We start from the raw sequence: 137345 nt of genomic DNA on the forward strand, positions 1-137345 counted from the left end.
TTTAACAAGAACAAACTGAAACACTCTTTTGTGCATCAATCAATCCTCATTCTTAACACCGAAGCAAGTTTTAGATCAAGGAGAAAGTGAAGAGATTTTTATGCTTATGTTTATATTTATGTCTTCTATGTGTTTTCTGTTTTTCTGTCTGTGGTGTGATGTAATGCTTTACAATGTACACTATGGATAATTAATGCTACATGTCTGTGTTTAAGTCACAATGGAGCAACTGGACGCAAAACAAATTTCAGACCTTGTCTGAAAATAAAGTATTATCTATCTATCTATCTATCTATCTATCTATCTATCTATCTATCTATCTATCTATCTATCTATCTAAATGGAACAGAACTTGGACTGAGGCTGATGACATTTTCACAAGTACGGGAGTACGCAAGTACGGACAAGTACGCACAAGTATGGATATTGAGAAACGGCCTCAGACTGTCTCACCAACCCCTGAGGTAGACCATTACCTCGGCAAATTGAATATTGCTGAGCTGAAAATGGGGGCATTTGCAAAATACTCAATGTATTTTGTATTTATGTCCCTGTAGAAAAACAAGAACATCACCAACATCATACTGTACATCTGTCCGTCCAGGGAGTGGAACCCTCACCTGTGGTTACGGAGCCATGCGGTCTCTGAAAATGCCCCCGACGATCCACCGGGGGGAAGCGGCAACAAGCTGCATTGCTCGCACTGCACGTCCATTTCAACTGACGAATCTGATGGATTCAGCGAACTGGACCCAGATTCATCAGATGAGTGGTTGCCGTCCGAATCGGGCAGGAGCAGCAGAGACTCGTCCCTAGATGCTGGAGGACACGAAGAAGGTAAGAGCGTGCTAACTTTTTTAGCTTTAGCTAAATGGGAGAGGGTGGATTGCTTCGATCAAAGCAATCTGTGTCTGTGCACGCAGGGGCCAGCGCAGTGAAACGAAAATGTGGTGCAGGTCCTGTTGTGTCCCCTTGCACGCAGGAGACTGTTTTACTGTGTATCATACAAAGCAGAACTACTCTGTGGAGTATTGAACACACGCATGCACGCACACACACACACACACAAACAAACTGCCAGGCTCTGTGGATATTCATTAGCCATGTGTATTCTCTGTGACAGTCAGCTGATTAGCCGAAAAAACAACAAAAGCTCTGGAATGTGAGATCGCCACATCCAAACTAGGAATCGATTCACACCGATCAAACAACCTTAATTCAATTACAAAGTTTATGGTTTTAAGACCCACAATACTGATTTGAAGCATGTAGTGGCTTCTTACAAACTTCAAGTTGAACAATTTGGAAAAAAACGAAAATCCCTTATTTAGAAAAAAATATAATTTTTCATGTTTTACTCGTTTTGCGCTGGGCCGACTTGCGCCCTCTTTGGCGGGCCACAAAGATCTCCTGAGATCTCGCTGAGCCTGGGATTACAATACAACACAGCGTTCTCAGCAGTGGCTGAACTGTTTGATTCAAACCTTCAGGGCTTCATAAACGAGGTAATGGCGCAGATACACACCAAAAAAAACAGTGTTAATTGGTACTTCCGTTCTATCGGAGCTTCAACTGTACACTTTCACTCACCCCCCGACCCACAGGTACTTTTAAATTATTTGAGCACCTTACTCTCAGGGCCTGATTTACTAAGATTGATTATTTATTGCATTTAAATGTGCCTGGAACTGTAGAAACCCGCCTGTGAGGTTTTGGTGACGTCCCCGGTCTTAACCAGGGAACATAGATACGACCCCTCCTTGAACCACAAACTGCAGACCAAGGTAAGCCCATACCAGTACAAACACGCATTTCTCCTCCTGATATGATATCTATATTTAATTTATTCAGATATACCAAATAAGAAATGAATGTGCGTCATCTGTAAACACGTAGTTGAACATGCTCTGGAAATTTCCTGATTTACAAATAGTACTTTTGTTTATGTATTTCTCACAGGATATGTGCGTAACCACAGCCATGTGCGCGCACCGCTGTGCCAGTTAAGACCTGCCTTTCAAACGTGCTTAATATAGACGCAAAAATAAACACTGCAATCAGCTTCAGGTTTGATAAATCACTTAGCGTGTGCTAAAATAACATATTTACATTTTCTCCTCCCATCATACGCAAAATTTCGTGTAAACGCCCCACATTGCATATGCATTACGGCAAGAACGCTAAATGGGTTGAGAGTGCTAGATTTGCGTGTGCAATCCACGTGCAAAGCTTTAGTAAATCAGGCCCTAAGTCTGTTAGACCCAAACATTAAACACCCAACCCCTACTCTGAATTCTTAAGTGAATTTAAAGTTTTTTTATCTGATTTAGTTTTCCATTCAGACAAAATCATCATGGTAGGTGATTTTAATATTCACGTAGATGAAGCCAATGATAGTCTTGGCTCATCCTTTAAAGCTTTGCTTGACTCAATTGGCTTCAAGCAGCAGGTTAACAAACCAACACACCATCATAAACACACACTTGACCTTATCTTAAAATGTGGTATTGACATACATAACTTAGGCTGAATCCCAATTCCACCCCTTAGCCCTCCCCCTTCCCCCTACCCCTTTGTCGGAGTTCCCCTTGGCCCTCAAAACAGAGTTGAGGGAGCGAGGGGTACGAACGTTCCCCTAAGAAATGAGACACACCTCCATTACGTCATCACGTCGTCCGGACTTGACGCTCACGGACTGCTACATCAACAAGCCGATGCGATGCTTGTTGATGTAACAATCCAAAAATGCCGTCCTCACAAGTAATGTCTGTTGCCTGGGCTATTTTTCTGTTTTTACGACTGTCAGCTGCTAACCAACGACATCGGCAGCGACGCTGTGAGGAGTGTTCACACACACAGTTACAGCGACTGGCTGCAGACCCGCTGCATTACCATAGCCACACACACACACACGGTGCAGAGGGAGAAAGCTGCTCGCAGACAGAGCGGAGGAGAGCGGGGACAGAATCTCCTGTTCTGTCCTGAAGACGTAACTGTGCACTCCGGCACAATTTGTTAATGTTAAAAAAAATAGCGATAGCAGCTAGCTAACCACTTACGAAAGGAACGCCGGGATAGCATCGGCTACGACTAGCTAGTAATTCAAAACAAACTTGACTAGTGATTCAGAAACACCGTTGACAATTGAAGAAGACCACAATACAATCATTACACATGACTGTCATGATTAAAATACTGAAAATACATTTGTGCAAGTCTTTAACGGCCAGCTTTCAAACTTCGCTGACAGGTGACGCGGCGGAAGCTGCGAAATTCCTCGAAGCCCTCCGTTTCAAGTGTGGTCCTGAGGAAGCTTCGTTTCGAGGGCTACGTAGCCCTTCGGCTTGGCCCTAACCCTTAACCCTAATGAGAAATGAGACAGCACTACCCCTCACATGAACGCGCAAAAACAAGGGGTAGGGGGAAGGGGGAGGGTTAAGGGGTGGAATTGGGATTCAGCCTTAGTAGTATTTAATGAGAATCCTTTGATATCGGACCACTGTCTGATCTCATTTGAAGTTGTAATTACTAATGCTACTGACCCTAAACAGCAGCATTATTACAGTCGCTGTTTATCTGACAGTTCAGTTGAATTCAATGAACAGCTCCAGCCATGTTTCAGTTATACAGAGGAAGACTATAGAAACATCTCTCCTACAAAACTTAATAAAACAACAACACAAATTTAACATTACAGTTTTAAACACTGTTGCACCTCTAAAGAAAAAGGCTATCACCCGAGATAAGTCTGCCCTGTGATACAGTGCCCAAACTCGAGCGTCAATACACAACAGTCCCTATGTCTTGTGGAGGAACAGCTCTGATATTTATAAAAAAAGCTCTGAGACGTGCAAGAACCTCTTATTACTCAGAGTTAATAGAGAAAAATAAGAGCAACCCCAGGTTCCTCTTCAGCACTGTAGCCAGGTTGACGGAGAGCCACAATGTAACGAACCCATCAATCCCTCTATCACTGAATAGTAATGACTTTAATAACATTTTAATGATAAAACAGAAACAATCAGAGATAGAATTAACCACCTTCTACCCTTTCACCAAAACATAGTTTAGCACAGCTAACTTAGACCTAATGGCAGCTATACACATATTAAATAATGTCACCCCTATAAACCTCCCGGAGCTCTCCTCCTTTAAAGGTCCCATATTATACCCGATTAACCCAAGTTAAACTAGGTCCTTGTGCCCTAATGAACATGTCTGTGTCATGTTTTAGTCAAAATATCATAAGGATGAAGCACAATAGCAGTTCAATAACTCTGCCAAAACAGCCTTTTTCAGAACGCTCGGTTTTGTGCCTGATCATTTACATGTGAATGGGACCCAGGTAAATACACTGTTGCTACAGCATTTGATACTATAGATCATGAGATCCTGCTACATAGACTAGAACAAGATGTTGGGGTTAAAGGATCGGCACTTGTCTGGTTCAAGTCCTATTTATCTGAGAGATTTCAATTTGTTAGTTTAAACGAGGAATCCTCCATACTCACTAAAGTTAACTACAGAGTTCCTTAGGGCTCCGTGCTCGGCCCAACTTTTACCCTGTACATGCTGCCATTAGGCAACATTATCAGGAAACATAACATATTTCCATTGCTATGCAGACGACACCCAGCTATATGTATCTGTACGACCGGACGACCCAAACCCCTCAATTAAACTCGAAGATTGTCTTATAGACATCCAGACATGGATGACCCAGAACTTCCTAATGCTTAACACAGAAAAAACTGAGGTCATGGTCCTCGGGCAAAAATACAAAAGAGCAGCTATAAACCGAGGCAGCAACACCCCAGTACCCTGCAATACAGTAAGGAACCTAGGAGTCCTGTTTGACCAGGATTTATCACTGGATGAACACATTAATCAAATATGTAGAACAGCCTTCTACCACCTTCGCATATTAAGACAATTAGAAATATTATATTGTGACAAGACTCTGACACACTAATCCACGCCTTTATAACCTCTAGGCTGTATTACTGTAACTCCTTAATGACTGGATGTCCTAATAAGTCCCTGAGAAGCCTTCAACTGGTCCAGAATGCACCAGCACGTATACTGACTGGAACCAGAAGACGCGATCATAATACTTCTACTCACATACAAGGCCCTGAATTATCAGGCACCCCCATAGAATTCTTACTAGGAGGAACTCCCATTTCAGATATCTTCAACATGAATGACTAGGACGAATGACATTGTGGGTAGTAATAATTGAATTACAGATATCTGTAATACATATCAGTCTAGCTATTAAATGTTAAAACAGCTACCCGTCAACAGATGCTTTTATGGATATCTGAAATTACATGTTTACTAGTCATAATATGAATTGTGGATATCCATAATGCTATTTTTACTAGTCACAATGTATTTTGGAAAATACATACATAATAAAAATTACATAACTACATAAAAATTACATTTTGAATATCTGAAATTAAAATTTTGACTAGTAACAAATGGATTGAAGATATCTGAAATGGGAGTTTCTCCTAGTAAGAATTCTATTGCAGATATCCAGAATGTTCATTCTTGATATCCAGAATGACGTTGTGGATATCTGAAATCGAAAGCCCAATACACATGAATGGCAAAAGTGACGCTGTGGATATCTGAAATGACAATTGTTACGGAAATTTTGTATTAATATTATATAAATGTAAAAGTATGACTTGTAGTGACCTAAGATCAAGGGACTATTTGATATTGTTTTACCACAGATGGCTACAGTGGTTGGGTCATATAAACATCCTTATCTTCCCCTTTCCCTGTGGGGGTCTACCTGATTCCCTCTCTTCCTGTGGGTGGGGGGGATCTTCTTTTGTCCGACTTTGTCTGTGTGGGGGGTCGTTTAGTCAGAGAACACACCCACAAGACAGGTTAACTACAGAGATATTCCATTGTGCTGGCAGTCTTCACAGGGTGACTGAATCTGCAAGTTGCTTTGTGATTGCTCTTCTTGTACAAGAATAAACTCTTGTTTTATTCCTGAGCTGGCTCCAACTTCCATCTTTTACCAAATTATTTTGACAACAATTGTGAATAGGAAGAATGTCATTGTGGATATCTGAAATACATATCCAGCCTAGCAATTAAATGTTAAAACGGCTTGCCATACGAGCCGCACTTTCTCTCAACCTGTCCTCGATTTCTCAACCTTCATCACTTACCCGATGTCCCTCCATGACATGATGATGTAAGGCATAACTAACTGTTTTTTAAGCTTTTACAGTTCTGCTGCCACCAGCGAACGGCATGAGGTCAGGACAACAGCCTTCACTACAGGCTGCGAGAAGCCCAGTCATTAGTGGTGGGCGGTTCGATCCAAAAATATCAATATATCGATCTAAAGTTGGTATTGATATTGATCAATACCAGCGTAATAATATCGATACTTCAGTTCCTGTCCTGTCCACGCTGCTGCGGAAGCGACCGGTCTGTCTGTTTCTGTGTAAGTGTCGCTACTTTGAGTGCCACAGCCAGGCAGGAACACTCTGCTCCTCCTCCGTCCTCTTGTGCTTTATTGTCACGTGACCCAGGTAAACAAGCAAGAAGTGCTGCCGGCCAGTGGCAACTACTCACACAGATGATGAAAGACGGAGCGGAGGAATGGTGGACACGAGACAGAGGAGCGCTGTGTGGCTTTATTTTGAAGTCACAAATGAAACAACAGCAAAGTGTGTAGTTTGTAAAACGCCTGTAAAATACAGTGGTAATACAACTTATTAATACAAACACATGAAAAACCACGCCAAGGAAAATGCTGAGCTTCAGAGACGGAGAGAGGAGGAGAGAAACCCCCCACCCCCTGGCCCCCCACAGACCCACACCACCGACCCAGAGGCAGCGGTCATTAACAGAGGCCTTTCAGTTTGGCATTGTGTTCCCTTCCTCTAAGCTAAGTTCAACCATTCTCATTTTAAAGTTAGACTTGAAACTTTCCTTTTTGATAAAGCCTATAGTTAGAGCTGGCTCAGGAAAACCCGGACCATCTCTTAGTTATGCTGCTATAGACCTGGACTGCTGGGGAAATTCCTGTGGTGCACGTACACTCACTTTCTCACACTCAGGATTTGAATATGACTTAATTATATGTCATTAAACTTGTTCTTTCTCTCCCTAGTTTGTGCGCCCCCCCCACCCCCCCACCCCCCCACTGTCTATGTACAGTGCCTTAAGATGAAAATGTGATAAATGCCATGGCTCTCCTTGTCACGTTAGCCACATGTTTTTTCTTTGTCCTGATCTGAAAGGCTTCTGGGTGGATTATTTTACAATTATGTCCACTGTTCTTGGAGTAAATCTCGAAAAGTGTCCTTTGATTGGATTCCTGACCCCTCACTTGCACTTAACTCTACACATTCACAACTGGATATAAAATTATTTCTTGTAAGGTGGAAAAACTGAGAGGATACCATGAGATCAACTGAACAATTAGAGCAGAACAGATCATGGATTGTAATACAGTCCACAAAAATTTGTTTCACCAACATCTTCCAACTTTTCCACTTGTCTTACAGTTGTTGTACAGTATGTACAGAAAACTCAACACATGCAACACACATCCCCTTTCCCACCCATAATGCCATGTCAACGTTTTTATCTATTTGTGTATGTATGTTGTTACTGATAAGCCTGCCAGTTTAGCTGATTCTTTGGGTTTGCAGTGTTCAGATAATCCATATTTAGTCTTGCTGACGTGACACAACGGAACATATATAAAAACCTAGAGTCATGCCTTGGTTACACACGTCCACACAGAGGATCACAGGTAAGTTCAGCAGTAGAGGTGTGGACCATCTCTCAGTGATGAAGTTTGCCTCTGGTTGTGGTTCAAGCACTGTTTTCTTCCTTTTGAGAAAAAGTTGACATTTAATTTTGTCTTTTTCCTGCAGGTTTGCTGAGATGTCTCTTTTCAGGTTTTCAGCACTGGCTCTGCTGCTTCTGTCTGCTTCATGTTGGGCAGACAATGAGGTAAGCATCAAAATGTACATGATCATTTAAAAAATAATTTGACATAGGGTTTATTGCATCTTTATAATCATATAAATCTAACTTGTAACTTTGATATTTTTGAGCATTTCTCTGTAGGATGTCTGTTAACACTTGTTTCTCTAAAATGTTTGTTTCCTACATTCGTCTCTCTTCTCTCCATTTTGTAGGCAGGTATGTACAATCAGACTTGTTGCACTGACATGCATAGTACAGAAACTGGTGTGTTTTTTAATGTAAAGTCAAATTGCATTGTTTTTGTTTTCTGATGTTGTTTGCAGAGGAAGTTGCAGAGGTGGACTTGGGGGAGCTTTCAGTCTCTGAACTTCTGGAAAGAGCCAACAGTAATCTGAGTAAGTGTGAGCTGCTGCAGTCACACTGTTGTGACTAATTTTTCCCTCGTTTTCAGCAGTTCTTTTTAAGTAGCTGTTTGATGCTGTATAATTGTTTTAGTCCGCTCCGCTGGTGAACCCACTCTGATTGAAGGAGACATTGCCATTGACAATGAGGCAGAGAGAAATGCTGATCCCTGCACCAGTCGAGGCTGCTTGTGGGGCAAGTGGACTGATGGAAAGGTCTACATTCCTTATTACATCACAAATCACTTCTGTGAGTATCAGCAACAAGTTCCATGTATATTCCATATACTGGGGTAAATTAATGTGAACTGGGGGGAATTAATCCATGTGTCAATCAAAAAGAAACTGAACATTTAAGATCATGTTAAGCTTGACCAACTAATTTTTGATAAGGTTGATCATTTTACAACATCTAGAGACTTGGCAGAAATTCAATGCATCTCTATAGGCTTATAGCCTCATCCTCTCAGCAAAAATTCCTTACTCTGGAATAAATACCACTCACACATTGTCAAACCAATACTGACAGATTAAAATTGTCTATAATTTGGTGCCAACATGTTTTCCTGTGTTGTGAGATAATACAAAAACAAAGCTTATGGTATTATGTTTGCCAGCCTCCCGTGAGAAGGCCATCATCACCCGTGGACTGGAGTCTTTCTCCTCCTTCTCCTGCATCCGTTTCAGGCCCAGCAGAAGTAGTGACCGTGAGTGGCTGAACATTGAATCTCAGAATGGGTAAGAAAACTGAAGAAATGAAGAGAACTTGTGTTAAAACATGTTGACAAACTTCAATCTTCAACTTATTTTTCCTCCTGTCCAGCTGCTGGTCTTATGTTGGCCGTCGTGGTGGTAAGCAGGTGGTGTCTCTGGCCCGTAGCGGATGTCTTTATCATGGCACCGTCCAGCATGAGCTGCTCCATGCGCTGGGATTCAACCATGAACAAACCCGCTCTGACAGGGACAACCACATTAGAGTCATTCTGGGCAATGTTCAGTCTGGTAATAAATATTTATTTTCCCCACAGGAATATGAGAGAGGAAACCAATATAATATGAATAGAAAATAAAATGTTTTTTTTCCACCGTCCCCTCTTCTTAGGAATGGAGCACAACTTCAGGAAGATAGCCACTCTCAACCAGGGCACTCCCTATGATTACAACTCTGTGATGCAATACCACAAGTAAGAACTGACTGCACATTAGCCCTCCTGTGTATATTCATATATATTTGTATGTGTGTGTGTGTGTACATCTGTTGCCATTTACATGTTCTATTTCCTGTTGTAGAACTGCCTTCTCTAAGAACGGCCAGCCCACCATGGTCCCAATCCCTAACGCCAATGTGTCCTTCGGCAATGCTAGAGAGATGAGCCGCTACGATATTGCAAGGCTCAACACACTCTACAAATGCTGTGAGTTTATAATGACTAAATATACTTTAATTAATGTCACCAACACACTTGTAATCCACTGTGTACTTTTCTCTTTTACACAGGAATCCAGTCAGAAGACCTGATCGCCTCTGCATATCACTAAATGATCATTCAATAAAGTAATTGAAACCACAATACAGCAATCTTCTTTTATTCTCTTATTACATAATTTTTGTCTGATTTCTGGGCAACATTTTATCAAAAACCCCTCTGAGGAGCCACCACCTTGATGTGGTGGAGGGGTTTGCGTTTCCCAGTGATCCTAGGAGCTCAGTTGTTGGGGGCTTTATGCCCCTGGTAGGGTCACCCAAGACAAACAGATCAGGGTTTTTACCTCCGAGTAAGAACGCCCCCGGAAGTGTGTTGCCTTGTGTTTTTCGCTTCTCCATTAGCTTTTGTGTGCAGGGTTTCCCCCAGAAAACCTGCTAAGCCCGGTGGTAGGACCTCTCGGGCAGCCCACTGGCGGCCCACAGCTATTTGTAAAAAATAATTAAAGGTTCGCAGGAAATTTTAAATTATGACTATTATGTGTTATTGCAAGACATTTATTAACAATACTTTTACACCAACTGTAGAGTCTTACAAAAAGACACACTTTTGAAGTAATCGGCCAGTGAATCTTAAAACAAGCCATGCAATGGTCACATTTGAAAGTAAAATAAAGCAACATAAATAAAAAAAAAAGTGCTAGTGCCCCCTCATCTGCCTCATCTGGTGCAGACAAACGGCCCTTTTATTTCTGCGCACCGCCCCCTGGGCTGTTCTCTTCTCCCTCTCCTGCGTCGTTCATCCCTCTGCGCTTCTGCGTCTCCAAGTGGTCTCTTCCAAAGCAGACTAAATAATTTCTCTACGTGTTTTATCCCCACATAAAAATAATGATCTTTATGACAAGGATGTACAGTCACGATGAAGTGCAGGTGATCCGAGTAGATCTGAGTAAAGCATGGTGACAGACTCTGAAGAGAGCGCACCCTTCATTGTCTTTACTCCGTGGTCTCAATATTTATGTAGAAGACTCTTTAGCGCTGTAATTAAGGAAATAACTGATGCATCAGATGAGCTGATCTCTTTAGTTAACTGCTCAAAGAGAGAGAATGTTCTCTGCTGTGAAGTGAACGCCGCGGAGAGTTCATAATCTGCTCTGTATGCAGCCAAGTTTCGCTTTTGCTCAAAGAGACTTTCCAGCGTTTAACAGGTGCTGTTACACAGCGTACACACTGTGTTTCGACCGCCGAATTATCGGTGTATCCCTAAATATAAAAGCTTTATTGACAAGAAGAATGTAACCGTAATAATGACGCACTTGATAGTGTGACTTTTGTTTCAATCGGCACCTGATTACGTGGGGGAGCATGTTCCCCGGTATAGAAAAATCTGTGTTGTATAAAAAAAATCTATTTAAAATAAATAAGCAAGCAACTCTAAGCCTGGCGGGGGGGCCAAGTAAAATGGCTTATAATACACTGGGGGAAACCCTGGTGTGTTGGCCAGCCAAACCCACACGCCAGGACTGCATGATCGTCTCCGTATGCCTTATTTGCATATCACACTCGTTGAAACTACACTTTCCTGGCATTTTGTCGTTGAATAGAGCATCTCAAAATCCATGTGAGGACTGGAGGGTCGTTAAGCACTGCGCCAGTGATCTGCATGTTTCCGCTTGACACTTCTGTGTCAATTTAAATTTGAATCGCACATTACATCATTTTATTTATGTTTTACGCATCCAAAATATTATCCATGCAATATTTCCATGACTTTTCCAAAACTTTACAGGAAATTTTGTTTATCATTAACTTTCCAAGGACCTAGAAAATGCATTTACAGTTTAAAAAACTTTTCCAGGTTTTTCATGACCGTACGAACCCTGTGCCTTCCAACGAGGAAGCAGAGTTTGGGGACTTGGGGGTGGGCTGTCCTATCAATGGGGCTGAGGTTGCTGAGGTGGGTATAAAGCTCCTCGGTGGCAGGGTCCCGGGTGTGGATGAGATCCGCCCAGAGTTCCTTAAGGCTCTGGATGTTGTAGGACTGATGCGTCTCTGCAACATCGAGTGGACGTTGGGGACAGTGCCTCTGGATTGGCAGCCCGGGGTGGTGGTCCCTTTCTTTAAGAAGGGGGACTGGAGGGTGTGTGCCAACTACAGGGGTATCACACTCCTCAGCCTCTCGTGTAAGATCTTTTCGGGGATCCTGGAGAGGAGGGTCTGTCGGATAGTCAAACCTCGGATTCAGGAGGAACAGTGTGGTTTTTCTTGACGCAGCCAGGGCGTTGAGGGCGTCCGGTTTGGTAAGCTCAGAATTAGGTATCTCCTTTTTGCGAATGACGCCAGATGAGGTGGCTCGGGCACCTGGTTAGGATGCCTCCTGGATGTCTCCCTGTTGAGGTGTTCCAGGCATGTCCCACTGGGAGGAGGCCCCGGGGAAGACCCAGGACTCACTGGAGAGAGTCTGTCTCTCGGTTGGCCTGGGAACGCCTCGGTATTCCCCCAGAAGAGCTGGACGAAGTGGCTGGGGAGAGGGAAGTCTGGGCTTCTCTGCTCAAGCTGCTACCCCCGCGACCCGACCTCGGATAAGCGGTAGAAGATGGAAGGAGAAAAAAAAGAAAAGAAAAACATAGAACAAAATCGGCAGCAAAAAGTAAACCAAAACATTCAACATCAGATGAAATGGACAGTATATGACAGGAAGTATCATCGCAGAATCATCCAGAGATATCGTTCATACTGTAACATTAACCTCTCTCAAGTCCTTGTATTTTAAGACTGGCCCCCACACTTTATGAAAAACTGGCCATCTGCCTGCATTTTTATTTCTAAGTTTCTCCTTACATAGGGTGTCACGAAGCTCCCTCGTCCACGTTTCAAATGAAGGTACGTTATCCAATTTCCAATGTCTTTAAAATAAGCCTTTTAACCAAAAACATAAAGACTGTTGTATAAACTTGGTGCTGGTAGAGTACTGAGTCGAAGCACAGTCAAAATAAAAAATTAAAGCGGACCTAGACCGGAAGTTCCAATTAACACTGTTTTAGTGTGTATCTGCATCATTACCTCGTTTACTGAAGTTTCGAAACAAACAGGTCAGCCATTGCTGAGAACGCTGTGTTTTATTGTAATCTCAGGCTCAGCGAGATATCCATTCTGGTTACGTAAACAGCAGTTCTCCTGAACAGCAGATCCTCCTGGTCAGGGCACTAGTCCGGGCACATCCAGTTGCGTACATCGAACCGCAGAAGAAGAATAACGACTGTTGTGGAGGTGTTTCACGAGCGACAGTGTCTTCTGACTCAGGGTCAAATTCATAAAAGGGACTGCGGCGGGGAGTTGTGACAAAACTTTTTAAACAGTTGTGGCATCCACATCAGGTTTGGATTTGCGCGCTGATTGATGGGCGGCGCTGCATACTTTTCTTATACTGGTCTGGTCACACCTGCGGCCGCCCTTTCTTTCCGGTTCTGCTCGTCCCCTGTGGTGGCTGTGGCCTGGTGTGGCAGAGCCGTTGCAGGCGCTGGAGCCTTTGTGGTGTGTCTGGAGTGTGGTGAAGTCCTGTTTGGCGTGGTGGATCATCTTGGCGCACGTTTCCTCTTGTAAAACAGGTATGCGCACCGCCGTCCTTCCTCCCACTTAGCGTGCCACAGGGCGCATTGGTGACACAGTTCTCCTTTCGGTCACAACAGCGCAGCAGGTTGCTGTTGCCGTGGGGCCGCGTTGACTCGATGCAAGCCGTCCGTTTGTGGTGTGTCTGGAGTGTGGTGAAGCCCTGTTTGGCGTGGTGGATCATCTTGGCGCACATTTCCTCTTGTAAAATCAACAGGTATGCGCATCGTTGTCCTTCCTCCCAATTAGCGTGCCACAGGGCGCATTGGTGACACGGTTCTCCTTTCTGTCGCTGTAGCATGACAGGTTGCCGTCCGTGTGTGGTCGTGGCTCCTCGTGGTAAGTCGGCGTTGTCCGCCCTCCTCTTTTCCTTCTACCTGCTGCTCATCCCTCCCAGCTAATTGTTACTATTTTGTGCCACAGTTTGAATCAGGCAGAAGCCGTGCAGTAACTCTGCTACCTGGTCTGCTGTGACGCTCTGCGGGTGGTGTCCATATATGTCCATTATTGTCACGGTTCCCTGGACGACGTTTTTGTTTTGTTTTGTTTTGTTTTGTTTTGTTTTGTTTTGTTTTGTTTTGTTCCGTTTTGTTTTTTTATTATTTAGTGTTGGCTCACTTCGTTCTGTGGCTCTTCGGCTCTCTAGAGCCATGATGAAGCAGTGACTACGACAGGCTCGCCACAGAGCTGGTGTCAGGGCTTGTTACAGCCTCAGGAATTTGTTTGATTTATTAATTATTTGTGCTACAAAAAAAGGGATTTAATTTGTATTTTGTTTGATATTGATTTATTGTTGTTTTGATTTGTTTTCTTATTCGAAAAGCATATTGTTTGTTGTGTGTGTGTGTTTGTTTTCTTGATATTAAAGTGTTACGTTTAGCTGTGAGGCCATATATTTACCTTTTTTTTTCTTTGTGAAAGGTGCTGTCGGCCAAAGCGGCGACCCAATCCCTGGTGGTGGTGTTTTCCTCACGAACCCCCTTTGTGCGTGTGTGTGTATGCGATGCCACGGGTGTTTTGGTTAGTAATCCCTCCTTTGATTTGATTTAGGTCTGCCCTGATGAGCCCCAGCCCTGTTCACCCCCACATCTCAGCCCCAGCTTGAGTATTTGAATATGCAGCCTATGTTGATTTGATGCATTATATGTAAAATAAACCATTTTTATACTTTTCTAAAATTACGTCTCTGCCCAGTGGTGTTTTGAAACTGTAGCAATCCCTGTAATGGTAAAGGTACCTAATTATTCCTTTTGAAATATTTTAACTATCTCCTGGGGCGAAACTCCCCAGGTGGCGTTGTTGGTACAACATACCCCTCCGCCTTCATCTCGTCACACAGTGTTAAAACAATGTTTTGATAATGAGTAGCAGTGCATCCACCGTTCCAGAGGGGGAAGCTGCGCTTCTGAGAGCTGGTGTGCTAATTATGTCACTTACAGGTATTGGCCAATCACAAGACTGTTGGGAAGGCTCTACGCTGGCTGGCCATCACAACACAGTCTGCCTTCTGGGTGTGAGATTTCAGTCTGAAACACCGCGGCTAAGAACAGCGTCAGTGAGGAGAGATTTCTAACGGCTCATTCACAGCAACTAGGAGGTTTTTGACCATAAAAACAAGTTAATGTATGTAAGTAGACCTCCATAACTAACAAATATGTGCAACAGGACCACTCTCTGTGAGCTTTAAAGAACAGAATGAGTGAAGACTGGGACACGTCCAAAGCTGATGAGCAAGTGTTCCAACTTGATTGCTGCATTTGTTACACAAGGCTGAAACATTAGGATACATTTTGTCAACTTGTAGCTTTTTTGAACTGAATTTGTTTATGCCTTACATTGATTGAGCATTGATGAATATTTAAAAGACATGTTTCCCAGTATTCTTTGGAGAGGGGCAATCGCAATTCAGACTCCCATGTAGATCTTTGTTTTTCTGTGTTAGTTTCTAACTAACTGAAGCGTATCTGATAAAGACGTGATATTGCTCTTTTTTTACCTGTCGTAATTCTAATTATTCTTTCGAGTGTAGGGTGTTGTGGTATGTCTGACAGTGTTGATGCATAGGTATTTATAAAATTTCTGATCTGTAGATAACGGAAAAAATATGATACTGGTAGATTATATTTAGAATTCATTTGTTCTAAAGACATCAGGTGTCCTCCCTGATAAAGATCACTCAGCGATCTCACTCCCTTCTCTTTCCATTGAGCAAACACTGTGTATGCGGCAGAAAGCTTGAAAGCATGATTGTTACAAATTGGCGTATCCCTGTACATATCTGGGGCCTGTAAATATGATTTAACCTGATTCCAAATTTTTATTATCTATCATAAAATTACCCTTGTACAGGGATTTATCGATTTTGATGGGACAGTTCAATAGGGCTAAAAGAGAGGTCCTTTCACATGCTGCCTGCTCTAAAGAAAGCCAGACAGGGGCTGAATTGGTTTATTAATTAACACAGCAAAATTCTATTTTGATAAGTTCGCGCTCTCGAAGTAAACGTCCTGGTGGGGTGGTCACAATGCGCAGGGAATTCAAAATCGCATGTTTTATCTCCTATACTTACACTAAGAGGGACCGAGAAAACATGACTTTGTCTTCGTTTTTCACACTTTGGCGACTGGTAGGGGCTCCAGAGTCCCAAATATAAGTATTAAAATGATGAAAAGTTGATTTTGCATCATATTTTCCCTTTAAATAACTCCATGATCAACAGAATGGACTCTTTTGGGTTTGACACATAAAATAATATATCTTAGCGGGACATAGGATCTCCCTGCCTAGTTCCACAGAGTAGTGGGAATTCAGAGGAGACATTGTGGTTCGTAATAACACTTGCAGTAGTATGAGCATACAAAATCCGAATCCAGTCTGTAAATATCTTCCCGAAGCCAAATGCTTTTAAGGCCTCAAACATGAACGGCCAGTCGGCCACTAGACCTGGTCAAAGGCCTTTTGAGCATCAACTGATATTACTATTTCTGTATCATGCTTAGAGTAAAGTATGTTTAATAAATGTCTTAAATTTAAATAAATATGCCTATTATGGATAAAAACCTGTTTGACCGGGATGCACGTTCGTATGAATATGCGCTTTTAAGCGATTTGCCAAAATTTTGTTCATCAGTTCTGTTTCGTTTGGAATCAGTGATATTGGTCTGTAGGATGAGCTATGAATCTTCTAACTCAGCAATGGACTTGTCCAGTTCCACTTATCTTTTTTCTGACTGTTTTTTCTGAATTGCCATATAAGAAAGGATGTTGCCTCTGAGTACTGCCTTAATAGCTTCCCATGTTGGGTCATCAACTAGTGATGGGCAGATAAAGCCCTGTGAAGCCTTGAACCTTTCCAGCCAACTGGTTCGAGAAAAGGTTAATTTCTTGAGGCTTCATGTGCACACAAACCCCCTGCTGGTCAAAACCTTTATTGACATTTAAACTGTTTGTGAGACCTCTTGGTGCATGGGTACAGAAGAGGATTAGGGCCACGGAGGAAAAAAATATTTGAGATCTGACTTTAAAGTCAGAATTCTGAGAATAAAGTCAGATCTCAATTTTTTTTTTTCCTCCATGGCCCTAATCCTCTTCCTTACGTGGGAATAATCACTGTCAACAGAAATATAATAGATTTTGTGTGGTTCATTCATTCATTCATCTATTCTGTTTTGATTAATATGTGGGTAATGCTAACAGTGGTGTATTAGTAATTACTAATAATATTTAATAATAATTATTATTATTATTATTGCTTACTTTACCAGTATCATTAAGTCAATGATTAAATAAATCCAATAGGACATAAGATATTTGTTGAAAGTATTACAGTGTTTTCAAAGGATGGGACAGAGATGGGACATCAATTGCTCTTGTGACTTTTATTTGTTGTTGCTTAAAAACAACAAACTAAAAAATAATAAACTAAAATAAACTACAAACTCAACAGTAGCGGGACTCTTTTTTTAAAGTATGCCTTTGATTGAGAGTATAAGTAGAGATAGACAGGGGTAATGACGCAGGTAAGGGCTGCCCAATGAAGGACTCAAACGCAAAACAGGACTGTCGCCCCAATGGGGGACGGCAGCTCTACCAGGTGAGCTATACGCCGCACCTGCCGTTTTTTTTTCTTAGAGACAACATCTCCAGCTTTTGAAAAAACTCTTTCGCATGGTACTGAGGAACCCCCGAGGCTTCAAACGTCATCAGTGACGTCACTCGCCCTTAACGACACAAGCGTCGATACGCGCTCCACTAAAGACTTCCCTGATTTCTCGACACACGCTCCGAAGCATCGACACGTTACGACCCATCACTATCATCAACATCTCATGTGTCATATGTAGCTATAATTTCTGACAGCCTTTCTGACATAAATTTCAAGAATGTTTTATCCTTTAAAGCTCCCATAGAGTGGTCCTGTTGCACATATATGTTAGTTATGGAGGTCTACTTACATACATTAACTTGTTTTTATGGTCAAAAACCATAATGTTAAAAAATAGCTTCTTCACGACTCCCTGCTGCAGTCCCTTTTATGACTTTGACCCGGAGTCAGACCCAGAGTCAGAAGACACTGTCGCTCGTGAAACACCTCCACAACGGACGTTATTCTTCTTCTGCGGTTCAATGTACGCAACCGGATGTGCCCGGACTAGTGCCGGGAGCAGGACGATCTGCTGTTCAGGAGAACCACTGTTTACGTAACCGGACCAAGTTTTTTCAGAGATCTCACTGAGCCCGAGATTACAATACAACACAGTGTTCTCAGCAGTGGCTGAACTGTTTGTTTTGAACCTTCAGGGCTTCTTAAACAAGGTAAGGACACAGATACACACTAAAAAACAGCGTTAACTGGAACTTCCGGTCTAGGTTCGCTTTAAGATTGTGTTATCAAATCTGTGTCCACTCCAATCTGCAGTGTTTAAATCAGATGTCAAGGGACACTGTAGTTTGGTCACTTATCAACATGTTATGGTAATGCGAGGTTATAACATTGGGAATCATTTAAGAGTCTGGCAGCATGAAGTCGATCCTTGAGTAAGAATTATGGGGATTACGCAGGATTACGCGATCTCCAAATATCCACAAGATTCAGACTGTGCATAGTGTTTTTTAGGATCTCACCGGATTTACTATTTGATGATGCCTTCTTTGGCTGCTTGTCTAAAGAGGCATCAATAACACAGTTGAAGTCACCTCCCATTATAATGTTTGTGCCTGCATCTGGAATCCTATTTAAAACTGCTTGAAAAAATGACGGATCATCGAAGTTTGGACCGTAGACATTTATCAAGGTTACTGGGATACCATTGAGTGATCCTGCTACAATTATGAATCTACCATTGGAGTCCCCAATTGTGCATCTGTGGTCAAATGATGCATTTTTCTTAATAATGATGGCTATTACTCTGGCTTCCCCATTCCATGCATAATTTATGTTTGGCTGTATTTTTAATATGTGTCTCCTGTAAGTAAATAATATCTGTCTGTAAGTTTTTCAAATGTGCCAGTATTTTCCCTCTTTTGACTGGACGATTTAGGCCTCTGACGTTCCAGCTCACAATACTTGCAATATCACCATTATTTGAAGACACAGCGGTCATATATATTAATTAGGGCTGTCAAAATGAACGCGTTAACGCAGGGTGATTAATTTGTGGAATTAACGTGTTAATTTTTTTAACGCATTAAGGCACTTTCTCACTTTCATCGCGCTACGGGTAGACGTGCAGTTTATGAACAGGCAAGGCGGCGGCCAACTGCTTAGGGCCCCGAGCTGATAGGGGGGCTCCCGACACTCGGAGCCTAAATGCATCAGTTAACAGCTGCATCCCCCGTCCCCCTTAAACAACAACGGTTGATTTGCAATGACATCTCGGTCGGAAACCTCCCTAAAGGGGCCCCACGTCTCCTCACGTTAACCTGTGTGAAGCTGAAGGAAAATCAGGAAGTTAGAAGAAAAAAAGAGGATGAAAAAAAAAGAAAGAAAGACACACAGTTGTAAGTGGCGCTACTGGCGCAGATAATGGTATAATCATAACATTAACAGTCACTGTCTAACTAATGGGGACACAGACAGCAGCTAACATTAGCGTCAGAATGCTAGCTGACGCTAACGCTAACTAGTAGAAGCAGTGCTTCAAAGTGCTGATGAGAAATTTCCTGCTGTGGGTTTAGGAAAAAAACTATTTAACTTCTATACTTTATATTTTGTTTATAATGTGGGTTCTTTACAATGTAATGTTTATTTTATACTAAGTTTGTATAGGCTTTGTAAAAAAAGTTATTTACAGTATTTTATTGTTCTTTACATTTATATTTTCACATACTTTATTTATCTCTCCGTTCCTACAACAATATAAAGAGAAAATTATAATTTTTCTGGCATATTTACGAATGGTAATTAATCGTGATTAATCGTGATTAATCCACAGCTACCCTGTGATTAATCTGATTAAAAATGTTAATCTTTTGACAGCTCTAATATTAATATGATACATTTAGATTATAACAAAGTGTGCTGTAAAGTTCCGCCATTGTAGGATCAGAATACCTGAGATGCTACATTAGAACATGAACATGAACAAAAACAACAATGAAACCTAACGATAAGAACAATATAGCAATGTTCTCCAGGACCTTCTGCCTCTCTACCCCTTCCCTATGAGAACAAACTTCTCCTAAATCAAACCTACTAGGCTCTTAACCGTCTATATTAACCTGTGCCGGTGGCAGCCCCGTGATTGGGCTGTATCCTCCCATCTTGCACACCAATCGTCTAAAGCCTTGATTCGGGACTTGTGTTCGTTCAGACTGCTCTCGTTTGAAGTAAGTCTCTCTTCAACATCTGCCATTGTTTGGTTGCATTGTCCGCAAGACATATTTGGAGTGTGTCAAACCTTTTTTCGACATTCTGGCTTAGCTGATTGATAGCAAAAAATTGAATTACAAATGGGAGTGCGGTTCGAATAAATGTTAAAATGGCTTACCATAGAAGCCCGTACCTCTTGCTCTCCTTTCTTCCTTGCTTGGTGGTGAATGGGCCAAAGCAGTCCATTTCGCAAAGGGTAAAGGGGGGTGATGGTTCCACACATTCAGAGGGAAGATCGGCCATCCTTCTCTTCAGTTGGTTTCCGGTGCCGTCGACAGGTGAGGCATTGACAAATGTAAGGCGCTACGGTGCGATTAATTCCTGGAATCCAGTAGCCATTGGACCTGATCTGATTAATGATGATGATGATCCACTGTATTCTGCAGCTCAGGTAGTTTCAGAAACAACCTCTGGCTGCATTCAGTCTTACTTCATTTCTTTCCACTGTATCTTTTTTCCTGCAAGCTGCCGTAGCTCTCTGAGTTTCTTTGCAGTTTTTAGGTTTCCCATTCCTTTGTTTTTGAGGTCTGTTCTCAGGACACTTAGCAGGTTTGTGCAATGTTTTTCTTTCCTGGCCTTGTATTTGTTGCACCCCACTGTGGCAAATTCTAATGCCTTTTGTGCTGGAGTGTCTTCGGGCGTACGGAGGATGTGCCCAAACATGCACCACCTTAGGTGGTTAACTTTTGTTGACAGTTGGGTGGTGTTGCACATCTTGTATAGTGCTTTGTTAGAGATCTTGTGGGGCCATTGGTACCCTGTGATTTTGCGTAGGTGTTTCTGATGACATGCATCAAGTTTGTCCAATGCTGCCTTTGGCACTGCCCATCTGTTGCAGTTGTATAGCATTATGGAGACACAAGTTGCATTGTATATTTGCAGCTTTTCTGCTATAGGAATCTTTGATCTATGGATCCACAGTTTCCAGAACGATTGGAAGGCGATGTTAGCCATGATGCAGCGTGCCTCTATGTCTGAGGAGCTGCATAGTAGCAATCCCAGGATCTTGCATTTCCTCCAACTCTCCACTCCTCGTAGAGATCGTCATTCTCTCCTGTTTCCAGGTAGATGTGTGTGAATTCTGTCTTGCCCTCGTTGACAAACAGGTTTGACTCTTTCAGGTTTTTGGCAGCTATTGAAAGGAGTCTTTGTAATGTGTCCTTTTCTTCATCAACAAAGTCTACGTCATCCGCATATTCCATCTCTAGTGGCATGCCTAGGTCGGAAATTGGAGGGTCTGGTCTTGATGAACTCCTCCTTATAGATGACAGTGCAGATGCAAGGTAGCAGGTGAACAACACCGGGGATAGACTGTCTCCTTGTGGGGAGCCAATAGTTGTTTCAAATTCTGCAGAGTAGGTGCTTTTGACTGACTTTCAGCTTGGTTCCTGCCAGTAGTAGTCTAACCAGTCGGAGTTTGTCATCGTTGCACCCTGCCTGATCTAGCACTTCCAGGATTTTGGACCTTTTGATGGTGTCAAAGGCTCGGGACAAGATGGGTCTATGCCCATCTTGTAGAAGTCCCAGTGCTTGATCATGACCACAGAAACAAGCATACGTTGGGCCCACACAATATCTGCACAGCTGCGTCCCCTCTTGAACCCACTTTGATAGGGTCCTGTGAAATTGTCTATTTTGTTCCTGGTGCGATGGAGAGCAACAGTAGACAGGATATTCCGTATGCTGTTGAGGAGGACAATGGGGCGAAGGTTCGCAGGTGGACCAGGTGGATTTTTGGGTTTGGGCAGGGCGATCAAAGTGCCTTGACCAATGGATTGGATTGGATGGTGATGTTCAAAGGCATAGTTAATGATGGAGGCAATGATTGGTGATATGGCATCACTCCCATACTTATATAGTTCATTGGTAATTAATGGTGATACCGTTACCTTGATGTTTCATCTTTTCGTGATGGTGAGCAATCAACATATTTGTGATGTGATGATTCTTGGGAATGATTGCAGGGTGCTTAATGGAGTTGGAAAGAGAGCAGTTGCCCAGTATTCCTCCCACCCTGAGGACGCCATCTTCGTGCAGGAACGCATCAAGGGAGTATAGGGGATTGTGAGAAGGTAGAGCAATCCCTTTGCTGAACAGCTTCAACTCTTCTTGATACACATTTCTCTGCAGCTCTTTGATTATGCACTGCATCTTCTCATTGTTTTACAGAGGTGAGACTTGTTCTTGCGAATGTGCCTCAGAATGCGTGCATCACCTCAAGTTGCCAGTTGTCCAGAAGAACTCCTTAGTGTAAGCAGATCCTCCTTGAGTAGGTTGCCTCGTTTGCACAGAAACAACTGCTGCTGTCAATTCCAATCTTGGTATAGTAGTGAGTTTTGTTGGTGAGGCACGTGATTTTCCAAAAACTAAGGCGCAGTGAACAGCTCCATCTTCATTTTGCAGCCTTAAGTGACTGTAAACTTTTGTATTGGCGTCGGAGAAATAATGCAGCTCTTCCTTTAAGACCTTTCCAAATTCAGCAGGTATGTTTTTGCGGGGTATGGTGACATTATCCAGATGAGCCAGATCACTTTTCCACTGTTCCCATTGTAGACAAAGTTCATCAGTGGGTGGATAATCCCAGCCCGTGCCACGTCTACACATGCCCCCACAACGCCCCCCAAAAGTGTGTTGCCTTGTGTTTTTATCTTCTCCGTTAGCTTTTGTGTTAGCCGGCAAAACCCACACGCCAGGACTGAATGATCGTCTCTGTAGACCTCATTTGCATAGATGCAGTTAAATCATATCACACTCGTTAAAACTACACTTTCCTGGCATATTTTCGTTGAATAGAGCATCTAAAAATCCATGTGAGGCCTGGAGCGTCGCTAAACACGGCGCCAGCGATCTGCTTGTTTCCACTTGACACTTCCGTGTCAATTTAAATTTTAATCACACATTACATCATTTTATTTATTGTTTTACTCATCCAAAATATTATTCATGCAATATTTCCATGACTTTTCCAAAACTTTACAGGAAATTGAGTTTTTCATTAACTTTTCAAGGACCTAAAAAATGCATTTTCAATTTCCAAAACTTTTCTAGGTTTTTCATGACCGTACGAACCCTGAGAGAGGCCACTATTGACAGAATGCCACAGCGTGTAGCAGGTTGCTCTTTGAGCCTGAAGTGATCAGACTCCACGTCCCATTGAATCCCATTGAAGTGCTCTCTCAAGTGGCAGGTCACTGAAGGCAAGGTCCATATCTTTCATATTGGTTGTCCGTTCTGAGGGTGGCACAGACGCCATCTGCGTAAAAGTCCCTCATGATAAATCATGAGCCTTGAGGGTAGAAGGACATTATCCTTAGCTAGATGCTACAGTCCGAAATGTGTGCATACAGGAGAGGACGATGCACCAAACAGATGCACTTTCATTCACTAGATTTCAAGTCTCCTTGCTTCCACCAAAAAAAGCGCAGGTAGTTGCAATCAGCTTCTGCAACATGGAACATTTTTTTTCGATGTAGCACATCAGTGCAATGGGGTGCTGTCGAAAGTGGATGAGAACTCAAGTTGTTTGACATGTCAGGTACACTGAGAAGATGATCATTTGAGCTGGTCACTCTGTACCTGGCTGAGCAATCGAACACTACATGAAGTTTATCTGGCTTCTTAGCGTGGCGAAACACCATGATGGGAAAGGTACACCTCTCCCCTTCTCTCCCACTGTCTTCAACCAGCTCCGCATCTCCACTTTCAATGACTTCTTCCATCAACCTGATATACTGCTCCTTATATTTTTCATCCCGTTGCAGTTTTCTTTTGAGGTGGTTAAGGCGTATCATGGCTAAGTTCTTATTGTTAGGTAATGAGGGTCTGGTTTTGAAGGGCAGAGGCATTTCGTAATGGCCATGTATGTTTTTCCGTAGGTCTTCCTCTACCTTGGCACAAATATGATCTTTTGACACTGTTTTACCATCATCACTGCCATCCTTCCAGGATGAGGATCACACTGTGGGATAACTAGCGTCCCACGATGCTCCATCCTAAGTCCGTTCGTATGGCATAGGGTTTTTAATTTCCTCCGACTATGACTTGCCTTGGAGCCGTGGCTCTGGATCAACTGTAGCCAATGAGAAGCCCTGCTTCACAGTCTTTCAGTGGTTGGATTTCATCAACTATTTCTACAAGATGACTCCATTGTTTAGCTGTCTCAGCAGAACTGTAACAGATTAAAAATCAGTTAGAGATGTGCCACATGTGGATTTATGGGATACATATCATGGGGGGGATATCAGGTAAGTGTTGATGGTTGAGAAATCGAGGACGGGGTAGAGAAAGTGCTCATTCTAAGTTCATGATGGGAAATTCCCCCAGCAGTCTAAGCCTATGCCAGAGGTAGGTTTTCAGTCTCACCTTAAAGGTGAGGTGGTCAGACTGTCTGACTGAAAGTGGGAGTTGGTTCCACAGGAGAGGAGCCTGGTAGATAAATGTTCTACCACCGATTCCACTTTTATTTATTTTTGGAATAACCAGTAGACCTGAGGTCAGGGGGCGGAGCAGTCTATTGGGTTGATATAAAGTGATTAAATCGCAAATATAAGAAGGAGCTTGATTATTCAGGGCCTTGTATGTAAGTAGAAGTATTTTGATCTATTCTACTTTTCCTTTGTGTAGGCTACTGGAAGATTGACTTGAATAGCAGAACTGTATCCCCTTACACGAAGGCCACTCTCACTTCTGATGACTTCTTTAACATTCATGGTAGTCAATTTCAACTTCACAGGACACTCGTTAGCATCAACATCGTCACTTACTTCCTGGGCAATAAACGTAGTGTCGCTTTGGGTGTTGAGGAGAGCATAGACAACCTTTTTGGATGAAACCCACACTGGTATAACCATTGATGTGTTGGATGAGCCTTCGGATGCTACACTAAGTGACGTTGCATTTGGACCTTGACTTGTCCTTGCCTCGAATGAAGACCTTGCCTTCACATAGTTGTAGTCGTGAAGGGCTGTTGGATGCTTTCCCTTGCAGGTGTCACAAAAGTGACGATAGCAAAGTTTCATCTCCTTTGCGTAGTTTCATTGCTCGACCAATGACATCTCTATGAACTTGTAGCATGCGTGAAGTGGATGTTTAGCATCTTGACAAAGAATACATGGAGTCTGAGCCTTTCTTGACCTTTGGTTCTCATTACCCGCAACTGCTTGTGTGGTGAGAACGCTGCCCTTATTTCTCTTCATGTCTCTGAAATATCTCTTTTCAGTGGTTCAGTCTGATGAATGAAAAGCATGCAGAAATGTAATGGGATTGCACGCATCTCAGCTTCAGTTGACAAGAAGCAAGCAAAGTGAGGAATTCTTGCTTCTCGTTCAGGCTTTGTGTGACTTGACAGTTCCAGCGTGAAGCCGCCCAGTCTATGAGTTTATGAACGAGTTTCTGGTTTTCCTCACAGTAATTTAATATGTCAAGACATGAGGAATGGCATCTTGACAGGTTTTCAGAAAGTCTCAGAAGTTTCTGAATGGTGAATAAATGGCCATAGTGACAATTTAACATGTTGGGACTCTGACAGATGACCAAGCAACACATGTAAATTACACAAGGACTCAGAATTCTTCAGACGACCCTGCACCAGAGTGGGGTCCAAAACTGGCAAACCATCCTCCACCTCAGCTGCCACAATCTGAGGGGCATGGACAGTGGACACCCTACCTGCTGAACAAAACGGCTGTGGGCCCTCCGACGAGACCGGAGCCTGCATGGTATGAGAGTCAGGGGAAACACAAGCATAATAAGGCTTCAACAGATTTACATGACACATCTGAGTCTTTTTCCTGCGCTCAGGGGTGGAAATGATGTAGTTCAGCTCAGACACCCGTTTCACCACCTCGTAGGGACCTAAAAACTTAGCTTGCAATGGAGAAGTGACTATTGGCAACAAGGCTAAAACCAGGTCCCCCACACTAAACACCCTTTGCTCATTTTGTACTGTGCAGACGACAAGTTCTGATTGGCTAGCACGCCCGCTTCATAAAGTCGATGGTGAAACCTGTTTACATAAGCGATCAAGTTTTTTGGAATCTTTCCTTCCACTGATCACCAAGCAGAGACAGCGGCCCGCGCACTGTGTGTGCAAACACTAAATCATTTGGACTAAAACCGGTACTTTCCTGTGTAACCCCCCGAGCAGCCAACAACAGCCAGGGCAGCCCCTCTTCCCAATCCCCCTCCATCTCAGTACAGTATGAACGCAGCAGTGATTTCAGCGTCTGATGGAACCGTTCGAGGGCCCCCTGGCTCTGCGCATGGAACGCGGACGCTTTGTTATGTTTAACGTGCAACTGTTTCAAGACTTGGTAAAATAAACGGGATGAGAAATTGGAGCCCTGATCTGATTGAATAACTTTCGGAATCCCAAAAACCGAAATGAACTGGCTGAGTGTGCGCACAACAGACCGCGCCGTTATCGTGCGTAATGGATATTCAGTGGGATAGCGCGTAGTCTGACACATTACAGTGAGAAGGTACACAGCACCAGACCGGGAAGGAGGCAACGGCCCCACACAATCAATAATCAAGTGTTCAAAAGGCTGACTGACAGCTGGAATAGGGAACAAAGGTGCGGGTGCTATTGCCTGGTTAGGTTTACCTGTAAGTTGGCACGTATGACAGGTTTTGATGTATTCCGCAACATCCCGCTGCAAACGCGGCCAGAAAAAATGTTGCAAGACCTGGTCATAAGGATCAGCTCGCTGTTCTGTCTTCAGGTCCTCCAACGAAACTGAGAGGGGAACATCAGACATAGACTATGCAATCAGCTCCGACGCGTCGTGCTTTGCACCTTTCGACTTGTGGACGTGAGCAGCAGCATCAGTATGCGCCATGGCACGTGTCACCGCGCAGGCTGTGAAAACCTCCGGAAAATTCACTTCACATTCGTCCGGATGTTTACTGATCAAGGGGAGAGAGGAAACAACAAGAGGCGGCGGTGAACCATTAGCCCAAACGTGGGACCCCGCTACACCATTACCCAAAATGAGCATAATGCCCTCAATCGGCAGTGCTGGACGTAAGCCAACCGCCACCTGACCCTGAACGAGGTCTGAGAACAACTGGATGTTATGCAGCGGAACCTGCAACACCCGTATGCCAACCCCCCCGCACAGGAACAGTGAACCCTGTATCACTCTTGTCTGAAAAAGGCAACACGGAAGCCTGAATAAAAGAATCAAATGCAGCCGTGTCACATAGGATTTTAACTGGCACCTTCCGCTCACTTCCCAGTAAAGAGACAAATCCACTAGACACAAAAGGTAAAAAAAATTATCTAGCTCACCAGCTGCAACATCTCGCTGCAACATCCCCTTACTCAAACGAACTCCATGCACCTCGGGTGCCGACACCGCTACACAAGCACCTTTCACATGCATCACTCGCTCCGTTTGGTAGCAGAGCCTGTCCAATGCCATCTGCCTCTCCATCTCGGCCTTTTTTATCATTTTATCATGATCCAACTGCAACAACAACAATTCTCTCTGTTGCTCAAATGTGAGATTACTCGGCCCACCAACTGTAACCACCGGCGGAGCCAAACTCTCCGCCTTGGCTAAGCCAAGAGGTTGTGCCCAGCTTACAGCAATACACCCATATCACTCAGATTAGCGCGCAGAATACTTTTAAAAGTATCCTTCAACTGTTTATCAGACATCTCAATATCATAATGATCTGCTATTTTCAATAACTGTTCCTTCGTGCACTTATCCAACAACTCCTCCGCTGGAGCATTAACAAACTCGTCCACCTCAGACATGGCACACAATTCAGAGAAAAGCCCAAAAGTTACACCTCAACACCAGGAAAAACGAATGACAGCTTCGTGATCACGCGGCCTGATAGGACCTCAGTCGGAGCGAATAATCCCCACTAACTAGACTGCCTAACCGAAACTACATAAACTGACTCACCTAGTCTTCATGCAGCTTTGCGGCGTGTATTTACGCACTAGAGACCGCTGGCCTGGAAAGCGACCAGTTTCTGGCAACAATCCCACAACCACGGACATGCTCCCGAGACAAGCTCTAACCGCTAGCACCACAGCCCTATCGAAAAAAACATAATATCATAATAATGCCATGAGGTGTGAATGTATGGTTATCAGTGTGTCTGCCGATGGATGCGTGTGAGTGATGAATGCAGGGTGTTGTAAAGTGTAAAAACCAGGCCGCAGCCAACAAAACAATACAATAACCCCGGAGGATAACCAGGTCCTTCTGGTGTGAGAGAACGAGAACGACTGAGACGGTCTTCTCTTAAAGGTCCCCTATTGTGCAAAATCAACTTTTTAATCTTTTAGTACTTATATTTTGGACTCAGGGGGCCATACCAGTCCCCAAAATGTGAAAAAACAAGACTCAGTCATGTTTTAGTGGTTCCACTTTGTGTAAGTATAGGCGATAAAACACGTGATGTTTACACCTCCCGACCAAATGACGACAGTGCGGACATTTCACCGTGAATGTTGGCACCCCGCCAGGCAGAATACTTCACAGCACCACCGTAGCTCCCCCTTGTCCCTCTGAAATACGAGACTGCAGGCGAGGTAGGAAGAGCGGAGCACAGCGGAGCAAAGTGTTTTACACAAACTTCCAGCCTCAGAAGATTTTTGTATCCAGTGGATATATTTTATTTATGAAAAAAATGTTCACAAGCTTCACAAGCCCTTTGTTGTTGATCGTGTATGTAAATTCCTGTGCTGGAGGGACACCTTGAACGCACCAGTTACGTGCCTGCGGTTAGTGAGTGACGTGTGGATCAGTGATATGAGGAGCACGCGTTTGAAAGCACTGCAGAAAGATGTAGATGTTGTCCTACATTTCTTCTCAACCAAAGGCTGCCTTTCTGTCGTGTTTCCAGTTCTCTCCTCGTGTTGTTGATCCACACACCAGTTGGAGCCGCAGTTACACTGGTGCGTTCAGGGTCTTTTTCTAGCATGGGAATTTACATACACGGCGTGCCGCGCGGCGCATTAATCGTTTTTCTTCTATTTTCTTATGATCGCGTGAAGCCAAAATTGTAGTCACTCTATGCATTACGGTGAAACGCAGTAACAACAGGTAAACGGACATTACTACGGGGTATATGGAGCGGGGGTTGTGACGATGCTGCATGACAATAGGTGATAAGTGACGACAGTTAGATCGACACTCCCCTGGAAGCAGTGGATGTGTGTTTACCTGGGTCTCATTCACATGTAAATGAGCAGGCACAAAACCGAGCGTTCTGAAAAAGGCTGTTTTGGCAGAGTTATTGAACTGCTATTGGTCTTCATCCTTATGATATTTTGACTAAAGCATGACACAGACATGTTCATTAGGGCACCAGGTCCTTGTTTAACTTGGGTTAATAGGGTATAATATGGGACCTTTAAAACTTCCAGGAGACTGGCCAGGTGCTCCTGGTTTCAAGCCCCGCCCACTGAGATACCTGCTGACAGAAAGGGAGGGACACACAAACACACAACGCAGGCGATAACACAGCAGGGGGCCGTCACACAATGGATAAAAGAAAAAAAACCTTCAGTTACACAGTGGTACAGGGAAATATTCAAGGTTTTTCCTCTGGAACACCTCAGTAAAGGGATGGTTGTCCGCCATCCTTCCACAGTCCAAAAACATATGTATGCAGTATGGGAATTAGGTAAATTGGACACTCTACATTGACTGTAGGTGTGAGAGTGAATGGTTTAATGGTTGTTTGTTTGTTGCCCTGCATTGGACTGGCGAACTTTCCAGGATGTACCCCACCTATCACCCTATGTCAGCTGAGATTGGCACAGCACCCCCGCCCTCCTGTGGAGGATAAAGCGGTAAATAATGGATGGATGGATGTATATTCATATTTATAAAAACATGGCGCCTCCCATGTGGCAGCCTGTTGCAGCAGCTCTCGCTACTTTTTAGCTATTTTACACTTAAAACGTGTCTTTTTGTGTTTTTTTCCTACTTTCTTTTGTTTGCTTATTTATTTAATTATGGGCATCATGTTACAATCTACTAAGGAGGTCGATCTAAATCAAGGGTGGACCCAAAAGCAGAGGAGACGGTAAGTATATGTAAAACAATAATTTATTAACATCAACTAAGGATCAAAATACAAATTCACAATTCAGGAAATGGGGGAGTGATGGCTGATGCAGCTGTGCCGGGGTTTGGCGTGGGCTGGGAGTGAGAGTCAATGTTCAGGCAAAGTTCCATCACGGGAACAAACTCACGAGGAGACAAAAAGTCAGCAGGAGGAAATCCCAGAAAGGGGGAGAACTGACAACAAACTGTGACTCTCAGAAGTGCAGGAGTGACCTGGATCACCATGGTCTGACGCTGGTCAACGGCTCAAGACTCACCTTTTTAATTTAGCTTTTAACTAAGTCCCCTTTTACTCTTTTAGTATTCTCACTTATGCTTTTTAATTTTCTCTTTTAGGTTTCATTATTCATTTACTTATTTATTTATGTATTTATTCATGTATTTATTTTTAATGCTGCTTTTAACGGGTTTAACATTCATTTATGTTGTTTTAGGAAGTATTTTCATTTCTTTTATTAATTATTTTATTTATTGTCGGGGGGCTGTCCCGATCTGGTATAGCGAGGGAGCCCAGCCCAGGGCCTTATGGCCATTGTATGGGCTCCGGGCTGTCTGGGTCAAGGTGGTCTCTGCGGCGGCAGCCCCTGCAGTCGTGGCCTTGGACGACTCGGTGGGGATGGCTCCCATAGGTTGGTGTTTCCTCACTTGGTCTCTCAGGGCTCAGCCCTACTCCATGTTATTATGGGGTTGGGGGGGGGGGGTATGTGTGTGTGTTTGTGTGTGTGTGTGTGTGTGTGTGTTACATGAGGGTGAGGCGAGTGGGGATGTTTATGGGGTTTGTTTCGTTTTATTTTATTTTAATGTAAAGCACTTTGTGCTACATTCCTATATATGAAAGGTGCTATATAAATAAAATAAAGTACATTTTAAATCAGAGGGTGAATGTGTATTCCAGGAGTAAGAGTTGAACAACAGAAGACGAGACTGCGACTTTACCAACTGGTGTGAAACAACGATCTGACGTTGGTGAACGGGTGGCTCCGGTGTAGTAGATCACCAGCGTCCTCAGGGAAAGTAGGTCAGCCACGCCTCCTGCTGAGAGAGAGGGGAGAGAGGTGAAGGTGAGATCGTGACACATCATGGGCACCAAGTACACCGTGCTTGTTGTGGCCCTGTTGCTGTGTTTTTTACACATTTCGGCTGTGTCTGGGGACCCTGTGTGGAGTCACGGCTCCATTGTACAGTTGGGATCAGCTCCGCTACACAGCTGTGCTGCCGGAGTAGGGACCCGATGTCCCCCGTGGGCTGAGGAGGAGACGACGAGGGTGTCGTGCTGGAGCCCAGCGAAGAAGATCCTGGAGCTGCTGGTGCTGTCTCATCTTCGCCCTGTGGTGAGACCAGTGATGGACCCGCTGCAATTTGCTTGGATGTCCCCTTGACCCAGTGGAGGTGGTGGGAGAGAGGAGAATGGAGAATGGCTATCAAGCTATCATCTCTGATGGACAATCTCTCTCACCCCCTGCAGGACACCATCAAAGCACTGGGCAGCTCCTTCAGTAACAGACTGAAACATCCTAAATGTCTGAAGGATCGTTATCGCAGGTCATTTTCCCTGCAGCTGTTAAGGCCACATTATACTTCTATAGAGGAGCTTAGAAAGGCAATCGACTCTCTCGCTAGTGGTAAAGCCCCAGGCAGCGATGGGATCCCTTCGGAGGTTATCAAGGCTGGCAAAGATACAACCCTCCTCCATCACCTACACCAGCTCTTGTTGCAGTGCTGGGAAGAAGGAACAGTACCCCAAGATATGCGGGATGCAAACATCATTACTCTCTATAAGCTATGTAGTAGCCGTTTGTCAAACAAATAATAGTTTCAAATTAAACTTCAAATTATACAAATCAAAAGGCCACTGTTGCACCATGGGTTGTGGTGTACGCGGAAGGGAAGAACTTACTGTCCAAACAAAGGTACAATTTCAAAGAAAATGTGGTTTATTTAACCAAAATGACGAGCAAACGAAAGAACAAAGAACATTCCTCTGTTTCTCCCGCTCTGGTAAAAAAACATTTTCCCACCCAGGTGCATGCTGGTCCCTTACCGACAGCCTACCTATATGACTTCAGGTGCCCTGCCAATGTGCACAAATGAAATAAACACAAATAATAAACAAGAAACACCAAAACTAAACAAATAATAAACTAGAATACTAATAGAAATGTAATCATAATAAAATCAAATAAATTGACTAAGAATAATCAAAACTAAATACTCACTATATAAAATACTAAACTAAACAGCACTAAATACTAACAATAAATAAATAGCTCCAACACTCCGGACCCTAATTTTGCATTAAATCACATCAAACAATCCTGGTGGCATGATTGGCTTTCCCTTTAACACCAGAATGTGGTTAGGTTTGAGTGCCTCCAGGTCGTCCGAGTCATCAGAGACTTTAGTGATGGGTCTGTCATTCAATATGGCCTCGGCCTCACAAAAAACAGTTTGGAGCCCTTCATCATCCAGAATTTGCTGTTTGAGAACTGAAGTCAGAACACCTTTCACTGAGCGAATCAGGCGCTCCCAAACACCACCATGATGGGAAGCTGCTGGTGTGTTGAAGCACCATTTTATGCCCTCCTGGACCAGCGCTCGCTGAAGTTTGCCATGATTTAAACCAGCCAGACTTTTCTTCAGCTCCCGGTTAGCTCCAACAAAGTTTGTGCTGTTGTCAGACCTGATAGTGGAGACTGGACCTCGTCTACAGATGAACCTCCGAACAGCATTCATACAGGAATCTGTATCCAGCATGTGTGCCACCTCCAAATGCACAGCACGGCTAGTCAGACTGGTGAAAAGCACTCCATACCTTTTGAGAAGACTTCTGCCTCTTTAAACCTCATTGGGCCCGAAATAGTCAACTCCAACATCTGTGAAGGGGGCTCTCTCAGGCAACACTCTTTCCTCAGGCAAGTCCGCCATCTTCTGTTCAATGAGTTTTCCTCTGTTGCGTTTGCAAACAACACAGTCAGATATAACTTTCCTTGCAGCAGAGTTTGCATTTATGATCCAGTACCTCTGCCACAGCCTGGACATCATGTGATTTCTTCCTGCATGTCCCAGTTGATGATGAATATAGCGAAGAATCAGTACGGATACATGCAAATCTTTGGACAAAATTACTGGATGTGTGGACTCTGCTTTATCCAGCCGACCACCTACTCTAAGAATTCCATTATCCATTACTGGATCCAGTCTGTACAGAGGACTCCCTTTAGAAACATTTTTACAACCATTCTTCAGTGAGAATATTTCAGCTTTAAAATTGTGTTCTTGTACATACTGAATGATTGACTGTTCTCGAGATATTCAGGAGTTAAGATCTGTCCATTGAGTGTAGCCTTAAAGCTCTCAAGTTTCCTTTTCACTACCTGTTCTTGTGGCTCCAGCTTGTCCTTACTGAGGTCTGCAGAGGCACACAGCTCCTTTCTCTTCTGTCCCAATAACACAAGAGTTCTCTTGACCTTCAGAAACCAAGCAACAGACCTTTTCAGTCTCGTCCAGGATGAAAAGTAACAGAGCAGGCGATCTGTGGCACTTTCAAAATCCACAACAATAGAATTTACCATCAACTCCTTTTTCACCTCTGGGTCATCTGCAGGAATCACAAGAAGATCAGCATCCAACTTTGGCCAAACCTCCAGGAAATTCTCTGCCCTCATTCCTCTTGATGCATCATCTGCCGGATTCTCCTGAGAACAAACATATCTCCACTGGTCAGTGTCTGATGCTCCTCTGATGATGGAGACTTTGCCACAAAAGTTTGGAATCGTCTGGTTTCATTATAGATGTATTTAAGAACAGTTGTGCTATCAGTCCAGAAAACTGACTTCTCCAGCTTAAGTTGCAACTCCTTCTGAAGCATTCTATCAACTCGAACTGCAAGAACTGCTGCTGTGACTTCCAGTCGAGGAATTGTTGTCTGCTTAAGTGGAGCAACTCTGGCCTTTCCCAGCAGAAATGAAACCTGAACGCTGTCATCCTTTTCCAGTCTCAAATAGGACACTGTTCCATATCCAATTTGGCAGGCGTCAGAGAAGTGGTGAAGCTGTGCAGTGACAGGGTCTCCAAAGTCTCTGGGTTTAATACAGCGATCCACATTGAATTCAGCCACCTTCTGGAGATCCTCCAACTACTCAAACCACTTTTTGGAGAGGGAATGGGGAATAGCTTCATCCCACCCCAAGCTTCTCCTACAAAGCTCCTGTAGCAACAGCTTGGCTGGAACGGTGAATGGGGCCAAAAAACCTAAGGGGTCATAAAGTGAGCTGACCACTGACAAGATGCCTCTTCTAGTCTGTGGCTGTTCTTGCACTGATGTTCTAAACTTGAACTTGTCAGTTTCAATGCACCACTCTAGCCCCAATGCTCGCTCCAACGGATGTTGGCCCACATCCAAATCCAGCTCCATCACTTCCTTTGCTCTGCAGTCTTCAGCAATTGACAGCAGCACTGTTCGGCTGTTGCTGATCCACTTGGAAAGGCTAAATCCTCTTTTCTGACAAAGCGCAGTCACATCCTTGATCAATTGCACTGCCTCCTCCTCTGACGCCACTGATTTCAAACACTCATCGACATAAAAATTATGCTTTACTGTATTAACCACTTCATGAGGGAAATGTTGGGCATTGTCATCTGCTGTTCTCCTCATTACATAATTTGCACAGCTTGGTGATGACACAGCTCCAAACAAATGAACTTTCATGCGATGTTCCAGTGGAGCCTGTGAAACGTCTCCCCCAGGCCACCAGAGAAAGCAGACAAAGTTGATGTCCTTTTCAGAAACATGAACTTGGTGATACATTGCTTGGATGTCAGCCATTACTGCAACAGGCTCTTGTCTGAATCGAACAAGGACTCCAATGAGAGAGTTGGTCAAATCAGGGTTCCTTTGTATGCTGCTCCACGTAGCAACATCCACGTAGAAACAAGGAAAATGATTGTAACCCTTTAATGTCCTCACTTTTTACAGGTGTCCAGGTATGTATTTTTTTCCATGTACGCAGCTGCAATTTTGTGTTCATTTCCAAAGTGCTTCGCAAGAAGACTCTTGGCTCGGTGATATCTCTGTTCTGAGGGCAAGTGCTGACAACTGTGCACCAGATATTTTGGCTGCCCCCTGGTGTACTGTTCAAGAAAGTACAAACAGTCACTGCAATTGTCTGCTTTCTCCTCCACTCCATTTTCAAATGCTCTGATGAAAGACCTGTATTGGAGTGGATCTCCATCATAAACAGGGATATTCCTAGAGGGAAGGTTAGAGCACAGATTTTGTCGTACAAGAAATGCAGCAATGTCATTTTGTTTTTGCATAATGTTCACAATTTAATTTTGATAATTATCAGTCAGAGCTGTTTGATGCTGAGCTTGTCCCATTTAAATTCCATTTACAGTTTGCGTCACATGAACTGAAGCATCAACCTTTAAAGTCATTTCATGCATTTGTTTCATCTGTCTTTGTTTCGGCTTAACAACTGGTGGTTGGAGTTCAGGAGTAGACAAACCAGGAGCATTAACTTTTTTAACCATTTTATCAGGCACAAAGGTCTTTTTTTTATTTATCTCTGTCTAATGTAAATATCTAGTCCAAACTGTATATATTCTGGAAATTGTTTATTATGTACACTATACATTCTACTCTGCTTAATTTTGTATATAGTCTTAGTGTTAATATCTTTATTTTGTACTTTTCTTATTAATGCATGTGTCACGATCCACTCTCTCACCCACACTCACTTTCACATTCCTGCACATTCCTGGGGCCGTATTTATCAAGCGTCTTAGAGTGCCGTTTTACACTTAAGTCCTGAGAATTTGTGAAATTTAGTCCTACTCTCAAACTTAAGAATAAAAAAAATTCATCAACTTTCCTAAGTCTAAGAATCACTCCTACTCTCCCAGATATTTAAGAGACCTCCAGAGGTGTCTTAAGTGGTTAGGAGTTGCCAGCAGGGGATGGCACTGAGGTGAGAAGGATGTCCTGACTTTGTTTGATGACGAGCAGCTGATCAAACGTCAGGAGCGCCGATTTATATTTTTGCTGATGGGTTCATCATCGTGCTTGCATGATTGTTGCTATTTTGACACGCGCACATTCGTCTCATAGTAAAACTCATTAGATCAATTAACAGCAGCGGCCGCAATGAACGCACACACACACGGACATGATCTCTTTCACAAACACAGTCTACACACTGGTGATGCATAAGAGGATTTTAATCTCAATTATGCAACCCTAACGCAAACGACTGAAGAAGAAAAAAGAAAATTCGACAACCCAACACCACAGCCTGGACTGAACAGTGTAGCTACCGTAACCGCCTATAAGTTTTTAGGTAATAACAGCCTACAGACTCAACAGGAACTTCACTCATTAAGTAATCAAAACCTGATATTAATTATACTGTCAATGATCACAACTGGCTTTAATGAGACAAATGTAGGTTAAATCTAAAGTGTTACTAACTACACACACGGAAAGAAATCATCATAACCACCAAAACTACAGCAAAAAGGCTCAAATAAACGCAAATCATGGACCAAATCCACAATTCAAAACCATTCTGACACATCCTATAACAAATATTTAATTTGTTGTTTTGTCACTCACCATTCTTTTTAATTCTTGGTGACGAATATGTTGCCTCTGGTAGTGGTGCGTCTTATAAACTGGTGCGCTATTATTTCCAGGTTGTTATTCTTTTACAATGTCTTGTGGTGGTTCACTATTGGTCCATTGTGGACTGCAGATAGGTTTTCTGACATTACAATGCAACCCGTTGATAGTTAGTGGTCATTAATAAATCAATGACAAGCGTAGGCTGGCACATGTGAGTGCTCAACAATCTCCGTGGGTGCTCCCGGATGCCGAGCACCCACGAAATCGGCGATATTTCTTCATTCTTAGACAAGGGATTCCCTTTCGTGATTGGTCATTTCTATGGACACGGAAGTGACGTCACCTAAAATTCCGTTTACGGCACATAGTACTGTCGTAATTCAGCTCTGAGAGTGACACTTAAAATTCAGTCCTACACTTCGCTGAAAGTGTGAGTAAGACGCTTGATAACTAACTTTTAAGTGCAGCTTTCAGCGAAGAATTTTTTTACTCATAAGTCTACTCTTAGCAGGGTTCTTAGGAGTAATTCTAAGACGCTTGATAAATACGGGCCCTGGTGTTTTCCCTGCTGTTCCTGGTCTCTCTCTCTCTGCAGGACGCTGGTGATCACTGCACCTGCGCGGCTCCACCCCAGCTGCTCCTGATCATCAATCAGGAGTGCTCTTAAGCCGGAGCCGCCCGCTCACCAGCGTCAGTTCATAGTTCTGCTACAGCTGGTATACACGCTACTTACCTGTTATAGAAACCTGGGGCCGTATTTATCAAGCGTCTTAAAGTGCCGTTTTACACTTAAGTCCTGAGAATTTGTGAAATTTAGTCCTACTCTCAAATTTAAGAATAAAAGCTATTCATCAACTTTCCTAAGTCTAAGAATCACTCCTACTCTCCCAGATATTTAAGAGACCTCCAGAGGTGTCTTAAGTGGTTAGGAGTTGCCAGCAGGGGATGGCACTGAGGTGAGAAGGATGTCCTGACTTTGTTAGATGACGAGCAGCTGATCAAACGGCAGGGGCGCCTGTTTATGTTTTTGCTGATGGGTTCTCATCATCATGCTTGCATGATTGTTGCTATTTTGACACGTGCACATTCGTCTCATAGTAAAACACATTAGATCAATTAACAGCAGCGGCCGCAATGAACGCACGCACGTACACACGCACACGGACACGATCTCTTTCACAAACACAGTCTACACACTGGTGATGCATTAGAGGATTTTAATCTCAATTATGCAACCCTAACGCAAAAGACTGAAGAAGAAAAAAGAAAAATCGACAAGCCAACACCACAGCCTGGATTGAACAGCGTAGCTACCGTAACCGCCTATAAGTTTAAGGTAATAACAGCTTACTGACTCACAGCAACTTCACTCATTAATTAATCAAAACCTGATATTAATTATACTGTCAATGATCACAACTGGCTTTAATGAGACAAATGTAGGTTAAATCTAAAGTGCTACTAACTACAAACATGGAAAAAAATCATCATAACCACCAAAAATACAGCAAAAAGGCTCAAATAAACGCAAATCATGGACCAAATCCGCAATTCAAAACCATTCTGACACATCCTATAACAAATATTTAATTTGTTGTTTTGTCACTCACCATTCTTTTTAATTCTTGGTGACAAATATGTTGCCTCTGGTAGTGGTGCGTCTTATAAACTGGTGCGCTATTATTTCCAGGTTGTTATTCTTTTACAATGTCTTGTGGTGGTTCAGTCTTGGTCCATTGTGGACCGCAGATAGGTTTTCTGACATTACAATGCAACCCGTTGATAGTTTGTGGTCATTAATAAATCAATGACAAGCATAGGCTGGCACATGTGAGTGCTCGACAATCTCCGTGGGTGCTCGGCAATATCCGGGAGCACCCACGGAATCGGCGATATTTCTTTATTCTTAGACAAGCGATTCCCTTCCATGATTGGTCATTTCTATGGACACGGAAGTGACGTCACCTAAAATTCAGTTTACGGCATATAGTACTGTCGTAATTCAGCTCTGAGAGTGACACTTAATATTCAGTCCTACACTTCGCTGAAAGTGTGAGTATGATGCTTGATAACTAACTTTTAAGTGCAACTTTCAGCAAATAATTTTTTTACTCATAAGTCTACTCTTAGCAGGGTTCTTAGGAGTAATTCTAAGATGCTTGATAAATACGGGCCCTGGACTCCCTGGATCGATACTTACACGCTCTATCCTCCAGGTCACCACGTCTCTTGCCAAACGAGAAGCCACGGAAGAATAAATACACTTAAAACCATCTTTTTGAGTCCTGTCTGCATTCGGGTCCTTAGTTCCCGTTCCTAGGCGATCTTCTCTTATAGAAGATCGTAACAGCATGCTTATCATTTATTATCCTTATCTTTACTATCTTGCTGCTGTAACACTGAATTTCCCCACTGCGGGACAAATAAGGGTCTCATTTTATCTTATCTTTATTTTTATTATATAACTATATTAACTATATAACTATTTAATATATTTATAAGTTAACATATATATATATATATATATATAACAACACTTTTTAAAACATTGTTTGGAGCCACATTTAGCAGAAGGTTGTTATTTTTAACTTGAGCCACTTTACAAACAGCACCTCATAGATAGGGATGTAACGATGCATCGCGACACGATTTAAAAATCAGTTGAAATGCGTGACTATTCGCACTGGTTGACAGAAAAAAATGAATCGCGAATGTGAGAGAAGTAGGATATGTTCTTTTTCTTCTTTCTTTTTTTTAGAAATGGGTAACATTATCTTTAAAAAAAAGTCACTGGTTGGTGACTTACGTCACTACCTAGGTACGGGGCACAGAACGAGGGAAGACATGGCGACGGTAGGCAACAAATTTGAGATAGAGGCTGCACCAAGCTGTTTAAAATCACCTGTGTGGCGGCATGTTGGATTCCCTACATACACAAATACAACCGGTGAGAAATGGACAGACAAAACCAAAACGGCTGACGCCCTACTGATTGGGCGGGAAGTTGCAGTGCATCACCACGACGGAGAAGTATGGAAGCTCGAGGGGTCTCCGTGGTTACGCAGTCGGATAAGTATAATGTGGCCTTTACTTGTGAGAGTGTTTCTAAAGAAAGGAGATATTGTTCATGTATTTTGTTGTTTAAAATGACCATGTAAGTTGCACATTTTATAAGAGGACACAAACTGTTTAACAGAGTTTCTGTAAAGAAAGCACCTCTAAGATTTTTTTCCTACGAATAAAAGATCATTTTATTTGGTCATATGTCTGTAGCTCAGTTTGATTTAAAAAAAAAAAATTGTGAGAAAATAGTATCTTGAACAAAAAAACGTGAACCGTATCGAGTCGTGAGTTGAGTGTATCGTTACATCCCTACTCATAGACCATTGCACTAGTGATGGCAGTACGACACTGAAGCGTCGATACGTGCTTCAAACCCGTAGCATAGAACCACTGCTTCAACGCTTGGTTCGGAGCAGGGAAAAATCATGTGACATATGACGTACAAAGCAGTCACTGCTTCGTTCCCTGAATGAATCACCTGATTGGTTCGAGTGGTCCAATCAGCTGATTCTGACGGACCCGTGACCGGATGAGACAGTTTGGAATTTGAGCGCCAGTGAGGAAGAGAGGTCGCTCTGATATGTGACATATCACTTCGATCTGATCGCTCCTGATAAGGTAGGTGTGCTGGCTCTACGTGATAAAAGTATAGTAACATACAGTATACAACTGTAAATATCAGTACAGTCTATCTCAAGTATATTTTAAGCATTGCACTAAACGTATGTGTGATTACTGTTGCCATTATGATATAGCATTTTCAGGCTGACATTTTTATTAACAAATGCCCCTCTCTGCAGGTCCGGTGCTTGGTGTGTGACGCTGAGCTGAAGTATCATGGGAATACTTCCTCCATGATTAGGCACTTCACTGCCAAGCATGGAGCTGCAGCAAACCAGGGGAACGCAAATCAAGGTAGGCTATATGTGTTACAGTGTTATTAACTACACACACTAAAACAATAATATATGCCGATATTCCTTGCTTAGTTTAAATGCAATGTCTCATAAACATTTTTTTTTGTTTTTATGTCTTTGTCTCCATTCATTTGTTTTAGTGGACCGAAAGCGAGAGCTAAATCAGGCTCTCGTCAATATGGTGGAAGACTCGCAGCCTTTTTCCATCGTCGATGATAGTGGGTTCAAGGAGTTTGTGGGATTGTTGGATCCCACTTACAAACTTCCATCAAGAAAGGCTCTGATGAACATGGTGGTGCAGACATACGAGGAAGAAAGCACCAAGGCGAAGGCTGTTATGCAGAGGGTTGAGGCTGTGAGCCTCACAGCTGATATGTGGACCTCCATTAATATGGATGCATTTCTAGCGGTCACCTGCCACTATGTGAACAACGCTGCGAAACTGGCCACAGTGCTGCTGGGAGTGGTGCCTTTTCCAGAAGCTCATACGGCCACCAACATAACTGAGGCAACGAGGTCCCTTATGGTGGAATGGGGCATTGAAGCCAAAGTGACCTCAATGGTAACAGATGCTGGAGCCAATATGGTTGCTGCTGTCAGAAATTTAAATCTGAGGCATACACTTTGTTTTGCGCATTCCCTAATTTTGTTGTGAAGAAGGCTCTTGACGCAACTCCTGGCTTGGAAGACCTGCGCTCAAGGTCACGAAAGGTTGTGATTTGTTTAAAACGAGCACAACCGCAAAAGAAAAACTCAGCGAAGTCCAACAGCAACAACAACACACTTGCGGCGTGCCTGCAATTGCTTGCCTCCTTCTATTAGGCAACAACAGAATTGTCTGAGGAGAATAGAGTGTCTGGCTCTAAAGTAATTCCCATGACGAAAAATGCTCATGTTATACTTACATGACACAATTCGGAGAATAGAGCACAACACCGCGAAACAACTCGAACAGAACTTAGTCTCATTCATGCAAAATAAGTTTGATACCACAGAGAGTCAAACAGCACTGACACTGTCCACACTACTGGACCCCAGATTCAAAAAAATAGGCTTCTACAACCAAGTACTGGCACAGGCAGCAGAAAAACGCCTCACAGCGCAATGTGCACTACTGATTCGACACACAACACCACCTGACATACCAACAGAACAACAGCCCTCCACATCAGCAGCAAATGCTGCAAATCCATCCACCGGTATTGTAATAAATAGGTCGTAGATAAAATGCAGGACAAAATAAGTACAACTAAAAATGATTGCAGTTGAAACCTTTCAGTAATAATGTGTGTCTTTCAGATGTGAACCTGTGGGAAATGTTGGACAGAGATGCGTCCTTAGCAAGGAGGGCGAGAAATGCCACAGCCGATGCGACAGTGGAGGTGCAGCGGTACCTGACAGATCCACCGCTGGAAAGAGGCAAAGATCCACTGGCTTACTGGCTGAACCATGAAAATGTGTACCCTCATCAATTTAAAATGGCAAAACAATTTCTGAGCATGCCAGCATCATCTGTCCCCTGCGAGCGAGTCTTTTCAAAGTGTGGCGAAATTGTGAGCAAAAAAAGAAACCGTCTGAATCCAAAAACTCTAGAAAAAATAATGTATCTCAATAAAAATCTTTGAGTGTTCCCCATCCCAAAATCACCCCCGCCATAGTTACACAAGCACACCCAACCTATGCCATATTTCCCCAGCACTCTCCTCAGTAACACAAAACACAAATGCATCAATCTTTATTAGTAAATACAACATGATATACTGTGTGTGTGTGTGTGTGTGTGGGTGGGTGGGTGGTTGCGTGCGTGCGTGTGCATGAAAACATTTTCAAAACAAAATTGATACAAAAACAGGAGTGATAAAAGCAGAGATGCTTCTGAACAAGGTGTTTTCTCCAACATTGGTCATTGAGGTGTGTGTGCGCACACGTGTAACTGCGTGCGTGCAATTAAAACCCTCCTGTCCACTAACGAGACCGCTTAGTTTTGACTGCAGCCTCGCACTTCGCCAGGAGAGGTCACTCTAAATGAAGCTTCGAGTAATGAACCCAACAACTGGCTCAAGAGGTTCAGTGTTTCACAAAAGCTTAATTTGCTCATCACTACATTGCACATGCACACAAGTGATTGGCATTTGAGGTTGGGGGTTTGGAGCATTCCAACTGTCCACAGTTGCAGTGGGGGGGGGGGGGGTATAGTTATAGGGGGGGATAATTTATAGTATCCTGACACGGATTGCCAGTTACGTCAGAAAATGAAACCTAAAAGACCTCTGTAATTTCTGGATTTGAATGTAGAAACCGTTTTTGGCCACATTCTTACATATGGCAACTTTAAGTTATAAGTTTTCATTTCAGACTGAAGTTGGAAAAACATGATATTTGTCTCAAACAGAAAACAAATCTACTCGTTGTATTGTTCTTTAGTTTGCCGGGCTCAAATAATAATGGAATGAACAGATGATACACGATGATGATACCTCCCTAGCACTGTGCGAAATACAGGGGGGTCTGGGGGGGTTAGACCCCCCTGATGAACACTCGAGACCCCCTGAAAGCCTCAAATGCAACATTTGAGGGGGGTCTAAACTAGGGCTGGACAATGAATTGAATTTTATTGATGATTTTGATTTTGGCTTCTCACGATCATAAAAAGATTACAATCGAAGAAAAACTATGAATGCGCCGCACGGCGTGTATGCAAATTACTATGCTACAAAAACACCTTGAATGCACCAGTGTTACGTGCAGATGCAGCTAGCGAGTGACGTGGTGTATCAATAATATGAGGAGCGAACATGTGAAAACACAACAGAAAGGCAACAAAGGTAGGAAAATATCAGTTAACTGACTTATATTTTTTGCCATAATCGTCCAGCCCTAGTTAAACATGTTACAGGGTCATTGAAAAACATGTTTTTTTTCCCTAAAGATCTTTGTCATTTCAGTTTTACATATATGACATACATAATACACTTTTCATGCTTTCTTATCCTTTATAACCAGACAAAATGTAAGTTATTTTATTAGTAATTTTGTATTTTTAACGTTTTAATGAATTGCTTTCCAAATGGTGCTGTGGAAAAGGCCACATCTGACAATATAAAATAGCCAATACTGCAGCGTGGCACCTGGGTTGGTGAAACAGTATTGCGCAACAAATGGGAGATGGGAGATGGGACCCCCCTGATTATTAATGGATATTTCGCACACTGCTCCCTAGATCAAACCCGGTCCATTTTCATTATATTCACCCTGAACTACTTGGCCCGGTACAGTAGGTGGCGGTATGCAACTTCAGAAGTCATAGTTGCAACCCGCCAAGAAATCCCAATAGTAAGAAGAAGACGACGACGAAGAAGAAGATCTTCCGGTCTCTCTCAGGCTATCTAAAAATGGCGGACACGTGTGGCCAAGTATTGCTGGGATCAGGACTCACCGTCCTCTCCCACCCTCTCATGTACATCAAAGTCCTCATCCAGGTAAAAAGGGACACTTTCAACGTTATGCTGCATTCAGTGTTCGCTTGCATGTTGTATTCTGCCCGTATCGAGCGCGCTCAAGCAGAGAATATTAACTTCATTGAAAACAACGCCGTTCAATGTTGACTCGCTTATAAATAAACGCGTACATAAATAGAGAACGTGACTCAAACCCTTAAATGAAACATTATTTGCGCTTTAATTCATCACATAAGTAACACACATAGCAACAACTGATCCTATAAAAGAGTCCCTCTGCCTTCCTTGTCACTATGACCTTCTGTTCCCGAAATTTTCTCGAGTGGGCGGAAGCGTCCGGTGTTTTTAACACTTAACGTTTACATTTCGCTGAAATGCAGTGCTGCTGTTTTAACTATGCAGAATAAATCGAGTTTCTTGATTTTAAAACAAGCGATCGTCGTTCGAGATAAGAGATGGTTACGCTTTCCAGCCTGAAGCACTTGATGTAAAAATCTGATATGACAGCATGTTTGTAGTGTCCACAGTAAAATGTGTTGCACCAGTGGCTCATGTTAGCTTTGTTATCTTATAATGTATTAATATACATACATCTTATAATATAAACCGTTTCCTTGTCAGCACAGCACTCAGGGACCTGTGTGTCTTACGTACTGGTGCCCTTTGTCCTACTGAACTAGCTAACAGAAGCTAACGCCTGTGCCAACTCATTTACTGTAAACTTTAACAAGTTTTATGTGCGTAGGCACATGTATGCTTTGTCAGAAAACAGGAACGATTACGGGTTGAGTGTTTGAGTCTTGTACGTTGTCCTCTTTGCTCACGACTGTTTGTGTCTCAGGTCGGCCATGAGCCGCTCGCTCCCACCATGGGCAGGAACCTGTTTGGCAGACAGGTCTATCAGCTGCCGGGACTGTTTGCTTATGGTGAGTTGAGCTGTCAAACCAAGTCACATTGACAATAACGGTTGTATTTTACCCATTACAGTTGCTCATTAGAAGCTAGTAACTCAGGCTGCACGAGTCTGGAGAAAAGGTGAATCACAATTTATTTGCGTAGAATTCACACACAATTCTCACAATTCTCTGGCATGATTGTTTTCACAAATTGAACAAAAGATAAGAAACATTCAATTAGGCATTCAAGTAAAGTGCCAAACATTGTTTTATTTAGGCCCTGCAAAATGGACTTATTGTTATTATTGTAGTGACATATTGCATGTTTCCACAAGCTCGACGTCACAACTAGGGAAAATGGGTGATGTTGTCAGGCTGCCGTGCATTGATTGGTCCGAGTGTCGTCATGGAAAGAGGCACAATGCCGAACTGTAGACCAGTTAAAAAGACTTGACAATCCTGAAAATGTGGTTTAATCTCCAACATTTAGCAAGGGAATGTCTAAAATCTCATAATTTAACAGAGGAGTCTGGTGTATTCAGAGACAGCACTGCTGAAAGTCTGCAAATGCAATCCTTTTTTGGAACAAGCTCGGGTCGGGTGGTTGTGTTATTCTCATCACTATCATCACCATTCATTTTGTATTTATTTGTCATTTGCACACACTTTCTCCTGTGTTCTGTGCCTCTGATTTTAAACTCTCAACCACAGACGGGCTTCCACCTCGACTGAATCACATGATGTAAAGGCATGTCATATGCAGATCTGGACAGTAACGGAGTACATTTACTTGAGTACAGTACTTAAGTACAATTTTGAGGGATCTGTACTCGAGTATCGTTTTTAGGGAGTACTCTTGACTTTACTCAAGTACATTTGACAGGGAAATATTGTACTCTTTACTCCACTACATTTCTATCCATAACCGCGAGTCAAAGTTCCTTCTTCTATAAAAACAAAAAAACAACAACTCCATAGTCAGATTTAGTTGAGAAACAAAACAATGGACAAAACAATGGATGAAGATGCAGCAGGTCCATCCTGGGAATGTGCCAACACGTAACCCCACCTCGCCAGACTAGTTAAATTTTCTGAGTTAATCATAAAGTTAATGATAGTGTTCGCTTCAAGTGTTTACTGTGTTTACCAAAACAAAACTTCATCACCGCCAGTGATGTTAGACATTTCTGTAAGCTGAGCGTTTGTTTTTATGTTCTTGAGTATGCTGTGTGTTTAACACAGTCAGGTTCAAATGTGGATGCAAAAAAATCCATTAAAACTCTAGCAGAGGTTTGTCAGGGCGTTGCCGTTGTGTTATAGCCTTGTGGGCAAGTGAGAAATGTAAAATAAAGCAACATGGTAAAAAGATGAAAATGACTTGATTTTACTTTCAATTCCTTTTAAATTCTTCAAGGTATTAACATGTTCACCTCCATGTAGCACGTTTCTATATGTAAATGTAAGCAGTGACAGTAGTAATGCAATGTTTAGAAAATGTACTCTTGTCAATCAAATCAATTAAGTTTTATTTGTATAGCCCACAGTTTACAAAACATAGTTTGTCTCACGGGACTTCACAGGGTTGGTAACATCCTCTGTCCTTAGACCTTCGACCAGGGTAAGGAAAAACTCCCAGTACTATCTTGTACTCTTGATACTCAAGTATTTCAGTACTTTTACTTAAGTAGACATCTGACTGTAGTACTTTTACTTGTACTTGAGTAGAATTTAGCAAGGGGTATCTGTACTTTTACTCAAGTAATGAAGCTGTGTACTCTGTCCGCCTCTGGTCATATGTTGATAGAAGGCGGCAACAAGGCTGCGTTTTGGGGTGAGAAACTCAAAGAGGAAAATAGAATTGTTTATTTGCGATGCAGCTCGTGAAATAAAATGCAGAAAAATGGTTGTCATTTAGAAATGAGATCATGTGTAGTTTTGAATCGAGATCGCCATCTTTTTTTGAACAATTTTTTTGTGCAGCCCTAGTAGTTACAGGTTTCTTTGAAAGCTGCCATAGACAGGATCACAGAAAAATTCAGAAAGCTATTTAGTTGTTGCTGGGGTTCGTTTAGCAATCCATTATTGAAAGAGATTACTTCTGATATGGATGCAAGATATGGTAAGAGATGATATGGCAAAACTGTAGTGTAAAGCAGCTTTAAGTTGTCATCAAGACTAGAGAAGCGCTATATAAATATGGATCTGTTACCATTTAATGTGTGAACCAATTTTTGTGTGGTCATGAAAGACTCCTATAATTGAGAATGAAAAAAAAGTAAAACAAGAGGAATGCATGAAGAGATTACTGCTCTAAAAAGCCGATTAAAAACTGTTTGGCTGTCTACCTATATAGTTATGTCATGCTTGATTAAAAAAAAAAAACATGAGTTAATCATGTCCAATTCAAATAAATGGTATAAATGAATTTGGGCAGTCTGTACAGCTCACAGTGTCAGTTTAGTTCATGGGTAAATCAAATGTCCAATCATTTCTAACATCTATAGCATCTTAAACACATATTTTTGCTGTCTTTGTCTTTGCTGCCTTCTTTAGCAAAGCACATCATCAAAATTGATGGGAAAGTGGGTCTCTTCAAAGGACTTGCTCCAAGGCTCTGTGCAGGCACCATCGGCACTGTTGTGCACAGCAAAGTTGTGCAGGTAGGTCTGACTAAATTATGATAATCTGAATATGTAATGTAATGCACCCATATGCCTTTCAGATTAATGCTACAAAGACTAAATCACAATCCATCTGTTGGCTATTTTGCTGATCAGAGAGTAATCCGTAAAATGTCAAAATGGTGAGTTGTAGAAGTGTAGTTTTGCGAACACGAGTATAGCTTGCGCAGTGGTGGATCGATATAATGGTGATGTGCCCAGGTAGGAAGAGATGCTTCACTTCATAGTGTGAAGTGTTCTTCATTCACTGACTTCACCCTAGATTTTTATGTGGTTACATAAACATGTCTCATCATCCAGGATGAATATGAATTAATTTAAATGTCTGATACATTGACTTAATGTTGTCCCAATAGTCTTAAGTGCATTTACTTAACAGCTGTTGTGTAATGTAAGCATCTTTTAATTTAAATGGGAAGTTTGACGGTGTTGCCTCTTTTACAGAAATGTCAAGAACAAGGAACACCTCAGGTATGTACTGTTTGATATGTTGCTAATAGTATATTAGCAGGATGTTGTGTTTAGTTGGAGTGGGTCATTTCCAACTGCAAGGCTCAACTAGTTTACATATCAGTTTGTCCTTGGTCCAACAGTGTTAGTTTAGTTTATTTATTTTGATCATAAAGAAGAACAAATATTAAGTTCACAAGCAGACATACAAATCAAATCATTCACATTAATTTGTTTCTCCTTGCGTGTGAGTGTGTGTATGACATGAATGATAGAAAAAGTGCTGCATATAGATACACTCTGTGAATGACTGTGATGCACTTTGAGTGGTCATCAGGGCTCGAACAGTGCGACATAAAGGCAGACCAATTTCCATTCTATTGTAAAGCTCTTTTATTGACACTACCCAAAATATTTGTTTCAGTCCATATTGACTCTGAGACATGTGAGACCTTCATGTGATCTGAGTGATCAGATCTGGAGATGCATTCAGGATCGCTAAGTACCAATGTCTGAACATCTTTGTAAAACCATTGCCACTGCTGCAACAACTGCTGTGCAGTTAATATAAGATTAAATTGATATAAACTGAATTTAATTTCCTTGACATGCTGTTGCATGGTCACTCTTATGCTTCCCAATTACAGGGATGTGCGGTGAAAATAACCACAAATATGAATCAATTAATTAATTCAGGCATATTTAATGAGTTGCCTGAAACAATGAGAATGATTAATTGTAACGATTGAACATATGCATGGTCACAGATAAATTAATGGATCTAAACAAAAGTAAGACCTAAAAAAACAACTTGGACGCTCTAAATCAGGGCTATTTAACTTAAGGAGCCGGTGGGCTAAAAAGGAAAATGGCTAGTGTTTTGTGGGCCACACAAAACATTAATTTGATAAAAAATAAATGTTTTAAATAATTTTTCTAAAAAAATAAATGATTTATAGCAAATATATTGCTACAATGAAAACATTAACCAAAAGTATACCATATTTTCACTTTCATTTGACATAATCAAATCCAGAGAGCACCTGCTTACAGACATGACATGGGGCATTTTTGTTTTGTCAACAGTTACACATTGTGCTAATAGTACCTATTACAAAAAAAACAATTTCAGGATGCAAGGGCTTAGGTTTGTGTATGGACCGTGGGGACCCACTAATATTTGGAGAATGCCAGATTGTCCCGACCAATATTAGAGATGTGTAGTGCTGGGCATGTTAACGTACATTAACGCATGGTGCCTTTCCATGACTACTGACTAGTGCGTGGCTTCCTGTTTGCGTGTCGCAGCACTGGAGTCCAGGCGCTGTTTAACAGTTAGCTGCGTTGGCTCCTTTAGCGCTGTTGGCGTGTCTACAGTCGACCTGGAGCGGCCTGTTTTTTAAACAAAAAGAGCAGCGCTACAAATAACCAGTGTACCTGTGTACTGTGTATGTGTGCCTCTGTTTCAGAAACTAATTTTAACAATCAGGAGTCACGTATACATGACGCCACGCACGTCTTTTTCCAGTTAGATGTCATGGAAAATCGGCATGCAGGGTTAGGGTTAGAGACGGGACAGATGTGTGCACGAATGCTGTGTGAGTACGGCGATGGAGTGGATTTTCCGATCAGCACATCCCAGCCGAGCAGAAACATCGATGCGAGTCACATAGCAGACGAGAGAGCGTGCAGGTGATGTGCTGTTCTGACGAGGGATGCAATGGTACATTTTTTCCACAGTTCGGTATGCATCACGGTTTTTGGGTAACGGTACAGTTTCAATATCTTAATATAAAACTACTCAGACTAGCAGGGCAATATTGCATTGTAATAATAATTCAAAGCACAGATAGAATCAGATCACAAACTTTATTTAAACAATAGTACACTATCAGATCAAATTAAATGGCAAACATAAAACAATTTATTTTTAAATAAAACCACACAAATTAAAGTTATGTACTATCCAAATTCAGGGACATTCTGATTGGCTCTGAAGGCGGCATGAGCAGAGCATGGCACTGAGTGCAGTGGTGTGCTCATGTCTCTGCTCCTGAGCAGGTCTAGTCGCACAGCATGCACGGCTGTACAAAGTTTTGATAAAGTTTTGTGGCGGGCTGAAATGTACCCAAATACCGTTGTTTGCCGTTGTGTATTGAACGGTTTGGTAAATTACCTGTTATTGTTGCATCCCTAGTTCACAGAAGACAAAGAACAGAGATAGCGGTGACTTTTAGGGGCCACACCTAAAGCGCCCTCACCAGTAACCAAACCTACGCCCTTGCCTGGATGTCCCTCCCCCACTCCTCCAAAGATTAAAATGATACATATCCTGATCCTGTATCTGTTCAGGTACTGGGCAGTCAACAGAAGGCTTTGGAAGGCTCCCTACAGCATGTTGTTAATGAGGTAAGACACTTGTTCATGTATAATAGTAATTTATTAGTTCCATTGCAGGGGAATTTAACAACTTGACAAAGCTAGAAACTAACTAAGCCACATGTACATTCAGGCATGGCTCAAACCAGAAGTGTATAATATGGCTCAAATGTGGTTCAATCAGACAGTTGTGCCACCAGTAGCTATAGGGGTAAGGTAACTTCAATTTCACATCTGACAAAAGCATTGATCCTTACAGTCTTTTTCCTGAAGTCCTGAAGTATTTCACTAGTGTTTGTTTCATTTACGGCTCTTGGTTGTTTACAAACAGTGCAGATGCGTGCGCAGCTCGGTTGCAGAAGGGCGCTACTAAGCGTTTAACCACTTCTTCCCTGACCCTCTTTTTGGAGTCCCTGCTCAAAAATGACATGCCCAAACTAAATAGAGTAAACCTCTGCAGTTACAAGCTCTATGTGGATTATCTTGGTATCAAAATGAAGATAACACTTGTGAGATTCCACCAGAGGTGTAAGTTTCACTGTAGATGCCACTGTGTCAGAGTAAAATATACATGCATAACTGAAGGATTTTTTTCTATCGGTCATAGGTACATATAGGTCATATAACAACATGTGGACATGAACTGATGCTGCTGAAATGAAGCAGAGTGAAATTACAGAGGTTTTATTAAAGAGATGTCTGGGTGTTCTCACTTTTCTCACAGCTTGGCACCATCTGTGCCATTTGAGATTTCTTAGGTACCAAATTATTAAAAACCCATTTAATTTTATTTATGTGTCACTAAAGGTCTAATAAGAAAAAAGTATGATAACTTGCTGTAAATCGATGCTCCCTGTGCGGTGCGTAATAACTCTGTGACGCTGCAGCGTCTTCAGTTACGCAGTGCCATAGCTCTGGCTTGCCTCAGTCAATTAGGGTGATTGACAGCTCGTTTTAAACCTCTAAACTGGTAGAATCAGACCCCGGTCTCCAAATGCGTGAGAATCACTTCATTAGCGAGTCAAAAGGACATAAATGCATATGACGCATTTGTGCGGACATTCGCCCTCTCTAATCAGAACGATCTAATGTCGCTCCGTAATGATCAATCAGACCGGGATTTGTTCCCAAAGCATGCTGGAAAGTGTAGTTCTTCATTAGAAGTGGTTTTGTTCTGGTGGAAATAACTTGTTTTGATAAACAGCAAAGGTAAGACAACATTTCTGCTTGTATTTCTTGAAAGTCAGTTGTTGTTTTGCTCTTATTTTGGGGCTGGATCCGTGAATCTTGATCGTAGAGTGATAAAAATGGTACAGTTGGAATCCGTAGTATCTCCGCTGTCCAGCTGACACGTTTTTTTGTTTACATAATCACGCTGACGCTCCGGTGCCGCTTTTCAATGAGTGCGCTGTGACGTTTTTTTTCTGCTCCTGCTTTTTGATCCATCTGTGTTTTAACTGTGTTTCGTGAACATAAGAATGGTTTATATGAGCTTTTACCGGAGTTTCTGTGGGTATGCAGCTTGTCTGTGTTTGTTAAAGTTAGATATGGTTTTATGACGCTTTTGTCGCTGCGTCTGACGCTGCCCCCCATCCCGAAGGCAACCGCGAAGAAGAAGTTACGTTGCAGTGTTGCCGTGAAGTTAGCCGGCTCTCATGTACAAATTCAGACGGAAAGAAAAAGGAGATGTTTTCCTCGTACTACGCCAGCTTGTCGCCTAGTGATAAAAGCAAGTTATGATAGGAAATTTACATTGGTGAATCAGATACAGCTTGCTGACACATATGCTTTAGACACCGGTGAGTGGATTAATGTCGAGACGAAGTAGCCGGGGCATGTACCTTTGTCGTCTGTTATGTTCCGATAAGGTCCTCCTAAATATTTTGATCGTTTCTTAATTGAGTTATTCTTTGAAGCATGAATATTAATTATACAATTTCAATGCCTTGACTTCAGTGAGGTAAGTACACACAGTCCCAGCCATAACAAAATTAGATTGAACAAACAATTATACAGAATTGGATAATTTCCATAGGTGTTTCGGTTATCGGCCATCAATTTTCATTTCATCTTTATTAAGCAAATGTGTTTTTTTTTCTCCACAGACAACTAAAGAAATGATAGCTCGTTCCTGTGCCACGGTCGTCACGCATCCCTTCCACGGTATTTATATATATATATATACACACACACACACACACACAATGGCTCAAACATTTATCTTAATCACTTGAATACTTTGAATACTACGCACATGCAATGGTGTGGTTATAAGCATCACAAGCAGCGCTTGGCACGTTAATGCACCTTAATGCATGATGACTGACTGGAAAAAGATGCACGTGACGTCATGTTTACGTGCCATGGCACCGGAGTCCAGGCACCGTTTACCAGTTAGCACCGTTAGCGCGCCTACAGTCGAACAGGCGCTGTCTGTTTGTTAAAGGAAAAGAGCAGCTCTACATTGTTTTTATAGTTTAGCATTACTTTAGAGACTCATTTAAACAATCAGGAGTCAACAAAACATGACGTCACGCACGTCTTTTTCCAAGCGATCGTCATTAAAACGCATCATGCGTTAATGTGGGCCCAGCACTTGCAAACAGTATGCTGTTAAGTTGATCCAAAGACATTTTGTCAGTCGTGTTGAACGTTTTGAATTGTACCAATGCCACATTGCGGAATTTCTGTTAGTTTATTTCAGTCTCAGGAATTCACAAATAAATACAGATATATTTGTGTTGACACATTCATATAAATGAAATCGCAGAATTCTGCACATAAAGAAATTTCCTGAAAAGGTGTAGGCTGAAGCTCAAGCTTATTTGCCGACCCTAAGATCACTATGAACAAGCCGATCAGCAATGAGATTTTTTTCACAACTTCCTGATGTTGTGACACAATTGAAAGACATTTGAAACCGGAGAGCAGCACATAAGTTGGACTGCCTTGTAACTTCAGGGAATGAATGTCATTTAGGCAGTAGCTGCAGGTAGGATTTACTCCTAGTACACAAATGATTCACTGGTGATAGTCGTCATAGTAGTGTAGCTTTAAAGTACTTTCATTTGTGACACATTAGTATTTTTTTTTTTATGTTAACGTTGAGTGTCGAGATCTAACTTGTATCAATAATGTTTTCCTTGGCTTGTTTTCCAGTGATTACTTTGCGATGCATGGTCCAGTTTATTGGGAGAGAAACAAAATACAGGTGAAGTTTTAACATTGGTGACGTTAACCATGACATTTGTTAAAAACATGATAAACCTTTTATTTTCTTCTGTTCTCAGTGGCGTGTTTGACTCCATCGTTACAGTGTACAGAGAAGAAGGCATACTGGGCTTCTTTGCGTAAGTTTTTATCTTATTTGTTTCTCCTTAATCCACCAGGTTGATGGAGTGTGGTCTAGATTGTCAACCATAAACAAGTCCACTGACACTAGAGGGAAGTTTGAGGTTTAAGCTATGGTTAGATGAAGTACTGACCCGGACTTTGACCATCTTAAAAATGTTCAGTTTATTTACCGTAAATTCTGGACTATAAGCCGCTACATTTTTTCCACACTTTGAACACTGTGGCTTATGATACAGTGCGGCTTATTACGGTAATTATTATTTTTTTTCCGTGGCGCCAAAAACATTTTGCCAAGTAACAGTAGACCAATACAAATTGATGAGTAGTTCACAGAGGTCTAATTAAATTGCATGATAAATAAAGCGCACTTTCACAACTATTGTAAATCAGTCATTTGTACTCACCCTCATCAACATGGAAAATACGAGAAGGAAAGCATATGATGCGGCTTTTAAGTTAAAGGCGATCACTCTGCCGCACGTAATCTTGGAATCGATGAATCGATGATAAGAAGGTGGAGACGCCAGCGTGAAGAACTGAGCCAATGCAAAAAAATGACGAAAGCTTTCAGAGGTAATCATAGCAGATGGCCCGAGCTTGAAAACTTTCTGGAAGACTGGGTTAACGCACAGAGAACAGGCGGCCGCGGTGTTTCCACTGTGCAGATCAGACTGAAGGCTAAAGCAATCGCCAACGAGATGAAAATTGAAGATTTTAGAGGTGGGCCATCGTGGTGTTTTAGATTTATGAAACGGAAATCCCTGTCCGTTAGGGCACGCACAACTTTGTGTCAGCAGCTCCCTCCCGACTACGAGGAGAAACTTGCTAACTTCCACACATTCACTCAAAAGAAGATAGCGGAGAATTCCATCGGGCCAGATGATATCATAAATATGGATGAAGTACCTCTGACGTTTGACCTGCCTCTCACTCGGACTGTAAATAAAAAAGGTGAATCATCCATCACACTGAAAACGAGCGGACACGAGAGAACGCATTTTACGTGTGTTCTGAGCTGCACAGCATCTGGACTAAAGCTTCCACCGATGGTGATTTTTAAGCGGCTGACGATGCCAAAGGAAAAATTCCCAAAAGAAATCGTGGTGAAAGTCAATAAGAAAGGTTGGATGATGGAGAGCCTAATGAAGGATTGGCTCAGAGAGTGCTACTCAAAGCGACCAGGGGGCTTTTTTCGCAGAAAAAAAGCATTGCTCGTTATGGACAGCATGAGGGCCCATATAACGGATTCAGTGAAAGCCGCCATCAAGAGCACAAACTCAATACCAGCTGTGATTCCTGGGGGCACCACAAAGTATCTGCAACCACTGGACATCAGCGTGAACCGGGCATTTAAAGTGGCACTGCGCGAAGAGTGGGAGGCTTGGATGACGAACAGCGAGAAATCCTTTACCAAAACAGGCCGCATGCGAAGAGCATGTTTAACTCAAATCTGCCAGTGGATCCTAAATGCGTGGAGCCGTGTCAAAACATCAACCATCACCAACGGGTTCCGAAAGGCTGGACTGCTGCGTGAAAAAGAAGACGGCACGCGCTCAAGTGACAGCGAAAACGAGGAGACTGAAGTGAGTGCTGAGATCCTGAGGCTGTTTAATTCGGACACTGAATTAGAGGACTGATGGTTTTAGTGCGCAGGAGGAAGATGGAGAAGGCGATCAGTGACTTTTTATGGTAGGATGCAGTATATGGTACATGTTTTTACCAGTTATTAGGATATACTGGAGTGCTGTTCATGCACTGTTAAGTGAAAAAGCATACGCAACGTGATTTGTGTGTTACAGATACAAACGTATATTTCAAGGTAGCCGAGTTATAGGCACCGTTAAAAAAAGCATTTGTTTATGTAACCAAGCGGATTAAATGAAAAAAGTAAAAAGAAAAATCCTCACGTGTAATATCTTTCTGTGTAAATATCTCATATAATAAATTGTTTTTTGGTTCTCTGTATAGACATAAAAGTGAAAAGAGTGGATGTTGCTCCTTGCCTTTCTGCTTGACACTGGCAGATAAAGAACAGCCGGCACCTGCGACACGCCCAGGTGCAGGTGTGCCAATGTAGGTATCCCCGACAGAAAGTGTTACTCCTGGCCGCGGAGGCAGAGAAACAGTGGTTTTAATTTAAATTTAGAATAAAAAACAATGCAATTGTTGTTAGTTTTAATTTACTCGGGTGAAAGCAAGCGCACCACTGTTTCTCCGCCTCCGCAGCCGCGGCCAGGGGAAACACTTTCTGTCGGGGATACCTACATTGGCACGACACCTGTCGTCTTGTCACCCGCTGTCAGTGACTCACTTCTTACCGTAATAAGAAGATAAGATGAATGTTTTTGAGCTAATTTTTCATATTACAATGTGGGATAACTACGGCTTAAAATCCAGTGCGGCTTGTGCAAGTACAAAATTGATTTTCTTTCTAAAATTAGCGCATGCGGCTTTTAATCAGGTGCGCTCTGTCGTCCGGAATTTACGGTAACTATTATATGGCCTTTTTCTGACAGGAAACTGAAATTTGTGTTTATAAACTGCCAACTCCCTGCACAAAAAATAACTGATTATACATCACAGTGTACAGAAGAAGTATTTGTTGATGTAAATGTGTTATTTTGTGAGTTATGTGTTAGAAATCCTCAGTATCAAATTGACACAAACTTTACCAAATGAGGCAGCAGTAGACCAGCAGCTCCTGTAAAAAGACTTTGGTGGAGGAGAGTGAGTTTAAGTTTGCAGTTGTCAAAGGCTGAGATAAAGCACCAAACATAAGATACCATAAACTTAAGTAGCTGTAAGTTTTTTTTTTTAGTTAAGTGGCAAAAATCTGTTTTTCCTTGTGTCCATGCCATGGATGTATACTATGAACTGGATAGAGCTCCGCCCCCTCTGCCTTGAAGACAATTTTTGCATGGTGGCCACTGTGGGTACTGCAACAAAAAATCCCATGGACCCCAAAAAGCAATTTTCCCATTGACCACAATAGTAAAAGAGACGCCTGTAAAAGTGTCCACATGACACCTCGAGACATGGACACGGGCTTTTATAAATCTTTATATTATATATTTTTAATTCATGGAGTTTCATGTTTGAAAAACATTCCTAAAGGCCATAAAAAGCCCAGACAAATCTTATTTCTCAGTATGACATCACAGCTGTGTACGAGCACAGCCAAGCGCGGTCATGTGGCGTCTCGGGAACAGCACTGCTGTCAGTGAACCGTACAACATGAAAACTTCATGAGAAATGTGAATAAATGAAGACAATGAGGCGGTTTCGTTTACATTTTTTAAATATTATGACTAAGCAGGTTTTAGTTGTTTATTCGGCGCTCATTAACATTTATTTTCAAACGTATTATCGATGTATTAACGAGCTGTTGTGTGGATTCATTGAGGAGAGCAGACTGACATGCTGCACTTTATCACTGTGTTCAGTCCCGGACATCGTGACACTGATGACGGTGTGGACTGTGGAGCTGTGACCGACAAAAACAACATGATTCCTGTCACACATATAAAGTAATAGTCACGGTCCTAACCCAAATAAACCATTTTTATTGATCGTTCATTGTACTTTTCAGTTTACTATATAAAGTTAACGTGACGGCGGTATTCATGAAATCCGCTAGCGCAAGTCATTAGCGTACTCCCATCATGCCTTTCGCTGTTCATGTGCGTGCCGAGCAAGTCGATAACGCGGACGGCTCGTTCACATAGCCGAGAGACATTATGGTAGTGACACTACTGCACATGCTCTATGGGCCCCATAACCAGGAAATAAACGCGGAAGTCAAAAACTTTTTTGACATATGCGCTGGGTGAGCAGCTTCATAGGAATGAACGGAAGCGAAGGGGCGGTGCTCTATCCAGTTCATATAATACATCCATGGTCCATGCTGGCGGCCACGTTTTCAGTGAGAGTAAGCGTCCATGCCTCAGGCCTCTTTTACACTGGACGCATGTGTGCCGTCACAGCTGCATCGTGAAACTGGTCACAGGGTTGTTTCTGACATTTGTTAATAATGTCTGAGGAAAAACCCAGTCAATACAAAGTAGGTTTTTAACACTGACTTGTTAGTTAATTAATTCCATTTATTGTCGTCATGTTATGTGTCATTTATATTGATCAGATATGTTTTTTTTCCCCTCCTCAGTGGTTTGATTCCTCGCCTGCTTGGTGATGTGCTGGCCCTGTGGATTTGTAACCTGCTCGCACACGTCATCAATACTTACGCCATTGATGACTCGGTATGCTGCTGCTTAGGTTCATTTTAGTAAAGGGTCTTAAAGGACTTGGAATACAGGTCTGGTAAAACAGTCTGGTTAAACAGTATTAATCGACATATAATAATAATGATGATGAAAGGCACAAGAATTAAAGGTAGGGCGGGAGATTTTATTTTTTTTTGTACTGTATTGCTTAAAATCCTCTCACACCCAGATTGTAACCAATTCATTGATGCATTGTCACAAAAATGAAAAATGTCAGTCACCTGTGGAACGGACAGGCCTGTAAAAACACCATCCAATAACATTGAATGACTGGAACTAAATAATTGGATTGTGATGCATCATTCAAACTCATCATCTACAGTTGTGCTCATACGTTTATATACCCTGACATAATTTATGATTTCTTGGCCATTTGTCAGAGAATATGAATGATAACACAAAAACGTTTCTTTCACTCATGGTTAGTGGTTGGCTGAAGCCATTTATTGTCAAACAACTGTCTACTCTTTTTAAGTCATAATCACAACAGAAACTACCCAAATGACCCTGATCAAAAGTTTACATACCCTGGTGATTTAGCCTGATAACATGCACACAACTGGACACAAACGGGTTTTAATGGCTATTAAAGGTAACCATCTTCAGGAAAGGGATATAAGAAAATATCAAAGGAATTGAGAATACCGAATACTGAAAATTCTTCAGGATGCAAAGAAAAACCCACAAACAACTTAAGGTGAAATACAGGACTCTGAAAAAATGTGGTGTGGCTGTTTCAAGATGCACAATAAGGAGGCACTTAGAACAAAGATGGGCTACATGGTCGAGTTGCCAGAAGAAAGACATTACTACACAAATACCAAAAAGTATCCCGCTTACAATACACCAAACAGCACAGAGACAAGCCTCAAGCCTTCTGGCACAAAGTCATTTGGAGTGATGAGACCAAAATTTTAGTTTATGACTACAACCATAAACACTACATTTGGAGAGGAGTCAAAAAGGCCTATGATCAATGGTGCACCATTCCTCCTGTGAAACATGGTGGTGGGTCGCTGATGTTTTGGGGAGGCACGGGACATTTGACCAGAATCGATGGCAAGATGAATGCAGTAAGTTATCAAATTATACTGGAGGAAAATTTGCACTCATCAGCCCGGAAGCTGCGCATGGGACGTACTTGGACATTTGAACATGACAATGATCCAAAACACAAGGCCAAGTCGACCTGTCATTAGCTACAGCAAAATAAGTGAAGGTTATGGAGTGACCATCTGTCTCCTGACCTCAATATCATTGAGCCACTCTGGAGAGACCTCAAACATGCAGTTCATGCAAGACAGCAAGACAATCTACAGCGACTGGAGGCTTTTTGCCAGGAAGAATGGGCAGCTTTACCATCTGAGAAGATAAAGAGCCTCATCCACAACTACCACAAAGGATTTCAAGCTGTCATTGATATTAAAGGTCCCATATTATACCCTATTAACCCAAGTTAAACTAGGTCCTGGTGCCCTAATGAACAAGTCTGTGTCATGCTTTAGTCAAAATATCATAAGGATGAAGCACAATAGCAGTTCAATAACCCTGCCAAAACAGCCTTATCCAGAACGCTCGGTTTTGTGCCTGGTCATTTACATGTGAATGGGACCCAGGTAAACACATCCACTGCTTCCAGGGGAGTGTTGATCTAACTTACTATCCACAGCCATACTGTCGCCACTTATCACCTATTGTCATGCACCGTCGTCCCAACCCCCGCTCCATATACCCCATAGTAATGTCCGTTTACCCGTTGTTGAGTGAGTGACCACGATTTTGGCTTCTCGCGGTCATAAAAACATTGAAATCGAAGAAAAACGATTAATGCTTCGCGCGGCGTGGCGTGTATGTAAATTCCCATGCTAGAAAAAGACCCTGAACCTGAACCAGTGTTACTGCGGCGCCGACAGACGTGTGTGGATCAACAACACGAGGAGAGAATGTGGAAACACGACAGAAAGGCAGTCTTTGGTTGAGAAGAAATGTAGGACAACATCTACATCTTTCTGCAGTGCTTTCAAACGCGTGCTCCTCATATCACCGATCCACACATGCCACTCGCTAACTGCAGGCACGTAACTGGTGCGACAATAGGGGACCTTTAAAGGGGGAAATACATTAAGAACTGGAGTATGTAAACTTCTGATCAGGTTCATTTGGGTAGTTTGTCTTGTCATCAGTGGTGATTTTGGTCTGGAAATTCTGGTGGGGCCATGCAGGAAAATCTTATAATGCAATCCAGAAATAACACATATTACTCTCATACCCTCACAACACATTAGTAAGTTGGAGAGGGGATCACAGCATTTTTGACACAAAATTGCAGCTGAATAATTCCATCACACAAACAATGCCAATCTGATGACATATATTATCATATCAATAGCACCGCCAAATGGCAGTATTCAAAATCTAACAATATCAAATACTCAGGATCGAAACAACGTGACAACAATAAAAACAGAATGCATGACTCAATGGTGTGAACTCACCCAATATACAAAGCCACCACACAATATGTGATGTTGTGTCCCCCCCACACGTATCACCAGTTGCACATTACAGAATGTCCAGTGTAATTCAAACAATATGTAAACTAAAGCGTTCCTGTGCTCAGGAGGGGTAGCTTTTGGGGGTGAGGGGAGTCTAAAGAAAGGGGCTTAGACTTTTGAATTCAAAATGTAGCCTGTTGCAACAGTTTTTCCTGGATCTCTAACCCTACCTTTTAAAGATAATGAATTGGAACAGAAAGAAGTCATACAAATGAGTTTTTTACCATTAGACATTAAAATCTATTTTGAAAAGGTGAGTTATGGACTGCTCAACATTAACGCTCATGAATCATACAGAATAATAGTGAATCTGTTTGTCTGTACAGATGAGTCACACAGGAGAGCTGAAGAACTGCTCCCAGGCTGTGACGGGGGTGAGTCAAACACACATTGCCTCCTTTCCCCTGTGTTGCTTCTTGTTTAATATAACGACTCTGTTCTTTCTTTCAGTTCTTTGCCAGTATGCTCACTTACCCCTTTGTTTTGGTGTCAAACCTCATGGCTGTCAATAACTGCGGGTAAGGTCTCATATTATTTGCTGTTAAGCATACATGTTTATGAGAATTGAATTGAACAGACTCATATTTCCTCTCAGGCTTGCTGGAGGTCTGCCTCCCTATGCATCAGTTTATCCAACCTGGGTGGACTGCTGGAGACATCTAAGCAGAGAGGTAAGTTGACCCTCATGTTTTCCCAAATGGCTATTCATAAATAACCTGACAACCCCAAGAGAATCAACTGAACTTGACCTGAACTCAACAACTTTTTTTGGTGCTGGGCACGTTAACACATGGCGCGCTTCCATGACGACTGACTGGAAAAAGATACGAGTGACGTCATGTTTACGTGCCGCGGCACCGGAGTCCAGGCACCGTTTGCCAGTTTAGCTCCTGTAGCGCCATTAGAGCGTGTACAGTCGAACTGGGGTAGTCTGTTTATTAAATGAAAAGAGCAGCGCTACAAATAACCAGCACTGTACTGCGTATGTGTGCCTCTGTTCTTAAGAAGTTTAGCGTTACTTTAGAGACTTATTTTAACAATTGGGAGTCACGTAAACATGACGTCACACGCGTCTTTCCGGTCAGTCACACCGTTAATGCGCTAAGCTAGGTTTATGGTCGCCGTAGTGTACCGGGTGCGCGACAAAAATGACGTCATATCCTGTGTCGGACAAGGCCTTTGAGCTCCAAAAGGTGTTGCAGCACTTGGGCGTGAAAAAGAGACGGACAGCAATATTTGAGACCAATGTAAGCCATATGCGGAAAGTTTACTACTGCTGTTAGGCAGTGGATGTTTATAAAGTGGTATGCAAAAGTATGTAAATTTTCAGGATTTTCCTTTATAAATCATTGGTTGTTTGGATAAGACATTTCAGTTAAATATATCATATAGGAGACGAACACAGTGATATTTGAGAAGTGAAATAAAGTTTATAATTTACAGAGGGTGCAAATTATTTAAACAAAATTAGGCATGTGCATAAATTTAGGCACGCCTGTAATTTTATTGATTTCAATACCATTAGCACTAATTATTAGAACTCAAAATTGGTTTGGTAACCTCAGTGACCCTTGACCTCCATACACAGGTGAATCCAATCATGAGAAAGTGTATTTAAGGAGGTCAATTGTAAGTGTTTCTCCTCTTTGCATCTTCTCTAAAGAGTGGCAACATGGGAGCCTCAAAACAACTCTCAAATGACCTGAAAACAATGATTGTTCAACGTCATGGTTTAGGGGAAGGATACAGAAAGCTATCTCAGAGATTTAAGCTCTCAGTTTCAACTGTGAGGAACATTGTGAGGAATGTGAAGACCACAGGCACAGTTCTAGTTAAGGCCTGAAGTGGCAGACCAAGAAAAATCTCACATAAGCAGAGGTGAAGGATGGTGAGAACAGTCACTGTCAACCCACAGACCAGCTCCAAAGACCTACAACGTCATCTTGCTGCAGATGGTGTCACTGTGCATGGTTCAACTATTCAGCACACTTTACACAAGGAGATGTTGTATGGAAGAGTAATACAGAAAAAGCCTTTTCTCTACACCCGCTACAAACAGAGTCGCTTGAGGTATGATAAAGCACATTTGGAACAAGGTTCTGTGGACTGATGAAACTAAAATAGAGTTATTTGGGCAAAACAAGGGGCGTTATGCATGGTGGAAAAAGAACACAGCATTCCAAGAAAAACACTTGCTACCTACAGTAAAATTTGGCGGTGGTTCCATCATGCTGTGGGGCTGTGAGGCCAGTGCAGGGACTGGGAATCTTGTTAAAGTTGAGGGTCGCATGGATTCCACTCAATATCAGCAGATTCTGGAGAACAATGTCCAGGAATCAGTGACAAAGTTGAAGTTGTGTCGGGGCTGGATCTTTCAACAAGACAACGACCCTAAACACTGCTCAAAATCTACTAAGGCATTCATGCAGAGGATCAAATACAACGTTCTGGAATGGCCATCTCAGACTCCAGACCTGAATATTATTGAACATTTGTGGTGTGATTTAAAGTGGGCTTGCCAATGCCCGATAACCATCAAAGCTGACTGAACTGGAGATGTTTTGTAAAGAAGAATGGTCCAAAACACCTTCTGCCAGAATCCAGACTCTAATTGGAAGCTATAGGAAGCGTTTAGAGGCTGTTATTTCTGCAAAAGGTTTTGTGGTGCCTAAACTAATGCAAATGCCTAATTTTGTTTAAATAATTCTTGCACACTTTCTGTAAATCATATAGACTTTATTTCACTTCTCAAATATCACTGTGTTTGTCTCCTATATGATATATTTAACTGAAATTTCTTATCCAAACGACCAATGATTTATAAAGGAAAATCATGAACATTTTGCACAACTTCTGCATACCACTGTATCTGGCAGCACACGTTGACTTCCTTCTTATTCACTGAATATTTTCGCCTCAGCGAAACAACACGTTGAGCATGAATGCCACCGTGAATCCTTGTATGTCGCGTGTGTTCCCGAATATCTTGTTTTGTCCACAAACCAAAATGATTCAGTTTGAATTATTAATTTGTTATATGGAGCAAAGAAACTATTCACATTTAAGGATCCAAAACAATTAGAAATCTTGGTTTAATCATGAAAAAAAGCTTCTTACAGATTAACGATTATCAAAATAGTTGGTGGTTAATTTAGTAATCAATTAATAATTCATTAATTGTTTCAGCTATTTGGAGGATGCCTTGACTATTGGGACACAACTTGTGCCTCAACACTTTTCTCCTCTCTTTATTCTAGGGCAACATGAGCAGAGGCAACAGTTTATTTTTCCGGAAGCTTCCAGCAGGAAAGATGTATGCTATTGACCAGAAGAGATTTTTTTGAAGGATCAAGAGAAGTGAGCTGAACATAGTTAAGATAATAAAACATAAAAAGATGCCTGATCTCGGAGTTGGACAGTCTTCACGTAACTTTTTTTGTATGCACTTGTTAACTCTGAGGTATTTTCATTTCCTTACCAACCTGCCATCACGTGAGGGAAGAAAAATTCATTTCCACCTTACTGTCTGCAGGTTGCTTTTTAACAGAAATGTGTTCAGATTCCCACAACTTCAGACACTGCTGGGAGATTTACAAACTGAATATTAATCATGACAGACCAATTTAAGTGCAAATCCCTTGTAATTAATATATAAATGATCATGACTCTCCTTCTATGAGATGAGATTTGTTTGTTTGGGAAAAAACAAAGCACTTAAGCCTGCATGTGATAATGTTTAATATATCACAATACTGACCAAGTGGGACCTCTTGTCTTGTGGTGATCAATGTAAAACTAATGAAGATGAGCATGATGTATGTATGGTTGTACAGAGATGTGAACAGAGGAGATCCTGAGCTGACCAATCTCTCAACGCTCTTCTCATCATTCACAGCTCATTCAGACCGATCTTGATTAATAAAAAAAAACCAAGAGAAAAAACAACACTTTTTCGACCTTGCATCTCTTGTTAAGATGTTCGGTATACGACTTGAGATATGAAGTTTAGAAACACCATTTAGAGCTGTATTATGCAGGAAAGAAAGATGGAGTTTTATCTGTAGGTGAAATCAGGTTAAAATACTAACATTTATTTGGGGCTCTCTTTCCTGAGCATCTCTGAGCATGGGCAGACACGCACAGGCATTATGTAAATGATGTGAATAAGATGTTTATGTTGCTGACATATTTGGGCAAGACGAGAACACAATGAAATAAAAGTCAATTAGAGACTCCCACTTATGTAAGCTGAATTTGTATTCTTCCTAAAAATATTTGAATGCTATTTAATGTTTGCTTACTTTAGTTCCAGACATACCAATGAGTGTTGAGAATGTACAGACCTACTCCATTAGGCCACCATTAGTGTTTTTGTTTTAGCATTGCTATGACTATACAATATAATTATTTCTCAATCACTTTGTTGGAACACATTTAGAAATATCAGGAACAACAGACAACCGCTTGTACAGGTTAAAGTAGACATGTTATACCCTGTTTCTCCAAGTTAACCTTGTTCCCTGGTGTCCTCATGAACATGTCTGTGACATGCTTTGGTCAAAATACCACAGCAGTTCAATCACTCTGCCAAAACAGCCCTGTTCAGAACGCTCGCTTTTGAGTGCCTGTCTCTTTAAATGCAAATGAGACACAGGGAACTAGGTCACTGAGGCTCTGGCAGCTAACAGCAGTTAGCATTTGGAAAAGCCATCATTATTGCCGTCGTATATAAAATGTATATCCTCTGATGCTGGAAGTTTGTGTAGAACTCTGTGCTGCACTGTGCAGCAAACAATAGAACACTTCACAGACTTCCGCTCCTCCAGATACTGTTGCCTTCGCCTGCACTCTCGCGTTTTTTTAGGTACGAAGCGGAGATCCATGAGACAACAATTCCAGGAATGTCTCATTGTGACGTAGCAATGATGCAGAAGTCAACATCGCGTGTTTTATGTCCTGTACTTGGACCACAAAAACATGAGTGACTCATCTTTTTTCACACTTTGCCTACTCATAGGGCCTCCAGAGTCCCAAATATACCGATTAAAATGTTGATTTTGCATAATATTAATTTGCATTTAGTGTGACCTACTCTTGTGACTGCCAGAGCAGGTACTAAAAATGCAAAAGTGTGCCGTGGCTGGGCGAGTCATGCCGCAGTAGTGGAAAAGGGGCTTTACACTTGAACAGGACCCTGGCTCTCTTAAACCTGCACTGAAACGCAGATAATGTTTCTGGTAAAACCTGTGTTCCATTTCATACTGACGAGTATCTGCTGTGTAAAAGGTCTATTATGCCAGGCAAACTCATTGACAGTTTGCCAATTTACAAGACAACTTTGTGCCAATCCCAGCTGTACGGAAGAGGATTAGGGCCACACAGGAAAAAACATTTTAAGTTCTGACTTTAAAACTGAGAATTCTGAATTTAAACTGAGTATTATTTTTAAAGTCAGAATTCAAATATTGTTTTCCTGTGTGGCCCTAATCCTCTTCTGTACAGCTGACATGGGGCCAAAGGCGAGTACAACTATCCACTCTCGCACTCGCAGTCAAGTTGGAGTGCCTTCAGTTCTTATTTTTTATGTAATACTAGAAGAGAAGGAAATGCTTCAACACATGCTGGCATGCTTGGAGACACCATGGGCAGGTAAGTTAATTCCCCTTAAAACCCATAAGCAAATATTACTAGCCTGGAATATGATTTACAAGCTCTCTCTGTATATTTTTTCTGATTCAGACACTTTGTTCAAAAACTAAAACGCACTTTCTACCACTATGGGTTAACGGCAAAATCTTTAATGCAAGTAATTCAACCTACATGGTCGGCTCTGAAATGACACTGATTTATTCAACATTGGAATTCCTGTTACTCCAAAAGAATTGTCATGTGGCTTTGTTCTGCTATTTAATCTTGGCTTACCAATTTTATTTGATTAACTCACTCATCATATCTGACTTTTTATATTCAGAAATAACAGTAGTTCAAAATGTGCCCTCAAAATTCTTATTTCCCTGAGCTTTTGCTTATGCTGCTCCCCAGTGTATGGAATTAGATTTGTGTTAATATTTTCAGACAACACTTTCTAAGAAGCAAATAAAATATTGATTTAATCATTCAAAAATATTGTATTTTATTGTTTGAAAATAAACTTGTTCTTTGCGCTCCCTGGATTTATTCTTTGTGTCGTGTTTTTTTTTGTTTGTGGGCGGGCCTTAGGAAGCTGCCTGTTGATTGGCTACTGAGTTTTGGAGCGACAGCTCAATGGACAGGAAGTCGTCACAGGCTTGGAGTCGCAGTACGCCTGGAACTTGTTCCCTGTCGACAGCCGACAAAATCATTGCAAGTATCTAATGTTTATAATCTGACAAAATCACAGGATAATCGCGTTCTCTGCCAGATTACTTGACTGACACAAAAGTTTATTAGGGAAATATTGATCATTATATCCGCGAGAAATGCGTATATTATGGAATCGGTCTCGCGCGTCCGCGTCCATTTTAGCCGTTAACGCGATAACTGGAAAGGCGTTTGAGATTAAATTTTCTTATTTTTTTTATGGGTCACATACCCCCTGTAGATGATCCCTATTGATTTTGAGCTGTCTACCATTATTATTAATTAGTCAATTAATTAATTAATTAATTAATGATATAAAAAACATATTTTCGCCTGTATCTTCCAAAGTATTGCAGGTATTGGCTTCAAATTTTGCATGGGCATCACATACCACCTGAGAATTATCCCTATCTTTGTAGCTTTATTATTAATTAGAAAATTAATTAATTTATTATGCTAAAAACACATTTTCGGCTTTATCTTCCAGACTGATGGAGATATTGCCTTCAAATGTTGTACAATGATTCATGTAACAACTATCTACAAGTACAATCATTATTACTTTGGCTATGATTGGTAATAGTTACATAATAAGTTAACTGGTTAACTTATTCACATTGAGGATATCATGGGTTTATTGCGCACTTATTCATAATATTTATTACATTATAATATAAATGTATTAATTATCATATAAAAAATAGTTAAGCCTCCATTTCTTTATTAATGCATTGAATGGAAAGTTTGAACATAGTGTATGCTTTTTCATGAAATTTAATAAACATAGTGTATGCTTTTTCATGACATTTGGACACTTTGAAGATATGGCAGGTGTGCATTTTAATATTCATAGTATTTAACAAGGTATAATAGGTTAACTAGTTTTATTAAGAACTAGAGAGAAATTCAGGTATTCTGTGTTCAATATCGAGTTTATATGGATACTTTGAACATGTATAAAGTGTAGTCAGCATTATATCATAATATTTAAGTTATTTTGTTGAATTTATTAATAATTAATTAAAACAGTTAGTGGCAGGTGCGAGTGCGTATACTTTGGGTATATTGGAAAGTTGAGGATTGGACAAGTTCGCGGATATACCCCTTGCTGTCGGCCCCCGACAGCGTAGGTTAGTTATTGACAAAAATGTTGCCAACCCCAGCTTTAAAAATGTGTTGTACTTTATGCACAAAAATATGCAATTCAGCTTCACAGAGATCAATTTGACACATTTCCAAAGATTTTAGAAGACGGGCGTCGTACACTTCTCCGATCAAAGCCTGATCTCATTCTTAAAAAGACACATGATGGGGATTTTATATGAATACATACATATTATACAGAGGAGTTTCCATGACTCATCTGAGATAACAATATTGATGATTATAATTATATTTGGTTTCTATCAAACACAATAGGGTCATCTGAGGAAAGCTCTGACAACCCCAGAGCTCTCTGTGCAGTGACCTGTTGACAGAACACTTTTTCAATGGCTCTTTATTAATCATCAAATGCAATTAAACTGTCAGAGTAAAAGTGAGATGCGTTCCATGTTTACCATCAAATAAACCATTTTTTATTACAGATGAGTGGCATTAACACCTCTACTAATAAAGAGCCTTGTGGTCACCCTAGCACACAGTGAATGTTGTTTACAGTAATATTTCTTAAGTTCACAACATGCAACACAAAGAATGTCTCAAGACTCACATTTCTTTTTTTCCATGATGTTGTTGCATACTCTGAAATAACCCACAATGAGAACGTTGATACAATTCACTCACTGCAGCAGAATAATAAGCAGCATTTGCTTGAAACGCCAATGTGTTCAGATAACAGTAGGCTACAGGAGGCTATCAGACAGTACAGCCCTTACCCGTATCAACCTTTATTGTGGATTCAGCAGGTTTAATCCCTGTGATTGGCTGTTTAGCTCCAGTCAACCAGGGTATGAGAAGAAACACGGTAATGATGAAGCAAGCAAACGACGACCACGGCAAGAGGGGACTCACAAGGTTCTATATACAGTACATGTGCAGTGAATGATCATTATTGTCTCTATCCTTCTGAACATATCCATGTATGGAGATTTGAACATTTTCAAACACTTTTCACGAATCAAACAACACTTTTTAAGAAGCAAATTAAATATAGATTAAATTATTCAAAAAATTGTATTCCGACAAAAAGAATTGTAAATGTCCAGCGTCCAAATTTTACGTTACATACAACTGCCCACCCGCAAACAAAACACCATGACGCAAAGACCAAGTCAGGGTGTGCAAAGCACAACTGTATTTTCAAACAATAAAATACAATATTTTTTAATGATTAAATCCACATTTGATTTGCTTCTTAGAAAGTGTCTGAAAATATTGACACAAATCTAATTCCATAGATGCTAATACAACTTCTAATAGTAATCCTCTTTCTTGGTGGTTCGGGAAAGTCATTTTCTCAACACAGACAAAATGTACGCTGGGTGTGTGCCTGGAAAAAAATGGCACTCTTCCCACAGTGTCACGGTCGGTTGTGGTTCTTTGCCGTCAGCCAACTGTTGAGGTTTAGTGTCCCGTGGCCTTAGGGACGGTCAGTAACTAAGCATTAGTGGCAGAGATCACAGAATCATCTACAGCGTTGCTTCCACTGTGCTGTGTGTTGATATGTTGAGTCATCTCCTTGCGGTTTGTTGTTGTGCGGCCACATTGCACACATGTGTAGAGCCCTTTGCTGTGCTCCCAAAGGATGCGTCTGTTGCATGCCATGCCTATAATGCAACAAAACAAGTGTACAGAATCACCTATACTTCAGTCCTTCCACTATTTTAAAGCACGGCAGCATTTTTAACTTATGTTTTACAGCATTTAGATTCTTTTTTTCATATTATGTAAAATAAAAGGCACAACCAGCATTGTTTGGATAAGAAATGTCAGTTAAATATATCATATAGGAGACAAACAGTGATAATTGAGAAGTGAAATAAAGTTTATATGATTTACAGAAAGTCTGCAAGAACTATTTAAACAAAATCATAGTTTAGGGGAAGGGTACAGAAAGCTATCTCAGAGATTTAGTATTCCCAGTGCAGGGACTGGGAATCTTGTTAAAGTTGAGGGTCACATGGATTCCTCTCAATATCAGCAGATTCTGGAGAACAATGTCCAGGAATCAGTGACAAAGTTGAAGTTGTGTCGGGGCTGGATCTTTCAACAAGACAACGACCCTAAACACTGCTCAAAATCTACTAAGGCATTCATGCAGAGGAACAAATACAACGTTCTGGAATGGCCATCTCAGTCCCCAGACCTGAATATTATTTAACATTTGTAGTGTGATTTAAAGTGGACTGTCCATGCCCGGAAACCATCAAACCTGACTGAACTGGAGATGTTTTGTAAAGAAGAATGGTCCAAAATACCTTCAGCCAGAATCCAGACTCTAATTGGAAGCTATAGGAAGTGTTTAGAGGCTGTTATTTCTGCAAAAGGAGGATGGACAAATGTTTTCATTAACATTATGCACATGCCAAATTTTGTTTAAATAATTCTTGCACACATTCTGTAAATCATATAAACTTTATTTCACTTCTCAAATATCACTGTGTTTGTTTCCTATATGATATATTTAACTGACATTTCTTATCCAAACAACCAATGATTTATAAAGGAAAATCATGAACATTTACAGGGGTGCCCAAACTTTTGCATACCACTGTATACATTATATTATTTTGTTTATCTTCAATAAATCACAACAAAGCTCATGATTTTAGATATGAACTGAGCCATGAAGAGGTCAAAAACAAATCATTGAATTTAAATATTGTGTTTTGTGAAACATTTCTGTTAGAACAGTGATTGTTTTCTCTTAATTATTTGAGATTTTATTTTCAATTATAATTATAAACTGATTTAATAATTTTATTATTAGAATAGTTTGGCTATTCTGTATCAATTTGAGTGAAAGAGAAAAAATTAATAATTATATATATATATATATATATATATACACATATATATATATACACATATATATATACACACACAAAATAAATACAATATTTCACTTAACCCGCCCCCTTCTGACCAGACTAGATGCTTATCAACCCCCAGGTCATTTGAGGTTATTTGAGGTCGAGACCCTGCCTTGGAGGGAGAAGAGGCTCACCTTGGTTCTTCTTCCTCCAAACTGCAGAAGACAACGAAGGAGAGTGAGAAGCTAATACTGGAGCAGGATGGGACTCTAGAGACCTGCTCTGTGTCTGGTTCTTACTCAGGGCATCAGAGGGTTCAGGAGCTGCCGACAGGTTGTCCATACTCAGAGGTGGAGGCTGGGGAAGTGGCTGTGTGAGCTCTGGATAAGGGAAGCTCTCTGAATGAGACAGGTAGGGTGGACCCAGGAAAGGAACAGCAGAAGACTCTGGCTGAGGAACAGCAGCAGGAAAGGATTGTGTTGGGATTTGAGGAGGCAGTTGTTGGGGTATAGACTCAGAGTCCTGACCCGGGGGTTTCTGGTCCATAGACACAGCAGCCATGTTTGTGTTGGTCACCGGAGCATGCTGAGGTGGTGCCGTTTCCATTGACTTTGATTTACCCCGTAGCACTTTGGAACAGGTGTGCAGATGCGTCAGGAGACCACGGTACGACCTCAACTTTGTGCGACAACTCTCACACCTTTATAAAGAGAGACAAGTTTACAGGACAATATCACAGTCCCAGTACATATTAGTTTTTACTATGATGTACTGGGACTGTACAATTCCCAAAAATGACCGCACAAGATATTCTATTCCATACAATTAAAAATGCAACACATACATGTCCTAAACAATTCATATATCTTTAAATAAATATACAATAGTTAATATTTCCGTATCATGCCTTAATGTTCCATGTTGTATTAAATCTATAGTTTGAAACTCAAATCTGGAACAAAGCATGTCACAATTCACAAAATTACAATTGTATATAAACTAGTGTTCAAAAGTTTGGGCTCACTCAAATGAACTTACTTCTGAAGGAAAAGCACTTTTTTTTTTTTACAAGGAATAGAACATTACATACATTCTTAATGTGGTAAACAACTATTCTCGCTGCAAATATGTACATGTGTATAGAGGCCCATTTCCAGTGTTCTAATGGTACTTTGTGCTTGCTAATGGCATTAGAAGACTATTGATGATTAGAAAACCCTTGAAAACCCTTGTACAATGATGTTAGCACAGCTGAAAACAGTTTTACTGGTTCTTTGACGAAAGGGCAAAATTATTATTTTGAATTAAAAAAAAATCATTATTTCTAATCTTGTCAATGTCTTGACTATATTTTCTATTCATTTTGCAACTATTTTGATGAATAAAAATGATGAAGAAATTGTATAGATGACCCAAAACTTTTGAACGGTAGTGTATTTCACCCAAATCATTCAGCTTTTATGAATATGGTGTTTCTCTGAGTCAAAACTGAGCAACTTACATGAAGAACATATTGGGTTTGTGATGATGTCTCATGTGTTCCATTAGTTTCTGCATGTTGGAGAAGGATCCACTGCAGCCAACTGTAGAGCAAAGTAAAACCTTCCCTAAAGAGAGAGCATACACCATGATCAACTAATGAACGCATATATGATCTCTTGTAGCCCCCACAGGGTGCTGTGTGTCCTGGCACTTTGACACGTTCCTCTTTCAGCTTTATTTGTAGTGTAGGCAGTTACTGCCAGTGCTAAATTAGCGATCATTCACCCAAGAGACTCCTATGCAGAGCAGCTGTAGTGAAATGCCCAATATGAGCACCTGTTCTCACTGAACTGCCCTGTGATTGGTCCAAGCCTGGTGCAATGGGACAGGTGTTGCTGTAAGGCCATAAACAGAACCTCAGAGGTGATTCTCTCTGATCACTTAATTTACATTGTGCTGAAAGGTTAAGGAATTATTGATCAATTACATCAGAAATCCTGCCTACTATATCAGGGTATATGCAGGAATCCTTAAGTCAATTTCAATATCATTTTAAGACTTTTTCCAAGATTTCTTAGACCTCAGCAACACGAGTAATCAGCAACACATATTTAACTTATTATAACAAAACAGTTTTAGTTTGCAATAAAATCTACAACATTTCCCCCAGAGGGCCACAGCGATGTAGATAAAGGATGGCCCCATTAGGGAAACCACTATCTGTTCAAGTCAAAACTCACCATCTGAGATGGAAATCAAAACCATGTGCATTGCAAATATTTACACTATTAATGCAACAGTTAGCAGTGGTTGGTAAGACGGCCCTGTGCCCAGCGTGTGTGTTCACTACTGATGTATAAATAAGGATGAGGTCAAATTCACCATCACTATGAAACTAATTATTGTTCTAATTAAAGAACCTGTGACCTCCTGTGTGTTAAAAGGCGAAACACAGCTTAACGTTTCATTTTAAATACTTTAAATAACTGCAGCAGTTGGGGTCTGTGTTTCAAAGCATGTCACACATGTTTACATGCGGCGACGCAGGAGTCAGTGAGCGCCTGGACACCGTGTCTTCTCACTGGTCACACACTGATGAGAGAGGCTTTTACCGGGCAGAGACTGAGCAGGTATCTCGTGTTCCTTAACGTGGAGCTCCAAGGCGTTTACGTCCAAGTAGACGCGCTTACAGCCGTGTAATGGACACGGTGTCCTCTTGTTTCCTAGGGCAGAACAGCGTGTATTTATCGTACAGCAGCAGAGTTACAATGAGTACTAAACATGTTAAAATGTAACTGCAATATAGGAGCAAAAGAGCAAACCTCCGTCTTTATTTTCACTGGTCTGCGACATCACAGCCCCTGAAGCCATTTTGTCTCTTCTTCTTCTTCGTCTTCTTCTTCGAGCTTTCAAGGCGGGTTGGCAAACAACGATTTGGTGCATTACCGCCACCATCTGGTATGGAGTGTGGATCAAAAATGTTGCTCGAATGGCCCTATTCTTTTCCACTATGGTCCCGTCCCGTCCCGCCTCGCCATGCCATGGCACGGCACGGGTTGGTTTGCGCCAATGTTCGTCCTTTTTCACTTTCCTGAAGTCTACATTCTCTCTCTATCTGTCTGTGTGTTCTATATATTATGTGCTATAGTGTGTATTGTGTGGCTGGAGTAGCACACTGTGCTGATCACAATCACCACTAATCCACTAATCCCAAAAATCTCTTAACATCTCCAACCTACACGGGCAATTTCTACATCAAAATGTTTCTATGGTTGTTTTCATTCTCATATCATGAGTTTTCCTTAAAATCACAGAGAAGTGCAGACTCCCATGTCAAGACTCTCCTTTGGAGGTTGTTTTTTTTAAAGGGTGATTTTAAAAAGGTAATTTCTCTGTCAGTTAATGCCCATCACTGGGTTAAATGTGAAAGCTTTTCAGGAGCTCATCCCGAAAGCCTCACTCACATAGCAAACATTTTCTTGAAATGTGACAACTTTTCAAGAACGGGTGACCACTGTCTGCTAAACTTGAACTTTTAAATGATAAATGAACAAACAAACATGTGTGAAGGTCCTTGTGTATTGGAACAGTTCAGCAGTCTGATGACAGAACATCTCAGCTCCTTCCGTGATTTGAGAACCACTCAAACACTGCGAACAATCACATTTCCTGTATTTCTCTGCTTGAATAATTAACATCCAGTTGAACACTTCAAATTTTCCAAATCATTTTTATTCACTGACTTCTTTGCTTGTGACCATAAAACAGAAGCTCATGTCTATCGGACACATCATGAACAAGGTAAGAATGGGTATAAAATAATACTGTGAGCATACACAACCTCATATCTCTTTAACATTCTGTCAACTATTTGCAATTACTAGGATTGATAACTATAAATATAACCCATCAACATCCAGAAGTAGCAGTTCTTCAGTGTTTCATGAAACCAACAGCATAAGAGCTGAATAGATGAATATGACAGGTGTGGTGACAGACACGGACAGTACAGTCCAGAGGTGAAAGGTTAAGGCTGTTCTTGGAGATAACAACATTGGCAACACGTACTGTCAACTGCAAAGCCCTTAACATTTAGTCTGTCTCAAACAAATCCAGCACAGGAACAGGCCATCCCATAAAAATAACATTTTTAAACATTTACATTTACCTTCCACTGATGAGAGGACTTCTGTTTAATTGTTGTCTTTCTATATTTCTGGTAAAAATGCTTATTTTCAGCCTTCATTACTGATTACATTACTCATAATAGTAAATAAGCATCGACAGTTGCCCTGAAAGAAACTTTACTGGTTTGACAGGGAAGACTGATTTGGCATTTAATCAAAGGAAGTGTATCAAAGAAGCCCCGAACCATTGGTTTGATTTGATTAAAATACTACTATTCTGATTAAAGCACATCAAATGTGAGGGTGCTGCCACAAACAACAAAGAATGGAAACAATCCCCGTCAGAACACCAGCTATTATCTCTGATGCGACATGATGAAAACTTAATGTTGTGTTTTCACGTTGAACACGTCACCAATTGTAAGATGACTGCAAAACTTGAAATAACATTCACCAATACACTAAGAAAAGGGAATATTGTCAAAATCTTTAAAAACCATCCACACATCCATCTTCTGCCACATGAAGGGGTGTTGTGCCAATCTCAGCTGACATAGGGCCATAGGCGCGGTACACCCTGGACAGGTCGCCAGTCCATTACAGGGCCACATATAGACCCTAACCCTAACCATTTAGATTTAAAGAAACTAAAATCTGATTCCCAATAAAACTAGTTTTGCTTACATCTTAGAGACATGCATATATGTAAAAATACATAAATTCTAATAATATTTGTATTATATACCCATTGCATTTTTATGTCTGTTATGCTTATCTGTACATCACTTTATGACAAGTGCAACATAAAAATATCTACAAATGTTCACAGGCGTAGAGTGAAGCCTGATCTCATTATCCTGCCACTGCTTTCACCTGCATCACTTGTATTTGAGGTTTGTTTGATGGTTGTCAAATGTGGCGCTCAGATAACAGCAGTGTGATGTGGGTGTGATGTGTGTGACCAACTGTGGTGTAGTTCAAGATTGTTGTTTTTTGTGGAGTAGTTTTATGAAGTACAGGGGGCAGCTTGTAACAACGCATTATGTAATAATGTAATACATTTGCATGCCATTATGTAATAACTGCGGCATTATGTAATAAGTTATTACATATTGTGGTTGTTACTACATAATGCGGGTGTTGTCATTTTTTTGCAAAATGTAACAATTGTTGCACTGTGTAATAACCAAGAGAACTTGACATTAAAACTGCAAAATAATGTGTATTTTACTCAAAATTAATACTTAAGATGACAATATGTCAAACTATTGCTCAGCTTACATTGCAACAATCCACCTTTTAACTTCAGTTGTGTTCATTTAAATGCACAAGGGGTTCTTTTCAATGAATAATGACATTTGCACAGTCAGATTAGTCGTGAGATCAAGTTTGGAGGTTAGTGCTGTTGAACGTTAACTAAGTTATAGAATTGTCAACTAAATCTGTCATTGCTCAACCAACAGTAGAGAAAAGACATCCAGCACCAAATAATTAAAGGTGGCTTGTGCACAGCAGCACCAGGTAGTCAGTATTATTCTGACACAAAAATGTAAGATAGCCTATATTATGCAACTCAAAAAAATGGGCCTTTAAAAAAAGTTAAAATTATATTTTTGCACTATTCCTATCAATAGATTGATATGTTAGAGACAGAAGGAAACAGACAAGAAAAATAGATGTTCCTGTCAGAAACTTAGGAAGAACAGTATTATTGGCTAAATTAGCTGGTGTTGACATAGCCAACACATATTAGCATAAAAGCTTTTCTTTTCATGTTCATTGAGGACCAGGATACAGAATCTAAATCTAAGTCCTGCTTAGTTTGTAGTACAATAAACAACATCATTCATAGATACTAACCTATGTTTAGGCCTAGCCAGTGATACACACCATGAGTCCCAATCAGTAAGCTTGCAGGAGGAGCGATATCAAGGAGTGTCTAAGTGGCTGAGCAGCATAAGTCAAATGGAATTCTGATAGGCAGTTCTCTGATGACAACCCCCTCCATATACCGCTAGTTTGGTTATATGCGTGAAATGTGAGCCATGGCCTGTTTTAGGTGAAGAACACTGTTAAAATCCACTTTATTATTCTGCAGTTCCAATGTGTGATCAGTGTGTTAGGCTGTATGTTGCAGATGAATTGTTTTTCATTTAGTTGCTTAAATACTTAATTACAGCATTAAAGATAGGCCAATTATATGTTTAAGTATTAATTTTGAATAAAATACACATTATTTTGCCGTTTAAAAACACCCGCATTATGTAGTAACAACCACAATATGTAATAATTTATTACATATTGCGTTCAGGAAGTGTATTACCTAATGCGGCAGATTATTACAAAATGCGGCAGTTATTACATAATGCCATGCAAATTTATTACATAATGTGGTGTTACAAGCTCCATCAGCTAATTACAATATGTCAGTACCTCATACAATCTCAGTTTTAAAAAAAGGCCTGATCTGGACACATCACACTGCTGATATGAGCAACAGAATCACTTTTGACAACAAAGACTGATGGGTGTAATGGCTACAAGTGGCTAAAGCGCTGATGGACACTGGTGAGTCCGCAACTTTTGTTTTTATTAAACCTCTTGCAGATCTTTCAGCCCATCAGTAAAGGTACATGTAAAAAGCACCTCAGTCCTGCTGTGTGTTTGTGACCAGAACAGACAAGAACAAACAATGCTGTATGATCCCAGCCAGCATGAAATAAATAGTAATAATAATAACAAAAAGTTCTGCTTTTTGATTCTGGGACCAGGCAGACTGGGTGTGCTGTTGTATGTCCAAACATGCACAGCAGTGAGTCCTTGCATCTTCCCACTGAAGTATAATTATGTTGTTTGCTTGTGTTTGTATGGTCACAATCTTTTTTTTAGAGAGAGAGAGAGATTTGGGATATGTCCCCTGGAGTCCACACAGGCCCTTTCAAAGTATTTACAAGATCAAATTAAGGTATTGGTATGATATAGTGCCCAGACAGCAGAGGACAGTGAGTAAAGTGAACACTTCCAACTCCAAAATAAAAAAACAACTAGAATCCCACTGAGCTACAAAACTCATTCAGTTGGCAATGTTCAAACAAACAGCTGAGGAAGTCAATGTTACATAAAGTTCAACAAAACATAGCTCCACCAACTTGATTCCTCTCCATGTAAGGTGTCAAGTACCTCAAACCATTCTCAAGTGTTCTTGAATTTGGAGTTGGCATACATCTGAATTTGAATGAATAAACCATGTGACCCTGAGGGACCTGGTACTGAACTTCCCATGTAATGGGCCGTGTGTGGCCATGCTGTTCATTTATGTGTGCATTTAGAAAAGTGTGTAGTCAGTTGGGTACATGACAGGCAGCGAGTTCTCACAGAAGGTAGCACAGTGTGTCCATTGGAGATGTCGCATTAGCTGGAAAACAGGAAAAAGGTTGTTATAGGTGAGTAAAAATTGAATTTGACTTTGTTTTATCCTTTAAAAACCTCCTTGTCTGAATCGATTTTATTTTGTTTTTTATTAATCTATATTGAATTTTCCAAATAATTATCAATATGAATTGGAAAATAATTGATTTGCCGACCATTTTACAAGGTATAATACATCAGTCAGTTTTTGGAAAGACAAATGAAAACCATTTATCCTGTATCATGTCTTACCTGGAAACAGTTCTTCATGTTCTCCTTGCTGGGCTTCTCTTCCGCCATCTTTGAGGCATATTTTAAGGCTCGGCCGTACATCTTGTTCACAAGAGCGTGTTTATATGAAAACATCAGGACCTAATCAGCAGGAAAGTCAGATGAGAAACCCATTATGATCAAATGCCTTTGAAATGCCACTACCACTACAACATATTATGTTACTTTCACTATTGAACAAGTTCTAATGTTTGATTTTTTTACAATTTACAATCTCCGATCATCATCATTTAGGGTTTTTATTTGACCACACTCAACCGGTTTCAGGTTTGAATAATGTATTAACCCGTTCTTAACCCAGTTTGAGTCCCCGTGCATCTTCATCTAATTAGTTTTGTTATTTGCTTGATGCAGACCAATATTGTCAAACAAGAGTAACGTCCTTTCCATGGCCACAGTATTCATCTGACATAGAGGAGACTCTTTTTGGCCAAGCAATGTATATTCTATGACTTTATATTCATGCAGTTTGTTGACAAAGAAAACAATTGTGTTGTAAACGTATATATCCATAAATCTTTTATGAAAAATATATCGATATGTGGAATGATTGTGATTAGTGCAAAAACTTGCATTAAACTGGAACAACTTTTATTTAGTCAAATATTTTTGCACACCTTGGAGTCCGTTAGCTCTGCCCACTTCTGTACCTCCCAAAACGTATCGGTCAGGTATTGAGCAACATTATGTGGGGTATCATCAGAGCTGCTGGCCACCTGTACCCCAACCTGCTCTGCTGCTTCTGCTTGTTCAGTGTCAAGGGCACCGGCGCCTTTCTCTGGTGCGAGGGGTAGCAGGAGCTGGTCGGCCAGAGCGCAGCCCTTCCTACACAGAGCGTCCAGAAGAGATGACTTCTGCTTCTCCATGTCACTGAAAAAACACAATGACTCATAATTAATGAATGCATGAAAATGAATGAAACACCAGCTGTCACAATAATATAAATAATATTTTTGCAAATAAAAAGTAAATGTTAAAGTGCAAAAAATCATAGGCCACACTCCACCTAATGCTGTCACAACTAGAGCAGAACACAAATGGCAGGCTTCTATTCATAGATTTCAGCTCAGCCTTTTATACATAAAATAAACCCTCATTGGTCCTCATCAATTAAAAACTGACAAAAGTTTCAGACCTTTTTGAGATTGCTGAGGTCACAATGGAAATATGTCACTACCTGGCGTTTGGTTTGATTTTAGTCTAATTGCATCATCTAATTCCTTTTTTATGATATTGGAATTTAATATTCTATTTTATGTTCCTCCTATAGAAAGTAACTATTTGCTGCAGGGGGAGTTGGTCTGACTGTAAAAGGTTTGTATTTATACAGCGATTCTTTTTTTCTCTCTCTTTACTAGACTAGGCTAGTATCATTGGTTTTTATGTTGTGATAATGTATTTATTTTTTATATATTATATATATATTATATGTATATATATATATATATATGTATATAACCAGTCAATTGGAAACCAACTGTAAAATAAGAGTCATGTCACGCTGTGCTGCTCTGCAAAAATTGGTATGGCCACTAAATCTTCACTTCGTAAACCTCCAATAACTTTTTCCCTTGACATTATCAATCACCTCCGTACACACTTGTAGGTCGGGTGCCATCTGCAGAGCCCCGCGCCACAAGCAAAATAAACGAGACTTTACACACCGTGGTTTTCATTTCGTATTTGACTAGACATTGTGTAAACGTATGGTTAGACATACATGTTCAGTGCATTCACTGAGTTGTTTTGTGAGGTCTCTACTATATCCATTTACTTTTCAGTGTAGGGCCATACATTTGGCGTAGTGGTTAGCGCTCTTGCCTTTGCAGCAAGAAGACCTGGTTGTTCGAGCCCCAGTTAGAACTGGGGACTCCATGCAGGAGTCTACATGTTCTCCCAGTGTGTGTGTGGGTTTTCTCCGGGTTCTCTGGCTTCCTCCCACAGTCCAAAAACATTCAATATGGGGATTAGGTAAATTGGACAACTAAATTGACCGTAGCTGTGAGGGTGTGAGAGTGTAAGTGAATGGTTGTTTGCTGGAGGATAAAGCGGTAGATGATGGCTGGACTCTTCGTGTGACAAACATACATCTTTATAGCAGCAGCATCAGGCCGGGGGTCCATCTTCATAGTAAGATAAACAGCCAATGCCGTCTGGTCGATGTGGTCGATGACAATGTCAGCTGCCGAAACTACTTCTTGAAGATGTTTGACACGCTCCTGACCACAGACAGGAGAAATGATTATGAGCACAGCTTTTACATCTACTAAGTAAAAATAAGTCAGTCTTCTTGTGGGAGCTTTCTGATGTGAACTATTACCTTCTCTGAGTCCAGTTGGTGCAGTCTTTGCACATGCAGAGGAAGGTAATCTGAGTACTTTTCCACCAGTTCTGCATAGATGGAAGTGGAATCCAACCTGAACAGAGAAGAAATTAAGAGCAAGATAAAACAACAATGCGATTCTGATCAAACAGATGTGTAAGTCCGCATACTTTGTCATCCACTGGATCTTCAAGTCTCGCATGGCTTCTGCAAACTCCTCTTTTGCATCTTTTTCTTTGTCTTCCTTGTCCTTCTCCTTCCCTCCATTCTTAGTTTTATTAGGAGCAGGAATTAAATGGTAGAAAACTGGTACAATATCCTGTATAAACACAAAACAGTTCATCAAAAAAAATAAAACAACAAAAAAAATTATATTTTTCTACTCTGGTATGAGGACGGGAATTATTTGCTGATTCAGCCATCTCATTCTGGTTCTACCCATTTCAGTTAGTCATTAAGAAAGAATGCTTTTTAATATAAGTTTAAAGTACTGGCCATTATCAATTACTAATATTTATAGCTAATCGTTTATTCTTAAACTGACCACCAGAAAACTTAAGTCCATGTTAAAATAAAATAAAATTCTGTCATGATTAAACTGTTGCATGTCAATACACCAACGTTAACATGTTTTAACATGATGAATGTACATGAGAAAAATCCCAAGTTAAAATAAAGAAATAGGCCAGTTTCCAAATGATGGGAGAGCAGTGGAAGCTCTGTTGTTCAGTGTTTCTAGCTCATCCAGTACCTTTTTAAACTTCCCTTGTCGTTTTGCAGAGGCCTGCCCCTGGTGGTCAGAATAACACACAGTGAGAAAGAGACAACAAAAACACACCAAAAAGGATTCGCTCTGTCTTCATTTGATCTGTCATCTTCACTTAGAGAGTCAGTGGGTGTGTCACCTACCTGCACTTAAACACATGATACAGAAAACGATGTGATGCTCACGTCTGCATCTAACAATATCCAACTAGTTTTCTAAAAACATTTCAAAACATCTCGGTAGCTTGATACACTGCCAATGATCCGATACATTAAAGATACATAACCAGCAACTATTAATATGATAGGATAGGATTCACGATAAAGTGCAAATGAATAAAGCTATGCAGTTCAATTAATTGATTTATCGAGCAACCAAAAATTGGTCACATATGAAAAAAATGTAAACTCTTAATGTGATTCACAAACACTATGTTTCACTTTTTCACGGCAGTAAATAAGCTTGGCTGTGGTGACAAACTGAAAAGAAAGAGACTTGAATAATTAAAAGAACATGACAGTAGAGCGGAACAAATTCAAGCCCTGGTTGGAACAAGGGTCTTTTTGCATGGAGTTTGCATGTTCTCCCCGTGTGTGCGTGGGTTTTCTCCGGGTTTCTGGCTTCGTACCACACTCCAAAAACATGCAGATTTGGGGATTAGGTAAATTGGGCACTCTAAATCATCGCCCTATGTCAGCTGAGATAGGCACAGCACACCCTGCGATAGGATGGATAAAGCTGTAATAATGGATGGATGGATGTCTAAAATCTCAATATTTAACAGAAGAGTCTGGTGTATTTAGCGACAGCACTGCGGAAAGCCTGTGATCGCGAGCTGCATCACAAGCCCTGCCGCTGCATTTCAGTTCAGCCTGTGCTTTGGTCATGCAGGAAATACTAAACAAATCTTTTTAATAATTGACTCTAATGATTCAGTACATCGAAAATAACTGCTTTACAAGTCATTAGTTTACATTCAAATGTTGCATTCTGCATTTGCCAGTCATCTGATGCATTTTAAACTTCTAATATGCAAGTAACGCTAACCATGTGCGCAAGTTACATTATGTCCATTTTGTCATGGTCGACAGTCACCAGTAGACATATGCTATAAACACGAAATTACAGTATAAATCAATGGGTGGATATTTTTGAATTGTTAAACAATACAGTGACAAATACTAATTGAATTGATCGGATTTTGTCAATGCAAATATGTAAAGTGATTTGCCCCAAAATTCCACCTATTCACAGCTCTTTGCATCATGCCAGTGCATATTGTGTGTATAAATATGTATTGTAATTATCTTACCATCCCTAGTGTTAATATTTGGCATAAGAACCGTTAGTGTTCAAACATTACACAGGTTTTTACATAAATAGTAAATATAAATACAGTATTACTACTTGAAGGTGGCAGGTGAAAAATATATATAAAAATCCTACTTTAAAGTGTTGATTCGTGAGTAACTGCACCATTAACTAATTTTCCTAAAAAATGTGCTTTACCGTTCTGCCACTGCCAACAGCCTCACATTACAGATAGCAGAGAAATAGAGGGCAGGACTGTAGCTAGTGATAACCAGAGCATTTAGGTTAGATACTGTACAAACACGGACAAACTCAGAGAATGAAAATCTGAGAATGTTACTGCACAATCTAACAATGTTACGGATTTTTGGGGATCTGGTAAAATTCTCTACCGCTTGCTTGTCCCCTAGTGTATCCTTGGGCACAAATCTATTCACGCTTTATGAATAAAGATGGAATATTGTTGACAATTTTATAAGTCTATGAATTTGAAAAGCGCAGTGTCCTGATAAAATGGCATTGGTTTGGCACCAAGTGACGCATGATAGGATTCCATGATGTCTGCTAACAGAGATCTATAGATGGTGTTACACAGCCCTCAGCACACTGACCAGAGGGAGCAAAACAGAAGATGAAACAAGGGATAGGGCAAGGTGGAAGTAGATCCACTGTGGCAAACCTTAAAGGGAGAAGCTGAAATTAGAAGCAATGTAAAGGAAGACCCAGCTGAAAACCCAGCCAAACCACATTATCAGTGTAAATTTTAAATGAAATGATTTTAAAAGACTAAAACGCACTATATTTTCTTATTGTATTCCTGCACACAAAGACTCACAGTGTATCAGCTGTTTGGGCTACACTTTGAGCATTTCTCAAACAACCACAAATTGGAAAAAAAAAAACGCTTTCTGAGTTGGGCTTGTGTATGTGGTAAAGGTTGTGAAGTTAAAGCTCGATTCCTGGCCCTGATCCTGTTCACTGTGTGAATTACCCCCTTGCTTCTCCAGTCTCGCACTCCCTCAGTCCTCAGTAAGTATGCTGAGGGCTAATACTCAGTGCATCACACCAGCTATAGGTCAGTACCTCTCACACATCCCCACAATTTTTTTTACTTTTAATTCAGAAAAAGTGAAAAAGGCATGGATGACTTTGGGCCCTGAGGAGCAGGAATTACCACTTTTCTTAAGAATAGAGATGAACAGAGAACAGAGACACTCACTGCTTTCTTGCCATACTCGCTTTTGGGGACAAGGAGAGAGCCTGACAGATAACATCCTGGACTTGTGCCTTTGGGGACCCTGAGAGATGAAGTAAAAACAGACATAACATGTACCAGAAGTCAATAATGTTTTCTGTGGGTCAGAATTCCACCAGAACCTCTGCAAGATATCTTAAGTTATGTAACCAGGCACATCAAGGTAAGAAGTTTGGACAATATAAAATTCAAGTCACTTAAGACTCACTTGTCATCTGGCAGGGCTGTGACATGGAACGGCTGATGGGCACCCGGAGACAGCGTGACAGAGTTAGCCTTCTTCTTGGCCATGAGAGCAGCTCGATGCGTCTCATAGACATCTAGACTAAGAGTAGTGGACAGACGGTGAGAAACCACAAATGGCAGGTCCTTAAGGCGCTCAAGCTCGCTGGACTGCTCATGGCGAACCTGTAAACGCACAGTGTAGTCCCCTTTTTCCAGCTTAAGGGAATACTAGGAGGTGAAACAAACAGGAGAGAGGTTTCATTACAGTTCTAAAATTCACACAACAAACTTCTTGCATTTCTATCAACAAACTTGGCAATTTTTCAATGATATCCTTTTATATGGGTAACCATGAAACAGAGCATTCTAATAATTATACCAGACCACATCTGCAGCCTTTTCAATGACAGTGGTGAATGAAATATATCAGTCATCTTCTCATGAAATCAGGTTTTTCTTGTTCCCAACACTAGCTGTAGTGGCCAAAGTACACTTAATTCCGATGCCACTGAAAAGTCTTCAACTATAGTAAGGTTCTAACGGGCTTGACTCGTAGGCACTGTTTTAATTCATCAATCACGAGGGCAAGAGAAAGTCATATGAAGATTTGCACATTTATTTTCCACTTGCCGTACATCCAAGTTATATTCCTGTTAACATGTATCCAAGCCTGTCGAGGATCACCAATGCATAGAAATATTCCTTTGACGTTCCAAGTTGTGAATAATGATCAATAGTTCCAACAGTATACGACGTAGTCCAATATCACGTAGTGACCTGACGGTCAAAAAACCTTATTACACCTAACTTAGTAAACTAAAACGAACACATGAAGCCCTAGCCTGCTAGATATTTGGTACATATATTTCAATGTCTCTTTATATCGCAGCCATCAAAGACATCAAAGTGCCTATGGTGCCCTTTAGCCAAAGGACGAAGTTAGCTACAAGTCTACACATAGTTAACAAAAGGCTTAAGGCCAACGGTTGACGTTGACTGTTTACAAATCACGGTGTAACAAATAATCCTGTACCAACCACCTAAACCGACCCCATACTAAACCCCACATTGGCTCCTACACTAGCCATTCTCAAACTTGAGTGTAGTAGCCAGTACTGGGCACTTTACCAGTTCATACTGAAAACCTGTATTTATTGGTACAATCACAGTTGCTAAAAAAGCTAGGCCCTTTTAGGCTGCGTTTACATGATGACGATCTGAACAGAAGACGCAGAAGTGGTGTAGGGTCTTCACTTTTTATTCCTCATTTAGACAAGCATTTTCGGGAGAAAATCACATCTGGTCAGACGAAGAAGTGGAATTATTGCTTCAGGTTACTCCGGTAAGTTTATTAGAGCTGCCAGAGCAGCTTGAAGGTGCGACGCATGGAAATAATCCGACATGTTTGTTTATTTCCCTGTACTGGCGCATGTATGTGACGAGCTGAATACGCTGATTGCAAGGTAGGTATGAATGTGGTAACTAAGTTACTAACTCAATGACTTTTCGGGAGAAGTAATTTGTAACTATAACTAATTACTTTTTTAAAGTAAGATGCGCAACACTGCCAACAATGTATGCAGTTACTGACACACACTCAATAGCGCCGCTCCTGATCTCTCGCTCAACCAAGAGCAATGCACACACTCAACTGTGCGAGTATAGAATCAACAATTTCCACAATGAACAGACTAACAATAACCATACCAATCCAGTAACAGTACTTAGAATATCACGAATGCATGAAGTTAAGGTCGGCACCCTCCAAATCAGCAGGTAACACGGGGGAATTTTTATAAAAGATGTTGATTTGCACAGTCAAAGTTCTGTATTTTGACTGTAATTGTCTTTGAATTCTGATTCCTGACTTCATTAGAATTATGAGAAGCTCTTCTTTGAAAACAGCATCATTTTCTGGGGCCATGTGAACCTGTACTAGTGTGGAGTTATTCTACAGTATTTATGACAGTAAAATAGACCACCCTAAGTTAATCTACTGCAGTAATTCTGTTCTCAACCAGTAGAAAATGCTGTGAGCACCTGATTATGCATGAAAAAGTACCATCAGATACCGTGAAACCGTTCGAATTTTAAAAAAACACTGATATATATTTTTGGTCATACCGCCCAGCCCTATCACGAACCATCTGGAGTAATTTCATGGCCCACTTTGGGGATCAGTGCTGTACATTAAGGAAGCCTTGCTTCTTGCTTGAATCACAAATCTATTCACGCAATTGTACCAAGTGAAAAATAACTCCTAACTAGAGGCAAATACGAATATTTTTCCAGGAATAAACGTGTAATCATTGTACCTGATGTGGGTAGGCATCTCCTGAGCCTAAGAGTCTCTTGTTCTGATCGAACAGCATCCAGAGCTGACTATCAAACTCAGACTCATAAAGCAGCTCACACAGCATGGGACAGCTAGGTGTAACTTCACCAGTCTTAGGCTGAGGACAGAATAAAAGAAGATTTTACACATGCAAATAAACGTAATTTTCTCATGTGTTGTGCTGGCAGTACCTGGTGAAAGCTGTAGCTGAGGACAATCTCATAGACTTGTCTGTTACTGGGGAGAACATCTCTTACACCCAATGCTTTTATCTTCGAACTTAAAGGTCTAGAATCACAGCAACAATCGGGGGTCACACACCACAACAAAGGGCAATTAAATCAGAGAATAGTGTTTGCGTATCCTTACTCCTTACCTGAGAGGCTGAATCCAGGACTTAAGGGTAATAGTTGGTGACACCTCCTCGTACCTCAGAGGTGACGACACATCAAAACTCGTCACTCCCTCTGAGGCATGCTGGGTAGAGAGAGGGGAGGGTCAATAATAATACTGAGGAGGTTATAGCTGACTTTCAAGTGTGTCTGTAAATCTTACTATGTGCAGCGGTGACGGACTAGTGTGAAGTCCATGGAATGAGATACTGTAGTCCACTATGACATCACCCAGACTCGCCCACCAGCGTGCAATGCACAGCTCTACTATTTTTCCTGACTGAAGGAGAAAACATTCAGAGATTAGTCGATCACTATGACAGTTTTATATGCATGCATCCAATTCTACATCCATACAAAGGGTGTACCACACTCAGCATGCATGTGCCAGTGTAAACAGGAAGCTTAAGTAAAGTAACAACAAAGGAGACAGTCAGGTCCATAAATATTGGGACATCAACACAATTCTCTTTATTTTGGCTTTATACACCACTACAATGGATTTGAAATGAAACAGACAAGATGTGCTTTAACTTCACACTTTCAGCTTTTATTTGAGGGTATTTTCATCCAAATCAGTTGAACGGTGTAGGAATTACAACACTTTCTATATGTGCCTCCCACTTTTTACGGGACCAAAAGTAATTGGACAATTGACTGAAAAGCTATTTCATGGACAGTTGTGGGCTATTCCTTCATTATGTCATCTTCAATTAAGCAGGTAAATGTTCTGGAGTTGATTCCAGGAGTGACATGCATTTGGAATCTGTTGCTGTGAACTCTCAATATGAGATCCAAGGAGCTGTCACTTTCAATGAAGCAAGCCATCATTAGGCTGAAAAATCAAAACAAACCCATCAGAAAAATAGCAAAAACAGGTGTGGCCAAATCAACTGTTTGGAACATTCACAAAAAGAAAGAATGTACCAGTGAGCTCAGCAACACCAGAAGACCTGGAAGACTAAAAACAACTGTGGTGAACGACAGAAGAATTATTTCCCTGGTGAAGAAAAAGCCCTTCACAACAGTTGACCAGATCAAAAACACTCTCCAGGAGGTAGTGTGAAAGAAATTTCAGTGTCATCAGTGTTGAGTAAATCATGTCTTTACTGCATGCATGGAGGAGAGACTCTGTCCTGTTCTCTGACTTTCCTACAGATAGCTCCAACATATATACAGTCACATCAAAGTATCTTACAAACACAATAAAATCTATCTATCTATCTATGATCCACAACATACCACCTCATCAGTGAAGCATGGTGGTGGTAGTGTCATGGTGTGGGCATGTATGGCCACATCATCAATATTTATTGATGATGTAACTGCTGACAAAAGCAGCAGGATGAATTCTGAAGTGTTTCCAGCAATATTATCTGCTCATATTCAGCCAAATGCTTCAGAACTCATTGGACGGCGCTTCAGAGTGCAGATGGACAATGACCCAAAACCCAAAAAATGCAAAAGCAACCAAAGAGTTTTTTTAAGGCAAATAAGTGCAATGTTATGCAATGGCCAAGTCAATCACCTGACCTGAATCTGGTTGAGCATGCATTTCACTTGCTGAAGACCAAACTGAAGGGAAAACGCCCCTAGAACAAGCAGGACCTCAAGACCGTTGCAGTAGAGGCCTGGCAGAGCATCACCAGGGATGAAACCCAGCGTCTGGTGATGTCTATGCCTTCCAGACTTCAGCCTAGGCCTGGGCGATATATCGATTTTATCGATTAATTTAAGTTTTTTGTTCAGGGTGATTTAAAAAATAAAAACATTTATTATTTTCTCCTCTTACTACGGCATACCTTTTGCCCGCGGGAGCTTCCGTACGGAACTCCCCTACTTGTTTCCCCTCCGGACATGCACACGGATGCACAAACGAGTGCCAGAATTTTGTTCCCAAGGAAGGACTAGTATCTTTAGTGATTTGGAACTGATTTGGAACTGGTTTGGGTTTGCGGAGACAGACAAATGACTGCACACTGGAACAAATGACTGCACGCTGCAAAGTTTGTTTAAAGCCCATTTCAACAAAAGGCAGTAGCACAAGTAGGGACAGCACTGCTGATTGCTGGTGGCGAGCTACCGATGTATGTGACTGTATCAGAGTCTTTGCTCCGGAGACCTCCCACACAGGGATCAAGCCGAACAGTGTCGAACTGTAGATCATTTAAAAATATTAAACAATCCCAAAAATGTGGGTTATTCTCCGACAATTACCAGGGAAATGTCTAACAGGTGTATTTTAGTCCAGACACTGTGACACATACACGGAGTCTGCGCTACGGTCAAACTATCCTCAAATTAAAGCTGAAAGTATGCAGTTAAAGAACATCTTTTCGTTTGTTTCATTTCAAATTCATTGTAGTGGTGTATAGAGCCAAAAAGAAGAGAATTGTGTTGATCCCAATATTTACAGACCTGAATGTAAGTACCTGCAGGGATCAACAGTGCTTTTCATTCACAGCTAATAGTTGTGTAAGATAAGAACCAATTCCTGGAGATTCAATAATCAAATGGAGCCAGCATCATTTCTCAACTTCTCCTTTATAGGAGCTACTACTAAGCTACATAACTGTAGCAGCTGTGGTGCATTTTAACAGTGTCATGTGTTAAAGGCACCTCTGGATGACATACTGTATGACAACAAACTATAAACAGAATATATACATATTTAAGCTGACTCTTAGGACTGCTTAATTTTCCAAATTGTATGTATGTATCACAGTCAAATAAATATATTCTATAAATAAGTATTTATCTTTATAATATTACAATTATGTATATTTCTTATATACATACCAGCACAGGAAAAGCCTCAGTTAGGGACCCTCGTTCCAACAGCGAAGAGAATTTGTAGAATTCATTAGCTCTGTACGCTTTCTGTTTGACCAGGTGCACTGCATGCAGAACAAACTTTGATGACACTTCTCCTGATTGAGATGTCACTGTAATCTCTGTAGGAGAGAGAAGAAAAGGGCATGAGGGTGAAAAGGCAAGAGCAAAATCTGACTTTTCTGTTGTTGGGCCCAGTCATGATAGACTGTTGAGGGTAAGGGTAATCCTATAACGATGTTCAGAGTCACACTGCACTGTGAGTCAATGGAGATTTAGAACTTGTGTACACCTGGCCTGGTGAGTGTCATAATTCTGTTGTGGTTTTGGTAACATTAGAGGTAACACAGTTTCAAAATGTATTTGTGTTTTGGGTTTTGAAGTGAAATATCAACAAGCAAATGAAGAATGCGGCAACGACATAAACCAATTTAAAGACATCTGTATTAGAAATGCACGTTACTCGACTTTTTGCCAACGTCATATCTGCCGACACTGATATCATGCCGATAATATTGTGCATCCCTAATCTGTATTTATTTCAATCTGCAGCCTTACATTAGAATTCTTACACAATGGACCTTCAATTATTAAGACAACAGCTTTGAACTGAAACTAAAACTGCATAGACAATAGAAAGTGAGTTAAGAATGACACTTACCTGCCCAGGAGGCTCCCTGAGGAACAGTGATAAAGTGGCGTCTGATCTGGCCTGGTCTGAAGTGCATGTCTGAGAAGCACACCTCCTGATTACGACCATCTTTCACTCTGACAAAAGATTAAACAGAGCTGTCAGACAAAGACACTCATGCATAACTGTTAGTGCAATGTACACAAGAACTCACTTGGTTGGGATTATAACTGTGATTGGGACTCTGAACAGTGGGCCACAAGTTGGTGCTGCTGTATCGTACCCACACACCTTGACAAACACATTCATGTTAATCATATTCAGGATATGGACAGAAGCTAGAGCTCGAAACACCTTACTTCACCAACTCTCTCAATGTACCTCTGTGTAGTGCACTCCCTCTCTCAGTCCAACGGGATCGATGCGGACATTGACATGGCGACACTGATTCATCAGCTCTAGGTGAGAGGGGCACTGGACCCATGGGGCAGAACACGTGAGTGCCAAGTGCAGCTGCAAGGAGATTCGCTCCGAGTTTTCTGTTAAAAGAGACAACACAAGAATACGTCACGGTCACTTGGTCAACATGCTGCTTGCATATTACTGTGATGCAGGGAAGATAACTTAATGATATTTACTGTTTCCAATATATAAGTATTTATAATAAAAAAAATGATATTGCCTAGAACATCAAAAAATAAAATGAAAATTGCAGCCTTTAGGTTTCTCACGAATTAGGTGAACATGGCTGCCCAAATGTTCACCTCATACCCACCTTATATGTACACCCATCACAACTCATCTCAATAGGCAGATGGGGGCACCGGACCTCAAAACATGCATCCAAAAATAAAAATCATACCACAAGGAGCATGATGCTCATTCCCTCTCCTGTGCAGAACAAAGTTGTCTGACACCAGGGATATTTAGTCAATCACATACCTAATTTGCTGGACAGGACAGGTTTAAAAAACACAAGTATAAACATCACCTGTGTTCTCTGGGAATATGGGTTCAATTCCAACTCCATGGTCTGAAGGTGCAAGAACTTGGCCTGGATCTCTGAGGTAAATGCCTCTCTGTGTTCCAATGCTTATGGAGAAGCCAAGGTTATTTGTGGGTGAAGAGTTGTGTTGAGTGAGGTAGTCTAATGCCTTGTCCACCTGTGCAGAAAACAGGGGAAGCAGTGAAGGCAACAGCAAAACAAAACAACAAAACATATGACTGATATGAGAACCACGGTTACTTAACCTGGATTATTCCATGGCCCTGTGCAAAAACTTCAATGTCGTCAACCTTCAAAGCTGTGTTTTCCAGCGCTCTCCTGAGCGCTGGAACAGAGGGACGGATTCCATTCTGCTTAAGTCCTTTAGCAAACAAGCGCAACAGCCACATACTAGCATCAGATTTTGAATCTCCCATTGCTCCAGATGTTACCATATCTAATTTCAGTTCATGCCCCTGGACATACCTGAGAGGATTAGTGCAATGCCTCCACAGGCATTGGGAGATGACATGGATGTGCCATTCATAAGCTGGGTACCACGGAGAGTCCAATTGGGCACAGATGCAATTGCACCACCAGGGGCACTGATGCTGACCCCCAGGGCCCCATCTGTAGTGGGGCCCCTGGATGACCAGGTGTATTGATTGGGAGGCAGCTTCTCCCTCAGGGAATACTCTGCCACCATCATGTCTGGAGTCACATATGCCCCAACTCCTGTGGAAAAAATTGGAGAGCAGAAATTAATGCAAATTCTATATTTAAAAGGATTCCCAATTTTAGACCTATGCAACCAGGCTATGTGAGCTGTCCCATCAGTAACAGAATTGTATAAACACTATTGCAGCTATTTTTTTTCAGTCCTACGTTTACTTTATTGTTTTTTAGGTTTTACTTCTATGGTGTCCTAATGCCAACTCCTCCCTTTTCTATCCATGATCCATGATTTTTTACTCTGTTAATTATTTATTAGCTTATTCACATCTTGGTCTAAGTAAAGCTAATCATTTCCAGCATAGTTTATTTGTGTTGCTGCTGATGGGCAAAGGCCCTTAGACTTAGAGTCAGTTTTTATCCAAGTGAAGTTATCTACAAATTCTGTAATTAAGCAAAGATAAAGGTCAACTGAGCAAGCAGTTATCATGACATAAATCCAATTACCTAGACTAAACTAGACAAGTCTAAAATTAGACCCATCTTTTTTTAAAGAGAGAAAAAAAGAGCAAGTAGTTTTTCAATCCATTCAAAGAGGCTTAACATTAATTTCTAAAAACAGTTGCAGCCAGTGAACTGCAGCCTCATCGCATTGCTCATGCTCACTGGGGCTTGCAACAGCTGCAAGCAAGCCTCATTGGCTCTTAAACAGTGACAGAGGGCAGAATTTTACTCATGGCAATGAGGCAAGTATAGCAACGGTCTAGTCTTTGCTGGGGGTTGGTAACTTTCCTGTTCCCTTGATAAAGCTCTCTTTATTGTGTATTGTGCTGGGAGCTCATTTGTTGGTATAAGCACACTCCATTCGGAAGCAAACTACTACTACTTTCCCAATGCTTCAGTAACGGTGGGTGGTTGCACGCACGCACGCACGCACGCACGCACACACTCATGCCGTCTTCAGTGTTAATCGGTGCGAGTGAACGAGACTGTGAAAAAAGCAAGTTTAAAGCGGCATCGTCTTCGAATAAGTCCGCTGTGTGAGATCATTTAGGATTCAGCAAAGACTGCGATGAGAATGCAGGGTTTCGCCCAGAAAACCTGCTAAGCCCGGTGGTAGGACCTCTCGGGGCCCACCGGCGGCCCATGGCGTTTTTGTAAAAAAAAAAATAATTTAAGTTTACAGGAAATGTTTTAATTATGACTATTATATGTTCTTGTAAGACATTTATTAACGATACTTAAACACCAACTATAGAGTCTTGCAAAAAGACACTCTTGAAATAAAATAAATAATATACATTTTTTTTCACTTAAGTTAAATATTAATTAAGTAATCGGCCAGTGAATCTTAAAACAAGCCATGCGATGGTCACATTTAAAAGTAAAATAAAGCAAAAGAGGTAGTGCCCCCTCATTCGCCTCATCTGATGCAGACAAACGGCCCTTTTATTTCTACGCACCGCCCCTGCGCTGTTCTCTTCTCCCTCTCCTGCGCCGTTCATCCCTCTGCGATTATGCGTCATGTCATATCTAAAGCAGACTGGATCATTTCTCTACGTGTTTTATCCCCACATAAAAATAATGATCTATATGACGAGGATGGAGTACAGTCACGATGAAGTGCAGGTGATCCGAGTAGATCTGAGTAAAACATGACAGACTCTGAAGAGCAGAGCGAAATTTTTCATCGTTTTCAGTCCGTGGTCTTAATCTTTGTGAAAGAAGATGCTTTAGCGCTGTAATTAAGGGTATAACGGATGCATCAGATGAGCTGATCTCTTTAGTTAACTGCTCAAAGAGAGACAATGTTCTCTGGTGCGAACTGAATGTCGCTGGGAGTTCATAATCTGTGCTTGGTTTTTGCGCAGAGACTTTCCAGCATTTAACAGGTGCTGTTCCACTGTGAACTCGCTCTGTTTCGACCGCCGAATTATCAGTGCATCCCTAAATATAACATCGTTATTGACAAGAACAATGTAACTGTAATAATGACGCACTTTGTAGTGTGATTTGGGTTTCAATCGGCACCTGGACAAGCGTGCGCTGCGCTGATTACATGGGGGCGCATGCGCTCTTGTTCCCCGGTATCGAAAAAGCCATGGTGTATAAAAAAAATCTATTTTAAATAAATAAACAAGCAACGCTAAGCCTGGTGGGGGGAAACCCTGGAATGAGAAAATGAATGTCAACAAACAAACCACGCTGTGCAAGCATCTGTTATGCAGCGCAGTGAAGCTGGTTTGAAGTTGGATATTGGACAAAAACTCGCTCTACAGCGCCACCCTGAGCAAGCGTCTCATTTACATCGTCATCACCCGTCTCTTTCTCTTGGAGCAGCATGGTGTATTTGTAGTTGTAGTTCCTGCGAGTGGGTTAAAATGTTGTTTATTTTTATTGGATAGCACTAAACTTTATTTATTTTTTATTTGTGTGGTTTCATGTTTGCTGTTTCATTTGATCTGATGTGTAATGCAGTGCACTATTGTTACCGAACCGTGGAGAAACTGTACTGCTGCATCCCTAACATACATACACATATATACATATCAAAAACGTACTTCACTTTTAATTCATCATTTGATGCCTCCCCAGTTTCAATCACATACTGTATGTTTCGCTATATATTTGTTTATACAGTGTGTGTGTGTACCTATGACACTACTAGTAGTTCCCCCTGGACAGCCAACTGTAGAGAGGCAGGGGCCATTGTTTCCTGCACTTGAAACAAATATGACGTTGTGCTTCTGCACAGCCTCTGTGATCACATCACAAATTCTCCTGAAAAACAAAAAGAGACAAAAAGAGTGAGAATAAGTCCACACAAATCAACCCACACACTACTCTGCCTTATTTACCCTGAATTGGGCCAGTGGGTGGCTTCCCCATAGCTGTAGTTAACCAGGTCACACTTGTAGTTGATAACTTCAATCATCTTAAAGTGACAAAATAGAAGAAAAAAATTAAAAAATAAAGCTTAAACATTTAAAACAGCTTGTAGGGTTAAAGACATTTGAGTTTGGGATACACACCGCACGGATAAGTCCTGTGCCTGTTTCCATGGTGCTAAGACGAGTGTCTCCTATCTTCAGGGCTAGGATTTGGGCACCGGGGGCAACTCCATTGCGCTCTGGTTCCTCTGGGAAGTAACCTGCTGCTATGCTTGCTACGTGTGTTCCATGAGCCCCTTGAACACCATGCAAGCATTTTAGACTGGATATAAAAAGTAGTCTGCTAAAAATGCAACCTTAACTGTTTTAATTGACTGAGTGACCTTACCTCCACTGGTGACAATGCAGAGTGTGTTTCCCTCATCATATATATTAACAGAGTAATTAAGCATCTCTGCATTTCCTAAAGTGGCATACTGTTGTGTCTCTCTGTAAGAACACAGTACACTGCACTGAGACAGTTCTCCACATTCTGAAGTGTCCACTATGGCCCTGGAGAAAACAGAAATATGACATGATGTTACCACTGTTAAAAAAATGTATAGGAAATCGAATAGATGGAGAATAAAAATGTAGTGTTCGTACCTCCATGTGACGCCGTCATGCCAAAGCACACAGTCATAAACAGGACCAGGATCAGTGTACTTCTTTTCTAGTGCTGCCAGCAGCTCTGCCTGACTTTGCAGCTCTTCTTTCTGCAACTTCTCCATCTGGTGAGCAAAAGCAGGAAGAATTGGTAGTGTGAAAAGGGAACTAGAGCAGTAAGATGAGTAGTCATCAATATTAAACTCCAGTGTATATGGAACCTGTGATGGTGTAGAGTGAGAGAGGTCAAACTCTTCTGTCTTGCGAGAAACCTCAGCGACTGCTGCTCTATGTGATGGGTCCCATATCTTCTCCTTTCTCTCTTTCTAGTGAACAAACATAAGAGTGCATTAGGTTTGTGTTTCATTTACATAAGTGAAAAACCTTTTCACTAACTTTTTAACTGAGTCATTTATTTTTATTACAAAGGTTACATTTGTATATCCATTCGATGTCATTAGAAAAACAAGCATATGAGACACACACACACTACAAACTAATTTATCAACCAATTTCCACCTGTACAAGTTTCCAAGCTACATATTATCATGTACAATCATAGTGTTACAAAATAAAAGCCAAGAGCTTTAGTAGTTCAGTAGTAGTAGAGAGATGTCCTGTTTTCCTACCTGTATTCTTTCCTTAAGAGCCTTGGGAAAGAACTCATAGCCATTTTTAACTCCAATGTGATATTTCCCTGATGGATTGACCCAGGCAGTAGGGATCTGGACAACATAAAAAGACAGTATGACATTAAAGATGTAAATAGTAGACCAAGTGTGGATCAGATGATCTATGTGTATGTCTATTTCTGAAGTCAGCCTTGGTGCAGAATTACAGCCACGACAAGCCAGTCCCTAAATGAGCTTCCCTAAAACGAGTAGTTATATGTCGCTTTAAATATGCAAATGAGGGACTTCCAGTGGGACGGTAAAGACCCAGATACATTTCCTGCAGGAAACTCATTTATCAAAAGAACATAAGAAATTAAAGAAATTTGGATTCAAAAACACTTTTCATAGTTCACACACAGTTTTTTTTAATGGTGAATTTCATTAGAAGGAAAGTATCAAGTACTAATGGGGGTGTTTTACAGCACCCATGTTTCAAAGGTGACAGATGACAGACAGGAATCTCAGCACATCGTTTTATTCGTACCGAATAAAATGATTGGCCACACTTTTATCAAAAATATATGAGAATTGGACTCCCAGCCTCTGCGACTAAACCGTTGCAACGTATCCAGAACGCTGCAGTGCGCCTCGTTTTCAATATACCCAAATTCTCCCATGTGACCCCCCTCCTCCGTGACCTCTACTGACTTCCTGTTGCGGCCCGCATCAGATTTAAGACCATGGTGCTGGCCTTCAAGGCCATCAACCGAACTGCACCAGTCTACCTCCAAACACTGATCTCGAGCACTTAGCTTTACTACATCAGCCGGCCGTCTGGTACCGCCATCCCTGAGAGCAAACAAAGGCCGCACAACGAAGTCCCGACTCTTTTTTGCTCTGGCACCTCAGTGGTGGAACGAACTTCCGACCAATGTCAGGACAGCAGATTCGCTCGCCATCTTTCGCACAAGACTCAAGACTCACTTGTTCTGACTTCACCTTGACCCTACATAGCACTGACCTAAAGTACTAATATGCACTTATAGGTTCCTACCTTCAGCACTTGTATCATAGCACTTATGGAAAGTATCCTCGATAAATAGCTACTTTGCTCTGATGAGAGCTTGAATATTGTTTCTATCTTTTCTACTTTATCAACAGAGATATGTTGCAGTTTCTTTCTTGTGAAAAATGTACTTATTGTAGGGTGACCACCTGCAAATAAGCCCAAGGGGTGACAAGGGGTATGTTTCTCAGGGACAATGTGGGACACCTGGCATGGCGGTGCCCCCACCTCACGGGCAGACTCACTAATAGTGGTTTACTAATTTCTAGCACATACCAGCTTACATGGTATATTAACCACTTCTTCCCTGACCCTCTTTTTTGAGTCCCTGCTCGAAAATGACATGCCCAAACTAAATAGAGTAAATATCTGCAGTTAGAAGCTCTATGTGGATTATCTTGGTATCAAAATGAAGATAACACTTGTGAGATTTCACCAGAGGTGTAAGTTTTACTGTAGATGCCACTGTGTCAGAGTAAATGTACATGGAACACAGCATGACTGAAGGATTGTTTTCTCTCGCCTAAAAAAATATTGGATTTTAAAGCAAATATCACCTTAAAAATATGCAGTAGGAGCTTAAAAACACACGGAGGTCATGTAACAACATGTGGACATGAGCTGTGCAAAGTCTGATGCTGCTGAAATAAAGCAGAGTGAAATTACAGATGTCTTAGTAAAGAGATGTCTAGGCGTTCTCACTTTTGGCACAGCTTGGCACCATCTGTGCTATTTGAGATTTCTAGGTACGAAATTATTTAAAAAACAATTTAATTTTATCTATATGTCACTACAGATCTAAAAAGAACTTGTTTTGAAAAAAAAAAAAAGTATGATAACTTAGTATGATAAATCGATGCTCCCTGTGCGGTGCGTAATAACAACTGAAGGTGCTCTGCAGCGCCATAGCTCTCGCTTACCTTGGTCAATTAGGGTGATTGACAGCTCATTTTAAACCTCTAAACTGGTAGAATCAAAACTCCAAATGCGTGAGAATCACTTAATTAGCGAGTCAAAAGGACATAAATGCATATGACGCATTTGTGCGGACATTCGCCTTTCTCTAATCAGAACGATCTAATGTCGCTCTGTAATGATTAATCAGACCGGGAGTTGTCCCCAAAGCATGCTGGAAAGTGTAGTTCTTCATTAGTAGTGGTTTTGTTCCAGTGGAAATAATTTGTTTTGATAAACAGCAAAGGTAAGACGACATTTCTGCTTGTATTTCTTGAAAGTCCAGTTGTTGTTTTGCTCTTATTTTGGGGCTAGATCTGTGAATCTTGGTTGTAGAGTGATAACAATGGTACCGCTGGAATCTGTAGATTCTCCGCTGTCCAGCTGACACGTTTTTTTTGTTAACATAATCACGCTGACGCTCCGGTGATGCTTCTCATGAGGGGTAAATGAAAACAAAAAAATCTTTGTTTGTTTTTCTGATTAACTTTTTTTCTGTTTTTCTATCTAATATTTGATTTTCCTGTTTTTTGGAGTAATGTATTACGGTTATGTTTTTGCTGGAGTTTGTCTGTCTGTTTGTGTCTGTCTGTCTGTTAGTTAGCAACATAACTCGAAAAGTCACGGACGGATTTGGATGGAATATCAGGAGTTTTCGATAATTCAGAAAAACGGGAAAAAAAAATTTGCACGAAAAACAGAAAAAAAATCTGCACAAAAAACAGAAAAAAAATTACTCCAAAAAACAGGAAAAGTATTACTTAGAAAATCAGGAAAATAATTGACAGAAAAACAGGGGAAAAAAATATTTGTCAGAAAAACAGAAACAAAAATATTCAAAAAACAAACCGAAAATTAATTACTCATAAAAACGTGAATGCAATACACTTCCGAATATATGTTTTTTTACTCACCTTAAGTATTCGACCAGACAGGCCTGTGATTGTCCCATCTTTAAGTTCCACCACTGTGGTCATGTTCACATCACCGCTGCCTGTTGTATCGATAATATCGATGATCTTTGGCTTCCCTTCAGTTGTGGCCTAAAGAAGTAAAAAATAAATTAAATTATTTCAACTTAAGAATATCAAACCAGGCCTGGAAAAACTAATTCATACTTTTGGCTTTGATAAAATTGACCACAACAATCTACTTTTAACAGGACTTCCTCAAGCTGGTGTCAATATCCCTGTGGATGAACAGCTCTTTACAACAAAGGCAAGATGCAGCTTCATCCATTACATCGTCAGCAAACCAGACACATTTGGCATCAAGTTCTAGCCTACTGCTGATGTCCATCCTGAATACATGGTGAATGGTGCGCAATACCTGGAAGGAGACGAGACGCAGAGGACAGCTCAGATGCTTAGAGAGAGTGTGGTGTTGGTATTGGTGGAGCCTTACACAGGAAAGGGCAGGGATATCACGAAAGATAACTTTTTTTTTACTTCACTTGAGTTGTAAAAACATTACAAGCCAAGAAAACGAGCCTGGCTGGCACAGCCAATAAAACCAGAAGAGAGCTTCCTCTGTTCGTAAAGACACAAATGCAGCTGTTCACCACACAGATGCTGAAAACGCATCACTCACTGTCTACTAGGGCTGCATCGATTACGTCGAATACAAAAATTTGTTGTGTTATTGTTATTGTAAATCACACACGGGCCACTTCAAGCTCAGTTGTAACTGCAGTGTAAACAAACACGACCAAACACACACTCGAACTACCAGAACTAGCTACAGGAAGTGCTGGGGGCAGTGTTGCTTGCTGTTTACATCCCGCAAGGAAGCAGAGAAGAAGAACGCAGGAATAATGGTGGAAACAGACAAAGAGTCTCGTAAACTCCGATCCAAAGTTTGGGAACATTTCACTGAAAATAAACCAGCGAAACGCGTTAAATGCTTGTTCCATGGTAGCACTACAGCGATTCACGAACACGTTAAACGCCGACACCCCGGAGGCACTATATCATCACTATCCACAGAGAATCGAGTTCACAACACAAATAACTTCGATACCTCGTAGATATTTTTAAATCACATGCTCAGTTACAGGGGTGGCCGGTGTATAGGGACGATTTGGGCGACGCCCTCACAACTGGGAGGAGAAAGATAATTTTTTTCCTCAGCAATTCCAAAGATCCTTAGTACTAATATTCCTTTCAGCCGTCTCTGCCAGCAAATGTAGTTATTATCAGTGTTCCAGACATATTGTCTGTCATTGTCCGATCAGATTCGTCAGATTCAAGTCACGTTTTATGGTTCCGCCTCTTCTGGGGCGATTTGACTGACGTGAAAAATCGCCCAAAAATTCTCCGATTGACTCTCTAAAACTTTTTTTTTGAAAAACATACCCTCCAATGCATTTTTAATGATGATTTATGTGCATGCACTAACATTCTTGCGTCAATGTAAATTGAGCAAAGAGATGAGGGAATAACTTCTCTTCACTTCACGTCTCTCGATAAGTTGTTCGTCTCTCTGCTCGCGGCGTTCTCAGCGAAGCAAAGCTCACCATTTTAAAAATACACGGAGGATTGTGCTCGTTTAATCGGTCCCAGCCTGAACGTATAAGTACACGTAGTTTGACCAGTGCCACGGAGTTCACTCTTTCATACGTGTTAGCTGTTTATGGCTCGTAGCAGCGGACAGCAGTCATTTGAAGCTACGTTCGTTAGCTTGTTTGCTAACATTGTTGATGTTTGTATTGCTCTGCTCAGGGTTTAACTGCAGGTTAAACTTCACGCAAATCAGACAATCGGACTGTTTTGTGTAAGAAAATATTGTAAGATGCATTTATCAACACATTTAAAGATCAAATTCTGCACTTTCCTTTACACTTAATGAATAATTTGACTGCACTATCTTGTCATGTATGTGTGTTGTATGTATCTGGTAAAGGTTGTGAAAGCTCTTGATCCTTGGTCAGTTAATAAATACTTGACTTAATATGCTGCCCCTGTCTTTATGTGGTTGCTGGACACATCTTGTGTCCTGTTTAGCTATTTTACATCATAAATTAGATTCATGTAAATAATATTTGTTTATCAAGTTGCTATCTAGTGGACACAAGGAGGACTGTTAATCACCTAACAAATTGATACCGTCTTTCTTTATGCACCTATTGGATGGGTCACCTTAATCATTATCAGAAAAAATTGCCCCCCTTGAAATTTTCTTCAGGAGCCGCCACTGCTCAGTTATTTATTTACCAGACTACGATGCAAGTACATTAAACGTTTGTGTCATACGTCTGTCAGTCGGAACATCATGGAAGAAGCTAGCTTAGCGAGCAATAAATTAATTGAATCAAGTTGAATTACAGGCGAAGCTGCTTTGACATACTTTTAAAACCACAGGGATCACCGGTGACACCGCGGCGCATGTGTATTTTAAATTACCGTAACTCCTCGCTACTTCGTGCAATTTTAATCATTCCATCTACCCCTGAAAGTATATAAATATATCTATTATTATGGTGCTAATAGGGGTGTGACGAGATCTCGTGCCACGAGATCTCGCGAGATTAAACTTGACGATATTTCTCGTCGCGGTAAAAAACTGTCCCGCGAGATTTGTGACCTAAAGAAGTTGAAGGAAAAGAAGAATTTTTGTTTCAATTTGTGGAAGAAGAAGTTTATTAAAAGCTCATCCTTACATCAGGGTTTCCCCCAGTGTATTATAACCCTGGCGGGTTGCCAGCGTTGCTTGTTTATTTATTTAAAATAGATTTTTTTTTAAACAACACGGCTTTTTCTATACCGGGGAACAAGAGCGGATGCGCCCCCAAATAATCCGCGCAGCAAACGCTTGTCCGGGTGCCGATTGAAAACCAAGTCACACTATCAAGTCCGTCATTATTACGGTTACACCATTCTTAATAAAGATGTTATATCTAGGGATGCACCGATAATTCGGCGGTCGAAACACAGCTACAACACGGTGGAACGGCACCTGTTAAACGCTGGAAAGTCTCTGCACAAAAGTAAAACTTGGCTGCGCGCGGCACAGATGAACTCCCCGCAACATTCACTTCACAGCAGAGAACTTTCTCTCTCTTTAAGCAGTTAACTAAAGACATCAGCTGATCTGATGCATCTGTTATTCCCTTAATTAGAGCATTAAAGCGTCTTCTTTCACAGTCTTTCAGTGCGCTCTTGCTATTCAGAGTCTGTCACCATGTTTCACTCAGATCACCTGCACTTCATCGCGACTGTACTCCATCCTCGTCATAAAGATCATTATTCTTATGTGGGGATAAAACACGTAGAGAAATGATCCAGTCTGCTTTGGAAGAGACCGCTTGGAGACGCAGGAGCGCAGATCGAGGAACGGCGCAGGAGAGGGAGAAGTGAACAGCGCAGGGGCGTAGCGCAGAAATAAAAGGGCCGTTGGTCTGCACCAGATGAAGCAGATGAGGGGGCTATACCACTTTTATGTTTATGTTGCTTTATTTTACTTTTAAATTTAACCATTGCATGGCTTGTTTTAAGATTCACTGGCCGATTACTTAATTAATATTTAACTTATGTGAAAAAAATGTATATTATTTATTTAATTTCAAGAGTGTATTTTTGCAAGACTCTATAGTTGGTGTTTAAGTATTGTTAATAAATGTCTTACAATAACACATAATAGTCATAATTAAACATTTCCAGTTAACTTTTTATTTTTATTTTTTTACAAAAAAACGCCGTCGGCCGCCAGTGGGCCCGAGAGATACCACCGGGCTTAGCCGGTTTTCTGGGGGAAACCCTGCTTACATCATGCATGTAAAGAGTTATACATTTCAAAATGCATGTGCAACTTGTTTAAATAAATCTGTTGGTCCAGTCATATATATTGTCATTGTAATTTTCTCAAAATCTCGTCTCGTCTCGTCTCGTGAGCTGAGTGTATCGTCACACCCCTAGGTGCTAAAAGGGTTAATTTCAACCCCTGTCAATTCTAGCGTTTATAATGAATTGTAAACCTCTTTCACTTATCAACTGTGTGATTTGGAGTGTATTAATTCGATATTCATCATTTGTTTCAGGTGTTTAACTGTGATAAATGTGTTAGTAAAGCACACGTGTGAGTCCAATGTACGTAGGTTAAACAGAAGTCCCAAATAGATTCTAACGCAGATAATCGTGATTAGTCGACTCACCGAAAAAATAATCGATAGATTCGTCGACACCAAAAATAATCGTTAGTTGCAGCCCTACAGTCTACCAGGGCAAAACAAATTCAGATGACCAGTGGCAGTGTTTCGTAATATCCTCGACCTGGCAGCAATGAATGCCTCAGTTCTTTATTTTATGCGTAGATGACACAGAGAAACTTCATTGGGCACCTCGCAACTGAACTGTGTACTGTCCTAATGAGCGCAAAAGCCAGACACTTTGTGGTGAGTGAGCCCAACAGGGGCACAAGAGATGGGGAAGAGAAAGCAGTGAAATTCTTTGATAACCTGCACATATGTTAATGCATTAATTAATTAATTAATTAATTAATTAAACTGTTTTAATGTTAAACAAACAATTAATTTCTATTGAGTTATAAATGAAAAAATTGGTTTATATCTGTAATTTCAAGAGTGGATTTGATTTCTGTTCGTCAATTAACACATTTTTTTTCTAACTTAGAATTCACATTTAGTTTCCTCATATTTACTATTATCACCTGTATTCATATTGCACATCTATTTATTTTCACTTGGTACTTTGATTATTGAAATTATATTAAAATTAATTATGAACAGTCAAAATGACCGCTATGGTATTTCTAGTAGGTACATCATTTCTGGTAGTTCGAGTGTTTAAGCGGAACTCGACCGGAAGTTCCTATTAACGCTGTTTTTTTGGTGTGTATCTGCGTCATTACCTTGTTTATGAAGCCCTGAAGTTTCGAAGAAAACAGTTCAGCCATTGCAGAGAACGCTGTGTTTTATTGTAATCTCGGGGCTCAGCGAAATCTCTGAAAATCCTGTAATAGTTACGTAAACAGCAGTTCTCCTGAACAGCAGATCCTCCTGCTCCGGGCACTAGTCCGGGCACATCAGGTTTCGTACATTGAACCACAGAAGAAGAATAACGACCGTTGTGGAGGTGTTTCACGAGCGACAGTGTCTTCTGACTCTGGGTCTGACTCCGGGTCAAGTCATAAAAGGGACTGCGGCGGGGAGTCGTGACAAAGCTATTTTTAAACATTGTTAAAACAATGTTTTGATAATGAGGAGCAGTGCATCCACCGCTCCAGAGGGGGGCGCTGCGCTTCTGATAGCTGGTGTGCTGAATAGTATTGGCCATTCACAAGACTCTGTCTTCTGGGGGTCAGAGTTCACTCTGAAACATCGCGGCTGACGAACAGCGTCAGAAAAGAGGATTTCAATCGGCTCGTTTACAGCAACTAGGGGTTTTTTGACCATAAAAACAAGTTAATATATGTAAGTAGACCTCCATAACTAACATGTATGTGCAACAGGACCACTCTATGTGACCTTGAATGATAAATTTATTATTTAAATTTAGATAGATTTTTCTTAAAAAGTGTTGGTGACGAAATTGTTGTTTATAATATTTATAATCAACAATTGCAAAAGCAAAACAATTATTTTGCTTAGAATTGAGATTACAATTCTCAATTAGGCATTCAAGTAAACTGCCAAACAGTGTGATTTCTTTAGGCCCTGCATAATGGGCTTACGGTTTTATTGTTATTGTTTATATTATTATTGTAATGGCTTAAGTGTAACACAGCTGCAGCAGCAAAAGTGAAGGAGACGGCGTGGTAGAACATTGCTGCTCGGGTCAATGCGTAAGTTTAAATGTAGTCCTTTGCAATCAAAATAATTTTACAGGGGGGAACTGCTCAAGTTGTAGCCTATTAATTTATTTCATTTAGGTGTAATCCCACGGGGGAGAAACGCACTTGGCAGCAGTTTAAGATGAAACATAAAAAAACATTGTTCAAACAGGTAAGACCTCGGCATAATCTCATGGGATTACCTCTTGATCATGTTTTACATTGTAAAGTAAATATTAAGTGGCTGTTTGACAGTACAGTTGTTTTATCCCCAACATAATGCTGTTTTCACACATAAATGACTTCTCATCTACAGTATATTATGTTCAAGTGCCCTGCATCTCGGACGTATAAAAAACTCCCATTTGTAAAAAAAAAAAAATGCTGCGCAACACAATTTCAGCTGGGATGTGAGAGCATGACTGGTTGCTAATGTTGGAAATGTAAGGATGGATTAGGTTGTTTATGTAAATGATGGACTGTGACGTGAAAAAAAGATAAGTGTCTGGAAATGCAAGAACATCTATGTGCGTTCTCCCGACGAGTATTTATTTGTCTGCGCAGTAATGCTGCACCTTCATCCACGGTACCATTGTCAAAAGGACATACCAAGGTAGTGAAAATAGTCGCCACCTAATATAACTTCTAATGTAGACGGCAAAGCATACGGCAGAACTATACTATGCCAAAACATGCCTGCTGACTGAATGAATGAGGAAATCAAATACTGTGTGTGGCTGAAAGAGGGCGGAGACAGAGAAAAACCTGGTCCCGACCAGGTTATGTTCATAATAGGGATGTAACAATGCATCGTGACACGTTTAATAAATGGCCGATTTTCGCCTCAAATTATCTTAGAACTGCGTTCCTTGACACAGAAAAGTGAGAAACGGCCACTGTTTCAATGTTATTCCGCTTCCACAGTCTTTCTCTCTCAGACGCCATTGCTCACTGTAGCCAAAAGCACAACAACCTTGTGAAGCGACCCCTACTGATCGGGCGGGAAGTTGCAGTGCGTATCCGTCACCACGACGGAGAAGTATGAAAGCTCGAGGGGTCTCCGTGGCTACGCAGTCGGATAAGTATAATGTGGCCTTTACATAACAGTCAACAAAGCATTAAATCAGTGCATGGGAGCATAAAGTGTTTTTTTAAGTTGGAACATGCGCTTCTTTATAAACATTCTTAGCCAGGAAGACAAGCCTGTCTACGACCTCTGGCTTTAGACATGCCCGGTGGCATGTAACAATGCCCCCCCCCCACACTGAAAACCCTCTCTGAGGTAGGGCTGGGCGATATGGCTTAATAATAAAATCCCTAAATAGATTTTTTTCAAACTACTAAAGACGTGTATATGCATGACGTTTTACACACACACGCACGCACGCACGCAGCTTGCCACTCACTGGTGGCATGTTTAATTATGACTATTATGTGTTATTGTAAGACATTTATTAACAATACTTAAACACCAACTATAGACTCATAAAATTAAATAAATGCATAGTTTCACTTAAAGGGACACTGTGTAGTATTTTATGGGTTTAGATGACCCAAAATCCACTTTTGTATACATATTATGTGCTCCTGCATTGTCTAGTCGCTGTATAGTAGTTTTTGTTTCATTTTCGTAGTGTTTCAAAAAGTCATGTAAAATAACATGGTCGCAGGCCGCTGTTGCATTGCCACAATGCCATGTTTCTACGGGAGCCTGTATAGACAAACCCGAGAGAACAAATCGAGCACCGAGACGAGGCCGAGAGCGGATCTTTTTACGAGTTTAGAATGAAGGACCACACGTATTTTACAGCGGATAAAGGAACACCAGTACCTGACCGTACGCCCGCACCACAGAGAAAGACGACGAGGACGACATTTGACCGGCTGAGGATACCGTATCGCTCAGGGAAGGGAGGGGGTGAGCAGAGGAGCAGTTTGCTGTTGTAAATTTCAGCCTCTCCTCTAGATGTCACTATAAACTTCACCTTCAAGTTAAATATTAATTAAGTAATCGGCCAGTGAATCTTAAAAACAAGCCATGCAATGGTTATATTTAAAAGTAAAATAAATCAACATTAAATAAAAAAGTGGTAGTGCCCCCTCATCTGCCTCGTCTGGTGCAAACAAACAGCCCTTTTATTTCTGCCCATCGCTGTTGGCTCAAAGAGAGAGAATGTTCTCTGGTGTGAAGTGAATGTCGCGGGGAGTTCATAATCTGCGCCGCACGCAGCCAAGTTTCGCTTTTGCGCCAGAGACTTTCCAGCTTTTAACAGGTGCTGTTCCACAGTGTTGTAGCTGTGTTCCGACTGCCGAATTATCGGTGCATCCCTAAATATAACATCTTTATTGACAAGAATGATGTAAACGTAATAATGACACACTTGATAGTGTGACTTGGGTTTCAATCGGTACCTGGACAAGCGTGCGCTGCGCTGATTACATGGGGGAGCATGCGATCTTGTTCCCCAGTATAGAAAAATCCGTGGTGTATAAAATAAAAAAACATTTAAAATAAATAAACAAGCAACGCTAAGCCTGGCGGGGGGGGCACGCGTATTATAAGCCGCCAGGCTTTACTTATAATACACTGGGGGAAACCGTGAACTACCTATACAAGTAGTTTTGTCTGGTTGTATTAGTTCATCCTGTTATTGACATCATGCTGTCATCACCTGACAGTCTGGCTGATTGAAAGTCCCCAGATGCAGCGGATGAAACGCACCCCAGATGCGCGTGTCATTGATATCATGCGCAAATACAGATATTCGAATATGTGTGTTTTCTCAAACGTCATTTTTGAGAAATTTTGACAGCCTCGTGCAAATCTCAATGCATGGCCCTTCTCATGACGACTACAACGTACTAAATGCAGTCACTAAATGGTGGAGTAGTGGCAGAAGGTCCGGTAGGCCACAGTTCTGTGACTGAGCGTGTTGGTTGTCATCTACAACAACAAATCTAGTCTGGAAATAAATATATTATTTATTATCAACATAATGTATTGTGTTTTTATTATATTATCAGTCAAAAATCGTGATACAAATTGAATCGTGAGTTTGTGTATCGTTAGAGCCCTGACGGAGACCCCATCGAGCCTTCATAGTTCTCCTTCGTGGTGCCGGATACGCACTGCAATTTCCCGCCTGATCAGTAGGGGTCGCTACGCATCAGTGGACCCTCGATGCGCACAGTGGCCGACAGAGCAGCGCTGTCTCGGCCTGTCCTGTGACGGACACTTAAAAAATATTTGGTGCACCTGGAGACGACCGAGAAACTCTCCGACAGCCTCGCTGACGACGTAGAGGGGTCTCCGTAACCTACGTAGAGCACTTTACCCAGAAGTATACATTGGACTTTAGGGACAGCATTGCAGGATCAAGCCGAACACTGCCAAACTGTAAATCAATTAAAGACAATCCTAAAAATGTGGGTTTATCGCCAACAATTACCAGGGAAATGTCTAAAATCTCAATATTTAACAGAGGAATGTTAAAAATCAATTCAAATCGAAAATCGTATATGGTATAAAACAATTTGGGATATCATTTTTTGGCCATATCGCCCAGCCCTAGGTGCACTGGTCACATGTGAACAGTAGGCACACATAATTGTTCAGACGAAATATGACCCTATCGGCTTTCCACATAAATGAAGTCTGGGCAGTTTCATGCAGCCATGCTGTGATGATTCTGTCCACATTGAGGAGGTACTAATGGAATGGAAAACCTAACCAAACCGCATAGATTCAAGCCGTGCTGGAACAGTATCGTGGAAAAGCATTTCAGTCTCATAAAACATCTGCTGAAACCAGTCGTTATTGTATTGTACTAGTCTTCTCAAAATTGTTAAAGACTGAAAGCTTCATAGTGTAGTGTGACCCCAGCTTTAACCTCTGACGTGCCAACTAACTAGCTTAACAGAATGAAAACTAGCAGTTAATTTATCTTCAACTCCAGTCACTTAGCAGTCAACATAAACCTACGAACAGCACGAATACTAACCTAACTTTGGTTGTATGATCTAACATGTCAGCAGCCAGACCAAATTAAACTATATGACAGAACAGACTCTACTAACCATAGGGACCGAAGCAAAACTGCTAAATATGTTTTTCTATCTTGTTATCTGTTAGGCTAACACGCTAGCACGAATGCCAAGTAACCTTCATGACTGTTAGTTGACTGAAAATTAATTCAGACTTTAAATACCGTTTGGCAACAAGGTGGAATATGCATTGTCGATTACTGTATCTTAATACAGTTGTCACGGAATATATACTAATAATTACCACTGCTGTGGTGTGCATCTGTCGATGCTAACAGTGCTAGCAGTGCACTCACTACGATCATTGTGAACAAGTAGGGCCTTTAGCTCTTTCAAGCTCGAAGCTAACCATCGTGCGGCTGCCGGTAAGGTTTACCTGCAAGCCGGGAGCCCCGGGGTCCACGCCGGTATCGAGGATTGCGATGAGCACGCCTCGTCCATCATATTCTGGAAACCTCGTGAGGTAAGAAGTGGCACCGGTTTCTTTCTTAGGGAGCAGCCCGTGGAATGGATACGGCTCTTCAGTAGAGTGGGCAGCCATGTTCAGAGAGGAATACGGAAAACAAAGCACATGAATTGGAGAGAGAGAGAGAGAGAGAGAGAGAGGGAGGGAGGGGGGGAGGGGGAGTACGCGCGTATGTTGTGGGGGGCACCGCCAAGCAACAAGCCTCCTTACAAGATAATTACTGTACGCCATTTATAACAATTTAACTACACACATATAGAGTCCAAAAGTCGGAGATACGAGACACCCATAACATTAATAGTAATAACAACAATCATTTCGAAACGGACTTGACAGTGACACAGCCTACTTTTGTTACGAACACCTTTATTTGTCATACACATCATTTATTTTTTTAATGTGGTATTGTCACTGTCAAATCTAAATCAAATACAGTGCACCCATCAGACAATAATCGTGTCTGGAGATTTTTACAGTATATTACTATGATTGATGCCAATATTATGACACTTTAGGTCATGGGTGTCAAACTCTGGCCCTCGGGCCAAATTTGGCCCACCGTGTAATTTCATTTGGCCCTTGAGGCTATATCAAATTAACATTAGAGCTGGCCCGCCGGTATTATTATACACTTATCTATGTGAGCAACTTTTCTCCTCAATGAAGATGACGAAAACGTCTCACAGGATACGTCTGACTGATGAACACCTTCGTTCGATAATGAAGGTTGCCTCAGCTCAAAGCCTGAACCCCGACATTTATGAACTAGCATCCAAGAAAAGGTGCCAGGTATCTGGCTTGGGCACATCAGATTAGATCCGTGTGTTGCAAACTGAGCAGTAAAAAGGCCTGAATGGTTGATTTATTCATTGTTATTTTATTTTCAAATTTATTAGCTTATTTATTATGTTGATATTTACCTCAGAAGGCTGCAAATAGAAAAGAGGCATTACATTTTTATCCATCCATTATCTACCACTTATCCTGTATTTAGGGTGAATTCAATTTTTATTTAAATTTTATTTGATATGCCATTGATATTTTTTAATTATCATTATTATTATTATTTGAAACTCGATTTTGCATGTCACTATAAAGTTATATAAGCCTTGCTTGTTCAATATTCAATGCAAAACTTGTTTGGGTCCCTATTAAAAGGTTAATTTGTTCAACCTTGGCCCGCGGCTTTGTTCAGTTTTAACTGAATACAGGCCCACTCTGTATTTGAGTTTGACACCCCTGCTTTAGGTGCTAAGGATTTAAAAAAGTAATGTTTATGACTTTTATTTTATTTTATTTTATTGTAATAGGACTATGAGTATCGTGTGTGTGTGTGTGTGTTAGTGTGTTAGTGTGTGTGTGTGTGTGTGTGTGTGTAATTCAGCAGCAATATAAGCCCAATCACTTATTTAAATGTTCATAAGGTAAACTAATTGGTATACTTTTACCTAAGTAAATATATATGAATAAACTTGAGGTGGAGAATTTTAAATCAAATTGACTCTTTAATTAAATACATGGTCTACATTTATAGTGCTTTTCTAGTCTTGATGTGCACTCAAACTACTCTACACTACAGTTTTTGCCATTCACATCCATTCACTCACACATTCATACAGCACGTCTATCTATCTATCACACATCGTTCTCCATATTTCTTTCACAGCTGCATTCACAAAAGAAATGATGACACTCAAGAGCCTTCTCCAATGGCCTTATCATCAACATCATTACAAGTCTTTTTCCTCTTCCTCTTGCAGAATACTTCCACCAACAAATACCATGTGGACAAACTGCACCTTGGTCATTTGCCTTTTAAATCCATGTAATTGTGCCTAAAATGCACTGCAGTCCCTCATAGGCCTCAAGAGTGTGTCCTTGAGCAAGAACTCCAGTGCTAAAGGAAGGTGCTAGCAATCACACAGCAGTGTGTGATTGGGGGAATTCCTGCACTCCCAACAGCATTGAGCTGAGCCTCTTTTTCTCACCCACAAAAATGGCATGTTACAGCCATGTAGGTATCCATGTTGATAGATGTCCACATGTCAGAAGTAAGGCTAATACCTTTTCAACTTTAGCTTTAGCCTTCTCCTTTGCTGACTCGTACTTGGCCTACACCATGGCCTTCAGAGCCTAAAGGAAAACATTTATAATGCTGAATTTGTTTGAATTGTGAGATAACTGCCTTGTAGGGATAACATAATTGGGATCCAGTTTGGACACAATACTAAAGGGCTGCATGTCCTTCACTATCATGGAGACAAGGGCTTCATCCAGCTCCTGTTTTCTGGTGGGTGGTTAAAAGAGAATAAATACAGTGTTACTTGTCTTTATTTGCACAATAAACAAAAGTGAACATGGGAAAATTGTGATGGTGTGTTTGCAATATTGTTATGACTTACTAGATGAAGCTCTTTCCTCCGTATTCTCATGCAAGGCACTGTAATGCCTTAGCATGGATGAGGTGTTGTTATTGTATCCCAACTCCTTGGAACACAATAAACACCTCACATTTGATTAAAATAATAAACCACAAGCTTGAGCATGAGCATAAGCTTTAGCTTACCTTGTTGGGAGATATCAGATCGAAGTGTTCCCACACAGGGGAAATCCCCCTCTTCCTCGCTGGCTCCATCCTATTACCTATCCTACTCTCCTAAATCTCTCCAAACTATCTCCAAATTATATAAACGCTATCCAAACTCTAGTATCCAAACTATCCAAAATCTATCCAAACTCTCAACTGACCACAACTCTCCTTCAAAAACCCACAATTTGAATGGAGCCTGAGAGGTCTATATAGCTGTAAAACCTCCCCTAAATGAAGCTAGCCTCGATACGCGTTTCACGGAAACGCCCCCCCTTCATTACTCAACAACACGCTTTGAAGCGCATCTCGTAACATCACTACTTTAAACATTTTACAGTATCTTCTACCAAAATCTCATTTGTTTCTATCCATGGTGATTGTGAAGTGCTTGTGATCAACTTATAGAAGCTGATTGACAGTTTGAAGGGGAGATATCTGGTGGATGCTGATTTTGGGCCTGTCTGTCTGCATCAAACAGTGAATAGTCTAATGCATCAACAGAGAGAGATGTTTTTAGCTCTCTTGCTACAACAGCAAGAGAATTTTAAAGGCTTTGTCAAAAATAATCTTGGACTCAACAAACACACGATTGGATGATATTTCAAAGGAAGTTCAAGAAATTAAAGCCAGTATTCAGGTCGATGACATCCAAATGGGTAACTGTTGGCCGTCACTGACAAGATGGATTATCTAGAAGGTCAGTCCAGAAGATACAAATTGGTTATAGAAGGAATCGAGGAGACACCAGGAGAAACATGGGCTGATTCAGAGGAAAAGGTCAATAGATAAATAATAAATATAAACTACAACTGCAGGGGATGACCGTGCAGGGAAACCTGTGTCAGGGAGTGACAGACCCAGGCCGATTGTAGTTAAGTTTGTTAAGTACAAGGACAGATTAATGATTCTCCAGAGGGCTAAATACCTTAAAGGCACCAACATGTACATAAACAGAGACTATACAGATGCCGTCCATCAGAAAAGATAAGACCTAATGCCCAACTAAAGTTGAAAGCTGCTCGAGACAAAGGGGACAGATGTCAATTTCTTTAGCAGAGTCTAACTCATGTAACTACTATAATGAAGATGAATTATCTAGCAACTTAACCAGAAATTCCAATGTCTTCTCTACAATACACTTAAATATAAGCAGCCTTCCTAAGAATCATGATCAGTTTATGCATTTCTTGTCAACGCTAAAACATGAATTTTCGATCATTGCCTTGATGTAAACATGGCTGATGAAAGTGTTGAGCTGTACAACATACCTCAGTACACTTTAGTATTTTCAAACAGGAAGGAAAGAGTTGGAGGAAGAGTTGCTTTTTTTGTTCATAACAAATATCAGATTAAAGTAAGAAAGGGATTGGATTTAATCTCAAATGAAACTGAGGTTGAATCTGTCTTTCTGGAATGAATGTCTTGCCCTGTTTGTGGTGGCAGAAATGTCATAATTGGTTGTATTTATCGTCAACCTCACCTCAATGACACACTGATGTTGATGTTATTAATAAGGAAGGTAAACGTTGTTATTTGCTTGGAGATTTTAACATCAATCTTATCAATAGTGAAAACCATTCTTCTACTGTTCATTTTCTAAATGTGTTATATTCATCTAATTTCTTTCCTCTTATTGACAAGCCAACCAGAGTGACCTGTAAAACAGCCTCTCTTATTGATAACATTACAACTAATACATTTGATTATCCAGTAAACTCATATTATATTCTGACATTTCTGATCACTTTCCTGTATTCCATATCACTAGAAGTAATAGTTTCAAACACAATGTCAGAACAGGTTTCTGCGAATTCATTGAAGATAACGTTAAATGCTTTAGAGAAATACTTGAAATAGTACATTGGAATGAAGTTTATGATCAGCAGGATGCCAACAAAGCCTATCAATCTTTAATTCATCTGTTCAAGACCATATTTAATGAGTGCGTTCCACTTGTAAGCCTCAAAATCAATATAAGACATGGTTTTAATAAACCCTGGTTCACTACTGGTTAATTATTTTTCTTCATGTGTGGCACTAATACTCCATGGTAACTTCGTATGGCAAAGAAGAAATACTATTCTGATAAATTCAAAGAATCTACTAAGGACATAAACAAAACATGGAATATTATTAGTGAACTATTGAACAAGAAAAAGGCACCTGCAAAATGTCCATCCCAATTTATTGATGGCAAGTCCACATTCTCCAATCTCTCTGACATACCAAATTAATTTAATCATTTCTTTGTAAAAGTTGGTAGCGCCTTTGCCAAGAAAATCTCCCCATCTAATAACTGCCCTACAGATATATTACTGGTGTCTTCCCGGTCCTGCAAAACTTTGAACCACCCACAGTTAATGAAGTGATCAACATCATTGTAAATCTTAGTAATTCAGCAGGGGGTCACGACGAAATCAAGGCTAAGCTAAAGAAAGTAGCTCCCTTTATTAACAAGCCTTTAACACACGTCTTTGCTGTGTCACTAAAGACTGGGTTAGTCCCTAGTGATCTTAGAGTGGCAAAGGTCTTACCTCTTTTTAAAGAATGCAAACCCAATGTTTTAAACAATTATAGACCGGTTCCTTTCTTACCAAGTTTTTCCAAGGTCCTGGAAAAGTTAATTCACGCACAAGTTACTATACACACCTCAATGATAATGACATAATGTACAAACACCAATATGGTTTTTGCAAAAAACACTCAACATATATGGCTCTTTTGCATCTCATTGATAAAACTTATACTGCTCTGGACAAAAATATGTTTGCTATTGGTATATTCTTGGATCTCTCAAAAGCGTTTGACACAGTTGACCATGATATTCGTCTGTCAAAACTCCATCGATATGGTCTTCAAGATGTTGTGCTCAAATGGTTTAGTCATTACCTTTGTAACAGAGAACAATATGTCTGTATTAATGGTCATGAATCTAAGAAAGCAAAACTATACTATGGTGTGCCTCAAGGGTCAATTCTTGGGCCCCTTCTGTTTTTGATTTTTATGAATGATTTCGCTGTAATGTCTGAGTCTTCTCTGCCCATTTTATTTGCGGATGATATTAACTTTGCCATGTCTCACCCTGACTTTGGATGTCTACGCCTCAAGATGGTTTCAAATGAACAAGCTTTCCTTGAATGTAAACAAATCAAATGATATACTTTTTAGAAACAAAAATAAAACTTTTCCAAAAAAAATGATGACGTCCTATGGTATTATCAGAAGTATCTCTTCCTAAGATTATTTATTTACTTATTTATTTGTTTATTTAGGGCATGTCAGTTAGATCAACATCAGCACACATCATCGGTTTAATTCATACACATGACCACTCCTCCTCCACCTTTGTTTCTTCTGTTAACACAGACAAGTTTATATCCATCCAGGCAAAAATCTATGCCTTTGTCTTTATTAATCCATGTTTCTGACACCACAATGATGGTGAAAGGATTTTTGAAGCGATGTAGGTATTCCTTAATGTGGTCGAAGCTGGTGTAAAGACTCCTGCTATTAAAGTGAATTATTGACAGTTTCCCATCCATCTCAATGCTCTTGTATTGATCTTCAGTGTAGTACTGGCATTTCTCAGTCATGTTAACATAGAAGTGTTTATCTGGGTCAATTCCTTCATTTGGGTCTGTTAAGGTGTGGTTCACATGTTGATTGGTAATCAGCTCCTCATATCCATGTTCAGCAATCCTCTCTGATATTTCCATCATCTTGTTTGTCTCTATATGTGGCCCTGTGATGGACTGGTGAGCTGTCCAGAGTGTACCGCCTATCGCCCTATGTCAGCTGAGATAGGCACAGCACCCCCCTCGACCCTCTGGTAGAGGATAAAGGCGGTAGATAATGGATGGATGGATAACTACAAGCCAGTCCAACGTGGTATAATGGGAACAACAATATAAACATTAATATAGTGAGACCAGAAAGCCAAGGACAAACACTCACCAGCTCTTCTAGGGTAGTGGTTCCTAAAATGTAACTTTTACGCCTGAAAATTTTCCATGGCCCACCCACCCCACACAAGACTGAAATCAAATATTTTCATACATACTGATTTTATGAGTTATTTGTTAATATTGGTACCACTCAAACATCAAGGTAATTTGAAGCTGACTGACAAAAGTGATTTTGATTAACCGGTTTTTATTTAAAGGGACACTGTGTAGTATTTATGGGTTTATATGACCCAAAATCCACTTTTTTATACATATTATGTGCTCCTGCATTGTCTAGTCGCTGTATAGTAGTTTTTGTTTCATTTTCGTAGTGTTTCAAAAAGTCATGTAAAATAACATGCTGTTGCATTGCCACAACGCCATGTTTCTACGGGAGCCTGTATAGACAAACCCGAAATATTTTTTCGGGTTTTACAGCGGATAAAGGAACACCAGTACCTGACCGTACGCCCGCACCCCAGAGAAAGACGACGAGGACGACATTTGACCGGCTGAGGATACCGTATCGCTCAGGGAAGGGAGGGGGTGAGCAGAGGAGCAGTTTGCTGTTGTAAATTTCAGCCTCTCCTCTAGATGTCACTATAACCTTTAAGTTAAATATTAATTAAGTAATCGGCCAGTGAATCTTAAAAACCAGCCATGCAATGGTTATATTTAAAAGTAAAATAAATCAACATAAATAAAAAAGTGGTAGTGCCCCCTCATCTGCCTCGTCTGGTGCAAACAAACAGCCCTTTTATTTCTGCGCACCGCCCCTGCGCTGTTGGCTCAAAGAGAGAGAATGTTCTCTGGTGTGAAGTGAATGTCGCGGGGAGTTCATAATCTGCGCCGCACGCAGCCAAGTTTCGCTTTTGCGCCAGAGACTTTCCAGCTTTTAACAGGTGCTGTTCCACCGTGTTGTAGCTGTGTTTTGACCTCCGAATTATCGGTGCATCCCTAAATATAACATCTTTATTGACAAGAACGATGTAACCGTAATAATGACACACTTGATAGTGTGACTTGGGTTTCAATCGGTACCTGGACAAGCGTGCGCTGCGCTGATTACATGGGGGAGCATGCGCTCTTGTTCCCCGGTATAGAAAAATCCGTGGTGTATAAAATAAAAAAACATTTAAAATAAATAAACAAGCAACGCTAAGCCTGGCGGGGGGACACGTGTATTATAAGCTGCCAGGCTTTACTTATAATACACTGGGGGAAACCCTGAACTACCTATACAAGTAGTTTTGTCTGGTTGTATTAGTTCATCCTGTTATTGACATCATGCTGTCATCACCTGACAGTCTGGCTGATTGAAAGTCCCCAGATGCAGCGGATGAAATGCACCCCAGATGCAAACGCATCTCAGATGCGCGCGTCATTGATATCATGCGCAAATACAGATATTCGAATATGTGTGTTTTTTCAAACGTCATTTTTGAGAAATTTTGACAGCCTCGTGCAAATCTCAATGCATGGCCCTTCTCATGACGACTACAACGTACTAAATGCAGTCACTAAATGGTGGAGTAGTGGCAGAAGGTCCGGTAGGCCACAGTTCTGTGACTGAGCGTGTTGGTTGTCATCTACAACAACAAATCTAGTCTGGAAATAAATATATTATTTATTATCAACATAATGTATTGTGTTTTTTATACATATTATGTGCTCCTGCATTGTCTAGTCGCTGTATAATAGTTTTTGTTTCATTTTTGTAGTGTTTCAAAAAGTCATGTCAAATAACATGGTCATGGGCCGCTATTGCATTGCCACTGTTTCTACCGGAGCCTGTAAGGACAAACGCGAGAGAACAAATCAAGCGTCGCTTTACTTGTAGCGGAAGTCCCTCCTCCACTCTCTCCGCTTCGTCTGCTACGGCCGCGGTAGCTCGTCCTCTCCCTCGCCTCACGAACCTCATCTGCTGACACGGAGAAAGACGACGAGGACGACATTTGACCGGCTGAGGATACCGTAGCGCTCAGGGAAGGGAGGGGGTGAGCAGAGGAGCAGTTCTTTGTTGTAAATTTCAGCCTCTCCTCAAGATGGCACTATAAACTACTTACTTCACCTTTAAATGGTGTTTTCAATTGTGTGCATCCTCCTTTTGCAGAAATAACAGTCTCTAAACGCTTCCTATAGCTTCCAATTAGAGTCTGGATTCTGGCGGAAGTTATTTTGGACCATTCTTCTTTACATAACATTTCCAGTTCAGTCAGGTTTGATGGTTTCCGAGCATGGACAGTCGCTTTAAATCACTGAACGATGCACAGTGACACCATCTGCAGCAAGATGATGTTGTAGGTCTTCTGCTTATGCCTCTGCTTATCTGAGATTTTTCTTGGTCTGCCACTTCAGGCCTTAACTAGAACTGTGCCTGTGGTCTTCACATTCCTCACAATGTTCCTCACAGTTGAAACTGAGAGCTTAAATCTCTGAGATAGCTTTCTGTATCCTTCCCCATGTTGCCACTCTTCAAAGAAGTTGCAAAGAGGAGAAACACTTAAATACACTCCTTAAATACTCTTTCTCATGATTGGATTCACCTGTGTATGGAGGTCAATGGTCACTGAGGTTACCAAACCAATTTTGAGTTCTAATAATTAGTGCTAAAGTTATTGAAATCAAAAATGTTATTTATAGAAATATTTTTTATAAATAAATGTATGCACATGCCTAATTTTGTTTAAATAATTCTTGCACACTTTCTGTAAATCATATAAACTTTATTTCACTTCTTAAATGACTCCTATGTGATATATTTAATGGAGGTAAGAGAGAGAGAAAGAGGAGTAACTCTAGCCTGTTTCACAGAGAGAGGTAACTTAAGCTCTCGGTCAGTTACCATGGTAACATGCTCATTGAACCTAACCTAGTCGGGACCAGGTTTTTCTCCGCAAACCTTGAGTTTCTCTCTGTCTCCGCCCTCTTTCAGACACACACGGTATTTGATTTCCTCATTCATTCAGTCAGCAGGCGAGTTTTGAAGTCTGTTCTGCGTCTACATTAGAAGTTATATTAGGTGGTGACTATTTTCACTACCATGTCCTTTTGACAGTGATCCTGTGGATGAAGGTGCAGCATTACTGCGCAGAGAATTAAATATTTTTGAGCGGTACCGTTTCACGTCACAGTCCATCATTTACATTCACAACCTAATCCGTCCTTACATTTCAACAATAACAACAGAAGTCACGCTCTCACATCACAGCAGAAACTGTGTTGCGCTGCGTTTTTCTTAAATAATTTTTTAAAATAAATTTACAAATGTTTCTTTTATACAACGTCAGAGATGCAGAGCACTTGGACATGATATAAAGAATGAGAAGTCATTTATGTGTGAAAACAGCATTATTTTGGGGATAAAACAACTGTTTTACCTGTTTGAACAATGTTTTTTATGTTTCATATTAAACTGTTGTCAATTGTGCTTCTCCCCCATGGGATTACACCTAAATGAAATAAATTAATAGACTACAACTCAAGCAGTTTCCCCCTGTAATATTATTGTGATTGTGCAAAGGACGACATTTAAACTTCCGCATTGACCCAAGCAGCCCATACGTCTCCCTCTCTTTTGCTGCTGCAGCGGTGTTACACTTCCTTCTAAAAACTTGCTCAAACTCACTGTATGAGCGCATTAATATATCCAACTCCAGTGGATGAAGAACGTCACCCTCCGCTTCCCTGTTGCCATGGTGACTCGTCGAAACGGGGCTCCATTCATGCTGCCTTTTTATACTTGTGGTGCATGCGTGAAACGAAAGTTACATATGTAACTAAGGTTCTATGAATCCTGGATGACCGCCAGAGGCGGTGCTTTAGCACTGAATGTCTCCATCTCGCGCATGTGCAGGTCGAGTGTTTATACCAACAAAGTCACCCATGACCCCTGATGACGCCGGCTAGCCTATATCTTCCGGTAACATCAGAGGATCTGTTCCTGCAGAATCTTCTCGCGAAACCACAAGTATTCTGAGTGACGAAACGCTCTGGCGGTCATCCAGGATTCATAGAACCGTAGTTACATACGTAACTTTCGTTCTATTTCATCCTTACTGACCGCCAGAGGCGGTGCTTTAGCACTGGATGACCATAACAACAAAGTCACGAGGAATGCCAGTACGTACCTCAGTGAGAGGGAGCAGTAGAGGCGGGCAACAGGGCCACACCCAGTGGGTGGGGTGGAAATCACCCAGAAGTCCGTGGTGGAAGCAGCGCCTGGTTCCCCTGTCTCTAGGGGCCCTGGGGGGACGACGGGCAGCGTCAAAGTTCTGAGGATGTCTTGGGGGCAGTCTTTCGGGGGCTCGAAAGGCCTGAGGGCCTCGTTGAGCCGGCTGTTGAACCGATCACCGAGACCTAAGGTAGCCACTGGGGAGAGTCGGTGGCTGAGAGTGGCGCCTGTGGGGAGCTGGAGAGACCCTAGGCCTGCTTGGGGGGGGCATACTTCTGTGAAGCCCAGAGAGCTGCTGTCGAGTCTGCCTGGCCTGGACTGTACGTTCAAGCGCCTCTACGGCAGCTGACCCAAAAATATCTCCAGGTTCCACTGGGATGCTGCGGAGGGTTCTCCGGCACGCCTCAGTGAGAGGTGACTGTGCCAGCCACACCTTGCGGCGAGCCTGAACAAGTGTGGACATCAGGGCAAATGCCTGTAGAGATGCATCGCTAAAGCTGTGGATGGAAGAGTCCAGTGTAGCCCCCTGGAGGGATGCTGAGAGAGCAAGCATCAGATGGGACAGGGAATTGCTAATGCGTCCCATGCGTGCTGCTGCGTCATAGGCCCTAGAGAGCAGGTCATCTGCAGCCCGACATTGGGGGCGCGGACACCTGGCGTCCGGTCTCAGAGCCTCATCGGGTGAGACAATGAGAGCCGCTATAGCTGGCTCAACCGCAGGCATGTGGGCCAGGCCGAACTTGGCTGCATCCTGCATGGCTGCTAGCACCTGGCCATCTGATGTTGCGTGGGAGAGTGCTCTGGTGTCTCTCCAGCATGCATGCAACTCCCTCAGGTACTCATCTGACGGGGGCACAGTAAAGGTGGTAGGGGCTGGTTCACGCCTGAAAAAGGCACTGGCGGGAGCCGGTTGAGCCTGCGGAACGTCCACCTGCAGGCAGGCAAGGGCCATGCGAATGATGGCACCCATAGAGTCATCCCCTTACCCAGCACTGCGACTGCAGGCTGAGGAGCAGGAGCTCCCCCTAGAGGCGTGAGAGGCAGCATCCTGGGGAACCAGGTCTGCCCCATAGTCTGTGAACTCGGTGGCTGAAGCTGCCACAGAGAGCACATCCTCATCTGGTTCGAACATTGTGGTAGGGGAAGCGGAAACACCCACGTCCACTGCACTGGTCCCAGACTGGATGGCTAGGAAGAGGGTCTTCATTTGGTTTAACTCCTCCGTCAACTGGTCCACCTTGGAGGCCAGTCTAGACTCCTTGACCCTCCTCCCGGAGGAGTGACCCACAGGGTTGGGGTCAACTGGTCCGGTTCCGGAACATGACCCAGCAGGTGTTCAACCTCAGCCAGTCTGGCAACCCGTACTTCCCGGGGCATGAAGCTGCAGTTCATGCACGGATACTCCGAAAGCCCCTCCCTCAGGTGTTCGAGGCCAAGGCACGGAGGACACCTATCATGACCATCCTCTGGCTGCAGAGAGGCCATACAGGTCGTGCAGGAGTGGTCACCAAGCATGGTGACAGTCAGCACCTGTAGAGTGGGAAAAACAACAGATGCTGGGAGAGGGAGCGAACACACTACCTTCACCAACAGGTGTCGCACAGCCGAATACAGTTAGGATTAGTGGGTTTCTTCACACTAACTATGAGGGCAACAGCATCTGCCTATGCTGGGAGCGGGAGCGAGAGCACTGCCTTCACCGGCAAAGATCAGCTTGGTGCGCCAAAATTCAGACAGTCACCACAGAGCGACACAGCTCGATATGCGGCTGTTACTACTCTTTCTTTCTCTCTTAGGGTAGTGTATACACCTGTGATGGGAGAGGGAGCGAACACACTGCCTTCACCAACAGGCGTTTAATACAGTTAGCTTAATGGTAGATAGGCTAACCACCAACGCTACTCAGTAGAAACCACACCGGTACTGTACAGTTACTCACAGATAGCGGTAGTACCTTCTATAACTGAAGACAGGTACACCCAGCGGTGTACTGATTAGTAGACGGTAGGTCGAGCAATCAGTGCTAACCTCTAGCGCCCGTAATTAAGCGCAAGTTTCTTCACCAACACGGAAAGTAAACAAGAGATCGGTACACGCTGTACGATTACTCACGGATATAGCAGGTGTACAGATGTCGGGAGAGGGAGCGAGTACACTGACTTCACCGACATATAGAACTACAACAAAAGACGGGTACAACTAGCTGTGTACCGATTAGTAGACGCTAGGTCAAGCAATCAATGCTAACCTCTAGCGCCGTAATTAGGCACAAGTGTCGGGATGGAGAGCATGCACGCTGTTTTCACCGACACTGGAAAATAAAACGAAAGCGATACACGCTGTACAACTACTCACAGACAGTAGAAGTACTGATGTCGGGAGAGGGAGCGAGTACACTGGCTTCTCCAACATATAAAACTACAACAAAAGGCGGGTACCACCAACTGTGTACCGATTACAGATTACACAGACGCTAGGTCAAGCAGGCAACGCTAACCGCTAGCGCCCGTAACAAATAACACAATAACCCAAAAAAATGTCGGGAGAGGGAGCAAGTACAACGCCTTCACCGACTTATTAACAAAGTAAGATATACTCTCGAAGGAGGCGAAAGACGCCTGGTATACTCAGCCAGTTGTAGCGTTGGCTGATCCAAACTTCTGTTTCGGAGTGTCCACGGCGAACCGCGACGAACCTCCCGTCTCCACTCGTCGCAGCCCTTGGAAGGCGAGCAGCTCGCAGCTCCGACAGATTGTCGCAAGGCTACCAGCGACGAAGCGGCAATGAACACGTTAATTCAGCTAGAATTTACTGACATGCGTCTACCTGCAAAGCGAGAAGATGAAAAGGAACAGATCCTCTGACGTCACCGGAAGATATAGGCTAGCCGGCGTCATCAGGGGTCATGGGTGACTTTGTTGGTATAAACACTCGACCTGCGCATGCGCGAGATGGAGACATTCAGTGCTAAAGCACCGCGTAGAACAAACTAACTCAAATCAGCTGTTGTGGAACCGAAAACTCAGAGTTTCTTATCTCAGAGTAGATCAACTCAGAGTTCAGGGTTAGACTCAGAGTTTGTTGAACCTGCTTTGTGAAACGGACCCCAGATGTAACAGGATGTATTTATTTGTATGGCAAAGTTCAAACCAGGAAGTCAATCCACGTGGCAAACAAATCCAATAAGGGGGCAGGCAAAACGGAGGGTCCACAAGTCAGAAGCAGGTTCAGGCAATATCAGAATCAGAGAGAATATAACGCTGGATAACTAGGTTTGACACTAGACAATCTGGCAGAGAACAAGGGCAAATGGGCTGGTGTATGTGAGCAGAGTGATTAGCTGATGAGGGACAGGCGTGTGACAGGGATGAAGCAGATCAGGTGACTGGGAGTAGCAGGAAGAGTGAGTGACAGGAAGAGTGAGTGACAGGGTCTGAAATGACATGAGAGAATGAAACAGACTGCTGAGGATGAAACCGTGACACAGAGCCACTGAAAACAATACTTCACTCACACACACTCTGTTATCACTGTCAGTGGAGGTGGAAAACCATAGGGTAGCATTTTTTTATAGGTTAGCACAATATGATAGACTAAGCTATCGGTTTTCGCTGTGGTAGCATTTTTTGACGTATCAGCAAAATCTGACAGAACACCCTGTTCTGTTCTGTAAATGTCACAGTAGTACTGCACATGATAATACACTGTGATAATACATGGGCCCTGCACCCCACGCATATTATCTTTCCTCAATACAGGCTACTGTTCCAAGAATGTTGTAATTTCGAGGAGCTGGAATTATTAAGGCTGGTTTATTCATATTTCAGATCCAGAAAAGAATCCCTAAGACTATGGTAATTAATATTTAGCCATAAAAAATGACATGAATGACAACCGATATTCAAAACAACTGTGTCTTTTATTCTCCAAAATGGCACTAAAGTATCACGCGAGAAACTCTGCTGAGTTTTTTTGTTTGTTTACCTTTTCCAAGATCCCTTTGGGGGCTCCGTCCTGTAAACTTTGTAGTTGGAATGGCCAGGATTAGAGCACACTAGATGGCACTACAAAGCCTTTAGTTGTGTGATCGGCTCTTTGACTAAATTAAGTGGCTTCTTTTGTCACAGTGTGAGAAGCTTTTTCACATGAGCACTGCAGAGAGCGGATGATGACTGTATATACTGGGAGACATTTGATTAAAGTTGATGGTTTGTGTATGTTTAATCTTACTTTTAACAACTTGTGAAGACCAGCTGATGGTGAAAATATCACAGGTAGCAAATCTGATTATCATGAAGGTTCTGCTTATGTAATTAGGATATAGTGTATTTATACTCAGAGACAGGTAAAGTTGGGCCACTCAAGCAAGTTAAACCGATAAAGAATTATAATAAAAACAACAATCTTCTATTTGTCAATAAATTAAACAGATATTGAGTGTTTTTCATAAATGTATATTAATTTTGAAAGCAAAAACACAACTCAAGTTCTCAAAGCAACACACATTCTCACAACCCAAAACAATAATGACTCGGCAGACGTCGCCCAGTGCAGTCCAACGATTTTGTTTATGTTTATGTTCATATTTATTTCAGACAAAGTGCAGTTACAATTCCAAACAGAAAACAAGACAGAAGAACATATAACGAAAATAAAGAAATATATATAAAGAAAAAAATATATATATAAAAAGCAACAAAAACATAAATCTGTCAGTAACTGTCCCTGAAAAGGAGCAGGATGAAGTTTACACTTATTTAATTCCTGCCCCTCATTCATAGTCAACTTAAAATTCAGTCCTTATGTCCCTGTGTAGCATCTATGCTCATATTATCACCAATATTAATATTATTATTATTATTGTTGTTATTATTACCACCATCACTATCATTACCACCATTACCATTGTCATTATACATATATATATATACGCATATAAATATACATATATACATACACATATACACATATACATACATACAAACACATACACATATACACACATACACACACATATACATATATATTGTGATATCTGATCATTGTTTAACCTGAAATGGTGAGAGCTGGGTGGTGTGTCACATATGCTGGGTGGTGGTGTATCACAAGTCACAAATGGCCTTTTGGTATGATGGGGGTAGGATGTGCATTCTTTGACCTCCTAAAATAAGAGGACGTTTAAATAGCCCTCTGATTGGAGGAATAGGATTTGGGCTTTTGCATGCTGAATGAAGTGGAAAAGTACTGAGACTCCTCCCGAAAGAGCGACGTGGGCGCCTCTTCGAGTGGGCTCACCACCTGCATGAAGGGCCATAAGGGGCCGGTGCAATGTGATTTGGGTGGCAGTCGTGGGATCCGCTGACGGGAGGAAGCTGGACAGACTTGGCAGACCCAAGCGCGTTGTGAGGGTCTGCTGGGAACGCCTGGCGGGAATCACCTGTCAGGGAGGTCTTCATCTCCTACCTCCGGGAGAGCTTTGACCAGATCCTGAGGGAAGCTGGAGATATGAATGAATGAATGAATGATTTGTTTATTTCGGGCATGACAGTTAAATCAACATCTGCACACATCGTCATTTAAATTCATACACATGACCGAAAGGGAAAGCGGGAGAAGCAAAGCCTATCTAGTCCCGCTCCCATTACCGCAGATTAAATTTGTTCTTTTTTTCTTAACTTTTGACAGTTTTGACGTAATAAGCAGCAGTAGCATAAGGCTGCAGTTCATCTCAAGACAGTCAACAGTCTACGTGTATGTCCGTACATGTGTCCTTATTATCAGTGTTTTGTCAGCCAGGGATTCCTGTCCTGATCTGTTATACAACGTTGTAAATATTCGCACAAAAGAATCATATGCTCCATTTACATCTTTTAATTGTAGACCCTGCCCCAGTTTTGTTTTAGTAGTTCATTGTTCAATTTAATCATTATTTCCTCAGTTCTGACCCTTATATATGTGATTTTGTTTTGTGTCTGTCCCACTGTTTGTTTCCAGTCATAAATGGCAAAGATTGGCAAATGGTCACTTATGTCATTGTTCCGAAGTCCTCTTGTTATGTTGTTCTCTATAATATTAGTGAAAATATTAGCTTGGCCTTGTAGTGAGAGGTTGTAATCCCATCATATACATGGCATTAGTGAAGTCATCAATCATCATATTCTGTTTTGGGTTGAGTATGTCAATATTTACATCACCACAACACACTCTTTTGGCTAAGTTCTGAGAACATTTTTCCCATGTACTCATTGAAATCTTCTATTTTTGAGTCTGGTGCCCTGTAAACACAGCTTACCATAATATTTTTACCTTTTGTCACACAAATCTCAATTGTCACACATTCCAATAGTTGTTCAACAGCTTCGGATAAATTTTGCACAGGGTCACATTTGTTTCTTCTGTTAACACAGACAAGCTTGTAACCGTCCAGGCAAAAAAACTGTGCCTTTGTCATCATTAAACCATATTTCTGACACTGCAATGATGTTGAAAGGATTTTTTCGGTGTAGGTATTCCTTAATGTGGTCAAAGTTGTCGTATAAACTCCTGCTGTTAAAGTGAATTATTGACAGTGTTCCTTTCATCTTAACATTCTCATTGTATTGATCTTCAGTGTAGTACTGGCATTTCTCAGACCAGGCCTGGGAAATGCCTTGGGGTCCCCCGGAAGAGCTGGAGGAAGTGTCCTGCGAGAGGGAGGTCTGGATGTCCCTTCTCAGACTGCTGCCCCTGCAACCCGGCCCCGGATAAGCGGTAGAAGATGGATGGATGTTTGGACTTTCCCTCAGTTCCACATTTAGACTGTTCCATAGTCTCACACCAAAAGCGAACGAAACGAGAAAGACAAAACTTCCTTCTCACTGTACGCACAGTAACAGTTTTGAAGTAATTATGGCCTCTTAGGTTGTGGCACTCTTCTCTTACTGAGAACATTTTTTGTACATTTGCAGGCAGTTGGTTGTTCTTTGCTTTATACATTGTTTGAGCTATTTGAAATTCCACCAGATCAGCAAACTTCAGTAAGTGAGACTGTAAAAATAATGGATTTGAATGATCCCTGTATCCTGCATTGTGGATGTTGCGGATGGCTCTTTTCTGAAGAATGAATAATGACTGTAGATTAGATTTAAAATTGTTTCCCCAAACTTAGAGTAACTTAGATATGGTGAGACCAGTGAACAGTACAAAATGTGAAGTGATTTATAATCCAGGACCTGTTTGGCTTTATTTAATACTGCAATACTCCTTGATATTTTAGAATGTATGTGTTTAATGTGTGCCTTCCAACAAAGCTTCTCATCAATTATGACCCCAAGAAATGTATTTTCATTGACTTGTTCAATATTCACACCATCTATTTGTATTTTTATTTGTATTCTTTTTCTGCGGTAGCCGAACAACATTATTTTTGTTTTATTCACATTTAGAGATAATTTATTTTTCTCAAACCAGGTTTTTAGCTTCATCATTTCTGCATTTACCGGATCTTGTAGTTGATGTAAATCATCACCCGAACAGAAAATATTAGTATCATCTGCAAAAGCACCATCTTCAAGGCCTTAGGGGTGTGGCTAGTATAATTTATGTAAAGAATAAAACATTTAGGTCCCAGTACTGACCCCTGTGGGACTCCACAGGTAATGTCCAAACATGTAGATCAACTGTCACCAAACTTCACAAACTGCAGCCTGTCACTTAAATAACTATGAATCCAATTTAAGACAACTCCCCTCATTCCGTATCGTTCCAATTTCTTTAATAATATTTGATGATCGATGGTGTCAAATGCTTTTTTCAGGTCAATGAACAGCCCTACAGCGAACTATCTTTGTTCTACTGAGTTCATAATGTTTTCTATTGAGTCTATTAATGCCAGAGACGTTGTACTATTTGTCCTTAAGCCATACTGACTGTCAGTAAGTAAGCTATGTTTGTCACCAGATTTATACAGAGGTATGACTTTGGCTGTTTTCATTTTAATGGGGAATGAACCAGTTTGGAATGACAAGTTACAGATATAAGTTAGTGGTTTGGAGATCCCATCAATGATCTTTTTGATTATGAACATATCAATGTCACTGTCATCTGTAGATTTTTTATTCCTAAAGTTATTTACAATATCGAGAACCTCCCCCTCATTTACAGAATTGAGGAACATTGAGTGGGGATTCCTCTCCACCAACTTATCAATATCTGTCCCAATGTCATGATTAGGGATTTCTTTAGCAAGTTCAGGACCAACATTTACAAAAAACTGATTGAAGCCATCAGCCACAGTGTCCATATCGTACTCTTCCTGGTCATTTAACACAAATAATTCAGGATTTCTGAGATCCATTTTTTATAACACTGTTTAGAATATTCCATATTTCTTTCATATTGCCACTATTTTTTTCTAATAGTGCCCTATAGTACTCCTTCTTGCTTGCCCTCAATATGTTAGTTACTTTATTTCAAACTTTTTATATTTATTTTCTGATTCTTTCGTCTTATATTTTATGAACTCTCTGTAGAGTGTATTCTTCTTTGTTACGTTTCCCTTTAAGGGGAAACGACTGTAGAGAAGGGAGGACCCGAATGCAGACAGGACAAGGTAGGTATATAAAAATATAGTTTTATTAACCCTGGAGTACAGAGAGCTAGCGAGCACGTAAGTATGGTCAGAGATAGCTACGTAGCAGCTAGCGGTAATGTCAGGAACAGTCAGCGATTCCACAGTGGCAACAAAGTTCATCTGGCGGTTCCAATGGAACGAACTCACTCAAGGTGGAAGAATGAGGAGAGCAGGAATCCCAGATGAAGAAGCGACATGGAGTAGCGACAGTTCTGTGGACGAGGAGGTGACGAGGAGACCAGGTCGGACTCCACCACCGGTTTGATGAGGGAGACGTGGAATGTGGGGTGGATGTTGAGGGAACGGGGTAGCTTGAGGCGCACGTATGTGGGGTTGATGATCCGGTCAATAGGGAAAGGACCGATGAACCTGGATGCCAGTTCGCGGGACTCCACTTGGAGAGGAAGGTCCTTTGTGGAGAGCCAGACTCTCTGGCCAGGCTGGTATTCGGAGGCCGGGATGTGATGACGGTTGGCCTGTTTCTGTGCCTGATGGGAAGCTCTAAGGAGGGAGGCCCTTACCTGCTGCCATTCCGCCTGACAGCGCTCGAGGTTGGCCTGCACCGATGGAACCGCCACTTCTGAAAATTGAACAGGGGAGGTTGGTAGCCTAGAGAGGCCATGAAGGGGGAGACGCCAGTCGAAGCAGAGATGAGGGAGTTGTGTGCATACTCAATCTATGGCAGAAACAGGCTCCAGTCAGAGGGATGGCGGGCGGTGATGCATCGGAGGGCCACTTCCATGCTCTGATTCGATCTTTTGGTTTGGCCGTTGGATTGGGGATGGTATCCGGAAGACAGCCTGGCGGAGGCCCCCAGAGCCAAGCAGAAAGCCTTCCAGACCTGTGAGGCGAATTGAGGGCCACGGTCCGACACGATGTCAGCGGGGAACCCATGGAGGTGGAAAACGTGTTGGACCAGAATGTCAGTGGTCTCCAACGCTGAGGGCAGTTTGGGGAGAGGAACGTAGTGGACCGCCTTCGTGAATCTGTCGACTATCGTTAGGACAGTGGTGTTGTTGTAGGAAGGGGGAAGGCCAGTGACGAAATCGACTGCAATATGGGACCAGGGGCGGTGGGAGATGGATAGGGGGTTGAGGAGACCAGCTGGAGGATGATTGGAGGACTTCCCTCTGGAGCAGGTGGGACAGGCAGAGACAAATGTGGCCGCATCCTGGGACATGGAGGGCCACCAAAATCGCTGCTTGAGGAAATGGAGAGTGCGGGTAACTCCAGGATGGCAGGCGAGCTTGGAGGAGTGACACCACTGCAGTACCTAACCCTAACCCTAATGCATAGTCGATTGGGAGGTCCCCCACCAGGATCAGGTTCGGTGCGTTGGGCCTGACGTACCCTCGTCTCCACTGGCCACACCGCAGCGCCCAGGATGCATGATGGAGGCAGGATGATCTTGGGCTCCTGATCTGGAGGATCAGGTGCGTAGAGTCGGGACAGTGCGTCTGGTTTGACGTTCCAAGTGCCGAGCCTGAAGGTGAGAGTGAACCTGAAGCGACCCAGGAAGAGAGCCCACCGGCCTGTATGGAGTTCAGCCTCTTAGCGTCCTGTAGGTAGGCCAGGTTCTTATGGTCCATCCAAACGATAAACTGTTGGGCGGTCCCCTCCAGCCAATGCCTCCACTCTTGGAGTTCCAGAACAACCACCAGGAGCTCCTTGTTGCCAACGTCGTAATTCTTCTCAGCAGGAGAAAGACGCCGACTGAAGGCGGCTGAAGGCAGCGTCCAGGAGGGGTAGAGTGTAGTGGTTCTTGATGGTGATGTCGTTATCGTAATCTATGCAGGGTCGAAGAGAACCGTCCTTCTTAGCCACGAAGAAGAAACCGGCTCCTACTGGGGAAGAGGAGGGGCGGATGAGACTGGCTGCCAGCGACTGGTTCACGTAGTCTTCCATGCTGGTCTGGTCGCTGCAGGACAGGAAATGGCCCTGCTCACCAGCACTCATGCATGCTCTGGTGAGCTTAGGCTTTTGGGCAACTCGGGCAGGAAGCGATGAGGTGCCCTGATTGTCCGCAGTAAATACAGGAGCCTGACTTGATCCGACGTTGTATCTCAGTGGTGGAAAGTCGGGTACGACCCAGCTGCATGGGTTCTACATTACTTGAATCGCTATTAGGGACAGGGAGAGTCGAAGGTAAGCTAACCGTTAGCCGTGACTGAACGAAGGGGTGCGAAGGAGGCGTGCATCGCTTCTCTACGTCTCTTGCTAAGTCTGCCATCGAGTCGTATAGCGAGCTCAATGAGGGAATCAAGGGTTAGTGAAGCATCACGTGTGGCTAACTCATCCTTAAGGTCATCATTTAAACTGCGTAAAAATATTGCACGCATCGCGGTGTCATTCCATCAGCTCTCCGAAGCGCGGATGCGGAAGTCGATAGAATAATCTGCTACGGAAAATTTACCTTGTTTTAAGGAAAGGAGTTGGTTAGCGATGTCATTGCTCTGGAAATTGTGATCAAAAATTTGACTCAATTCGGTGGCGAAACAAGTAAATGAAGCGGGTCGAGTGAGAGGATTTCAGAACAGCGCATCGGCCCATTGTGCGGCTCTTCCGGAGAGTAAGTTAACCACGAAGGCTATCTTAGCATGGTCTGATGGGTACGAGGTGGGTTGTAAATCGAATACGAGTGAGCATTGGAAGAGAAAACTGGAACATTTGTTCAATTCACCCGAAAATCGTTCGGGTGTAGAAACAAATAGTTCACGAGTCGGTGGAGCAGGAAGTGAGACGGGTGGAATCGGGTTCAAAGGCTCAGGCGAGGAAGCTGAAGGAGGTGAGCGAAATAGCGAACCGAAATTAGCTGCTAAGGTCTTAACTGAGGACGCTACATCGGTGAGCAACGCCTCGTGCCGGCTAATAGCTTCGCCATGTGCAGTTAGCGCCTGTTTAAACACCTCCCTGTCTGCCGGGTCCATTCGTGGTCAGTCCGTGATGTTACGTTTCCCTTTAAGGGGAAACGACTGTAGAGAATGGAGGACCCGAATGCAGACAGGACAAGGTAGGTATATATAAATATAGTTTTATGAACCCTGGAGTACAGTGAGCTAGCGAGCACGTAAGTATGGTCAGAGATAGCTACGTAGCAGCTAGCGATAATGTCAGGAACAGTCAGCGATTCCACAGTGGCAACAAAGTTCATCTGGCGGTTCCAATGGAACGAACTCACTCAATGTGATAGAATGAGGAGAGCAGGAATCCCAGAAGAGGAAGCGACGTGGAGTAGCGACAGTTCCGTGGATGAGGAGGTGACGAGGAGAGACGGCAGAAGGAGGAAGTGATTCTGGAGGAGATGGAATCCACAGAGTCCTCTGTGTTCTCTAGGGTGCAGGAGACGTGGCGACCTGAGAGAGAGCGAGTGATGAGTACGAGTCTGGAGTCAAGTTTCTAACAGCGAAGTAAGTACGTCTTTACCAGCTTAGCAAAACAACGGACTGACACTGGTGACGAGCGGAGCCCCGCCTTAAGAGTTAAGTGTGTTAATAAATAATTCTTAAAATAGTGTATTGACTGCTCTGTCCTTACCCTTCTTTACTGTGGTTTGTTGGCCAATGTTTTATTCCTGCAGTTCCTGTCATAAATTGTAAAGACCGGGAGATGGTCGCTGATGTCATTTATTAGTATTCCACTTATACTGTCCTCCATATTTTTGGTGAACATGTTATCTATGAGAGTTGCACAGTGGGAAGTTACTCTGGTTGGTCTTGTGATTCTGGGATATAGTGCCATACTGTACATAGTGTTGATACATTCTTCAGTCATTTTGTGAACCTTTATATTCAGTAGATTGATATTGATATCATCCAGGTGCTCTGTATACACAGCTAATGATCACATCTTTTGATTTTTCCTTGATGATTAAGATGGAAATACATTCCAAGACATTATCGACCACTGCTGTCATATCACAGTGGTTGTTTTTTTTCCACACCTGACCCTAGCAGGGCTCCGTACTAGGAAACAACAGTCGTTGTTGTTTTTGAATTGCATTTCCGTTTTGACATGCATTTCCATTGTGATGTCTGCTCTATTGTTTGCATTTTTTGATTTGGTTTGCGTTGTGAGATAATGTTGTTGTGTTAAATGCTTTTGTGTTTGTGTTTTCTGCTTGGGGTGGGATTCGAACTGGGGCTATCTGTAGTGTGCACTTCTACATGGGACGGCAGCTCTACCAAGTGAGCTACAGTGTGTTAATGTTTTTGTGTGATATAAAGTGATTAAGTCACAAATATAAAAAGGTGCCTGATTATTCAGGGCCTTGTATGTAAGTAGAAGTATTTTAAAATCTATTCTAAGCCAAGACAGGAGTTATATGATCACGTCGTCTGGTTCCAGTCAGTATCCGTGCTGCTGCATTCTGGACAAGTTGAAGGCTTCTCAAGGACTTACTAGGACATCCAGACAGTAAGGAGTTACAGTAATCCAGCCTAGAGGTTATAAAGGCGTGGATTAGTTTCTCAGAGTCTTGTCGCGATATAATATTTCTAATTGTCTTAATGTTGCGAAGGTGGAAGAAGGCTGTTCTACATATATGCTTAATGTGTTCATCCAGTGATAAATCCTGGTCAAACAGGACTCCTAGGTTCCTTACTGTAGTGCAAGGGACTGGAGTGTTACTGCCTAGGTTTAGAGCTCCACTTGAAAGTGGTGCTCTTATATCTTTTGGCCCGAGGACCATGACCTCAGTTTTTTCTGTGTTAAGCATCAGAAAGTTCAGAGTCATCCACGTCTGTATGTCTATGAGACAATCCTGGAGTTTAATAGATGGGATAGGATTGTCCGGCCGTACAGATACATATAGCTGGGTGTCGTCTGCATAACAATGAAAATCTATGTTGTGTTTCCTGATAATGTTGCCTAATGGCAGCATGTACAGGGTAAAAAGAATAGGTCCGAGCACGGAACCCTGAGGAACTCCGTAGTTAACCTTAGTGAATATGGAGGATTCCTCATTTACACTAACAAACTGAAATCTGTCTGATAAATAGGACTTGAACCAAGTGCCGATCCTTTAATCCCAACATCTTGTTCTAGTCTATGTAGCAGGTTCTCATGATCTATCGTATCAAATGCTGCACTGAGATCCAGCAGATCAATCATATACACTGTAAATAAAAACACTATTATAGCATTTCAGTTTTACAACACATTTCCTTATTGTTGTTGTTTGCAGAATTTATAGAAGAATCTACAGTATGTATAAATAACTGGGCCTGAAATAAGCTTCCCCTGTTTCAAAGACAAGCAACTGCCACCCATTTGATTCATTCTCTATTAGGCATTTCATTTGTCTTTCCCATAATACTAGGATTAATTTTGCACAGGCCATCTCTATAACTCTATTTTACCATAGCCATTCATTTATGTACAACTGTATGTTACACTGTGTGCTTGTACTAGGGGAAAAAACAAACCACAGTAAGGAGGGTTAGTTGTATATACAGTTATTTAAGTGAACCAACACCCTGAAACCCTCTTCCTCTGGTGGTTTGCTTGTACTCTTTGCATTCTTGGTGGTTTGCATTCTTCCACTATCGTGCTTAGACTCTGCACCTGCATTTTCTTCTTCTTTCTGTCAGTGGCTCCGCAAAATCACACAGACTCAAACATATACTGTACACATGCTAAAACAGACATATACAGTATTGTCATCTTTGTTTTCAGGAAGGGTCTTATTTTAACACCCAAGCACACCCTCACTTTAACCAAATGTTCTCTTAACCTAACCTAACTCAAACTCACCTCACCCTAACCACTGACCCAGGATCTACTATCCACATTAGGACATGACCTTTGTCCCCAAGCTCCGCTTACACTTATTGGGTTTTACTGTGAAATGTATCTGCAGTCTATAACTAATACGCACACAACCCCACCACTCCCACCCATGCAGTCTTGTGGTTTAGGATTTACCGCAGGGCGTAGTCTCTTCAGTTAAATCTTTACTTCACAGTGACACAGTGCATACAGCTACAAAAAAACTAACTGCCTTGCTCCCATTTTTGCTCGCAGATACACTACTTTTGTAGCAGCAATCAAACTTACAATTAGCCAATAGCGAAAATCAGAAAGCCTAAGTTGTGCAGGTGCAAAAAAGAGCAGATCTTCCATTAAATATGTGCTCTGAAATGTGTTATTATCATGTGGATTAAAGGCCAATTAAAAATCTAATTGTATTGCCAGTGCAAAAAGCTTCTGGACCAAGTCAACTAATATAACAAACAAAACTGCATCCTCAAATGCACACACGCATGGTTGAAAACTGTCTGCTTGCTCCTCCCTGATTATAGTTCCTACACACGCATACACGCACACACACACACACACACACACCGTGATGCACAAACCAAACAGCCTCTCACAACTTCATTTTGTATATTCTAATACAGTATTGGCAACACTTTGACTTTGTTGGTTGTACGTTATAGTCAGCAGAAGAGCTCAGTTGTACCTGTTGTCCTAAAGCAGGGACGCCGCGAGTGTGTTGCATTTTTAGAGGGTAACTGTCTCCTGCTTTAGGCTGTAATTGTAGGCCTCATTGTGAGGATATGTTGGTGCCAATGCAATTTGTTTTTGATGTGTAGGCCTTCATGAATAATTTCAAATCGTCTACCTGTCCATTTGTTGAGTCAGTGTTTGGCCTTTTCAGTCTGAAAGTGTAATCCGGCCCCCTGAGGTCTCACTTGAAAACAATCTGGCCCCCTGTCCAATTTCACCCTGGCATCCCTGTCTTAATGTGAATTGAAAGTTAGACCTCAAAGATCTCCCATCTTTCTATGATCATGCCCAAACATGCAAATGACAGGAAATGGCCAACGTAAAGGACCTACATTTCTACAGTTGCCATGACCTATTTTATGTGTTAACTTATTTATACATCACAGTTAATACCATGGTTATTATCTCGAAAAAGAGTTTAAGTGCTAGTCAAATCCACACACTGATATGCACATGCACATGTTCATTTAGTCACAGTGAAAAATTGGGCATTCCAATGAAAGCATAAAAAAAACCCTTAAAACTGCAGTGCATAACATCTGTTGATATCTGTTGATCGGTCTGTCAAGAACTCAGGCTAGGTAGAACAAAAGACTCAAATGCAGGATTCAGAACATGTTTCAGTCAATAATCAGAGTTTATTTACCAGGCAAAGGTTCGGTACATGGGAGGTCAATCAGATCCAGCAGAGGTACAAAAACGTGAGGCAAAAACGCAAGGTCAAAAAAGGCAAGCAAGTTCGGTACACAAATAGACTATGACTATGACTATGAAAGATAATGCTGGAACGTGAGCAAAGAACTGAAACGAACTGGCAACGAGACAAAAGGGAATATAAGCCGTGCTTGATTGGGGAGTGATTGCATGCAGGTTTTGTGGGGCCTTTTTGTCAATTTCAACTGGTTTGCAGCCTTCTCACGAGCACAATGTTGCTGTTGCCACCATCTGTCTTTACATAGAACAAATTACTTCCTGTGTGCAGCACAAGAATGTTGCCAGATGACACAACAGGGCCAATGCACTGCAACGACCCAAAACACATGCAAGAGGAGAAACAAGCTGCGTATTCGCAAACGCTGCAGATTCAAAAACACAAACAAAAACAAATGCAACGTGAGTTGCTGCAAACCAGCCGATCTAAATCTCTCCTCACTGAAGTCTCGTCAGCCGCG

The 137345-nt window shown here is 41.5% G+C and overlaps 3 protein-coding genes across 5 annotated transcripts; 1 reads left to right on the forward strand and 2 right to left on the reverse strand.

Annotated features, from left to right (window-relative positions):
• Window positions 1-44331: 44331 nt before the first annotated feature.
• Window positions 44332-65233, forward strand: mtch2 (mitochondrial carrier homolog 2). The gene is made up of 13 exons (XM_083900519.1): window positions 44332-44459; window positions 45280-45364; window positions 47888-47994; window positions 48460-48486; window positions 50818-50874; window positions 52950-53007; window positions 54004-54055; window positions 54135-54194; window positions 58361-58454; window positions 61360-61407; window positions 61484-61551; window positions 61629-61704; window positions 64291-65233. The coding sequence occupies exons 1-13, from the start codon at window positions 44373-44375 to the stop codon at window positions 64375-64377; spliced, it is 906 nt and encodes a 301-aa protein (XP_083756645.1). The 5' UTR covers window positions 44332-44372; the 3' UTR covers window positions 64378-65233.
• A 3398-nt stretch (window positions 65234-68631) lies between these two features.
• On the reverse strand, window positions 68632-74214 carry LOC310936447 (zinc finger protein 414-like). 3 transcript variants are annotated; one of them, XM_083900516.1, is made up of 6 exons: window positions 74151-74214; window positions 73941-74051; window positions 72848-72953; window positions 71646-72046; window positions 71541-71561; window positions 68632-70140 (listed from the first exon to the last, which is right to left on the reverse strand). In XM_083900516.1, exons 1-6 carry the CDS (start codon window positions 74197-74199, stop codon window positions 69971-69973), a joined length of 858 nt encoding a protein of 285 aa, XP_083756642.1. In that variant the 5' UTR covers window positions 74200-74214; the 3' UTR covers window positions 68632-69970. The 3 variants fall into 3 exon arrangements, with proteins under 3 accessions (XP_083756642.1, XP_083756641.1, XP_083756643.1); XM_083900515.1 differs by having other exon boundaries at window positions 71541-72046; XM_083900517.1 differs by lacking the exon at window positions 74151-74214 and having other exon boundaries at window positions 71541-72046; window positions 73862-73993.
• Window positions 74215-75087: 873 nt separating this feature from the next.
• tpp2 (tripeptidyl peptidase 2) lies at window positions 75088-110422 on the reverse strand (the record flags this gene model as incomplete). The annotated part of the gene is made up of 29 exons (XM_083900514.1): window positions 75088-78870; window positions 79116-79235; window positions 79772-80024; window positions 81243-81373; window positions 81475-81571; window positions 81648-81796; window positions 82229-82267; window positions 84774-84852; window positions 85018-85262; window positions 87350-87487; window positions 87561-87657; window positions 87746-87846; window positions 87925-88041; window positions 90561-90715; window positions 91255-91361; window positions 91439-91515; window positions 91606-91763; window positions 92216-92387; window positions 92476-92591; window positions 92696-92944; window positions 95535-95662; window positions 95740-95816; window positions 95914-96068; window positions 96161-96324; window positions 96418-96542; window positions 96639-96743; window positions 97047-97142; window positions 99966-100094; window positions 110258-110422. 29 exons carry the CDS (start codon window positions 110420-110422, stop codon window positions 78781-78783), a joined length of 3834 nt encoding a protein of 1277 aa, XP_083756640.1. The 3' UTR covers window positions 75088-78780.
• Between the last annotated feature and the right edge of the window lie 26923 nt (window positions 110423-137345).

This window comes from Microchirus variegatus, assembly GCF_963457635.1.
Source record: "Microchirus variegatus genome assembly, chromosome: 14".
Lineage (NCBI taxonomy): Eukaryota > Metazoa > Chordata > Actinopteri > Pleuronectiformes > Soleidae > Microchirus > Microchirus variegatus.

Excerpts from the sequence above, each read along its gene's own strand:
- mtch2 (XM_083900519.1), top strand. The coding sequence starts at position 44,373 with ATGGCGGACACGTGTGGCCAAGTATTGCTGGGATCAGGACTCACCGTC. Across the intron at positions 61,408-61,483 it reads GCTCCCAGGCTGTGACGGGG|TTCTTTGCCAGTATGCTCAC; the intron begins GTGAGTCAAACA and ends TCTTTCTTTCAG. Across the intron at positions 61,705-64,290 it reads GGAGACATCTAAGCAGAGAG|GGCAACATGAGCAGAGGCAA; the intron begins GTAAGTTGACCC and ends TCTTTATTCTAG.
- LOC310936447 (XM_083900515.1), bottom strand. The coding sequence starts at position 74,199 with ATGGCTTCAGGGGCTGTGATGTCGCAGACCAGTGAAAATAAAGACGGA. Across the intron at positions 74,052-74,150 it reads CAGTGAAAATAAAGACGGAG|GAAACAAGAGGACACCGTGT; the intron begins GTTTGCTCTTTT and ends GTTCTGCCCTAG. Across the intron at positions 72,954-73,940 it reads ACCTGCTCAGTCTCTGCCCG|GGAAGGTTTTACTTTGCTCT; the intron begins GTAAAAGCCTCT and ends CTCTCTCTTTAG.